The 126,479-nt window shown below is 41.6% G+C and overlaps 3 protein-coding genes across 3 annotated transcripts; 2 read left to right on the plus strand and 1 right to left on the minus strand.

Annotated features, from left to right (window-relative positions):
- Positions 1-2,893: 2,893 nt before the first annotated feature.
- LOC139447499 (COP9 signalosome complex subunit 6-like) lies at positions 2,894-20,796 on the minus strand. Its single transcript, XM_071228899.1, has 10 exons — positions 20,581-20,796; positions 18,275-18,406; positions 17,247-17,335; positions 15,785-15,847; positions 14,295-14,342; positions 13,200-13,314; positions 10,064-10,150; positions 7,344-7,444; positions 5,510-5,578; positions 2,894-3,452 (listed from the first exon to the last, which is right to left on the minus strand). Exons 1-10 carry the CDS (start codon positions 20,735-20,737, stop codon positions 3,381-3,383), a joined length of 933 nt encoding a protein of 310 aa, XP_071085000.1. The 5' UTR covers positions 20,738-20,796; the 3' UTR covers positions 2,894-3,380.
- Positions 20,797-39,963: 19,167 nt separating this feature from the next.
- On the plus strand, positions 39,964-109,065 carry LOC139448618 (von Willebrand factor A domain-containing protein 8-like). The gene is made up of 44 exons (XM_071230182.1): positions 39,964-40,198; positions 41,601-41,681; positions 42,565-42,620; positions 45,341-45,415; positions 46,356-46,466; positions 47,763-48,095; positions 48,372-48,421; positions 49,225-49,333; positions 50,100-50,204; positions 50,717-50,827; positions 52,239-52,373; positions 52,818-52,895; positions 54,016-54,176; positions 55,784-55,897; positions 56,475-56,643; positions 57,187-57,258; positions 64,937-65,052; positions 68,188-68,404; positions 70,418-70,566; positions 72,327-72,402; positions 72,815-72,950; positions 73,084-73,203; positions 75,123-75,328; positions 76,717-76,868; positions 83,416-83,530; positions 84,263-84,401; positions 85,005-85,222; positions 85,986-86,105; positions 86,805-86,875; positions 88,137-88,262; positions 89,444-89,508; positions 91,043-91,191; positions 92,151-92,349; positions 94,776-94,857; positions 96,234-96,438; positions 97,275-97,389; positions 97,482-97,591; positions 98,695-98,741; positions 100,856-100,964; positions 102,249-102,374; positions 102,931-103,089; positions 103,876-103,974; positions 105,247-105,485; positions 106,602-109,065. The coding sequence occupies exons 1-44, from the start codon at positions 40,075-40,077 to the stop codon at positions 106,705-106,707; spliced, it is 5,655 nt and encodes a 1,884-aa protein (XP_071086283.1). The 5' UTR covers positions 39,964-40,074; the 3' UTR covers positions 106,708-109,065.
- Positions 109,066-115,817: 6,752 nt separating this feature from the next.
- LOC139448456 (sodium-dependent glucose transporter 1A-like) lies at positions 115,818-120,797 on the plus strand. The gene is made up of 3 exons (XM_071230006.1): positions 115,818-115,955; positions 117,931-118,216; positions 119,710-120,797. The coding sequence occupies exons 1-3, from the start codon at positions 115,818-115,820 to the stop codon at positions 120,795-120,797; spliced, it is 1,512 nt and encodes a 503-aa protein (XP_071086107.1).
- The last annotated feature ends 5,682 nt before the right edge of the window (positions 120,798-126,479 follow it).

Consider the following 126,479-nt stretch of genomic DNA (forward strand, 5'->3'; position numbering starts at 1 on the left):
CAACTGAAGAAATACTGTTTCGTACATTGTTTTCTCCACCCGTGAAGATCCGGGGTAGAATAGGTCTTCAGCAACCCATGCTTGCCGTAAAAGGCGACTAAGCTTGTCGAAAAAGGCGACTAACGGGATCGGGTGGTCTGACTTGGTTGATGCATGTCATCGATCCCAATTGGGTGGATCGATGCTCATGATATTAATCACTGGATTGTCTGGTTCAGACTCGATTATTTACAGACCGCCGTCATATAGTTGGAATATTGCTGAGTGCGGCGTTAAACAACAAACTAACCAACCAACCAACAGTAACGCTACCTCAGTTGGACCAATCCTTGGTTGATATTTGGAATAACATTCACCAGGCTGTTCAGTAATCTGGTTGTTAATTGAGTTGTTACACCACAACAAAATAAATGAAAGTACTGAGACGCGAACAATGAACACAACTGAAGAAATAGTATGTTTCCTACATTGTTTTCTCACCGAATACTGAACTCAATTTGTGATGTAAATGGCAGGTGTGTGAGAAGTTTCAGATTAATCGGTGCTACAGTTTTTATTACAGACAACTAACCATGTACGGCAGACCAGGACATGCTAGTAGGCAACATTAAACGTGGAGGTTGAAGATTTTACATCACCATTGTCAACAACAAAGGTAACATCCCTTAACAACATGACATGCAGCGACTTTCTATTCCATTCAACAACTAAGACTTATAAGATCGGGATTTCCTTACACCCATCAGTATCAGGAAACTGTTTGTTCAATGTGTTTGATGCAATCTGCATGTTTTTCACATGTGGCCATACAGATAATGCATCATTTCTTGGCCTGGCAGACACGTTTTCGTTTTGCTATATGTGAGATCCAACATAGTGACAGTTTACATGCAAGATAGGACAAAAAAAATCCTGAACATAAATCAAGGAAGCACAGGCACGGTATTTTTGAAAAAGTCATATTGTAATTTCATTGGTGTGAATTTCACGGATGAAACAGGCATCAGTGATAAAAGTCAGTGATAAAAGATTATCAGTTCGGACTTACTTGAAGATTTGTTTTGCAGTTTTACCTTTTAGACGCTAAGCATATATGTGCTAATAACCTCATTACAAAACAAACCAACAAACCCAGTCTCGCTACAAATATTTAGTCAACCGGCAAAGTGTCCAACAGCATTTTACTTGTCCTTGTGATAGTTCACTACCCTTGGGATAGCATTGTCTCCTAGCACGCTGCTGTCTCAAATAATATCGTGAACAATATGGGTTGTTGGCATAATACTGGTGGGGTTGGGTAACACTCCTTAAGAGTAAAATCGTTGTTGCAACGTGATCGCAACTCTACGTGTGTGAAACTTAGGCTTAAAAAATAAAAGAATTGGTTCTCATGCAATGGTTTTTGAAAATATAGTGCGGGCGGGCGGTGTCTGTTATTGGGGGGATGGGGGGTTGGGGGTGGGAGGTATTCAAACTAGTATGTAACCAATAAACAGTTGTGTAATCAATAAATAATTGTGTACAATCAACCTGGGAAAGGGCCTTCCTACATAAATGTATTCCTTGATGAGTAAAATAATGGAATACAGTATTTGACTAATGTTGAACATGGAATATTTACGGACTATTTTTTTTTAAATGGAAATAAAAACGAAACGTGCGGCGAACTTTATGATGATGCGGGCGATGCCTGAGAACCAAGACTATTATTATTTTAGCTTTATATACAACATTACTAAAGTACACATGAAATTTCAATCTGGAGAATTCACTGAAAAATCGATGAGGACATTGTGTGGATTCATGCTCATGATGTCAATCATTGGACTGTCTGGTCCAGACCTAGTTATTTACAGGCCACCATCATATCAATGGAACTTTACCAAGTGTGGTGTTTGTTTAACAACAAGAATAAGTTGCTTGGTACCTATTCTAGCCCAGAATCCTCACGGGGAATGTGGCAAAGGTACAAAGAAGATAGGGGGCACGGCTGGCCCAGTCGTCTAAGGCGCCGCGATTCGCTGTGCAGAGTTGCGTCCTTTGGGCATGCCAGAAACCTATGATTGTGGGTTCGAATCCAGGTTCGCCCCAATTATGTTTCTAGGTTTGTCAGCACCATACCCGTGCTCGTGGGTTTCACCGAAGTGGTAAATGTCTGAGACCTGCATCACTTCGGGCTTTCCTCCCACATTAAACTGCCATGCCGCGATATAAATGGAATATTGTTAAAAGCGGCGTTAAACCCAACTCACTCACTCACTATTAAGAAGATATATCAACAAGGGCTCAATTTAGCTTCCTAAAACATGCACCAGTGCAACCTATTATTGAAAAATGAAACCTAATACTTACATCTACATGCACCAAGTGTATTTTATTTAAATATTCAAATTTGTGTCTAACCTTACATGTCCACATAACATTGATGTTTGAACAAATTCAATACCTCTGAGCTTATTTACCATACAAAATCAATAACCCCTATGTTATGTGTGAGTTAAATCTGTTTCCTTAAAAATAGCCCGTTCATGTACAAAACAAAGGGGGCTGTCGGGTAGCCTAGCGGTTCAAGCGTTTGCTCGTCACACCGAAGACCCGGGTTCGATTCCCGACATGGGTACAATGTGTGAAGCCCATTTCTGGTGTCCCCTGCCATGATATTGCTGGAATATTGCTAAAAGCGGTGTTAAACCATACTCACTCACTCACTCACTCACAAAACCAAGGGGAACATGCTTGATGTTTACTCCTGGAGTATTTAAATCTAGGGACTCCTGCTGTTTTTCCTTTTGACATGAGGGTCATGACAAGGATCCCTCAATGTTAATGCCTCACTGTACATGATCAATTTATAAGAACACATTATTTAAATGATTATTATTTTATTTTCAGTTTCTTCAACATTTCACCAGTCATAAACACAGGCAAATTCTTAGGAGTAAGCTGTCACATCTCATCTATAATACTGCATACAGCCAATTAGCAAACACTTTATTTACATACATAGCTCTGTTTGACTGTTGCCAAATGTCTGAAGAGATTGAATGTATCTGATGTATACAGAAACAGATTCCAAAATGGCACCAGTCCAAACTTCACAGTCCTTTTTAACTGCCGAAAATATGCATTTTTGGCATTAATTACATTTAAACAGTTGATGTTGGGACAAGATGTATTTCTCTATAGCTATGATATCCTGAAGTATTCTTCCAAGAGAAAAGTGTTAATTTATCAGTGATCACATTCATATCTGAAAAACAAAGGTCTGATGCAGAGTTAAACTCTTTGAATAAGTTGTCAGGAATGTCTTCCCAGTCTTCATCTCAAACAGTTGTATGGATACTAGCACTTTCTTCCTCTCATGTGAACAGTTGTCAGTATCAGAAGAACAAGCCTCTCATTCTCCTCCCCATCCCCTGCCGGTCGTACAGCACATTGAACTTGTTCACAAACTGGAACAGAAAAGAACAGAAAAGTACAGATATCATACTAAACTGAACAAAACCAGGTGTATATTGTTCTAACACACCCATCCTCCCCAGCAATAGTGAGTGAGTGAGTGGGTATGGTTTTACGCCGCTTTTAGCAATATTCCAGCAATATCACGGTGGGGGACACCAGAAATGGGCTTCACACATTGTACCCATGTCGGGAATCGAACCCGGGTCTTCGGTGTGACGAGCGAATGCTTTAACCACTAGGCTACCCAACCGCCTCCCCAGGATTACATGAGATACATCAAAACAGATGCTTGTAAGCTATCAAGTCCTCAATGGACAAACAATGGTTCACTTTGTTGATTTGTTTGTTTGTTGTTAAAGATGAAATTCATGAGACAGTTAAGTTGCATCCTCTCAAATAAAAAAAAATAAAAATGAAGTTTGAGTTAATATGGTTTCAAACTAAAACCAAACCAATTAAATCAAATGCATGACACGTGGGGAGAATTCCACACAAATGCTTATCCCAAGTAACCTCCCCATATCATAGTTTAATATCTTGAAATAATATAATATAATTAACACCCAAAATAAAACAAATCTCATGGATCTACATTGAAGAGTCTGTTCAACTGTATTACATCTCTACATGGACCCGTGAAGATCCGGTTTAGAATAGGTCTTCAGCAACCAATGCTTGCCATAAAAGACAACTATGCTTGTTGAAAGAGGTGACTAACAGGATCGGACCCGGGTCATGTTCGACATGGTTTATGCATTTTATTGTATCCCAACTGCGTGGATCGTTGCTTATGATATCAATCACTGGAATATCTGGCCCAGACTTGATTATTACAAACCGCCGTCACATAGCTGGAATATTGCTGAGTGTGGCTTTTAACAACAAACAAACATTTCTACATGGAAGTGGGGTCACAGGTCGCTCAGTCGTCTAAGGCGCCACGATTTGCTGTGCAGAGTTGCGTCCCTTTGGCATGCTAGAAACCTATGATTGTGGATTCGAATCCCGGTTTGCCCCGATTGTGTTTCTAGGTTTTTCAGCCCGTGAAGTGGTCTGAGATCTGCATCACTTCGGGCTTTCCTCCCACATTAAGCTGACACGCTGTGGTTGAACTGGAATACTGTTAAAAGCATCATTAACCCAACTCACTCACCCACTCTCAGGGAAGCTAGAGACAGACATAATAATTCTATTCTGTAATTATTACAAAATCTAATCTAAAAAAGCCTATTATTCAACCGAAGAACTCTTTGGTCAGGTTGCGGCTTTGACATTATTTTGGTCTAAACAATGAGCAGAAATAGATCATAATCAGGAAGGGTCTGGAATTCAAACCCATGAGTTCCCCAATGGATCCTGGTATGGGCAAGGGGCACAACTCTGCACACTCTTCTTTGACCACTTGGCAACCTGTGACCTCTCATAATTGTTAAGATGGACATTGTATGGTTCTCACCTTGATTCAATATGGAAAAGAACAAAATCAAAATTCAACATTACATCATGGGTCTTGAAACTTATATCACTTTGATGCAACCCACAAGCATAGGTGCAGAAAAGACCTGTGAAGATGTGGGGTCTTCAGCAGCCCATGCTTGCCGTAAAAGGCGACTATGCTTGTCGTAAGAGGCGACTAACGGGATTAGGTGGTAAGGCTTGCTGACCTGGTTGATGCATGTCATCATATCCCAACTAACAGACAGGTGCTGACAAACCTAGAAACTGACAGTCCTGGCAGGAGGTTCCAAATGTCAAAGTTATTGATAGTGTTTTGGAAGTCTCTGTTCTTGGGTTTCAAACACCTGAATACCTTAGGAATACATTTGATGTCTGTTAGCCCGAACAACAAAGAAGATGTTCAGAAAAGTGTACATTGTGATAAGTCCTGGAGATTTTCAAGTTCGAATTCCATTTAACATGTTAAATGTTTATCAACCAATTAAATTGAAGCATTTGCATTTGCTTTTCTGTAACTTTTTGTTCTCACTAAAAAATCAGGGACGAAGCAAATGCTGACCTATGACCCCAGAATGCCTGGCAAGCTCACCTGGTTCATTGTATTACAGCCCTTTGTCATTGATCCAAGATAGGCCATGAGACAAACGTCATTGTGTTGCTGGAAATAGAAAAGTCACAAACCTTACAACAGAGCTCCAGATAAGCTGCATATCTGTGTAAAATACGCATCAGAAATGCAGAAATACGCAGTAAAATAAAATCAAAGTATTGTGAAGTAACCCTGCGTATTCGATTAGCAAATTTGAAATTATAAACGGGCATTCCGTCAACCTTGCCAAACTCCACGATGACAGTTACATCATGATCATTTGCCATCACACTTTCTTGTGGAAGTATCGTGGTATTTTTGAGTCCTATAAAGCTCTCGAACCCACACGACACCAGTTTGCAGGGACCAGATGAATAGTGTTTTTTAATATTTAACTTAAATACCCACATGTGTAAAAACAAGTGGGTAACAGAAATTTGAATACCCAGATAGAATTACTGATACCCAATGATTCTTAAATGCATGGGTAAATTACCCACAACACCAAAAGCTTATCTGGAGCTCTGCTTACAATGTTACATTTACACATTTTTTTTCACACCAATCAAATAATTTGATATTTCAGAATAGAAACAACTCATTAAGTCGAATTCCTGTGAAACCATAAAATATGTTGCGTTGTGTGTACTTGAAGATAAACAAGAAACCATATCATAAAGATTTAAGTTACACCACGATCAAAATACAAACTAGTCCACAACCCATGTTCAGACAATGAGTTTCAGTTTATGAAAAAAAGTGTTCAAGATTAAGGGGATTGTGGGGTAGTTGAGGTATAATCCTTTGGTTTTTTAATCTAGGGACCTCTTAACATAAGGGTTATGAAAAGGACCCCTTGACATTTATTCAACTTCAAACACTGTAAAATACAGTAAACTACGGTTAAAACAAACTCAAAAGGACCATTTATATTCATTATAACCGTAGTTTGTTAAAAGCCTATATACAACATATTAGGGGTGTCACGATAAATCGAAATATCGATATATTGCTATTTGTAAGCACTTAAAGTCAATAAATCGATTGTTAAATCAGTTTCCGATCAATAGTATCGATTTCAGTTAGGAATATCGATAGTTTCGATTGTATTTGCCATATCAATGAAATACACGCAATGCTGTTCTAATTTGTTTTCTTTTGATCATGAGTGGTAGTAATTTACACATGGTAATGTGGAAGTTTCTTTTTCTTAAATTATTGGGGTAACGAAAAAACAAATCAGTCATATCTCAAACTTTACTTTTTAATTGTTGCTATGGTTATCATATTCAAAGGAAACTCCAGTTCCAAGGTTTAATTCAACTCTAAAATTCATCTAAAATGATACACTGAAAACTATAGCTATTTATCGCAATAGTTGCTTGCAATATCAATAGTTATCGCAATAGTTTCTTTCAATATCAATAGTTATCGCAATAGTGATTTCCAGACCAATAGTCACCCCTACAACATATATACCAGTGTAGCAAATAGCCGGTACAAAGAAAACAGTACTGGTATGTTATATCCGTCAGTTCATTATAAGCATGGTCGTTATTAACATACATGTGGGGAGACACCTACAATAGTTTGTACAGATAGTCACTAGTCTCAGACAAGAGGCCTTTTAAACTCCGTATAATTTGACATAAAAGTTGATAAACTGGTGGAGAGGACCTGACAAACACCTGCAAGATAACATATACATCGTATTCCTTCTGAGCAGACATTGTTACCATTATTTTCCATATTCATTACCTTTAACACGTATCAGAATGGAGACTATAGAGTGTTGCAATAATGTTATTGCATAAATAACATAATGAGGACGTACATTATAGAAGTCTTCCTTAAACCGTGTTGTGTTGAGGACCGGGAGCCGATAACACAGACTGTAGGCCTCCCTCAGGACGTCGTGGTTCTTGGGTACTTCTCCTGGAAACATTAATGTCAGTCAGTCAGCCTCCCCTTGTACTGTATGTTGGGTTTTGGTTGTTTCATGTTCAACGCCACACTCAGCAATATTCCATCAATATAAAAGCAGTCTGGGCCTAGATTTTCAAAACGATCTTAGCTAAGCTAAATCTAAACAACTTACGTTCAAAGATAAGATATCTTAAGGTTAAGATAACGTGGATTTTCGAAACTATCGTAAACCCGTCGCAAATCGTTCAGAGCTACGATACCTATCGTAAATCTGACAGGGAACTCATTTGTGTCAGAGATTGAAAAGGCGGGTGTTTCCCAATGACGTCACGCGGATTTCCCAGCTGCTGACAATAACAACAACATATATAAGTGACAGGGAATTCATGATCACATTATCAGGTCACACTGTTTAACACTCAACTATTTGAGTGACATTCAGTACAATCCTACATATGTCCTACATGTAGACGTTTTGTTTTTATGATAAATGATACCATGACTACCTGAACACAAATATTATTCGTGTGTCATGCAAAGGCATTTTGCAAACCCAATAAATGTCATAATCAATAAGTGTAGTGTTACCAGACTATAGCTATTAGAACTGAATTGTGCAGAAAGATACTTCACTATTTTCCCTTTAAATGGTCCCCTAGCGAGCGCGTAGACTTTTATGTTAACACATGTTTTATCTATCTAGATCGATAATTCTTTTGAAAAAAATTGAAAGTGACACAAATTTTCATTCACAGAGGGAGATAACTTAGGAATTGTCAAGTTGTTTTGTTTCATGGAACACGCCACAAGTTAACGTGAACATACATATAATGTAGTCCTTTTCTATCCTTTTAAATTAAGTAGAGCTAATAAACAGATTTTTTTATTTGATTTAAATCTGGATGATGAGAGAAATATCTACATTGTAAATGTGTGAAATCTATTCCCAAACGTAGTTCGATGACGTTTGGCAGCATTGCTGAGGGTCATTTAGATTAAATTTAATAAGTAAATTTCATTCAATAAACATTTGCTGCAAAAATATATTGGAAATTCAATTTTGGACAGTGTTCAAAATATGTTACTTTTTGATGACATTTTAAACCCAAACGAGCATGGGAACCCATTTTTACTTGATTTTTCAAATCACCAATCTCGAAAATACGATACCAAAATATGTGCTTAACTTTTGCTGTCCAAATAATAATAAATTGCTATATTTAATGGAATACATCTATGCCGTTAATCACCTGTTTTTAAAGAATGTAATTATTCAAAAGGCAATATTTTATCACTTGTTATCAAATATTTGTCTTTCAATAATATAGATAACCTCGGTATTGTTTTTAAAACGAAAAAAAATACAATTACTTTTGCTAGAAAAAGACTCAACATACTCTTTTTCACAAATATACCATACACATATTTGATCACATGTATTTCCTTGTTAAATCAATGAATACTACACTGTATAGTTATATTCAATTGTTAAAACCGCTCGTCCCACACCATTTTAGATGTAAAACCTGCTGCGAAACGCTTATGGTTTTGCACTTCGTCACATACGTCGATTAATATAATTTTATAAAATACGTAAATAAAGACTAAAGCATTGTTACAAATGCTATCTAGAAAATATAACAGTGGAACTCTGCACTTTATGAAAACTGTAACATTGAGCAAGGTCTCGCCAGGCGAATACAAAGGGAAACTACTCTCAGTAAGGGTATGAACTAAGATTTTAGGTGCCCCTGAGTTATCAATAAGGTCACGGTCATCACAGTAGCCTGCCGACACCTTCCATTTTTATCCTCCCCAAATTATTGAAAAGGAATGTTGTTGCATAATTCTACAGCATGGACTTGGGGTTCCCTGTCGCGATTAAGAACATTTCTGACATGAAATCTTTGCATTCCTTGTGTTTTTGAAGTGTCAGTTTGAATCACACAGTTAAACCAAATTAAAAGACAATATTTGAACGGAAAGCAGATTATTTGTTTTGAAATATAAAAACAATGTCAAAGTATGCCGCCATCTTGGATGAAGATAAAATAATCTTACAACAGGTATGGGGCTCTCTTAGATTTATGACAATCTTACAATATCTTAGGGTTACGATAATTTTGAAAATAGGCTTCGATAGCCTACGATTTCCTTACGATAACTTCACGATAATTTTTAGGCTATGATCGTTTTGAAAATCTAGGCCCTGTAAATAATCAAGTCTGGGTCATACAATCCAGTGATTGACATCATGAGCATCAATCTAAGCAATTGGGATACGATGACATGCATCAACCAAGTAAGCGAGCCTGACCACACAATACCGTTAGTCACCTCTAAAGACAAGCATTGGTTGCTGAAGACAAATTCTACCCTGGATCTTTATAGGGTTGGTACTGTATGCTTATGGAAAACATGGTACATATTTGTTATTTTGGAAGATTTGTTTGTTGTTTAATGCCAGAGTCAGCTTGTAATTAATCAAGTCAAACCAGACAAACCAGTAACTCACATTGTGACCGACATACCATGCCGTCAGGGTATGATGACACTCTATCATCCAGGTCACTGACACTGACCGCCCACTCCATTAAGTTACTTCTAATGTTCTTAGGTTCTACTAACCTGCTTGCACTGCTTTAACATACTCCAGAATGAGCTTCACACGACTGTGTAACATCTTGATAGAACTGTGCTGAGCAATCAAGTGTTCTGAAAAAACAAAAATGAAAATGATGAATGACCAATAATAAAAATATCACACCAACTGACTGTTGTTTATTCAAACTAATTGTGACTGAAGAGCACAAACTCTGGTAACAATTTTGAATTTTTTTTAATAAAATCTAAATATTTTTTACATTTGTATACTTATCCTGCATTACTCCTTAACGCATTCACTGCTTACCTTACGACAACTAGAAGGGACTGCGTAACGGCAATGGTCCTGGGTGAAGAAATAAAAAACTGTTGTTCGCAGTCCCACTTTTGCCAACCACCGCTGTCCTGTGACCTTGATGACCTGAGGTCACCTTCTTCACATCACTGCCTGTTGCCTGAGCTCTTAGAAAAACATACTTTTGAGATTTCTGAAGCCAAAATGGAGGCAAGTCTGCGACGGGTGGGCCTTAAACGTAGTAATGCAGGATAAGTATACAACTGTGAAAAATATTTAGATTTTTCTAAATGTTTTACTTATCCAGCATTACTCTTTAATGCATCTGTATCTGACGGTTTGGAGGTGGGAAACCCTCAGAATACAGAAACCTCAATAATTCACACCCTGAAGATACGACACCAGTTGGTCGATAAACCGTGATGTGGAAAAGTTCAGAAAAATGCCATTACCGTCGGGTTGTTTCAGTATGAAAACAATTGAACACAGGAATTAAAGAGTAGCTCCCTATACACCTTAGTAATAAAGACAAAACTAGTTCACCCGCTAATTCTTTACTTACTAAGTCATAGAGCCCTTGTAGACAATCAATTGTCTAATATTCTTCCAGTGGTGAAATCTGAGCGACTGCACAGGAAAACGGAATGGCTCTGTATGGGGTGAGTTCATTATTTGTGTCGGGGGTTGGTAACCTGTTGAGCTACAACCAACAGTCCAAAGCTTTGCACACCTCCCATGTCCTCGGGAATCACATCGCGAAAGATAATGACTGGCGAAAACAGCATAGGACCTCCAAAAAACATCCTTCCATGATTGTTTTAATTGAACAATTGTAAAGCCATGGTAGAGGCTAACGCCCTGATCTCGTGAGAATTATTTGCTCTCGGCAGATCCAGACTGGCGATCAAATAGGCCTGAAGGATGACGCATTACCATAGAGATATGGTGTTGCGACTAACTTTGGTCGTGGACGTAGGAGAAACAGGTATCCATAACCACTTCCTCGAACCACGCCCTAGTCTTGGAACTGCGGATGAAAATTCGCAGTGCCCGCACAGGGCATAGGAGAAGTTCATGATCCTATGAACTGTAGTTACAGATGATCCACTCGATGAAAAAATCTGAATGTCTGTTGAAGCAGGGAGTGGGAGTGCAATGTTCCCTGATTGCGCAGGCACCACACCACAGTGCACAAGTCTGTGGATATTGCGAGTTGGGCAGACTGTAGTTGATTCTGCCAATGTGATGTGGCCAGAATTAACACTTCCAAGTTGTTATGTGCCACTTTCGATGAGCGCAGGACCATGCATGTCTGGACTTGCAGGTGAGCACTCCACCCCTGAAGGGAGGCGAACAGGTGTAGATTCTGGGATAACGCGGATAAAAAGACTCCTCCTAAGACATTTGATTCTACTGTCCACCAATTGGGGTAAGTCTTAGTTGAGCCAGTAGAGTGATGGCCTTGAGTGGAACCTGACGCCTGATGTAAGGGTTCAGGAATTGTTGATAGGGGGTAGTTGTAATCAGCCTCTGCTGGTTAGGTCCTGGGCTGAGGTGAGTAACCCTAACAACACTTGCCATTGGCGTAGTGTGCGTGGTTGATGAAGAGCAGATGACATGATGTGTAAAATCTTGTGCCATCTGTCTCTCAGAACTGATAGGAGATCCTGGTCTGTTTGGAACATGCCTTCTATAAGTTATGCAATTACAGAATTTTTTATGAAGCTGGACATGAAGACTGCCGTAGAATTGAAATAATCTATCCCCAATAATATTGTAAGGAGTCGAAAATGTATTTAATAATTTGTATATACGCAACTCAATGTAACGCCAAAGCTAGTAGTAGATGAGAACACATAAATATGTAAACTACCTTGACAGGCAAACAATTTTAACACAATTTAAAATGGCGGTGAACAAACAGCATGTGGCAGGAAATAAGACAGAGTCTTTTACATCTAAATAAATCACAAAAAACTACACAACATGCTGAGACTAATATGAAAAGAATACATCACCCATCGCAGATCAATTTTAGAATTGTAGACAAAAACTGAAGGTCTAAAATTAATTCGAAACGAGAGCTCCGCTGATACACATCCATGCTGTGGCGCGATGTGATGTGAAGAAGGTGACCTCAGGTCATCAAGGTCACAGGACAGCGGCGGTGGTTGGCAAAAGTGGGACTACGAACAACAGTTTCTTATTTCTTCACCCAGGACTGTTGCTGTTACGCTGTCCCTTCTATTGTCGTAAGGTAGGCAGTGAATGCATTATGGAATAATGCAGGTTAAGTACAAAATTGGGCGAATAAAATGCCAAACATTCTGTAGAAAATATGCTTACTTCGTTAAAATGTTTGTAGCAAGATTAAGTTTTTCAAAAGACCTACTGAAAAATTGATTGTGTTTATTTCTTACAGAGATCTGTTGATTCCAATAGATAATTCAACAGTTTCCTGAAACTGATGCCATTCATTTGTGGATGAGATGAGTGCAAAATATACTGACAAAAAATAAATAATCATATTCACTTGAGTGGTGCAGTCACAACAAAATACAGCCAAATGTTCTCATTGTGTATAAAATACTTCAGTAATAATCTTTGGAAAAAGTAATTATTTCAGAGACTTGTATCAGAATTTCCTGAACAGAAGTTCTTGCCCGTGGCAACACATTCATTGACTGCTGATGGTCATTCCAAGTGAGTTGTAGACAAATGGTAGAGTGACAGTCTCTGTTCAAAGACAGCTGTATGATACATCAGTTAATCACCATTCAGTAGGGACAGGGGAGTTATTGGATTCAGTCTCTTAACCGTTGATAATCGACTGAAACAGAGTTGGGTAGAGAATGAGCAGTGCACCTGTAGAACTCTCTCCAGTGTCAGACGAAGACATCCTTGCAACATGATCCACACCGATTCTCTCCGCCTCTTCTGTAGCTAGTGTGTATGACAGTTCCACAAACAGCATAGTAGCCTGGGGAATATAAACAATAGTAGCCTCAGTGACATAAACAGCATAGAAGCCTGGGGGATATAAACAGTAGTAGCCTCAGTGATATAAACAACATAGTAGTCTTAGTGTTATAAACAGTAGTAGCCTATGGGATATAAACAACAGTAGCCTCAGTGATATAAACAGCATAGTAGCCAAGGGGATTTAAACAATAGTAGCCTCAGTGATATAAACAGCATAGTAGCCTTGGGGATATAAACAACAGTAGCCTTAGTGATATAAACAGCATAGAAGCCAAGGGGATATAAACAACAGTAGCCTCAGTGATATAAACAGCATAGTAGCCTGGGGGATATAAACAACAGTAGCCTTAGTGATACAAACAGCATAGAAGCCAAGGGGATATAAACAATAGTAGCCTCAGTGATATAAACAGCATAGTAGCCTGGGGGATATAAACAATAGTAACCTCAGTGATATAAACAGCATAGTAGCCTGAGGATATAGACAATAGTAGCCTCAGTGATATAAACAGCATAGTAGCCTGGGGGATATAAACAATAGTAGCCTCAGTGATATAAACAGCATAGTAGTCTGGGGGATATAAACAATAGTAGCCACAGTGATATACAGCATGGTAGCCTAGAGGAAACAAACAGCTCAGGCTGCAACAACTCAGAAGTCTCAGGAATGTTGGTGGACCGTGATATCCAGTTGCCATATGAGCACAAAACGAACCATGTAAACATGGGATTATGAGCATGATGAGAAAATTTGCAAGAAAAGTATTTGTTGGCCAATATTTTCAAATAGAATACACATATGGTACACTATAGAGAAAAAGATGAATTCTTTAGTATTTTCAATTAATCATGGTGATATACATCCTCCTAAAGGTTCCGTCTCATCAGATGGACAGACGACATGCACTCTATCAGTTTGTTTCAGTCCTGGTCAGGTAAACAAGGTCATGATGGTAAAGAAGTAGAAATTAGTATTACCTCTCTATTTACAAGATCTATCACAGACTCATAGATGGACACCGGTAACTGAAACACAACACAATTCATGAAAAACATTATAATGCACACAACATTTGTATAATATTATTAACATAGTTAAGAATGAATAAATGAAGGAAAGCTGTTAAAGTCACAGTTAGTAATTTTCGAGTGACATCAAAGTAGCCTGAATATATTCGACACTCTGACAGACAAACCAGAGACTGACAGCTTGAAGAACTATCCATGCCACATGGATATTATGATGCCCATCAACCAACGAGTCTGACCCCAAATACCAACAAGCTTGACCCCCATAAACCAACAAGCTTGACAAGCTTGACCCCCATAAACCAACAAGCTTGACCCCATAAACCAACAAGCTTGACCCCATAAACCAACAAGCTTGACCCCCATAAACCAACAAGCCTGACCCCCATAAACCAACAAGCCTGACCCCCATAAACCAACAAGCCTGACCCCATAAACCAACAAGCCTGACCCCATAAACAAACAAGCCTGACCCCCATAAACCAACAAGCCTGACCCCCATAAACCAACAAGCCTGACCCCATAAACCAACAAGCCTGACCCCTATAAACCAACAAGCCTGACCCCCATAAACCAACAAGCCTGACCCCCATAAACCAACAAGCCTGACCCCTATAAATCGACAAGCCCGACCCCTATAAACCGACAAGTCAGCCTAAATGACAAGCCTAGGTTCTAGGGATGGATCCCTTCAGTGTTGTTCCCCAGTGCTCTGTAGCAGCTCGTAAACAAGAAGAAGATTTTGTGCATTTATAGGTGTATAAACGGAAAACACTACCACGCACACTTTGGATAAATCTGCTATGCAAAAACATTTTCATGTAAATTCTTAGAAATAAATATGTCAACAAAAGTAACTTCACAGACTGCTTACTTACAAAACTGTAGACAACAATACCAAGCAATATAGTGAGTGGGGGGTTCTACACCTATAATATCTTGGGGAATCTGATATCCAAACTAAATCTATTGGGGATGTCACGATACGACTATCTCCCGATATGACACGTATTGCAATACTTTGTTCATGACACGATACATATCCTGATTTTAATTTGTGGCAACTTTGCATGAATTTGTATAGTTCAGGCAGCATAAACACTAAAAAGGCTTCGAACTTCCTGAATATCTGATCTCATATTTGAAATAAAAATGTCCGTTTCAATCAATACCTATTTCAGATAAACTGGTGTGTCAACATGGATATTTTCTATTATCAAATAAAATAGCAAATTCCTTGTGCACCTGTAATTAAATACATTTAATATGAACAATTGGGTCCATGTGTGAAAAGATGTGGAATTAAAAAATGTATTGCTACAGGTAAGCATGGTAAGTGTATATCTCGTAATGTATTGTTTAATAATATTATCGATGCATGGATGTATTGGTGAATTGTCATCTCTAAAATCTCTATAAATTAATCCTGTTACACTTACATCAGAGTTTCTAGCTAGTGGATTCAGCTTCATTAACACTGGACTCTCGTTGATCTGGCAAATCTGAAATTAAGTGAGTGAATGAGTTAAAATTTGACATCATGTTGGCAATGTTGCAGCCATACAGTAATGAGAACAAATAAATCATTATAAATTATCTGTTCACAAAGGTCAGGAAAACAGTTAAATATCACATTTTTTCATTAAACCACACCAGGGCAAAATAAATCAAGTTTTGTTAATTAAAACAAGGCTTTCGGCAACCTGCAACTTTGTTTGTTGTTTAAACATGCTAAAGCACCGCTCAGAAATATTCCAGCTATGTGACGGCAGTCTGTCAATAATCAAGTCAGGACCAGACAATCCAGAGATTGATATCGTAAGCAATGATCTACACAATTGGGATGCGATGACCCTGCATCAACGTAGTCAGCGAGTCTGACCACCCGATCCAACAAACATAATCGACTCTTAATACAAGCATGGGTTGCTGAAGACCTATTCTACCCCGGATCTTCACGGGTTCCACCTGCAACTGAAATGAGGTACACACAATATGACATGACTACTTTCCCTATTTAAATTTAGACTCTTTAAACTATTTTCTTCTGCTAATGAGGGTTTAAATCCTGGTTTGCCCTGGTAGAGCGTCCGCCCGGAGAGCGGAAGGTCCGGGGTTCGATCCCCAGCCGCGTCATACCAAAAGACGTTAAAAGATGGTACTTGTTGTTACCCTGTCTGGCGCTCGATATTGAGGGGCTAAAACAAGGACTGGTCGGCTCGGAGTCAGTATACTGTGTCTGAGTGGGGTATTCATGTTAAACTGCGTCATGGTATCTCAGTGAGCCAGCACTATAAATCGGCATCAGTTTGGACTAGTAGAAGTAGCAACACACACACATGTGCATGCACGTCGCTATATAAGTGCAGTAATCTTGGACGTGAAGTTAAACCCCATTTCACCTCACCTCGCCAGGAACATACTCATAATCGTTGGTTTCACAAAAGTGGAAAACGTCTGAGATCTGCACCACTTTGGGCCTACCTCCAGCATCAGGTTGACATGCCATGACACAACTGTTCAAAGCGGTGTTAAACCCAAATCACTCACTCTTCTGTGACCAGTTTTCAGTGGATGAGTGAGTGACGGAGTTAAAATTTCAAGTCACATTGGCAGTTATACACGGAGTATATAAACTACACAAAAGACTAAAGGACCACCCTACTACAGTTAATCTGTCATGCCGTGAAAGAATCAGGTGGTCCTTAACTTCTTTTGAGTAGCATATAAAACCTGTGGATAATGGTCAGTAAAACAACTACATTATCAACGATTTGTATTAAAAGCTAGCATGTGACCATAAAAAGATCCTATATGTGGATTGGTTTACTCCAATGAAGCCCCTGGCAACAGGATCGGCAGGCTGGACCTGAATGTCCCCGTTTGTCAGGATCAGTGTACCTGTCTGTGAACTCGTATATCGGACTCTGACGGCAGATCTCCGGTCGTGTACCAGCCAAGGAAGTCCATCTCGCTGAAGACTTGTTTGACTGCAATAGAAAATATAAATCATCTACCTTTTCAATTACACATTATCACGATTTAATTAACTGAAAGCTTTCTTTTCCACATTTTGAGTTGAACAGTTGCAGCAGTAATAAGCCTATACCAGCTGTATACGTGCCCCCCGGTCAAATTCCAAACCAGTATGTAGGTAATGTTTACACTACCAACACCGAAACTTTACAAAGCAGTCTGTATTTGTTTGTGCACATTACACCCTATATTACATTCACCTAGAGCAGCATCTCCCCAAGGCAAGGGAGTTAACTGACTACAAAAGTCCAGTTTCGAACTAGGCTGGAATTATGGAGTTATATTTTGATTGGACCAATGAGTCTGTACATAGTCCAATCAAAATCCTGTAGATATCAACATCCGGTTCACAAACAACATGGCAACTGCCGTGCCAAATTCGTTCGATTGGAGGATTTGCAGAGCCTTTCACTTTCAAAGCAAGGGCAAACATGATAAAGACATCAACTGGCTGTGAACTAAACTGTTCCATTTCACAAACATGTGTATCCCAAACATGCATTACAGATGAATGTCATCATAACCTAGATCAAAACCATGCATTAGTGATGAATGTCATCTTGACCCATATCTCAACCATGCATTACTGGTGAATGTCATCATAACCTAGATCCCAACCATGCATTACTGATGAATGTCATCATGACCCAGATCCCAACCATGCATTACTGATGAATGTCATCATGACCCAGATCCCAACCATGCATTACTGATGAATGTCATCATGACCCAGGCCCCAACCATGCATTACTGATGAATGTCATCATGACCCACATCCCAACCATGCATTACAGATGAATGTCATCATGACCCACATCCAAACCATGCACTACTGATGAATGTCGTCATGACCCAACTGCCTGTTCAATGTGGCAGCAGGGACATCGTCTTACACTGTTCTTCCTTCGTGTTGTAGTAGTCCATGTTGATGATGATGTTTCCTTCCACAAAATCGAACACCAGCTCAAAGGAGTTCATCACTTCAATGTTCCTCCCCTTCTGCTGGCCGATCAGTGCTCCCAGCACTGGAACAAAACACGTGTCATTAGCAGGGTTGGGCAACACTTTCATAATGCTTCAGTTTATGGAGTTGATTGACATGAGTAAATACTGTAAACAGGGAATTTTTTGCGACCGTTTTATTATTGCGAGTTTTGCGAACGAGACTCAATCGCAAAAATTAAAAAATGCAAAAATAAGTTTAAATAATACATACATACTTTATTCATTGCAACACGTCATCAAATGTTGAAATCATCAACCAAAACCACAAGTTACTCAATAAGTTAAAAACACAAATGAATGCAGAATGGTCACACAATACATCACAAATGACAGTGTAAACAGACCAGTTAGTGTCACTGTTACCCCTTGCAATCCCTTCCGGTCAACTTTCCGGCCAACTCAGATTAACTAGCTTCTGAGAGAAGCTGTCTATTGTTTGGTAATCGATGGGTCATCTCAACACGGCAAGTCGCAAAAATATCTCGTCGCAGCATTGTCTTTGGTGTGGTATTCGCAATATTTTAACGGCGCAGAAATAAAGCTGTTTACAGTGCTTCAGTCACACAAAAATAAAGAAAAAACGATTACCGATTTTATTTTACACATTTTAACCAATTGTCTTATCAAGATAATGTTTCTGATAACTGCAATGAGAACAAAGCCTTCTTTGGCAATGCAGACAGAAATTTTATTTTACACATTTTAACCAACTGTCTTATTAAGATAATGTTTATGATGACTGCAAAGAGAACAAAGCCTTCTATGGCTATGCAGACAGAAGTAGATACAAACATGTACCTGTCACCATGGTTACTATAAAAACAGTCCAACATCCTGAACTTTAACATGAACCGAATTTAGTTTTACCCATTCTCACCATGCTCATTTAACATGCTAATGAGACTGACCAAATACACCTCATCATGTTTAAGACAAATAGAAAAAACATATGTAAATGCACAAATTATTTTCAACATTCTAGGATCAAACAAAAAGTGCAGCCCCCAAGATGAAATAGACTGAAACATTTTGGAGCTCACTGGTTGAGAGACAAATGGGTTAACAGACCCACTTAGATTTTGATCCAGAGCTCGAGATAAGTTTTGGATGTTGTGGGTATTTTACCCATGCATTTTAAAATCATTGGGTATCAGTAATTCTATCTGGGTATTCAAATTTCTGTCGTAAGAGGTGACTAGCAGGATCGGGTGGTCAGACTTGCTGACTTGGTTGATGCATGTCATTAATCCCAATTGCGTGGATCAATGCTCATGATATCAATCACTCGATTGTCTGGTCCAGACTCGATTATTTTCAGACCACCGTCATATAACTGGGATATTGCTGAGAGCGGCGTTAAAAGACAAACTAACAATATAGACAGGCCAAACGTGTGCATTCTCAAGCCAGCAGCTTAGATGATGTCACACCTCTCGTTATTATGCCACAAATCACAAGCAAATACGGCTGTGCGAAAATAGGGTACACAACGATAGATATATCATTGTTTTACTGATAAAACGATCTGGTCATGCATACTCTGAAGCTGCCTGAAGCTTGATCTTTACTCAAATATTTAAGTCAAAAGGAATGCATGCAGTCATGGTCAGAAAGAAATGCGAACATTATCGATGTGTAGTGTAACCACGGAGTGTTATTGTTATTGGGGTAAGCCTTCTGTAAGTCTTTGCCTATCCTTTCTTATCTGGACAAGGTGACTGTTACAAAGTTACCGTATTTCCTCTATTAGACGCCCGAGCTTCTATTTTTTTTTTTCCAGCCTTTGATCCGGCGTCAATTAGAGGCATCTATTAATACCCCCATTTCAATATGAAAGGGATCATTAATTGTATCAATTGATCGACCAGGCGTCTATTTGAGGCCCGGCTTCTATTTTTTGAACTGAACAATTGACCCGGCTTCTATTAGAGGCCCGGTGACTAATAGAGGAAATATGGTATAGCCCAAAATCTGACACATGTATCTAAACAAGAATGATATTGGCCACAATATACAGTGTTAGAAATTGGCACTAGTCCTGCAAGTCCTTGCCAAAGTACCCAATAGTTAAGGCATCATAAGGACTAGTTGAAATTTGTAATTTTCAAGGGTTTTGCTATATGGTATCATTATAAGGACTAGTGGACTAAAAATGTTAGTTTCTATCGCTGATAAAGACAATCAACATTCACACCTTGCATCGGTTTTCCTTCCTGTGCACGGACTCTTGTCCAATGTTCGGAGATGTTCATGATGACGAGGGGATGGAGAGCCACGGAGACGCTGCCCGACGTTCCTGCAGTGGCCATTACACTTGTCCTCGGAGTATCTACCTCCATATTTGTCGCCATACCGGCGATTTTACAATATTCTATGTACTTCGCTGTGTTTAGCTCGGTGAATGTCAACTTCCTGTAATCAAAGGGAGGTAATACTATTTCAACGAAACCGAACATCCGCTTAAAATGTTTCGTACATTTCGTGTGTCAGTCCAGACGGTCATATGGCAAAATGACAATGGAGGTTGTTGAAAAAAATTAATCGGGAAAAATAATTTGTCCTCTATATTAACAAAACAAATCTTGGATGTTGGAAAAGAATCGTCTTGTGTTCAGTTTTTTTTCTCTTAGGATAACCATGAGAACACCGTATGATTCAACTCGGACCGGACTAGATATGGATTGACTTTCAGCAATTATTTCGTTTTGAAACGTATGATCAACCTTTATTGATGTATCAACAAGAACTATATTTCGTCGGGAAGCTACCCAATGATTTACCGTGTCGTAGTCCTGGCTCTAAGATCTGATTTTAGTGACATTACATCTAAACAGAAATAAATAATACATTCGTCTTATCCTTAGAAAAGCTATTTTTTGACAAAAAAATATTTTTTTTCTATAACCGAGCCTGTTTTTGGAATATAACTAAAACATATGTAATAACGTGACATTAACGTATTTGATAATAACCGTCTGGCAAGAATTATGAAAATGACAAAGACGTCAGTTCTGCTGTGGGGGACGTTTTACACCACCAGGAGGAGGCATTCTACACCAGTGGGATCCTGGCACTCCAGCAACGATGGCAGAAGTGGGTGGATCTCTGAGGGGATTAGGATGAACAAATAATTAGCACTCAATCAATGTAGTCCATCATAGTCATCCACATGCCTGTCCCCCCGTTCCCCTTGATACCAGTCTTTAGCTTTACACACTGCATTTCCTGTGCTCTCTATGTCTTCCTCTCTCCTCTATTCCTCAGCGAGCTGATATACAATCTCTACACCAAAGCCCTGTATCATAAGGGTTGATTTAAACGATCGTAAGGGCGCCGACTATTTGATAGTCCGCGGGCGTGGAGGTGGGGAGGATGCGAGTTTATCTAAAACTAATATATTTGTCCCCGAACATTCTTGAAAACAATAATTATGCTTTAAACTCTTGAAAAAGGTTGAAAGTTTTTTTTCTTTTTCAAAAAGGTCGGGCTCATATAGCATGACTTATGTGTGGCGATAAACCTTAATTGGTTTGATCCAGACACTTATATGATTGAATATGATTGATAAGTGATGATTATGATAATATACCTGGCGAGCGCTATCTGCCTAGGGACCGCCTCCGTGGTCTAGTGGTAGAGCGTCCGGAGTTCGATCCCCGGTCGCGTCATACCAAAAGACGTTAAAAGATGGTACTTGTTGTTACCCTGTCTGGCGCTTGGCATTAAGGGGCTAAAACAAGGACTGGTCGGCTCGGAGTCAGTATACTGTGTCTGAGTGGGGTATTCATGTTAAACTTCGGCATGGTATCTCAGTGAGCTAGCACTATAAATCGGCATCAGTCCGGACTAGTACAAGCAGCACCGCCGCACTCAGCAATATTCCAGCTATATGACGGCGGTCTGTAAATAATCGAGTCTGGACCAGACAATCCAGTGATTGACATCATGAGCATCGATCCACGCAATTGGGATACGATAATATGCATCAACCAAGTCAGCGAGCCTGACCATCCGATCCCGTTAGTCGCCGTCGTAAGGGAAAAGCGGACTGATATCAAGTTACAATGGCTCGATACAGATTTCCGATAACATGCTGTCATTTCTATAATAATTCTATCCATTTTAGCTACAATACTTGCTTAAATGATCACATTTAGTGCATTATATATTCCATTGTTAACGCTTGTGTTTACATAAAAGCGTTGTATCGGAAACATATGTACTGGTTCAATCATTTATACCGGTTGTAAGTGTCAAGTTTTCATTTTGGCATGACATGTGCGATTTAGGTACAAAACAATCTTAGCCCTGAGACTGTCGTAAGTCTTAGTTAATGTATGGAAGTTATGATCACCTTAATTAGCGCTGATATCGCTTTGTACCACGACGCCCTGATAGTGTAAACGTTTAGACATAATACTTTCTTTATGGTGTCTTTATTTGTTGGGATCGTCTCCGTGGTCTAGTGGTAGAACGTCCGCCCGGTGAGCGGAAGGTCCGGGGTTCGATCCCCGGCCGTGTCATACCAAAAGACGTTAAAAGATGGTACACTGTCTGGCGCTCGGCATTAAGGGGCTGGTCGGCTCGGAGTCAGTATACTGTGTCTGAGTGGGGTATTCATGTTAAACTGCACAGACACACACACACGTGCATGCACGTCGCTATATAAGTGCAATAATCTTGGACGTGACGTTAAACCCAATTTCACCTCACCTCACCTTCAATTGTTGTATACGGTGTCATATTTGGTTAACCCCTCGCCCAATATTTTTCTGCTAACCTAATATGACACCGTATACTGCAACTACAGACAACATAACAAATAGTATAAGTTTTAAAATGCAACTCTCTGGCAGTATATAATTAAAATGTAAAATTGGAATACATTATTCCTTTTATAGACGAGAGCATTCAGGTCCAACTAACAGCCTCTTCAGACCATGCAGAAAGGTTAATGCGTTGCCATGCGTGACGTCATAACATCACAGAACCATAATACCACACAATTCGCAGTGTATGGACAAGATATTGGCAAATTCCTTCTATGAACGAGTATCTGTGCGTACGAGTTGATTACAATCTTGACTGGGCGTCTGTCTACCTTAGTAACGCTAAGCTTTCTGCGCGTACCAGTAATCGAACCAGTTCAACTACAACCCAATCGGAATATCCATCTGACATTTCGTATCTCGTACAACAGTAGCCCTAAAAACATATATTAAAATATTATTTATGAAATAATTAATTTCATTAAAATAACATTACAGTCTTTTCTTTCCGTCTTCTATTAAACATTAATGTCACTCTTTTAGCGTATATGGCATCGAAGATATAAAAAAGCACAATACAAAGAAACTTTAATAATCAAGTATGAAACACTATTGATACGTCTTAGGGGAAATACTATATACAAACAGTAATGGCTGCGCCCTGCTATTTTCCACATTTTTCCAGACCGTGTGTTTGTGTTCGTTTTATCGATTATCGTATTTTTCAAGGGAGACAACTCATTGCAACTGCACGAATCGCGTCTAATATTACAAGCTAATTATAGTCAACAAGTCTGTATGCTTAAAAGAATGCTAATGACATTTGAATACAATGACATGGCATATTTTCCAATATCAGTGAGCGCATATATCGTCAGTTGAGTGAACATGTCGCTGAAAGGTTTACGTTAGACGTAATAAATGTATTGAGACCGTAGTCCGTAATTTTGTCGGACATTTATAATATAGACAGAACCCAGTTACCGTAATGTTAACGATATCGGCACCCAAGTTCTTTGAACAATTGTCTTCGCATATCTGCATTATTTGTTTTCCAGCATTGCGAGGCATATGTAATTTTGTTTAAGTAAATCAGGCTTTTATTACTTTCTTGAAAATCAAATGGTTGCCCCCTTAGTAAAGAATGGTTGATTTTACAAACTTCACAGTTCACACTATTTCCATTTGTGTGAAGTTTTTGAATTTGTGATTTAGAAAGGTTCAATCAGACATCACATAACATCTTGTTCTGATAGTTAATAAAGCATAAGCAAATTGATCTTATCTTCATACGCAGTGAACAAATCTCGTCATGGCCTAATTTAATGTTAAAACCTAAGAAAGTTAGAAAGAAAGTAAGGATATTTTAAGATTGTGTAAAATATTTATCTTCTAATTTAGTGCTACTTTGATTATCTCTTCAGATGATTATCATGATGTTCCACATAATAATTATATTAAGACCATCCTAGGTTGGGTATTGTTAAACAATATTTGTATGTTGTTATTATGTAACGCTTCAAAGAAAGTTTGCAGTTAAACATCAAATGTGTATCAACATAACATAGGTTACTACTTTACAATATCCAGCTTATGCTGTCGTCCTTTTCTGTCCCCTGACTATAGACTTAGATAGACAATTAAGCGTCAACGTTACTTTATTTTTATATATATGGTATCAAGTAGGGCTGGGGCAGGTAACTCGGCTACCCGGGTCGGGTGGGTACTGAGTAGGACCCGGGTACCCACAGGACTACCAGGACTCGTGGTTAGTCACGTGATAAACTGTTTCATGACAAAAATCACTACATAACTAAATGGTTACACGACAATTTTAAGTCTGTAATGTTCGTATTTCGTCATGACGATGAACACGTTCCTTCCAACTTAAATATGTTTGAACAAAGCTAAAACTTCAGTCAACTTCAGTGTATGCATGACCACATCGTTTTATAGGTGCATATGAAAACAGTCTGCTGGGGCTACTGTCAAACTATTCCCAAACGGACGTCTTGTACCTATCTCTTGACACCAACAGTGGGTACCCGGGTAGGGTCGGGTAATAGTGGTAGGGGTACCTGGGTAGTAAATTTGGACTCGTCCCAGCCCTAATATCAAGCATCACCTTTACAGGCCTTGGACGTCTTAACGCTGGCCTAATACAATGGGTCATAGTGTATAGTAGAGCTGGGACGGGTAAGTCGGGTACTCGTGTCGGGTTGGTACTGAGTAGGACCCGGGTACCTACAGGACTAACCGGTCCCGCGATTAGTCATGTGATATATTATTGAATGACAACAAATTAACTCTACAGTGACACTATAAGTGACTAATGTTTGCATTTCTTTTTGGCTATGCACACATTCCTTCTGACTTTATATGTATGAATAAAGATAAAACTCCAGTCAACTTCATTTTATGCAGACGTGTACCTAAATACATTTTTTCCAGGGCTACGGTCAAACTATTCCCAGTCGAACATTTGGACCTATTTCTTGAGACCTACAGCGGGTACCCGGGTAGGGTGGCGTAATAGGGGTTGGGTACCCGGCTTGTAAATTGGACTCGACCCAGCTCTAGTGTATAGTATAGTACTGCCGCGAGGTTTGTTTCTGGGATATAAGTGGTACAATACATACAGACTTAGCCTTTTACTTATCTAATCTAACTACAAACTATGTGTTTTATAGATGGATTACAACAGTGCAGTGTTATCGGGTGTACCATTCCCACTGACATCGTCCATATTTCCAATTTTTGTAGTCTTTTCTATGTGTGTTGGTTGGTAGTTCAATGGGGGGTTGGCATTTGGCATGCAGGGGTAAAACAAGGACTGGTCGTCTTGGAGGTGAGGTGAAATGGGGTTTAACGTCGCGTCCAAGATTATTGCACTTATATAGCGACGTGCATGTATGTGTATGTGTGTGGCTGCTTGTACTAGTCCGGACTTATGCCGATTTATAGTGCTAGGTCACAGAGATACCATGCCGCAGTTTAACATGAATACCCCACTCAGACACAGTTTACTGACTCCGAGCCGACCAGTCCTTGTTTTAGCCCCTTAATGCCAAGCGCCAGACAGGGTAACAACAAGTACCATCTTTTAACGTCTTTTGGTATGACGCGGCTGGGGATCGAACCCGGACCTTCCGCTCTCCGGGCGGACGCTCTACCACTAGACCACGGAGGCGGTCTTGGTCGTCTTGGAGACCGTATCATGTGTCTGAATGGGGTATCCATCATGTTAAACTGCATCATTGTCTTTCAGTGGGTCAGCACTATACGGCCGCCCTAATGTCTGAACTGGCACAAGCACCCACATACATGCGGCTATATAAGCGAAATAATCTTGAATGCGACCTTAAACCCCATTTCACCTCATCTCAACTGCCTCAGATCTCACATACACTAAGCTACGGTTATAACGAACTCAAAGGGACCACTAATTTTAGTTTGTTACAACCGTCGTTCGTTTTAAGCATATATACAGCCTATAAACAGCAAACAGCCGGGAGAAACAAAACACAGTGCGTTATATCTGTCAGTTCGTTATAAGCGTGTTCGATATAAACGTAGTTTACTGTAGCTATGTCTGTCAGTTGTGAATGAGGCAGGCACTGTGGTTGGTCCAATCTGAATTGATAAATATATAATATTTTTTGAGAGAAGTGCTAAATGTCAATTCACCCTTGAAGATCCGGGTTCGAAAATGTCTTCAGCAACCCATGCTTGCTATAAAAGGCGACTATGCTTGTCGTAAGAGGCGACTAACGGGATCGGGTGGTCAGGCTCGCTGACATGGTTGATGCACGTCGTCGCACCCCAATTGCGTGGTTTGTCTGGGTTCAGACTCGATTATATATAGACTGCCGTCATATAGTTGGAATATATTGCCTAATGCGGCGTTAAACTACACACAAACTGTCAATTCACCATATACCAGACCGCCACCTGACAATATCCTTCAGTAACATGTTACTCAACTATTTGTTAAGTACGAGTTTTTCTAACTTCTTTGAAATTGAAGTACTACCCAAATCGGTGTTTAACACAATCACACCCCCACAAGGAAGATAAATCCTAAACTGCAGCAGACTTTAGTTCGAAACATTGGTATTTTGTGTCTTCTTAAGTTTTGTTTTTTCCAACATGCTTGGATCGATGCGCATGATGTCAATCACTTGATTGTCTGGTCCAGACTAAATTATTTACAGACCGCCGTCATATAGCTGGTCTATTGCTGAGTGCGGCGTTAAACAACAAACAAACAAACAAACAAACAGAAACTATGGTCCAGACAATTATTAATATGATACTTGCATCATCTATTGTTCTACATCATTGTATAACGCTTACATAATTGTAAATAGTATTTTACCGTCCATGTGTTATCAGTAGGTAGTCTGGTACGCCGAGATATGGCTGGATGTTAAACATCTTTTATTGTGCTATGAAATGTTTTACCTATGGGTGTTTAAATTGTCACACTTTAATAAACAGACCATATCTAAGAAATACAGAGCATAGTTTGGTTATATCCTATGCTTGGTGGCATGATAATGTATACACAGCAAGGTTTTTACTACCTTTTCATAAGATGAAGAGATTAATGTATTATATTTAAACAGTATTGGATGAATATCATTTTTGTTCGGTACATATCTGTCTCGTAACGTACTGTATTTGGAGTGAGTATTATTTTACGCCGCTTTTAGCAATATTTTAGCAATATCACACCCGGAATTGGCTTCAGTCATTGTATCCTTGTATGGAATCGAACCCGACGAGCGAACGCTTTAACCACTAGACTACCCCACGCCCGACAGTATTTGGAACAATATATAAATGGAAGTCATCCTCCACAACATATGGTATTTCAGAAAAGAAAATCCTTTCATGTCTTTGAATATTTTAATACGGCCCCTTTTTCTATGCTAATATATGGGAAATGCTGCGGAATTGATATAAAGCTTTTCTACAATTGGCTATGGTAATTTCTCTTAGATATTATTACACATTGAGAAGTGGTTTGAAAGGGGAATACATTCGTGCTTTAGAATATGTTTGACAATGAGGAATACCATTCCTGGCCCAGTTATGCCCCAATCCAATTCTGAAATAAACGACTCATTTAGTGCAACATTTTGAACTTCCCATACATGCTAAAATCCAAACCAATATGACAAGAACTTAAGTTTGCAAGTCCAATTAAACTTACTATGGCTTGCACAAAATGCAATAACACATTGTAACATTTTCTAGGTTATCTTGTATGTGACATTCCCAATAACTTAAATCAATATATATTTACACGTATATAAATAATATGCTAATATGTAAAGGGGTGACTACCACATTCGCCTTGGACAAGATATCTCGGAGTAGATTTCTTACCTTCAAAACATCATACATGCCATTATCTGTATAGATTTTCAAAATTTACTTACCCCCATATTTCAAGATATACACCATTTTATGGATAACAACTTCTTTAATACTGTAAAAAGCGACTTACTTACTTATATTGGAGATTTAACGCGTGCTTTCCGACTGCAAGCGTATGTCGCACACGGGCCCGGCCAGGCCTTTTAAAGTGTTTCCAAAAAGGGGAAAAGTGAGTTTGTGCAACCCAGGAGGGGGGCTTTAGGGGTTGCTTATATAGTAATTTTGAAATTTTGAGATGGAATGAATGCCAAAAGCGACGTTTCGGTATAGATCCGTATACCGCAAGAATGAGTACTTACTTACTTACTTACTTTGGAGATTTAACGTGCGCTTTCCGACTGATGCGTATTTCGCACACGGGCCCGGCCAGGCCATTTAATGTGTTTCCGAAAGGTGCGAAAGTGGTCTGTGCAACCCAAGAGGGTGGTTTAGGGGCTGCTTATATAGAATTTGGGAATTTTGAGATTTGGAATAGATGCCGATGGGATTGGGGAGGAGAACTAAGGGAGCTGGGTATGGTGGATGTTTGTTTGTTTATGTGATTTTGATTTGGTAGGTTATTATATTTTTAGATGCGTTTTATTAGTTCCGTTTTGATTAAGAATACGCCTAAGGCCTTGAAGTTTTCTAGTTTATTTTGTGGGTTTAGTATTGCTTCTAGAGTGCGTGTTTAGATTGAGGGTGGTTTGTAATGCGGTTCGATGTGTTAGGTAGTGTGTGCAGTGGATGAGTGCATGTTCTGGGGTTTCTAGTTGTTTGCAGTGTGGGCAGTTACCTGTAGTGTGTTTTTTAAAAAAACATTTAGGCGGTTATTTAGGTTGGTGTGTCCTGTTTGGAGTTTAGTGATTACTCTGTCGATTTTTTTTTGATGGATGGAGAATTTTTGGTTTGGTTAGTGGTTTGCTGCGCACTTTTTTGATTTGGCTATTTGAGTTTAGATATAGGTTATGCCATTTTTTGTGTGATTTTTTGCTTGTTTACACTTTTAATTTCTGATTTTGAGATGGCTTATGTCTTGGATTTTGAGGGATAGTTTAGCTCCTTTATCGGCGTTTTCAAAAACCGTACATTCCTACGTGGGCGGGTATCCACAAGAAGGTTATTTGTTTGCCTGCCTTAGTTAGGTCGTTGGAGCTTTTAAGTATTTGATTTATTAATTTAGGTCGGTTTTTGGTATTTTTGTTTTGGAGGGCTTGCAGTCCACTTAGGGAGTAGGTAAGTATTAGGATTTTTTTGTGGTTTTTGTATTTTTGATTGTGGAGGGCTGAGGCCATGCCCATTGAATGAGGGACATAGTACATAATATATATAGTAGGTGGAGGATTAACGGTAGAGGATTAACAGTAACAACAATTACATATATGAGTGGGATAACTTGAGCAAGTGTTGACAACAGAAGGATGATACTGTCACAACACGATGGACAGAGAACACATAGGTGGAAGCCAATGGGACATGAAGCCAATAAACAGGATGAGTGATTATTGCTTAATGAGTTCATAGTAGGCGGGTGGGATGAAATAGCCTTGATCTCTGTAGATTGATGGCTTGTGGCGGCGAATGTGGACTGCTTCTGTTAGTTTTCTTCCAGTGAAATCATGGAGGTTGTTGACGAGGATTTGGACGTTGTCCCATATTTCAGCTCCCATAAAGTATAACTGGTGCATCTTTAGTATCAAATATCTTTTTTTAAAAAAAACTGGTCATAACGTGTTGGTTTCATTCTTTATAGTGACCTCAAAGCATTGAGCAATATATACTAACCCTGATATAAACATTTATCTCCATAAAGTGGAGGATTGGCAAACAAGCAAATTTTGCTTATCTGAATGACTCTCCCAAACATGATACATATACAAATAGCAATATATTGATAGTGACATGAGAAATAGCAATAACATACATTGTATAGTTATTGTTCTGTAAGTGTTTAATTACTGGATTATCTTCCATAACTACAGTTACATTATTATCTACATTCAGCACAACAACATCGCAGTATCATATACTAGTCTGTCTTACAGACCCTGATACAAATATATATCAAATACAGCCCATGCAAGTCTATAATGTTTGGCAAGTCTAGATCACTGCAGTATTAGGAATGAAGAGAGTCACTGGGCTCCTTTTTATTATATTTTTATTAAGATAACTGAACAACGTTTTTTTTTATGTAAGATGTGTTCATCTCAGAGACTAGATATTAGTCTATATCATATACCAAAGCCATCAAAATCTCTAAATCGGGAAGAAGATAGAATAAAACTGTGCACAGATTTCAAAATTTCAAGATTTGTTACTGTCGTTACATTTGAATTACCATTTAGAATTGAATTCAAATCGTAGCCTTTTACGAAATAATACTGTACTGTTTAAGGGACACGTAAGACAGAAATGAAGTGCATCTTCCGTATGATAGCCACAACAACATCTCGGGTTGTCGGATATAAATCTGACAAATAAGATCACTGCAGCCAAGCCTGAGACGGGAGTGTATAACCTGACAGAATCTTGATCCATAATTTGAATCAAAGTATATCCCATTCCTATCATTGCTTTTTATAAAACGTTTAAAACTTCCTAAGCTAGTGGCATTGGTGTATTCAATAGGTAGTGAGTTCCAAATATTAACTGTATATCCTTACCCTGTGTTCCAGCCTTCTCCACGTGTGGCAAGACCAGGTTTTACTGAAAGTAGCTCCCACGTATTTATAACATTAATAACGTGTGTGGTCTGACGTTGATTAAAGACTAATTTGCATACTCGTATATGCAGTTAAATGTTCTTCAGACAATGGGTGTCATAAATCAGTCGCTATGACAACATGAAACACATTCCAACAGCTTCCCTTGGTAATACCACTTTTCGCCTCACACTTTCATAAAAAACTAACACTTTTGTCTTACCGAAGTTAACAGTTAGGTGATAGATACGTCAACGTTTCTGGTAAAACAATTTGTCTCTGTAATTCTGCAGCTGTGTCATAAATGATAAATCATCAGCGAATAGTAAAAGGTACAAATGTACTCTCTCTTGATGTATCTGAATACCGAATCCATTTCCAATGTTAACTATTTAATGAATTTAATGAAAAGATATGGGACTGAGTACACATCCTTGACAAACCCCAATGGGTTTTTAAAAAGTCTGAATAAAGATAATTATATTTTACAGATGAAAATGTCCACTTATACCCTTTGTCAATAAATTATTTAAAAGAAGTTACAGATGAGGTGAAATGGGATTATTGCACTTATATAGCGACGTGCATGTACGTGTGTGTGTTTGTGTGGCTGCATGTACTAGTCCGGACTGATGCCGATTCATAGCGCTAGCACACTGAGGTACCATGCCGCAGTTTAACACGAATATCCCACTCAGACAACAGTCCACTGACTCCGAGCCGACCTGTCCTTGTTTTAGCCCCTTAATGCCGAGCGCCAGACAGGGTAACAACAAGTACAATCTTTTGGTATGACGCGGCCGGGAATCGAACCCCGGACCTTCCGCTCTCCGGACGCTCTACCACTAGACCACGGAGGCGGTCAGTTACAGATGAGGCCATAGAAGATGATATATATGCATTTTTAAAATATCTGCTATTACTTTTCTTTTCCTGTTATTTTGTTACATTTCAGACCATTACTAGTTTTTACAATTTCCTCTTCAGTAATTGGACTATCAAAAATACATTTTAACTTATTCTCTTTGGTCTGGTAGACAACGAAACCAATCAAACAGAACGATAGTGAAATCGTACGCAGTAATACATTGACGTAACGACGAATCATATGGACGTTGGATTGTTGGTTGTTTAACGCCGCACTCTGAAAGTATTCCAGCTATATTATGGCGGTCTGTAAATAATCGAGTCTGGACCAGACAATCCAGTGATTGACATCATGAGCATCGATCCATGCAATTGGGATCGATGACATGCATCAACAAAGTCAGCAAGCCTTACCACCTAATCCCGTTAGTCGCCTCTTACGACAAGCATAGTCGCTTTTTACGGCAAGCATGGTTTGCTTAATACCTATTCTACCCCGGATCTTCACGGGTCTCATATGGACGTAGTAATGCTGTTGTACTTGTTTATAAACCTTCACAACATTAACTGTTTATGTGTGTAAGGTAAAACAATAATATGTTCCCGAAATACAGAAACAAATAATTTGTCCACAGGATTTACAATCGTAAATTGTTCGGAATATTATAATCGAATCTGCTTTTGTCGCTTATTTATAGTAGGTCGTTTACTGGTTGTTCTGACAAAAAGTTGTCTTTTGAGTCAAAACGATTGGTTGGCTCTTTTAGCAGAGAAAACAGAGAATGTTTGTCTTGAAATGGTGCCTGAAACATCTGTTAAACAGTAAAAGGAAACATAGTTTACTGCATCTGATCCTCGATGTGTGCGTGCGTTTTATTTCAATGCACGGCTTTAGAAGACTATTTTAAAACAAATCCCTTTGCTTGAGAATTCAACCGTTTTACTGATATTGTCGGTGTTATATTAAACTAATCATGAATCGTGAACGCAAACATTGTAAGCATTTGTCCAAGAGTGCGTGTGCTCGTAAACTCATGTTCTCTTCGAAAATCCTTCAGACAAATAGAACGACTTTTTATTGTTATCTATATTATTATATTTGGTTAGATTATTTTCTTCCTTGCTTGATAACAGTATAAGGACCTATACCGAAACGTCGACTCACAGTAAATAAAGACATTGTTATTCATACATTGTGTCTACTTTGCCATCCGTCGCCTTCTCAGTCATGTTGAATTGTTTGATAGGCATTACTAAGAAGTTGACAAATGACAAAGTAGAGATAATTTAGAATAACAACTTCTTTATTTACTGTCTCGGTATAGATCCTAATACCATTGTCGCTTGAAGTGAAACCTATAAAACAGTTTAGTTTCTTTATGGTAAATACATTTAAAAGTAAACTTGATTCTGACTAGTCTGTCTTACAGACCCTGATACAAATATATCAAATACAGCCCATGCAAGTCTATAATGTTTGGCAAATCTAGATTACTGCAGTATCAGGAAATATCTGAAAATGAAGAGAGTCACTGGGCTCCCTTTTATTATATTCTTATTAAGATAACTGAACAACTGTTTTTTTCTGTACGATATGTTCATTTCAGAGACTAGATGTAAGTCTAGATACTGACGTACCACGTGAGAAAACTTAAAGGGCGGACGGGACAAGAAATTTATTCCAGCCAAACTTTTCAACATATCTAATTTTGTGAAGCGATACATTTCATTGAGATAATACAGAGTGGCAAGTCAACAAATTGTTAATTGTCTCCAGCTGACTATTGTCAGGGGGTGACCATCAACCCGGGCTCTGCGGAACGCGTCACGGCGCATAGTATGACATCTTGTGACAGTGAGAGGGTATTAACGTGCACCCGCCTTGTGTTATGGCGAGAGAGGGATCTCCCTTATGCGTTCCTCAATAACTGCAGTGTGATAAGATCTTATTAGTTGACAGTGCACATACCCACAGACATGTGATATTTTCTACTCCCTGTGACTCGCCATGGGTGTCCGTACCCCCTCTCAGGTTTGCCCGTCCCCCTCCCAGCGGAGAATGTGGTAAATAAACACGATGTCATCGAACCACATCATCTGACCCGCGGCTTAGCGGTAACTTGCTGCTAATTTACAAGGGACCCAGGGTGAGGGAGTGCAGGGAGAGGGGGTGTATCAAGCAAGTTCAGTGTCTTTGTGTTATTTTCTCGACAGCGCCGAAGAAGAAGAAGAAGAAGAAGAAGGAGAAGAAGAAGAAGAAGAAGGAGAAGGAGAAGAAGAAGGAGAAGAAGGAGGAGAAGAAGAAGAAGGAGAAGAAGAAGAAGAAGGAGGAGAAGAAGAAGGAGAAGAAGGAGGAGAAGAAGAAGGAGAAGAAGAAGAAGGAGAAGAAGAAGGAGAAGAAGAAGGAGGAGGAGAAGAAGAAGAAGAAGGAGAAGAAGAAGAAGAAGAAGGAGAAGAAGGAGAAGAAGAAGAAGAAGAAGAATTTCTGTCGACGAAGGACAGTAAAACAACTAGATTATCACACATATATGTTTAAAACTAGTACATAACCATAAAATATGACAATTCATAACATTACAATAGATAACATTGGGCTATATATCACCAGCAACTAAAGTGAGGTCACCATACTGGGGACCATGGGGACTTACAGTACCTTTGCTACCTGCGTGGACCCCAGCAGGATTTACACCATCCCTTTAGTCACTGGCGACCATTGACAGGGTTTAGCCGGAGATTTAAAACCAACAAATATACTACGATTAAAACTCTGGCAGAAATAAAATTACTTTGATTTATGTGGGCTTACATACCCTCTTAGGGGGACAATAATTTTACGCTACTTCAACCCCCTTCGAGGATATAGCCACTAACAATCATATACTACCAATTTATAAAATATATATCTTTGTACATCAAAATTTATAAATTACTTCTATTTTCCAGTACTTGATTAAAAAGATCCTTTATAGATGACACTTTGAAATATTTATCCCTTGTGATGGAAAAATCAATACAGTCAAGCAGGACATGCTTGAAGGTGATTCTTTCATCACAAGGGATACAAAATGAAGGATCCTCACCTTTCAATAAAAATTCATTTGTATACCTGCTATGGCCAATACGACATCGTCATATTATGACCTCCTCAAATCTGGACTGACAACCCAAGTAGGTGTAACCGATGGTTGGTTTAATTTGATGTAATTTATTGATACCTACTTGGGTGTCCCACTTCTTTTGCATCAGATAACGGATGTAAGATCTAATCACGGGTTAATAATCACTATATGGGATGAGAAGTGGTGTCACAGATTTGGTGAGTGCTGCTATAGCAGCAGCATCAGCCATTGTGTTACCAGTGATACCAACATGGCTTGGTAACCAACAAAAGACGATGTCGTACTGGCGAGTAGCAAGATCATTTTGTAGTTCAATAATTTCACATAAAAGCGGATGTTGACAAGATATATTCTTAATTGCCTGAAGACAGGAAAGTGAATCAGAAAAGATAATGAACCGTTTATGTTTAGATTTAGTATTTATATATTTGAGAGCAGTTAATATTGCATTTGTATAAATGAAATATGAGATACATTTTTTTATGAGTAAGTGAGTGAGAAAGTATGGTTTTACGCCGCTTTTTAGCAATATTCCAGCAATATCACGGCGGGGGACACAGGAATCAGCAACCCATGCTTGCAGTAAAAGGCGACTATGCTTGTCGTAAAAGGCGAATAACGGGATCGGGTGGTCAGGCTCGCTGACTTGGTTGAAGCATGTCATCGATCCCAGTTGCGCAGATCGATGCTCATGATATAAATCACTGGATTGTCTGGTCCAGACTCGATTATTTACAGACCGCCGTCATATAGCTGGAATATTACTGAGTGCGGCGTTAAACAACAAACCAAACCCAAAAACCCCCAAACTTACAATATATCATAGTATACAATTCAAGTATTCGGATATTTAAAGTTTTCCCACTTGAAGCGCTCATAGAATCATGATGAAGCGATCATAAAATGCCCATTGAAACATCGCAAAAAACCCTGTCTGTATTCACATTGGGCGGCATCTAAGCATCTGAAACCGTGGTCCCCGGGAATACCAACACAGAAATCTCTTGAAAGAAGAGACAGGGCGACATAGCTACACTTCGTCAATTAGAGGACTCTTTCTTATGACGGACTACTTAAAAAAAATGAACCCAAGATTGTGTTTCTGCGATCTGGTCTAGGGTCAAAAACTTTTTCCAGCTCCGTAAGACCATTTTTCAGCCATCTGTGACTCTTGAGGCAATTGTCCGATTTCGATCAATATTCGATGTGATTGTGAGTTTCCATTCGTACACGAAATATCCAGACTCATGGATCTAAACATTTAAGACTAATATTAATTAATTAATTTAAACTAATTCACCCTATTGATTCATGGAATGCTTGTTATTTTGGAGTCTTTGACTTAGGTCATGGGTCACATGGTGTGGCAGGTTAGGTATGTAAGATTCATGATTGAAAGTACCTTGTATGTTTTGTACTAGAATTCTCATGCAGACAAGAGCGTCTGAATGCATGGTTAACGACATTTGAAGCACGGAGCCGAGAGCCGATTGTTGGAGGGCGCGGTCGGTTTGTTATTGCTAATGACCAATGGGTTGTCGGGTATTTGTTTCAACATATATTCACGATTAAAATATTCCTCTGCGACATCTTTTATTCTTTGAGTGTATTTTTGTAGCCTTAAAAAAGTTATTAGATGGCTTTAGAAGTGGTGCGAAAATGGTCTCTGAAAGCATGATTATTCGTAAATGAATAGTGTCACGTACAGTGAGGTGAAATTGGGTTTAACGTCGCGTCCAAGATTATTGCACTTATATAGCGACGTGCATGCACGTGTATTTGTGTGGCTGCTTGTACTAGTCCGGACTGATGCCGATTTATAGTGCTAGCACACTGAGATATCATGCCGCAGTTTAACATGGATACCCCACTCAGACACAGTGTACTGAGTCCGAGCCGACCAGTCCTTGTTTAAGCCCCTTAATGCCGAGCGCCAGACAGGGTAACAACAAGTACCATCTTTTACCGTCTTTTGGTATGACGCGGCCAGGGATCGAACCCCGGACCTTCCGCTCTCCGGGCGGACGCTCTACCACAAGACCACGGAGGCGGTCTTGTGTCACGTACAGACCCAGACAAAAGAATATAAGAAAATTCGGAAAATAGGTTCCTTTCTATTGTATATGTATTTTAAAAAAGAAATTTAATAAAATACATATTTTCTTAAATTATAAAGCATGCAGTAGACAATACGTATATATGCCGTGGGTGAATTGACAAGGCAAGATGAATCGTGTGCCTTGAATACATTGTAACCCCTTGGATGAGGACTCGCCGGAGAGGGACTAGCTGATGGTAAGGCGTATACATAATAAAGGGAAATGTAAATCTAGAGGCGTGCACTGTTGGTTAGGTTTAAGCCCCCTTTACACAGGGCTGCGACCTTTGTGCCACCTTTGAGCGATCAAAAACTGGCCAGGACGTTCAATGGTCGCCTAAACCCAAATCATGTTTCTGTGTAACTGCTCCAGCAGTTGTTCAGCAGTAACTGCTCGAGTTGCTCAGCGTCTGCAACCACAATGAAACACTGCCGGTACAAGCCCTCTATCTATAGGCAGGCTGAAGAGGCACTACAGGTAGCTCAAAGGAGGCAGAAGCATTGCCATGATGTCTCAAGGGTTGCCGTGGTCGCCGAATGGAGGCACGGCGGTCGCCACAGTCATCGTTCAATGCACGCTGTTGGTCGCCCAAAGGAGGCACAAGGGAGGCAGAAGCATCGCCCAGATTGACGGGAACAAATTGCAACAGAACGCATCTTTTACCTGGCGCCCATTGGGCGACCACTGTGCCTTCATTCTGCAACAACGGCAATGCTTGTGCCTCCCTTCTGCCTCCTTTGAGCCATCTTTGAGCAACCAACCTCCTCGGCGACCTTTGTGCGACTGTTTTGAACATGTTCAAAATTTTACGGCGACCATGGCGATGTCTGAACCTCCTGTGTACCACCTTGGAACGACCTAGGCAACCATTCTGCCTCCTTTGAGCCTCCAACGACGACCTGGCAATTTTTATGGTCGCACACGGGAGGCACAGAGGTCGCCATCCTGTGTAAAGACCCCATTAAAGGTGTAATCACTGTAATGTTATGAGATGACAATAAACTTGTTGGAACATTTTTGACAAAAATAATTTGTACCAGGAAATAGTTGAAGAACAATTGCCTCAGCTTTTGCACACAAAATAATGTTTGATGGACGTGTTGCATGTTTTCAAAATATTGTGTTGTGAAAAAAAGTCGGATGTTTCTATCAGAGAAAAATCATTGTGTGTATTGAAGGAATGTAAAAAAAATATGTTCATACTAATGAAAAAAATATAAACTCATATTTTAGAGGTCGTTTACGATACTGGGAAATATTTTACTATCTAAAATAAGAGTGAAACAACAGACACGAACTAAATTTGCAGCTGGACATACAATTGCAAAACAATACACATACTTCTCAGCCTTTAAATACACATTAAAATTCTCATATGTAAATATAGGTGAATTCGTAACCAAACTAATTCGCAGACACTCCCAACTCGTAGACACAGTTCGGGGTGAACTCGTAGAAAAAGAAATAAAATAGGGTAATAGACTTAAACATAGACTTATTACATGTACATTTTGAATTATGAAGTAAATGTTTTAAAAAAAATAAATCTTAAATGACAATATATACTATTGCTATCCTACTGTTGTCTTTCTCTGCTTGGATATATTTCCCGGATTAATTATTTTTAATAGTATTTACAGAAGATCCTGCTAATTCTTTCAAAATAAAACAATAGTACAGTAAGCCCCTACTTCATTCACCACATACCGAACACTCCTCTCGTCCCCCTCACCTTGGGTGTACTTACCGGGTTATTAATTTATTTGGGGCGGTCGGGTAGGCTAGTGGTTAAAGCGTTCGCACGTCACGCCGAAGACCCGGGTTCGATTCCCCGACATGGGTACAATGTGTGAAACCCATTTCTGGTGTTCCCCGCCGTGATGTTGCTGGAATATTGCTAAAAGCGGCGTAAAACCAAACTCACTCACTCACTATTAATTTATTTACAAAGCGTCCTGCAAGAGAAATACTAATACTTACCATATCTTTCAGAAACCCATACTTGCTGCAAGAGGCGACTATGCTTGTCGTAAGAGGCGACTAACGGGATTTCAGACTCGCTGACTTGATTGATTCATGTATCCGAATTGCGTAGATCGATGCTCATGATATCAATCACTGGATTGTCTGGTCCAGCATCGATTATTTACAGACCGCCCTCATATAGCTGGAATATTGCTGAGTGTGACGTTAAACAACAAACAAATGTATTAAACACTTTTTTAAAAAGAAATGAACATGCAAACGAAACACCCAGAAACATAAACGAGGTCAATATTCCGCTTAGTAATAACAATATTGATTAGATTACTTATCATGATTTAATTCCAATAGCTAAAACATGTGTCTTCGAATTCATTCATTGTTTGTCTACGATTTCACTGTAAATTGTGTCTACGTGTTGGCGGTGTCTACGAATTTACCGCATCCATATAAACATTTCTTTATTTGTCAGTCGACAGCGCACATGTATTTGCGGAGCGCACACAGAATAACAGTCAGACTGAGTTATACGCGCGACACGAAGGGCTGTACCACTCAATAAACGTGGTACGCTTCCGTGGTTTCGAAAACTGTGTAAAAATAGCGACGATCCGAGAGGTCGAACTTTGGACCTATTGCAAGTACTTTGCACCTGTTTTGCGACCTGGATCTGTATGACAGCGATGTGACAGTGTAGGGGCCACGCACAGGTATATCTGATGTGGATCCTCACTAGGGTGAGCATGGAAGGGGCAGGGAGGCGCCTCAAACACCTGCAGGCGGTGCTGAGCCCCTCGGGAGCCAGAGCCGGTCTGAGGATACGGCTATCATCATCTACTGGAGGTAACAAAATTTTAAAAGCAGGCTTAATTGAATGAAATTGTGCATATTTATTGTAGATATTGCAGTGACACAGCGAAATTAAGCTGTTGAGGTCGTGGTAGTGTTGGAACGGTCCTGACCTGTCAAAGGTCATTATTGAGTCAGCCGTGTTTAATAAAAACAAAATAGATCTAGTCAAAAGCTCCGTAAAAAAAACTAGTAGCAGGCGACAACGTTTGTTTGTTTGTTTTTTTGTTGTTTAATGCCGCACTCAGCAATATTCCAGCTATATGACGGCTGTCTGTAAATAATCGATTCTGGACCAGACAATCCAGTGATTGACATCATGAGCATTGATCCACATGCATCAAGCAAGTCAGCGAGCCTGACCACCAATCCTGTTAGTCGCCTCTTAAGACATGCATTGTCTCCTTTTATGGCTAGCATGGGTTGCTGAAGACCAATTATACGCTAAGTCTTCGCTAATGCGAATGCGACGAGAAGATTCGTCTTCACTCATATATATAGGCTTAACAGATCAAGGTAGCTCAGTGCATGCAGAGACCACTCCCTTTTAAAAATGCTCGATCTGCACAGTCATTCCCAATGTCATGATCCCTATATATCGGGGCCTAGCTCTGGTTACCATGGTTACTGGTACTCTAATGCCTGTATTTTACTGGTATTAAAGGGGCACTGATCTCTGACAATTCACCGGGACTGGTTGATGCCTTTGTTTTTTCCCCTGGATACCGGGATGTTATCCCAAAATTCTTGACTAGTTTGCGAGCTGGGCTAAGTGTATTTGTTGCTTTTATTGATAGTAAAAGGGCGTATTGTCACATTGATCAACAAGAATACAGTTTTGTCTTGGAAATGATAAGGAAATGTTGATATCTTTGGAGGTAGCAACGTTAATGGTGAAAAGGTTTTGACAAGTCACTTGCTTTATTGCACAATTTTCGTTTTCACTATTTTGACTTGCAAATCAAACTAAATATTTCACCTGAGCATTGCTTATTTTATCGTGTATGTATTAGAGGCAATGTGTAAAATGACTAATATTTTCACATAGGCAATTTATCAAATGCCTAAATATTCAGTTCCATCAAAGTGTTTTGTTCACTGCTATGAAAATATCATTTTTTTTTAACCTTAGAAAACTCAGTCTCGTGACGGACAAAGGAGATATTTCCTTTCCCCACGTGACCCCATGAGAGAAACATGATATTTCACTTGACACATGAAATATCGTCTATGTGTACATCATGTAAACCTCATCACTGTAAAATAAACCGCTACGTTGGACATTGGCAATTGATCGATCATCAGTTACAAATGCTGATTTATTATGATGATATGTTCCAGTTGGTTATTTGTACTGATGCATTACCATGGTTACACATTCTTCTTTCTCCTGTAGATGGGACGAGGGCAAGTATAGGCGACATCAGCATCATCCTGCGAGATGCCAAAAACGCAGAGCTTGTGCCACGGAAATACAGTAAGTTACTCTTCATCTTCCAGCGACTTGCATGAGCTTGTCAGTAGGCAAGTAAAACACTTGAACATATATTTGTTTATTGGGAAAGACTATAGAATGTGTAAAATGCTCTTTGATTAGACACTTCTGAGGGTCAGTGGATAATACAGAGATGAAAAAAATTTAAACTTGAAATTTATGATGATCCGTTAAGAAAGCTGAGGACAGTTGAAATAAGGCGATTATTTTCCATTTGATCTACTTTGAAGTTTGTTCTTTCATGCTGAAATAATTCAAACTCTTTTTTATTGATTAACATTTCGGGGAGTTTTTTCTTGTTGTTGTTTTACATTTCTGGGATGTTACAAGAATAAAGAAGTTGTTATCCATAAAAAAGTGTCATTTATTTATGTTCTTCCAACTTCTAAATGCCTATTAAAAACTTTATTTAGATTTGTCAGTAAGAAAAACGACTTACCAGAAATTCATGTCTTTTTGAAATTTTAGTGTTGGCATATATTTGAGCCACCAGTTAAGATTTGTGTTGTTTAACACCGCAATCAGCAAAATTACAGCTATATGACGATGGTCTGTAAATAATCGAGTCTGGACCAGACAATCCAGTGATTGATTTCATGAGCATCGATCAACGCAATTTTGATCGATGACATGCATCAACCAAGTCAGCGAGCCTGACCAACCGATCCCGTTAGTCTCCTCTTACGACAAGCATAGTCGCCTTTTATGGCAAGCATGGGTTGCTGAAGTCCAATTCTATCCCGGATCTTCACGGGTCACGCATGGGTTGCTGAAGACCTCTTCTATCCCGGATATCCACGGGCCCCACCAGTTAAGAAAGTGCCTGAGTTGTCCTGTCTTATCGTTGAAACGTTCCTACTTCCAGTGCCGGCCAATGTCTCCCAGTCCGTGCTGCGCCACCTGAGATGGATCATGCAAAAGGTAAGTACACATCAGAAGGCTGAATATTGCGAAGAAAGTTGACTTCCAAGTTACTAACGGGGCGGTTGGGTAGCCTAGTGGTTAAAGCGTTCGCTCTTCTCACAGGAGACCCAGTTCGATTCCTGACATGGGTACAATGTGTGAAGCCCATTTCTGGTGGCCCAACTGTGTTGATGGAATGTTGCTTATAGCAGCGTAAAACCGTACTCACTCACTCACTCAAGTTACTAACTCTTACGGACGGCCTCCGTGGTCAAGTGGTAGAGGTCCGCCCGGAGAGCGGAAGGTCCAGGGTTCGATCCCCGACTGCATCATACCAAAAGACGTTAAAAGATGGTACTTGTTGTTGCCCTGTCTGGTGTCATCAGTCCGGACTAGTACAAGCAGCCACACAAACACACACATGTACATGCACATCGCTATATAAGTGCAATAATCTTGGAAGCGACGTTAAACCCCATTTCACCTCACATCACCTCACCTCACCTCACTAACTTTAACGTACAAGTGAGTAAATGGAACAGCTCCATCGTATCTCAACAACCTCGTCCGTGTGTACCAGCCATCTAGGAACTCGTGGTGTGGTGACAAACATCAGCTGGTCTCCCACATGGAAACTGAAATCCTTTTGTGCACGAACGTTTCTAGTAACTGCTGCATTAAATGCTCTTCCAATTGTCCTCAGAAAAGACCCATAACTTGATATTTTGAAGTCAAGACTTAAAACATTTTTGTTTGATAACTCAGCCATTTAACTTTTGTTTACATATGAAGGGACCTCCTCCGTGGTCTAGTGGTAGAGCGTCCGCCCGGAGAGCAGAAGGTCCGGGGTTCGATCCCCGGCCGCGTCATACCAAAAGACGTTAAAAGATGGCACTTGTTGTTACCCTGTCTGGCGCTCGGCATTAAGGGGCTAAAACAAGGAGTGGTCGGCTCGGAGTCAGTATACTGTGTCTGAGTGGGGTATTCATGGTATCTCAGTGAGCTAGCACTGTAAATCGGCATCAGTCCGGACTAGTACAAGCAGCCACACACACATACACGTACATGCACGTCGCTATATAAGCGGAATAATCTTGGACGCGACGTTAAACCCAATTTCACCTCACCTCACATATGAAGGTGTATTGTCAGCGCTTTGAGTATGCATTGTTGTGTGGAAGTTAGTGCATTATATGAATTCTTATATTTATTTTTACCTGACTATGGCTGATCTATGGGTGACTGTTGGGGCTATTTTCACTTTTAGGATTGTAGCAAACCAACTTTAAGGCTTGATAATAATATTTATCAATGTATTTCCTGCTGTCAAAGGCATTGTTTTATATGCAGAGATTAAGATTACTGTGTGTATTTTCTCGTAAACTAAGCCGGAAATAGCAATCAGCTGTGTACACGCTTCCTCCCAATCTACCGTTGATTCAGTTAAAACGTACCCAGTGATACCACTTCAAAGTATTTGATGCAATGGCTGGAGGAAATTGTATCTGAAATTATTATTTTATCAGGAATAATATATTCCAATCTCGTGTTATTTAAGTTGCAGCTTCCACCATATGTACTTAAAATTATAAGAACCGTAAGCGTAGCACTTTGGTACAGATTGTATGCAGGATATTTTTTGACGTATGGAACGATTTTGACCAGTTACCGTAGGGACTTCCCATGCAACATGTATATTTCGATTACAAAAACGTTATGTTGACATTTAATTGTCAAACTGCCTCAAATATGACCTTTAGCGGGTCATGGTACGGCATATATAATATGTGTATCCATTCTCTTGCAACTAAAGTTCGTTTCAAGGCGTCAATAGCGGTAATCTGACTCTGGTTGCTGTTAATAAAGGTGAATTGTGCGATCTACCGATTTCACCGAAATTATTGTAAACATTATCAAATGAAATTTTGAATATAATTAAAAAGAAAATATTGCAAACATTAGTCAAGATAAACAGTGAACATTTTTTATGTTACCATATTTCACCTCACCTCACCTTCATGCTGCCTCTACAATGAACTTCTCCTGTGTTTATGTTGTGGTTTGGTCGTATTCAGGGATAAAGAGGATATTATGTGAGTGTTCATGTCATACTATGTCTTCGACACGAGTCAGTGTCTAAATTCTGGAATTTAGACACGAGTGGCGTAAACAATATTATGACATGAACACTCATATAATGTTCTATTTATTACCGAAGAAGATGTCTTCATTCAGAGACAAATTTTAGTGTTAACCTATAAGAACCTATCAGAGGAACCACAATTTGTGAAATGACGTCAACAGTCTTCAGCCCTGACGTTGTTTCTAGTGTGACGTCATTCCGACTTACGCCACAATGCGATACAAATGATGTCAACAATGCCGTCCGGATGACGGAAACAATACACTGTTGTCCCGTAACGTGATACGACCCAAGGGCACATACGATTTTTAGGATATGTTTGCACTCGTAGGTAATAAATAAAATTATGTAGAGTTGTTTCGACTGATTAATCATGTATCCATTGTTCAACAAGTTAAAAGATAAGTAAAGGAGTCCTACTCAGAGTAATACCCTGACACCTTTTCAATATGCCGCTTGATTAATTCTAAAATCATCAAAATGACAAGTTGTTGTAAACCATGTTACAGTTCAGTAACCATGTTTCCAGACCAGACATTCTACTTGGACTTAACTACTGGCTTGTTGCAGACTGTAATTGTTTCCATGGTTACAGGACCTGCTGGGACAAGACGTGTTTCTGATAGGACCGCCCGGGCCGTTCCGCAGAGAGGTCGCCATGATGTATCTGGTAGGTTCTGTCTTTCTGATGTTATATGACTAACATAGATACTTTAGCAGTGGGTATCACCATGGATCTTGTGTGTTAAATTCAGGGTACCACGGACCACCAGGGTTTTACATGACATAGTAATATGTATTCAGGACACACAAATGTATGGTATGGATGCAGAACAAACTTGTGTTGAATCATGAGGGCTGTATAGTAATGTCCATTGTACCAAATTCTTGACAAGACTGGTCACGGGTGGCCCAGTCGTCTAAAACACAGAGATTTCGCTGTGCAGAGTTGCGTCCCTTGGGCACGCCAGAAACCTATGATTGTGGGTTCGAATCCCGGTTCGCCCCGATTATGTTTCTAGGTTTGTCAGCACCATACCCGTGCCCGTGGGTTTCACCGAATTGTAAACGTCTGAGACCTGCATCACTTTAGGCTTTCCTCCCACATTTAGCTGATACGCTGCGATATAACTGTAATACTGTTAAAAGCGGCGTTAAACCCAACTCACTCACTCACTCACTCACTGGTGGAAGTGGCTTAAAGCACTGCTTGGCATTCACTTGAGGAGCTAGCTTTCTACAGGAGTTGACAACTGGTTACATTGTGGAATTTTAGATTTGTCTAGCATTAAAACAAAATGTGATTGAAACACGCCTAATTCACCTGAAGACTAATACTCTGGCTGTTATGGTGGCCAAGAGCCTCAATTCAATGTGAAGAGTTGCATCCCTTGGGTATTCTAGGATGCTGGGATGCTTGGGTTGTCTGCACCACATCAGTGCCCATTGGTTTTACCAAAGTGGTAATTTTCTAACACCTACATCACTTTGGGCTTTGTCCTTACACCTAGCTGGCATACCTGATTTAAGAAAGTGATCAAAATGGCTGAAATATTGCCAATGTGACGTTACATATCAATGTGCTCACTCACTCACTCACTCTGTTACAGGAGCTCACCCAGCGGGAGTCGGAGTACATCTCATTATCTCGAGATACGACTGAGTCTGATCTCAAACAGCGGCGAGAGATCCAAGGCGGAACTGCCTTCTACATCGACCAGGTCGGTAATTCAGGAAATAGGCAGTGATATGTTGTAATATGTATTAAAGGAATTTTAGTTTTAATCCTTCACAGCTATTAATGCGATATTCTCAAAATATAAATTGATAAATAATACCTATTTCAAAACTAAAACTAAAAATATCTCAAGCATGTTTGGTCATTGGGTAATATGTTGAAATTTTTATTATAGATCAGTGATGATGATGATGATGATGATGATGATGATGATGATGATGCTTAAAGTGCATGACATTATAGTCCAATTACTTTCTCAGCTCCCTGTGAAGTATACAAGCTGCCCATAAGGTGCTGAAAGGTTTTCATTCACATGACCATTTCATCCTACCAGGGACAATGTTGAACTAAGTCACTGAGCCGGACCACCTGAAACATTTGGTCACCTCACCCCAGCACAGTTCTAACCCATAGGTTTCTGGTGACCTGTTCTAACCTTGAATCCCCACCGTAGGACCAGCATAGGTTTCTGGTGACCTGTTCTAAGCTTGAATCCCCACAGTACGACCAGCAGAGGTTGCTAGGGAGCTGTCCTAACTCGGAATCCCAACTGGTTAACCAGCATAGGTTGCTAGGGAGCTGTTCTAACCCGGAATCCCCACTGTACGACCAGCATAGGTTGCTAGGGATCTGTTCTAACCCGTAATCCCATGGTACAACCAGCATAGGTTGCTAGGGATCTGTTCTAACCCGAAATCCCATGGTACAACGAGCATAGGTTGCTGGGGACCTGTTCTAACCTGGAATAACGGTACGACCAGCATAGGTTGCTAGGGATCTGTTCTAACCTGGAATCCCATGGTACAACCAGCATAGGTTGCTAGGGATCTGTTCTAACCCGAAATCCCATGGTACAACCAGCATAGGTTGCTAGGGATCTGTTCTAACCCAAAATCCCATGGTACAACCAGCATAGGTTGCTAGGGATCTGTTCTAACCCGAAATCCCATGGTACAACGAGCATAGGTTGCTGGGGACCTGTTCTAACCTGGAATAACGGTACGACCAGCATAGGTTGCTAGGGATCTGTTCTAACCTGGAATCCCCACAGTACAACCAGCATAGGTTGCTAGGGATCTGTTCTAACCCGGAATCCCCACAATACAACTAACAAAGGTTGCTGGGGATCTGTTCTAACTTCACAGTGAGCTTGATGTGACTTGGCGAGATGACTAAGCTTTCTGGGTCCTGAGACTTTGTTTATTGTGTGCCAGCTGTGAGATTGACCAACGTCTTGTCCCCCTTTCAATTGTTCTTAACAAAATGTTTTACATTTCAGTGTGCCGTAAGGGCTGCCTTAGAGGGAAGAATTCTGGTTTTGGAGGGAATTGAAAAAGCCGAGAGGAATGTGCTCCCGGTGTTGAATAACCTTCTTGAAAATCGTGAAATGCAGCTTGACGATGGACGCTTTCTTGTAGCTGCTGACCGATATGATAAACTGCTCAACGATCATACCAAGGAGGAACTTGACTCTCTCAATCTTGTACGAGTTAGTGAACGATTTAGGGTCATTGCTCTTGGCTTGCCAATTCCACGTTACCAAGGCAACCCACTAGATCCACCATTACGTTCCCGGTTTCAGGCCAGAGATGTACATTCCCTGCCTTTTAAGGTAATCTTGAAATGATTGAAAAACTAAATGTTTTTTACATTGTTCTTCTTTAAGGATTGCAGTTTTTAAATTTTTTTTATGTTAATTAAATACATTTTCCCAACACATAAATGAATTTTAATAATTTGGTCCTGGTGTTATTTTGGAACTATGTTTCATGACTACTTTTAATTGGTCTAACCTCATGTTTGTCAGATGTAATACTTTTATACCAAAGTTCTGCCTGTCAGATGACTATGATTACGACTTGCCTGCAGAGATATTTTCATATTTCAGGAAGTTTTAGAAGCCCTGCAAGAAAACACCAGGAATGTGGCTCCAGAACGGTAGGAACATACTGTCCATTTGTAATTTTGTTTGATTTAGTGTGTTTTTTAATACCGCACTCAGTAATTTTCCAATAATTGAGTCCAGTCCAGTGATTGACATGCTTAACCATCTGATCCCGTTAGTCTCCTCTTTGGACAAGTATACTAACCTAGATCTTTATTGGTGAGCCGGGGGCACGGGTGGCCCAGTTGTCAAAGGCGCCGCGATTCGCTGTGCAGAGTTGCGTCCCTTGGGAACGCCAGAAACCTATGATTTTGGTTTCGAATCCCGGTTCGCCCCGATTATGTTTCTAGGTTTGTCACCATACCCGTGCTCGTGGGTTTCACCGAAGTGGTAAATGTCTGAGACCTGAATCACTTCAGGCTTTCCTCCCACATATAAGCTGACACGCCGTGATATAACTGGAATACTGTTAAAAGCGGCATTAAACCCAACTCACTCACTCATTGGTGAGCCATCATTTCAGAAGGCTCGTTGGTATAAACAGACTGTGTGCTTCCAGATTAGAGTTGCTCCACAGCAACCCATGCTGGTCATTAGGGGCGGCCATATTGATCGGGTGGTCAGGACTTGGTTGATTGTTTACATACCGTGATGGTATGGATTGTTGCTCACAATATTAATCACTGGATTTTCTGGTCCAGAGTAGATTAATTTCAGGTTATGCAATGGAATGAAGTTATGCTTGTTCTAGTCCTGTCTAGAAAAATGAAATAACAGTCAGGAAGTGTTTCTATTGTTGGATGATCGTGTTGGATTTTCCTGTACATATGTTTATCTAAGAGAAATCTGGTTCCAGGATATCCCAGCTGTTGTCATTTGCGTCCACCATGTTGACGACTGAGTCCACCTCCCTGGGGCTGCCGGACTTCCCCCTCGACAATCTCGTGCATCTGGTCAGGATCATGGTAGGTACACAGAGTAATAATCAGTTGGTACTGAGAGTTTCTGTGAAGGAGTTTCTTTGTTCATTGGGTCATCCCACAGATGATAGCCTTACCTTGTCAGCTTGCCCTTTTAATTTCTGTTTCTGACATAGGACATGGGTTGTCTCCCCTTGTTCAGTTGTGAAGCATCTGCTCAGAGAGCGGATTGTCGGATTCGTTCCACAGCCATGTCATACCAAAAGATGTTAAAAGATGGACCTTGTTGCTACCCTGTCTGGCGTTCTGTATTAGGGGCTAAAACAGGGACTGGTCGGCAGAGTCAGTATAGGTGTCTGAGAGGGGTGTTCATGTTAAACTGTGGCAGTGGGCTAGCAATTTAAAAAAACAACTGTTTTTAATCCAGAGTAGTACACAGACGTGCTTGCATGTCACACAATATAAGAACAACAATCTTGAACTCGACGTTAAACCGCATTTCACATCACCTAAAAGCGTTTCCGTTGATGGTCTCAGGGTTGTCTCCCTTTGTTCTTCAGAGTGTTTATGGTCCCTGACACAGGAGTTGTCTGCCCTTGTTTATCGATGTGGTTTTGTTCCAGGACACAGGAGTTGTCTGCCCTTGTTTATCGATGTGGTTTTGTTCCAGGACACAGGAGCTGTCTGCCCTTGTTTATCGCTGTGTTTTTGTTCCAGGACACAGGAGCTGTCTGCCCTTGTTTATCGCTGTGTTTTTGTTCCAGGACACAGGAGTTGCCTGCCCTTGTTTATCGTTGTGTTTATATTCCAGGATGCTGTACCGTCAGTATCCTCCCTGGAGCTGATACAGAGGCTGTACCCTTACAACATCATGCTGGGCAAGGAGGGGAAGACGGCCGTGGAGGACACACTCACTGTAAGTTCACACATCAGTTGATAGCTGTGAAATCACTTGTACATCACATACAAAAGATCAGGGGTCGGATACAAAATGTTCAACTCCTTTATCCCTTGATGTGTATCTGTACTTTGCTCTCCACCCCAATATACCAGGAATCAGTCAATCTGTATCTGACACGTGAACATCCGGGGTAGAATAGGTCTTCAGCAACCCATGCTTGTCGTAAAAGGCGACTATGCTTGTCGTAAGAGGCGACTAACGGGATCGGGTGGTGAGGCTTGCTCACTTGGTTGAAGCATGTCATCGAATCCCAATTGCATGGATCGATGCTCATGATGTCAATCGCTGGATTGTCTGCTCCAGACTTGATTATTTACAGACCGCTGTCATATAGCTGGAATATTGCTGAGTGCAGCGTTAAAAAACAAACCAACCGACAAATATAGATGCATCAGTGTATGAATTGTATTTCAGATATCCTCTAAACATTGCTGTCCTTGACCTTGACCTTGACCTTGACCTTTCAGAAATTTGAGTTAATTGGGTCGACCCCTGTGTACAGTGTAGGGAGTGTGGATAAGCAGGGAAACGAAGCCATGGTGATGCTGTCTCAAGGCCGAGATGTGCACCCAATACAGGTGAGCGGCACACACGTCTCGGGTAGTACAATTACCTGTCATCTGTACAGTTGAGATGGATTGACGCTAGGGAGTAGATGAACCTGTCATCAGGGCTCGAAAAATCCACTTGTCACCTTTGTATTGCAAAGTGGCATAATGTGCAGGGCGAGAAGGATATGAAAAAACTCTCGTCCTCCCGGGCGAGGACATAATTTAATTGTATTCAATTCATCTCTAATCGTTTTCAATACTATATGCAGGATAGGCTCGAACCTAAAATATGTTTTCATCTCTCGCATGTTCTACGTGATAACAATGAAATAAATGTCACTCCTCTCATGAATAGACGACATACTTGGCAACTGTCCGTTACAGAAAAAAACAGTAAGTGCGATTGCGCTATTGAATCTTTTGGGAGATATAACAATGTTTTTTATTTTTGTAGTCAGCGATTCGTTACTGATGCTCAAATGTCAAAATGATAGTGAACAGCTGATGAAAGATTTTGTGAGGGAATTGGTCGACATATGGAAGTTTTTGATCGGGGATGGGGTGGTTGATGAGAAAAAAGAAGATTTAATTAACAAACAGGCCGAGAAAAGGAAACTTTCTAAAAAACAGTATGTCTGTGAAAAAAGAAAACAAACTGTGGAAGATGCATGGTTGAGCAAGTTTGAATGGGTGGAGATGAACGTAGATGGCGGGGACTCCTATAATATTTAACAGGGCAAGTTAAAATATCATGTACTTGCCCTGCAGGACAAATTGTGATTAAGAAATCTTTCGAGCCCTGTGTCAGGTATAGTAATTTAGTGACAGCTGTACAGGTGAGATGGACTGATGCTTGTGTCTCAGGTAGTAGACGTACCTGTCAGGCATAGTGATTTAGTTACAGCTGTACAGGTGAGATGGACTGATGCTTGTGTCTCAGGTAGTAGACGTACCTGTCAGGTATAGTGATTTAGTTACAGCTGTACAGGTGAGATGGATTGATGCTTGTGTCTCAGGGACCGCCTCCGTGGTCTAGTGGCAGAGCGTTCGCCCAGAAAGCGAAAGGTCCGGGTTTTGATCCCCGGCCGCGTCATACCAAAAGACGTTAAAAGATGGTACTTGTTGTTACCCTGTCTGGCGCTCGACATTAAGGGGCTAAAACAAGGACTGGTCGGCTCGGAGTCAGTATACTGGGTCTGAGTGGGGTATTCATGTTAAACTGCGGCATGGTATCTCAGTGAGCTAACACTATAAATCGGCATCAGTCCGGACTAGTACAAGCTGACACACACACACACACATGCATGCATGTCGCTATATAAGTGCAATAATCTTGGACGCAACATTAAACCCCATTTCACCTCACCTTCCTTGTGTCTCAGGTAGAAAAGATACCTGTCAGGTATAAGTCATGGTGTAAAACAAGATGTTTTTTCAGGTGTCCGCCGGCATGCTCCCCTCGTCAGCTGGCGACAAGGACTCGCCGTTCATCAGGACCGGCTACCATGATGCTCTGCTGTCGGAGATGCTGCAGTCACACGTCACAACAGACTTCTGTCTCGTGGGGCCAAGGGTAGGGAAACTCACCCTGGTATATTCATACAAAAAAATAAGGGAACAGACATGACGATAGCATCATGATAAAGAATTGACAATTGTGATGATGTTATTCATGGACATGGACACACTTTGGAACTCTCGCAAGTCTGCTGGTCCACTGGACCGAGACAACTAATTTATTCTGAGGACAAGTAAAGATCTAATGATGGTAGTCCTCATTCACTGGTAGCATTTAAGGGTTATAATTCTGTACCAGTATTTAATGCTTCAATTTTGCTACTTATTGGAACTGAATATTATGACAGAAAATTTTAACATGGTGAACGTTTTTGTCTTGTTCAAGCAGGACTATCTACAAACTATGAGAACTTGTGAAATAAGGTGTACACAATTCTTTTTTGACTAGTCTTAAAAAAAGCTGTTTTAGTCATGTGATTGCTGTCGTGTGTGGTTGCAGGGCTGTGGCAAGAGTGTTTTGGTCAAGCAGTTTGCAGATCTGCTAGGCTACCACACAGAACCCATCATGTTGTATCAGGTAATCATTGCTTGTAAAGGAAAGTAGCTATGCGTTGGCTTGTCACTGTCTATAAAGAACATTCCAAAATGTTTCACTAAAAGATCAAAGGAGACAATAGTACTTTATTACTGTGATAAAGTGCACATTTTGAGCAACGTTTCATCGGTTGACATCATGAGGCTGTTCAAATTACCCCCCTTGATCTAGCGTAACCTTGGTAACATTGTCCTATCATTCCTATCAATCGATATAATCGATTGGTGGAATAGTTTAATGCTACATGATTTTAACAATCGTGAGAAGGAAATAACAGCCACAGATTTATCGAACAAGAGTTACATCAACACCCGTTCCTCGACTGTGAGCGAGTGAGTGAGTGAGTGAGTGAGTGAGTATGGTTTTATGCTGCTTGTAGCAATATTCCAGCAATATCATGCGGGGGACACCAGAAATGGGCTTCACACATTGTACCTATGTTTGGAATCAAACCCACCGACCCTTCCTCAACATTAAGGACTTCTGAATTCTGTTTTCATGAAGACTTCTCATTTGAATTATTTTTTTGTTAACTCCTAGCTCCAACTCAGAAAATAAAATCTGACAAATGAATAATCAGTTTGTTTTTGCCTTAGGCTAAAAAAAAAAAATTGTCTTGGTTCTCAGGCACCACCCCAAGTATCATTAAGTTTTGTCGCACGTTTTGTTTTTATTTCCATTTTTTTTAAAAAATAAAAAAATCCTAAAAATCCTAAAAAAATATTCTAGGTCCAACGGTAGTCAAATACTGTATTCCAGTATTTTACTCATCAAGGAATACATTTTTGTAGGGAGCCCTTTCCCAGGTTAATTGTACAAAATTGTTTATTTGGTTACACAACTGTTTATTTGGTTACATACAAGTTTGAACAACCAATAAGAAAAAACATACCACCCGCCGGCACTATATTTTCAAAAACCATTGTCTGAGAACCATTTTAAAAATATTTTTAAGCCATATATGGATGGGTGACTTTAAACAAGGGGACATAACTCTATACCATATTTTATTAATCTGGACATGTATTTTGTCTGGACTGTATGCAGTGGACCCATCATGAGAATAATAATTGAAGAATGTTTTATTTTCTTTGGAATCTAGGATATGACATCACGAGACCTACTTCAGCAGAGGACGACGTTACCGAATGGCGACACCACATGGCGACACTCTCCACTCGTCACGGCAGCCCTGGAGGGAAGCCTGGCTGTACTTGACGGGGTTCATCGAATCAACCCGGGGTCTTTCTCTGTGCTGCATAGGTTAGTACAGGTGGGGGAGACAAGTGGGTTATGTGTTTGCTTGTCACACTGAAAGCGTGAGTTCGCTTCCCAACTTGTGTAACGTTCCGTAAAACCTATTCGTTGTGTCCCCTGCCGATGTGTTGTTGGAATATAGCAAAAATGGGCATCAGACCAACTCACTTACTATCAGATTAGCACACCTGTCCAAAATGATTGTTACTTCCCGAGAAATTATTTGTCTTTTTGACATCGAATTCTTTTACATTCTTAATGGGCATTTGTCATTTGTCACAGATCTGCTGCACCTGTTTACAATGAACCATCTTCCCAAGGCAAGGGAGTTAACTGACTATAAAAGTCTAGTTTCCACCCATGCCGAATTAGGCTGGAATTCCGGAGTTACATTTTGGCTGGACTAACGAGTCTATTCATAGTCCAATCAAAATTGGACCCGTGAAGATCCGGGGTAGAATAGGTCTTCAGCAACCCATGCTTGGCGTAAAAGGCGACTATGATTGTCGTAAAAGGCGACTAACAGGATCGGGTGGTCAGCCTTGCTGACTTGGTTTATACATGTCATCGGTCCCAATTGCGTGGATCGATGCTCATGATATTAATCACTGGATTGTCTGGTTACAGACCGCCGTCATATAGCTGGAATATTGCTGAGTGTGGTGATAAACAAAAAATAAAAAAAAATAATCAAAATTGTGCAACAAACTAGACATTCAGTTCGCCAACAACATGGAATTCAGCGTTCAGATTTGGATTCGCAAACCATGTGTACCATCAATTTGGCGTCGACAAATATTTTCCAAATCTTTTCATGTTTTTGAGAAGGTGCTCTAATGATTGGGTGCACTGCGTGAAGTAAAGTCTGATTTAATTACATAATATAGATCTTGATAATCGATCAGATTGTCTTGACTGGATGCGGCCATTTTATTTGAACCAATTGCAAGTGATATGAGAGGGGGAATCTGATTGGTCAATGGGAGGGACATAGAAAGGACAGAAGTTGTAATAGCGACTGGTGACCCCTACGATCTAGCTACGAAATTCCAGCCTAGTTTGGAAAGGGTTGAAACAGGACTTTTAAAGTCAGTTAATTCCCTTGCCTCTGGAAGATGGTAATAAGGATGTGCTGTGACATCTCTGACTTCATCTTCCCTGTTGCAATCTCGGTCCTAGTATCCCAGGCTTGTCATAGCCTTCTGACATGAGGATCTTGTGGTTGCATGTCATTGTATCCCAATTGCGTGGATCGATGCTCATGATGTCAATCACTGGATTGTCTGTCCAGACTTGATTATTTACAGACCACCGTCATATAGCTGGAATATGCAGTGTAGCCTTAAACAACAAATAAACAAACAAACACACTCTTGAATTCATTTTCTTGAGATGTACATCTGTGATTGTAATTATTTTTAGATTTTACATCTAAATCATCAATATCACTAATTACTTTCAAGTTCATTATCTTGAGATTTTACATTTCAGATTTTATATTGCTTGAGATATTACACCTAGGTTTTAATTATCTTGATTTTCATATATAATTGTATTGGATTTGGAGTGAATTTTGTGGATTTAGTAATCTTTGACATCTCTGCTGCCTCCAGATTGGTCCACGAGCGAGACCTGCAGCTGTATGACGGGACGCGGCTGGTGCGACACGACAGATACCAGGACATTCAGGAGAAGACGGGGCTGTCCCAACAACAACTGGAGGAGCGGTGAGCTGAGAACCACTCCTGGGTTTTGGGGTTCTTGTAGTATTTGGGTTATTGCAGTATTTGGGTTTCTGGGATTCTGGGTTCTTGGAGTTCTGGGTTCTTGGAGTTCTTCAGATGCTGGGTTCTTGGAGTATATGTGTTTCTGGGATTCTGGGTTCTTGTGTTTCTTGAGTTTCTGGGTTCTTGGGTTTCTTGGATTGTTGAGTTTCTGGGTTCTTGGATTCTGGAATCTTGGGTTTCTATGATTCTGGGTTCTTTGAGTTCTTTTATTTCTGGGATTCTGGGTTCTTGAAGTTCTTGGGATTCTTGGGCCTCCGTGTTTTTGGAATTCTTGGGTTCTGGGATTGTGGTGTTCTTGGTCTTCTGGGATTCAACATTCATGGAGTTCTTGTGTTTCTGGGATTCTAAGTTAATGTAATTCCGGATTCTTGGAGTTCTTGGGTTCTTTGATTGTGGTGGTCTTGGGTTTCTGGGATTCTGATGTTCTTGGGATTCTGGTGTTCTGGGGATTCATGTGGAGTCTGCTGTTCAGCTACCCTGCTGCTCCACGTTAATCTCCTCACTGTTCTGTATTCAGGAGGATTTTCCCCATCCATCCATCCTTCCGCCTCATCGCTCTCGGGGAGCCCCCGGTTGTCGGGAGCAGCAAGCAGCAGTGGATGTCGCCGGAGATGTTGACGATGTTCCTGTACCACCACATGCGGCCGCTGTCACGGACGGAGGAGACAGATGTTATACACAAACTGGTAGGTATTGTAGGGTAATCACCATCTACCGGAGCACTGACTTTAAAAGTCCAGTTACCACCCTTGCCAAACTAGACTGGAATTTCTGCGTTATGATTTGGCTTTTGAGTCTTTGCATAATCCGAGTCAAAATCGCGTAACGAAATAGACATCCTGTTTCGAAAACTGCCGTGCAGATTTAGGTCGATTGCAGGATTTGCAAACTATTTGCACCGTCAACTGGGTATCTACAGATATTTTCCAAATCTATTTATGTTTTAAATTAAGATGTTCAAGTAATTTGATGTATTTCGCAAGGTAAGATCAATTTTATAACAATGAAGATCTTTATTACTGATCAGACAATCTTGACTAGGCGCCACTATTTTGTTTTAAGCATATGCAAAGGGTGGAAACTGGACTTTTATAGTCAGTTAACTCCCTTGCCTTGGGAAGAGGGGTGATCACCTTTGTAACAAGGAGTAATGATTTCTGAAAGGTTCAGACGTTTGTCTACAATATTTTATGACCAGTATAATAATAATGGTGTTTCTTTGATTTCAGGTTCCTAATGCTGATAATTTGAGTAAACTGTTTGATTTCGTCCACAAGCTTAGAGATTCAACAGACCCCACTGTAAGCATGGACCACTTTCTACAATATACAGCTGTGTTTGGGCACAATGATGGCACAATGACAGTGTTTTTTGTCTAAAGCAAAAATATAACTGACATGTAACACTGGAAATAGTAGGAAATTGTTAGAACAGACTTACCGTATTCGACGTACTAAGCGCCCCACTCTAATAAGCGCCCACGGCGATATTTGCTGATATATTGGCTAGTGAACAATACCAATTAGCACCCCTTCCGATTGATCAATGTACACAAGACTTATTTATTCGCGTATTATGCATACTTGTGTATTATATGCACCCTTAATTATGGGCATTTAAATTCTGGAAAAATGTATCTCTTGTACATGTTGTATATAAACATTTCAGGCTGTCAGCATAAACCACAAAATTTATCTTTCAACTCTGTCTTTTTCACCAAAATAATATTCTAATAAGAGCCCCCTATTTCTAATTTTGAGAGCGCCCTGGGCGCTTATTACGTTGAATACGGTATTATTAAATGAGGCTTCTTGATGAAACTTGTAAGCACATGATACATGATACACGATACATGATACAGCCCTGTTGCAATCCCTGGTTAAATTAGGTTCCTAGCTACCTGTGCTTGTTTTGAAAGGCTACTGAATTGATTGGATTGTCAGACTTGATGACGTGATTGATTGCATGACATCGAACACAGACACTGGGACTTACTTAATGATGCAATTTTTTAACTTATCCTGCATTACTCCGTATTGCATTTACTGCTGTCTTTGACAGAGTGACGAACTGTGTGAGATCCAGCTGCTGAAGAAAGTTGTCCCAACCAGCTCAGGAGGCAGCGCCCTCTCACAGTCGGCACGTGACCCGGAAGTCATGACGTCACACAAAAACACATAACTGCTTTGTCACCTCCACGGACGGACGTACTGTGTATCCCTTGTGGAAATTAAAGCTTATTATTTGTTTTTTATATTTTGCGTGTTTCTACATTCATTATATGCTGCTACATTGTTACCTGTTATGGGCCGTGACCTTAGGGTCTTCCCATTCGTAAATTGTAACGTTTATCGCTCGTCTGTTGCTCACGTCACAGTAATTTACGGGCGCAATGTTGTTCCCGCCATTTTGTTTTCTTTCCCGCCATTTTGGCCATTCACCACGTGGCCACGTAATGTCGTGTTCTGCGTTTTGAATTCTCTCTTTGGCTTGGGTAATACATTACATTTATGTATGTTGTTTTGGTGTGCTTAAAGCCTTGCCTTTTCGCTACCTCTCAGCGTAATTGTTTCTTCTCATAAACTTCAATATAATACGAAGTTTTTGAGTTACATTATGTCTCCCGTACTCTGTGGTTTTGCCACATGGTTACGTGTTTGCACATGGTTATGTGTTTGCTTAAAGCTATGCTTTTTCGCTACCTTTTAGCGTCATTGTTTGATCTCATAAACTTCATTGAAATACAAAGTTTCTGAATCACATTATGCTTCCCATACTTTGTGATTGGCCACATGGTTATGTGTTTGCTTAAAGCTATGCTTTTTCGCTACCTTTTAGCGTCATTGTTTGATCTCATAAACTTCATTGAAATACAAAGTTTCTGAATCACATTATGCTTCCCGCACTTTGTGGCTTTGCCACATAGTTATGTTTTGCTTAAATTCCAGATTTTCTTTCTCGCTGCACTTGTTGCCGCGGGAACAAATCTGGTCGGGGCCGCCCCTTTCTGCCGTGATTGTACGACGCCCTGTACTTTCACAAGGCAGTGCCGATGTTGCAGTCATTCGTCGCTGTGATCCTTCAGCTCATGCGAGTATCCAGGACACACCTCGCTCAACGTGCTCGTCGACCCCCACCTACGTTGACGGCAGCAGCGCTCAGCGGAGCTTCGCAGTGCTCCCAGCACCAACGGCGGCTCCCAACGTAGAGTCTGCCTCCCATGGCACGACATACGACCGTTCACGGTCTCCTACTCCACCGGCGGCTCCAGCGCTCCCAACGTAGAGTCTGCCTCCCCTGGCACGACATACGACCGTTCACGGTCTCCAACACCACCACATCAACGCTGATGCCGGCGCCTCTGATGTCCCGGCGCTCCCGGCGCCTCCGGCGCCTCCGGCGCTCCCGGGGCCTCCGATGTCTCGGCGCCTCGTGCGCTCCCGGCGCCTCTGATGTCTCGGCGCCTCGTGCGCTCCCGGCGCCTCCGATGTCTCGGCGCTCCCGGCGCTCCCGGCGCCTCTGATGTCTCGGCGCCTCGTGCGCTCCCGGCGCCTCCGGCGCCTCTGATGTCTCGGCGCCTCGTGCGCTCCCGGCGCCTCTGATGTCTCGGCGCCTCGTGCGCTCCCGGCGCCTCTGATGTCTCGGCGCCTCTGATGTCTCGGCGCCTCCGGCGCTCCCGGCGCCTCCGATGTCTCGGCGCCTCGTGCGCTCCCGGCGCCTCCGGCGCCTCTGATGTCTCGGCGCCTCGTGCGCTCCCGGCGCCTCTGAAGTCTCGGCGCCTCGTGCGCTCCCGGCGCCTCTGATGTCTCGGCGCTCCCGGCGCTCCCGGCGCCTCTGATGTCTCGGCGCCTCCGGCGCTCTCGGCGCCTCCGATGTCTCGGCGCCTCCGGCGCCTGTGATGTCCCGGCGCTCCCGGCGCCTCCGGCGCCTCTGATGTCTCGGCGCCTCGTGCATTCCCGGCGACTCTGATGTCTCCGCGCTCCGGCGCCTCCGCATCCTCTGATGTCTTCGGCGCTCCCGGCGCCTCTAAGGTCTTTGATCTCATGATCTTCGACGCCTCTAATGTCTCTGGCGCCTCTGACTACTCCGGCGCCTCAAGAGTTACGGAAGAAGCGCCTATGATATATCCGGCGCCTAAGATGACCTCCGGCGCCCAGATCAACAAGCTTTATCAAGCTCAGATCAACGAGCCGACTATACGATCTTCTACTGCGGCTTAAGGGGCACCATCGGCAATCGCCTCCCCGGCGCCACTGCCCTCTTCTCTTGCTGCCGTCTCATAACTCGTCACACGGAGAAGCATGGTGAAACAACTGTCGCCGCTCCTGTCGCTACTCTCCCGTCGGTCTTCGGGATCGTGACTATCGTTCTACTTCGTTCCTGGGTGGAATCTTTTCAACCAATAGACAGTTGGTCTGATTCAACTTGCCCACTGAGACGTTATCCATAATCCCGTCGTTTAAAGCGCTATGATTCCGGAGAGATGACCTGCGGGTTTCCATCGAATCAGAGCGTCATGTGAACAGCGTCTGTATCAGATTCGACGACGACATCCACTTACAAAGAGTTTACTTCGTCGACATCGCCGACACCAACGCTGTTCTACCCTACCCTAGCGCCAGCGTTCCTGAAAGAGACTCTTCCTCGGCGCTCACCGGGTTTTCCACGACGCCCATGGGGTTCCGTGTTTTATCGCAAAACTCGGGTACACCACTTGATCGTCTCTCACGCAGTTCATTGAGGATTGTCTGTGTGTGGAGTTTGCACCTCAGTTCCGACTCCAAGGCGGTTTTCTCGGCTACTGCGCAGTGTGATTTACATGTCACGTGTCAAGTACTCGGACTGTCAACAACTCCGACCGGAATTAGGTCAACTTACCATGGCAAGGGGTGCCATGTATTTCTACAGATTGGTTTCCATGTCTACCTGTACGCTTGGTGCTACCACTCAACCAGGCGCCTGTCGCAGTCCATCCATGCTCGGATGTTGGAAACAATAGACCTCCTCTACCAACACGGCTGTCACGAGGAACCTTGTTTCATCAACCCTTCGCTGTAAGAACGATAGCGCCTATAGGCGTTCAAGGGATGGAAAAGATCGCCTTCCTTCGTCCGGTTTGATCTTTTCGACTACGACACCTTCCTATCTTCCGCCTTGACTACCGGACACAGTGTCGATTTGATACTTAAAGTCCCTCGGCCGTCCCAATGACCCCTGTTGCATACCTGCCTCGTATCGTGTTGTCGTCCTCCATCGTCACCTCGATATAAGAACAGGAGTACTTATACGCCGCTTCAGGGATGAAAACGATCTAATTACTTCGTGCAATGGCCATATTGCCTCGACTTCCTACTACCCGGTTACGTCGATGACCCGGCGGTCGATTGTGAAGCTGGTTTACTTCGTCTACTTGAGGTTGGCTCGCAGGCGATCACACCTTTTTCCGAATCGTACCGACGGTACGCAATCGCAGACCCCTGTTGCTGACTACCTCCCCTGCCACCTTGTCAGTGGCTAGTGGCCCACACCAGCCCACATTGTGACCACCTGTGATCCAGAGATCAACACCATTGGCACAGCAACAGCCTCGAGATAAAGGCTTATCCAGGACGTCGCTTGCTGACAGTGCTTTCTCGGTCACGCCCTGTTGATCGTGTCCACTGACGACGTCACCGTAGTGTGGTGTTTGCGGACCCAGAGTACTCGCCCCTCTCCCGGCGCTACAAACTCGACCGGCGCCCCCGAGAATCACCATCTTCGGCGTTCCAGGCGCCTCAAGCTCTCCGACGCCTCACGCTCTCCGGCGCCTCGGGCCAGAATATGTCAAACGGTCGACACCCCAACCCTAGTTCTGTTTGCCTCATATCTGAATGTGGCCAGCTGTCGTCTTCCATTCCACCTGTGCCGGATACGACCGCTGTGGCAGTCGAAGCCTTCCATCGTTCCTGAGAAGGATTACGCGTGTACGCTTTTCCGACTCCGGTTCTCCCTCCCATGGTTCTTCAGAGATCCAGGCCACTCGACCCCTGCCATTGACTTTGGTCTCGCCTTATTGGTCAGCCAGAAGTTGGGTTATCGACCTCCGAAACATACCCAGAGACAACCCCTGGAACTTCCGGTGTGGTCCAACCTTCTGCTCCATCCACACGGTCTGTTGCCACACCCTCATACCCGCATGTTATCGTCTGCACGCCTGACACACCTGCAGAAAGCCAAGGGCTATTCGGCTAGAGCGACCAAGGCTATTGCTTCAGCCCACCGTCCATCTACAGGGGGACTGTATGCTGATAAATGATGCTTGTTCCAGGCATTTTGTTCTGACAAACACCAGGATCCGATGACAGCGTCACCGCAGATCCTGGATCAGTTCCTTCTGTACTTGCGTAGCACCCGTCGGTTGAAGGGCTTACCACCCCCACACACCTGGTCGCCATCTACTCCGTTCTGGCCATCCCGGACGATCGGAGAAAGACGAAAATTCCCGACCTACGGGCCTGGCTGCGCTCGTTCAGTCTTGAAGACCTGAAGGCCAAGTTCGGACCGCCTGCGTTGGATCTGAATGTGGTCTTCAACGCCCTTCGAACCACTCCCCTCGTCTTCCTTCTACGACCTTAAGTAGAAGACGGGTGTTTCTACTGGTTTTGACTACTGCCGCTCGAGTCCATGTTCAGCACGCCCTCGACGTCTCCCGTGCCCGGTTCGAATGCGGTACCTAGGGCGCCGTTCATCATGGACCGTACTGGGACGTCAGCGTAAAGACTCAACTCCCAGGACAGCCTGATAGATAATTCCTTGTCCCCTCCCCCCTCGTCCAGGGTGGGTGCCGAGGATGAGGATGAGCGTCATTATGCCCAGTAAGGGCACTGAAGGTTATTCTACGATCTAAAGACTGCCGCAAGTCTAGGAAACACCTTTTTCTGCCGGTCTCCCCTTCGTCGCAGTCGTTGGTCAGCCGGAATACTTTTCCCTGTGGCTCCGGACGGTCATCCTTAAAGCTTATGAGCCGCCGGATTGGACCCTCCCCCCAAAGGCTATCACCTGAAATAAAATGAGATCAGGGCGATCGTATTTACACTGGTTCTTCACGGTATACTGTTCCATCCAGTCGTTCAGGGAAGCCTGTTCGTGGCGATCGGACACCGCCTTCACCAACCGCTACTTCCGTGATGTAGCCTTGAAAGTTGTCGCCGGCGTTCACAGTTTTGGTCCCTGGTTGTAGCCCAACAGGTCATCTATCTCCGACGCCACTGATTCTCCGATACCCTGAGCGGGGCCCGTCGACCTCTCTGGTGTTTATCACCCCAGACGAGACGGATCTCTTGCGTTCCGCATTCGCTCTTAGGTCAGTTTTAGTTTTGGGTTACCCGACTCATTCTATTGCTGTCACCTATCCGGGTTTTACTTTTTGCATCAACTCTCATTTCCTGACGACAGGAATGGTAGTAGATGTGGACACCGGCGCCGACGCCAACGCCGCTGCTTCTCTGATACCTGAGCGGTGCCCGTCGACCTCACCGGTGTTCCTTGCCTCCAGCCTAGAGGGCTATCCTGCGTTTCGCATTCGCTCTTGGGATTGGTCGTAGATTTTGCCGCCGACGCCGCTGATTCTTCGATTCCCCGAGCGGGGCCCGTCGAACTCTCTGGTGTTTATCGCCTCAGATTAGAGGGCTCTACTGCGTTTCGCTTTCGCTCTTCGGTAAGTTATATATTTTGGCAACACGCCTCATTGTATTTCGGTTACCTATTCGGGCGTTTCGTTTTTGCATCGACTCTTGTTTCCTGAAGACAGGAATGGTCGTAGATGTTCCGGTCATCACTTGTATGCGGTGCGGATTCATCGGACCTTGACGAGGGTTTAATATGGTTCACATCTGCAGGTATGCCCACCGGCCATGCCGTCTGATAAAGATGCAATACGGAGTAATGCAGGATAAGTTAAAAAATTTAGTAAAATCTAAATATTTTTTACATTTGTATACTTATCCTGCATTACGAAGTCTAAGTGCCCTCCCTTTCGCTACGCTACCTCCCCACGAAGTTTCAGATGTTATGTTTAAAGCAGTTATGTGTTTTTGTGTGACGTCATGACTTCCGGGTCACGTGCCGACTGTGAGAGGGCGCTGCCTCCTGAGCTGGTTGGGACAACTTTCTTCAGCAGCTGGATCTCACACAGTTCGTCACTCTGTCAAAGACAGCAGTAAATGCAATACGGAGTAATGCAGGATAAGTATACAAATGTAAAAAATATTTAGATTAAAAACAAAAAAACAAGTACAGCGGTATACATCAGTTCAGGAATTGTTTAATGTATTTGCTATTTTGTTTGAATTTTTTTGATTTCTGAATTTATTTTTGATTTCTGAAAATATAATGTGTAACATTGCTGTCAAATTAACAAATCTTTCTATTGAGAAGTACTTAAGGAGTGTACTGTACTCACAAGATTTAGGATGTACTTTTTGTGTATGATGAAGTATATTACATACTTCTTGGATTTTATGCCTTGGCTTCTTCTTCTTTCAATATTCTCTTACTGTTGTGTCATTGTTTCATTGTTGCCTCATTGTTGTGTCATTGTTTCGACATTGTCTCATTGTTTCATCATTGTCTCAATGTTTCATCATTCTTTCATTGTTTTATCATGGTCTCATTGTTGTCTCATTGTTTCATCATTGTCTCATTGTTTCATTGTTTCGTCATTGTCTCAATGTTTCATCATTCTTTCATTGTTTTATCATGGTCTCATTGTTGTCTCATTGTTTCTTCATTGTCTCATTGTTTCATCATTGTTTTATAAATGTCTTTTTGTTTTCTTGTCTCATTGTTGTCTCATTGTTTTATCATGGTCTCATTGTTGTCTCATTGTTTCTTCATTGTTTCATCAATGTCTCATTGTCTCAGTATTTCATCATTATTTCATTGTCAACCATTGTCTCATTTTTCTATTCCCTGTATCACCCGGCCAACTCCATGTTTCAGATACAATCTATAGCTGCCTCCATGTCCACCCGCCAACTGCTCCGTGTTGCCCGGAGTCTAGCTCAGTATCCCAATGAGGACTTGTATGGCATTGTGCAGAAGGCCTGTCTGTCTAGGTAAGGGTGTAGATGCCATGGGATTTCGACAAGAATATGTTCCCAGTGTCACCAAGGAGAACTAAGATCTGATTTTAATGAGATTGGTCATAAGAGGTAACAAACGGGATCTTGGTTGATGCTTGTTATCATATCCCAATTGTGTGGATCGATGCTCATGATGTCAATCACTGGATTGTCTGGTCCAGGCTTGATTGTTTATAGACCGCCTTCATATAGCTGGAATATTGCTGAGTGCGGTGTTAAACAACAAACATAGAAACAAAACACAAATAAACACTGTTACTTTAAATGTCTATCCAACAAGTAATGATGCTCTGTCACAACACAAGCTGCCTAGGAGATATGCTTATGCTGTTTGTTGTCTGACGCCGCACTCGGCAATATTTCAGCTATATGACGGTGGCTTGTGAATAATGAGGACCAGACAAACCATTGATTGATATTGTGAGCAGTGTCCCATACTGTGGGGATATGATGACACACAATGAATTTAAAGATCCTGAATACCCCGATCAATTGCCTCTTACGACAAGCATAGATCGCTCAGTAGCGATTGCCTCTTACGACAAGCATAGATCGCTCGGTAGCAATTGCCTTTTACGACAAGCATATATCACCGGTAGTGATTGCCTCTTACGACAAGCATAGATCACCGGTAGTGATTGCCTCTTACGACAAGCATAGATCGCTCGGTAGCAATTGTCTCTTACGACAAGCATAGATCACCGGTAGCAATTGTCTCTTACGACAAGCATAGATTGCTCGGTAGCAATTGCCTCTTACGACAAGCATAGATCACCGGTCGTGATTGCCTCTTACGACAAGCATAGATCACCGGTAGTGATTGCCTCTTACGACAAGCATAGATTGCTCGGTAGCAATTGCTTCTTACGACAAGCATAGATCGCTTGGTAGCAATTGCCTCTTACGACAAGCATAGATCGCTTTTTAGCAATTTCCTCTTACGACAAGCGTTCGATTCCCGACATGGGTACAATATGTGAAGCCCATTTCTGGTGACCCCCGCCGTGATATTGCTGGAATATTGCTAAAAGCGGCGTAAAACCATACTCACTCACTCACTCTTACTACAAGCATAGATCACCGGTAGTGATTGCCTCCTACGACAAGCATAGATTGCTTGGTAGCAATTGCCTCTTACGACAAGCATATATTGCTCGGTAGCAATTGCCTCTTACGACAAGCATAGATCACCGGTAGTGATCGCCTCTTACAACAAGCGTAGATCACCGGTAGTGATTGCCTCTTACGACAAGCATAGATCGCTTGGTAGCAATTGCCTCTTACGACAAGCATAGATCGTTCGGTAGCAATTGTCTCTTACGGCAAGCATAGATCACCGGTAGCGATTGCCTCTTACTTCATGCATAGATTGCTCGGTAGCAACTGCCTCTTACGACAAGCATAGATCGCTTGGTAGCAATTGCCTCTTACGACAAGCATAGATTGCTCGGTAGCAATTGCCTCTTACGACAAGCGTAGATCACCGGTAGTGATTGCCTCTTACGACAAGCAGAGATCACCGGTAGTGACTGCCTCTTACGACAAGCATAGATCGCTTGGTAGCAATTGCTTCTTACGACAAGCATAGATTGCTCGGTAGCAATTGCCTCTTACGACAAGCATAGATCACCGGTAGTGATTGCCTCTTACGACAAGCATAGATCACCGGTAGTGATTGCCTCTTACAACAAGCATAGATCGCTTGGTAGCAATTGTCTCTTACGACAAGCATAGATCGCTTGGTAGCAATTTTCTCTTACGACAAGCATAGATCGCTTGGTAGCAATTGTCTCTTACGACAAGCATAGATCGCTTGGTAGCAATTGTCTCTTACGACAAGCATAGATCGCTCGGTAGCAATTGCCTCTTACGACAAGCATAGATCACCGGTAGTGATTGCCTCTTACGACAAGCGTTCGATTCCCGACATGGGTACAATGTGTGAAGCCCATTTCTGGTGACCCCCGCCGTGATATTGCTGGAATATTGCTAAAAGCGGCGTAAAACCATACTCACTCACTCACTCTTACGACAAGCATAGATCACCGGTAGTGATTGCCTCTTACGACAAGCATAGATTGCTCGGTAGCAATTGCCTCTTACGACAAGCGTAGATCACCGGTAGTGATTGCCTCTTACGACAAGCAGAGATCACCGGTAGTGATTGCCTCTTACGACAAGCATAGATCGCTTGGTAGCAATTGCTTCTTACGACAAGCATAGATTGCTCGGTAGCAATTGCCTCTTACGACAAGCATAGATCACCGGTAGTGATTGCCTCTTACGACAAGCATAGATCACCGGTAGTGATTGCCTCTTACAACAAGCATAGATCGCTTGGTAGCAATTGTCTCTTACGACAAGCATAGATCGCTTGGTAGCAATTGCCTCTTACGACAAGCATAGATCGCTTGGTAGCAATTGCCTCTTACGACAAGCATAGATCACCGGTAGTGATTGCCTCTTACGACAAGCGTTCGATTCCCGACATGGGTACAATGTGTGATGCCCATTTCTGGTGCCCCTTGCCGTGATATTGCTGGAATATTGCTAAAAGCGGCGTAAAACCATACTCACTCACTCACTCTTACGACAAGCATAGATCACCGGTAGTGATTGCCTCTTACGACAAGCATAGATCGCTCGGTAGCAATTGCCTCTTACGACAAGCATAGATCACCGGTAGTGATTGCCTCTTACGACAAGCATAGATCACCGGTAGTGATTGCCTCTTACGACAAGCATAGATTGCTCGGTAGCAATTGCTTCTTACGACAAGCATAGATCGCTTGGTAGCAATTGCCTCTTACGACAAGCATATATCACCGGTAGCAATTGCCTCCTACGACAAGCATAGATCACCGGTAGCAATTGCCTCTTACGACAAGCATAGATCGCTTTTTAGCAATTGGCTCTTACGACAAGCAAAGATTGCTCGGTAGCGATAGCCTCTTATCACACACAGAGATTGGTGATGACCAATTTTGCCTTATGAGAAGAATAGGCTGCTGGGGACCAATTTTATCTTATCAAAAAGCACAGGTTTTCATGACGAGCATAGTTTGCTGGGGTCAGTTCTAACCCCGACTGCCCACATGGTTTGTTTAGGTTCCTGCCTCGTCTCGCCCGCCAAGCCCTGGATCAGACTCTGGACTCCGCGGGGATACAGCCCCTGAAGCCCGACCACTCAGTGGCATCCTTCGAGACATCAGTGACGTGCGAGGTGCAGGGGGACACGCTGCGTATTGGCAGCACCACGGTGCCGGTGTATAACCCACAGAACAGGACCAAAGTCCCCGACATCCTCTTCTATGAAAATCAACAGGTAGGATGGACCACTGTTTGAGATTTGACAACAATATTTATCATTAAGACCACAAGCGTATCTGACTAGGTAAGACAGGAGTATATTCATATACTCATGGCACAGAGTACAATTATTGTTCAAATACTGTAAATCGTGAAATTAATGGGTCTACAGAAAAAAATGCGACCACTGGACCCTAGCCAAAAATGCGACTCAATATGAATGCTACACCCCCTCCTCCCAAGCATCAGTGGATTTCTGTCTAATGATGTCCTCAGTCAGGTTTAGAATCCTCACCTTAATCCAACCTTACATTGATCCAATCACACACCAAATAGCACCGCTTATTAGCGCTGAGTAAAGTACTTCCGCAAAAACAATACATGCACGTTTATATACTTTATATACAAGCGCTGCTCAATAAACAGTGGTATGGAATACATAAGCGTATGTCTAAGTTGGTATTTTTGCTATCCAAAATGTATTATTGTTGATATAAGTGCGATGTTTAAAAATTTGAGCAAAAACCATTCGCATTTTTTGCATTTAGTTCACGCTCGTGTTAATTTCAAGATTTACAGTATGTTTTAGTCATACAAGTTGAATACATGTTAAATGAGTAATGTACATGTCAGTTTCTAGCAAGGATTCTTTGACATTACTATAATGAGCTAGAACCTGTGGTTGAGATATTGAATCATTTGTCAGGATTGAGTATGTGTACCCCCCAATCTTTGTCTAAATACATGTAAAAACACTCGGTGATATCCAAACATGAGAAAATGCACATGAGAATAGCAAATACCTCGCCTCAGAAACCCAGTTTTGTTCACCATGTTCATCAAAGCTTTTAACATTATCGGTATATAAGATGAGGCTAAAAAAAATAATAGTCTTGGTCCTCAGGCGCCACCTGCATCATCATAAAGTCTGCCGCATTTTTTGTTTTTATTTCAATTTAAAAAAATAAATATATACAAATCCTAATACTTAAACATAATGCACCAAAAAAAATTAAAAATGGAAACAAAAACGAAACTTGCAATGAACTTTATGATGATGTGGGCGGTGCCTGAGAACCAAGACTTATATTTTTTTTAGCCTAACAGTCTCACCCAGTACTTAATCTATTAGTACGCATGACAATTTTGGTAAAAAGTTGGTAAAAAATATATCAGTTATTGGTTTTTTACAAGTTTCACTTTTTCATTTTGAATCATGCCAATGATTGATTTAATGTAACATGAGGTAATGTAAGAGTGTTTCTATTGTAACCATAGTAACGGGATAGAGAATCCACAGCAAAGAAACAGAGGCTGACTATGATTGAAATGACAGAACCTAATTTACTAGCCATGCTTTCACGTACTGACGGGGAAAATTGTGAACGGTAGAAATAGTGAAGATTTATGTTTAGTGCTGTGGTTAGTGATTTTTTTTCTCAAAATATCACCAAACACATGACACTCTACAGTTCTTGTGTCTTCCCATCAGTATATGTAGATAATCTCAACCTCATCTCAATTTGTTGATGTGAAAGGACATGAGATCCCAAACCATGATGATGTCACAATGGTCTGAAATGCATGGTGTGAAAGCTAGTTCTGTATGATAGGGGCGGTCGGGTAGCCTAGTGGTTAAAGCGTTCACTCGTCACGCCGAAGACCCGGGTTCGATTCCCGACATGGGTACAATGTGTGAAGCCCATTTCTGGTGTCCCCCGCCGTGATATTGCTGGAATATTGCTAAAAGTGGCGTAAAACCATACTCACTCACTCACTCTGTATGATAAATCAAGATATACCATCTAACTATGAAGTACAGCTTTATGCTTGGCTGAAGTTATTTGAAATTGGCCACAGGTTAATAGGCTGCAGCAATTGTAAAAGATTGTACTGCATCTGTCCTTGTGGCACAATCTCCATGGCAACATACCAGAGGTCATTTTGACCTTCAAATCAACATTAAACCCACCTGATTGCTTTGGACTATCTCCATGGCAACCATCTCCATGGTAACGTGATGTTGCAGCACCTGTCTGTGATGGAGGACATGTTGAAGGACTTCACACTGGGGGAGCACCTGCTGTTGGTGGGGAACCAGGGCGTCGGCAAGAACAAGATCGTGGACCGCTTCCTCCAGATGCTGAGTCGGCCGAGGGAGTACATCCAGCTGCACAGGTACGGAGGGAGGCGACACATCAACACAAGACCCCTGAAGATTCCGGGGTAGAATAGGTCTTCAGCAACCCATGCTTGCCGTAAAAGGTGACTATGTGTGTCGTTAAAGGCGATCGGGTGGTCAGGCTCGCTGACTTGGTTGATACATGTCATCGATCCCAAATGCGTGGATCGATGCTCGCGATGTCAATCACTGGATTGTCTGGTCCAGACACAATTATTTTACAGACCGCCGTCACATAGCTGGAATATTGCTGAGTGTGGTGCTAAACAACAAAACAAACAAAAACATCAACACAGATTAGTAGCCGAGTGTGTTACTGTATCATAAAAGATATAAGAATCGGTTCTCAGGCAACTTTTGAAAATATAGTGCAGACAGGCGGTGTTATTTTTTGCTGCTTGTTCAAACTAGTATGTAACCAAATAAACATTTATGTACCATCAAACTGGGAAAGGGCCTCCCTACATAAACAAGCATACAAACTCCTATTGCGGCCATGACCATAACCGATATGCCCAGTAAAGCAGTGCACATGTAAAGGGAAGTAACTCTGTGCTATATTAGATTGCATTGTTTTTAAGTATTAGGATTTTTTATTGGTTTTGAAAATGGAAATAAGAACGAAACGAGTGGCAGACTTTATGATGTTGCGGGCGGTGCCTGAGTAGGAATAAAAATGTTTTATTCAAGTCTTTGGCGATCTATTGTTTCTGTATTGTAAATATCATATACAAGTAATACAGACTCTATTATGTAAGCTTTTGGCAAGGATAATGTCTTTATCCTATAATGTCATTCTTAAATTGATGGATGTTTAAGATGTAATTTCACTCACTGAATCGTCTTTCGGAACCGTGTATGAATACAATTTTTGAGTGAACCACCCAATTCATACTTCAGTGACTTGCAGCCATGCTTGTCGCCGTGAGTCAGGACAATTTTGCATGCAAGAAATAAAGATACCGTACCGTACCCAGGGCGCTCTCAAAATAAGAAATAGGGGGCTCTTATTAGAATGTTATTTTGGTGGAAAAAAAACAGAGTTGAAAGATAAATTTCGTGGTTTATGCTGACAGCCTGAAATGTTTATATACGACAGATATATTTTTCCAGAATTTAATTGCCCATACTTAAGGGTATATATAACACACGAGTGCGTATTATACAGCAATAAATAAGTCTTGTGTACATTGATCAGTCGGAAGGGGTGCTAATTGGGATTGTTCACAAGCCAATATATTAATAAATATCGCCGTGGGCACTTATTAGAGCGTGGCGCTTATTACATGGAATACGGTAAATAGGGTCCAAGTTGGAGGGTACACTATATATCCAGGACTCACACTGCTATAACACCTGGATCCATTGCTGTAGTTCTCGCGATCTGTGAACTGAGATTTACCGTATTCGACGTAATAAGCGCCCCGCTCTAATAAGCGCCCAGGGCGATATTTGCTAATATATTAGCTAGTGAACAATCCCAATTAGCACCCCTTCCAATTGATCAATGTACACAAGACTTATTTATTCGCGTATAATACACACTCCCCTTACTTATGGGAAATTTAATTCTGGAAAAATATATCTGTCGTACATAAACATTTCAGGCTGTCAGCATAAACCACGAAATTTATCTTTCAACTCTGTTTTTTCTCACCAAAATAATATTCTAATAAGAGACCCGTATTCCTTATTTTGAGAGCGCCCAGGGCTCTTATTACGTTGAATACGGTATGTTGATTATTATCTTTGACAGAGACACGACTGTTCAGACTCTCACGCTGCAGCCCACTGTTCAAGATGGCATCATTATATATGAAGACTCTCCACTGGTAAGATGGCAGTCCTTGCATGGATCATTCAGATGTTAGGAGGGGGCACAGGTGGCCCAGTCGTCTAAGGCGCCCCAATTCACTGTGTAGAGTTGCGTCCCTTGGGCACGCCAGAAACCTATGATTATGTTTCTAGGTTTGTCAGCATCATACTCGTGCTCATGGGTCTTACCGAAGTGGTAAACGTCTGAGACCTGCATCACTTCGGGCTTTCCTCCCACATTAAGCTGACACGCCGCGATATAACTGGAATACTGTTAAAAGTGGTGTTAAACCCAACTCACTCACTCACTCACTAATATTACGTTACAGAGCTCCACATAAGCTCCATTTGTGTAAAATATGCCAAATAAGGTCATGGTTTTGAGCATTGGGCACAAATCATGAGAACATTTTATATCACGCGTTGTAGGTCAAGGCCGTGAAGCAAGGTCATGTGTTGGTTGTGGATGAGGCAGACAAGGCTCCCACACATGTGACGTGTGTGCTGAAGACGCTGGTGGAGTCTGGGGAGATGCATTTGGCCGATGGCAGGAGGATTTTGTCAGGTGAGACATCAAATGATCAGACCTGTCATTGCAATCCGCTCTTACCATATATTTGCCAACCAGAAGTCTACACTAACCTTCCAATTTAACCCTTGAAGTTCCAACTGGCTCACTCTACCTGTTGTCTGTACAGCCCGGACAGGAATGGCCCCCTCCAGCAGCGTGATCGTGGCTCACCCAGACTTCCGGATGATTGTCCTGGCAAACAGACCTGGCTTCCCCTTCCTGGGAAACGACTTCTTCGGTGCTATGGGTAAGTTTGTTTGTTTGTTTGTTTGTTGTTTAAGGTCGCACTCAGCAATATTCCAGCTATTTGACAGTCTGTAAATAATTGTGTTTGGACCAGACAATCCAGTGATTGACATCATGAGCATCGATCCATGCAATTGGGATATGATGACATGTATGAACCAAGTCAGCAAGTCTGACCACCCGATCCCGTTAGTCGCCTTTTACAACAAGCATGGGTTGCTGAAGACCTATTCTAGCCCGGATCTTCATGGGTGGCTATGGGTAAGTAATCAAAGAGTCAAATATGATATAACCCAGAACAGATTCTGTGTATGGTGGTTTAAATGTCAGCTGAATTTCACACACGAGTAATTGCACAAGCAAATTTATAACAAAGGGTTGAGCTAATCTACGCTCAAAAATAAATGTCATTGTATCCCAATGGCATTGATAGGTGTTCATGATGTCAGTCACTGGATTGTCTGGTCCAGACTCGATTATTTACAGACCGCCGTCATATAGCTGGAATATTGCTGAGTGTGGCGTTACACAACAAACAAAGAATCTTTACTTATACCAACATTTGTTGTCAGAGCTCGGAACTCAAACTGAACAAGCAGTGTTAAAATTAAAGTTTAATTTTCTTTTAAGTTTTAGCAGTTTTTAGTTTAGGCACATGATTCATCACCATAGGTCCGATCTGGAAGTAAATTCACCATGTCCATCTTGCTCAGCACAAGGTGTCCATTGCTCATGAGCTTGAAATAAACAGCCAATCAAAATGCCTCTTCAGATTACGATTTCGGCATAGACCTACATTCAAATTTGTGGCCACGTACGAGTGACCCTCTATATGTAATCAAATCAGATGACAGTTATACATGAAAATGTGTTTTTCTGAATATTTACTTTACTTTATTTTCAGTACTTGTAGGCCACGGGCCTTTTTGTACAGACAAAATACAATTAAGGTGCAAACAGTATAAGATATAGTACACATCTCTTTGTTTTTTAACAAAAGCAGTTTTAACATAACTGCACATTATACATGTTGGAGTATTTGTGTTCTTACAGCATTGGCATAAAACAAGTACTTTGCCGTATTCATATTGATAATAGGGTCTTGCAGTGACAGTAGTGTATTAAACTTCAGAATATTTGGAAAGATGTAAAATTTAGATTTCTGAATATTATAACATGGGAGGGAAGACTTTTCTGGTTGTATTTGAGATGGCAAACAAGTTCGAGTTGAGCACTGGTGACATCAATCTTTGTCTCAATTATGAAAGAACAGTGTGTTTTGATTGGAGGGCTTTTTTCAATCTCATTCAAATCAGATCTTAGTTCTCGCTACCGCTATACAAAGATCTGAGGACATCCCATTACGGGTCATGTCAGACCCACCTTGCGCAAACTTTGACCGACCAAAGGAATGACCATTCAGAAACCAGCTTTCTCGTGCTTTACAGCATAAATTTCAAATTGGCGACTACGCTTCGAAACATATTTTGACAAATTATCGATTTCAAATTTGAAACCTGAACAAAAAAAACCATTCTGGAATGACTAATAGATGGTCTAGAATGTAAGGATTCAGTCGTTAAACCCGTAACTATTGTTCAGAATACCCCATGTTAAAGTTTTCGAGATTGAATGATTAGAAATCACATTCCGACTGTCACTTAATCTGGTAAGCGACACACTGATTGGTCGGATGAAAGATCGTTCTGACGTGACCCCTAATGGGATGTCTGCAGATCTTTGTTTAGCGGTAGCGAAAACTAGGAACTGATTTTATTGAGATTGGGCTTTTTTTCGCATCACATAATTTCGAAAAAGATTTGGTGGTGATTAGGCCTAGCGTATATAATACTGAAGAGTAGAACATCCTGAATTATTGAGGATGGATTCATTTCCCTGTTTCCTCTCTGTTTTGCGCAGGTGACATCTTTAGCTGTCACGCCATCGACAATCCAGACATCGAGTCGGAGATGGCGATGTTGAGACAGTACGGGCCGAGCGTGTCGGAGGGGACACTGCGGAAGTTGGTGATGGCGTTCGGGGAACTACGTGACATGGCGGACCAGGGTCTTATATCGTACCCCTACTCCACCCGAGAAGTTGTCAACATGGTCCGGCATATACAGGTATCTTCTAGAACTACTTCAGCCTCCTGGGTGGTGGGGTAGCTGAGTGGTCAAAGCGTTTGCTCGTCACGCCGAAGACCTGGGTTCGATTCCCCACATGCAGAGCTCCAGAAAAGCTGAGTTTCTGCGTAAAATACGCATCAGAAATGCAGAAATACCCAGTAAAGTAAAATCCAAGCGTATCAAATACGCAACGAACATTACAGATAAGCTACAAAAATAAAACTTGTGGGTATCATCAAAATATTGTGAAGTAACCTTGCGTATTCGATTAGCAAATCAGCAACTTATTTTGAAATTATAAACGGGCATTCTGTCAACCTTGCCAAACTCCACGATGACACTTACATCATGATCATTTGCCATCACACTTTCTTGTAGAAGTATTGTGGTATTTTTGAGTCTCGAACCCACAAGACCCCAGTTTGCAGGGACTAGATGAATAGTGTTTTTTAATATTTAACTTAAATCCCCACATGTGTAAAAACTAGTGGGTAACAGAAATTTGAATACCCAGATAGAATTACTGACATCCAATGATTTTAAAATGCATGGGTAAAATACCCACAACACCAAAAGCTTATCTGGAGCTCTGCTCACTGGCTTGCTCGCTCACACTCACCCACCCACTCACTCACTCACTCCTGCTTGTGTCCCCGTAGGCTTTCCAGGGCAGAACAGTACAATGTGTGAAGCCCATTTCTTGTGTCCCCTATCATGATATTGCTGGAATAAAACCAAACTCACTCACTCACTTCAGCCTCCTGTTGCAGGTTGATTTACCTAAAACATTAAGAATGTGTGATACTTACTTGGAAATTGAGAGGAAGCAGCTGTCGCAAACCAAGGAACCATATTTTGTTTTGTTTGTTTGTTGTTTAACACCTCACTAGGCAATATTCCAGCTATATGACGGCGGTCTGTAAATAATAATAATTAAGTGGGTCGGACAATCCAGTGACTGACATCATGAGCATTGATCTACACAATTGGGTTTACGATGACGTGTATCAGCCAAGTCAGCGAGTGTGACCATTCTCTGAAAACACATATCTTCAGATGGGTCAAACTCATCACACTATTCAGTCTTAGAAATTTGTTTGTTAAAGATTTGGCAATAGGTCTTCAGCAACCCGTGTTTTTTGTAAAAGGCGACTAACGGGATCGGGTAGTAAGACTCGCTGACTTGGTTGATGCATGTCATCGATCCCAATTGCGTGGATCAATGTTCATGATATCAATGACTGGATTGTCTGGTCCAGACTTGATTATTTACAGACCGCCATCATATAGCTGGAATATTGCTGAGTGTGGCGTAAAACAACAAACCAACCAACCAACCAAGACTGTAAAACAACATTCACACACTCACTCAATTCCTGTTTCAGAAATTCCCCAGCGAGGGCCTGACGACCGTGGTGAAGAACGTGTTTGACTTCGACTCGTACAACCAGGAGTTGCAGGAGACCATCGTGCAGACCATGGAGAAGCACGGCATCCCCCTCGGCGCCCGAGAAGCCAGAATCAGCCTCGCTAAAGAGTAAGATCTGGTTGTTACAAGATGTAGAACTAGCAGAGCGATGCCGAGCTGGGAGACCAGTATTCCTTGCTTGGTACTGTTACCGGTATATTTAAACTCAGGGTTTGTCTTAGATCTTGACCGTAACAATGTGATTTGGTTGTGTTGAAGTCCATCTTCCCGAGGCAAGAGAGTTAACTGACTATAAAAGTCCAGTTTCCACCCTTGCCGAACTAGGCTAGAATTATGGAGTTACATTTTGGCTGGACTAACGGTTCTATGTCCAATCAAAAACGTGCACCGAAATCGAAATCCGGTTCGTAAACTTCATGCAGATTTCGGTCGACTGCAGGATTTGCAAAGCATGTGCACCGCTAACTCATTGTCAACAGATATTTTCTTAATCTTTTCATGTTTTTAACCAAGTTGCTCACATGATTTGATGCACGTCGCGATGTAAGACTCGTTTTATCACAATATAGATCTCGATTATCGGTCAGATCGTCTTTACTTGGCGCCACCGTTTTATTTGAAGCAAATGCAAGTAATGCGAGAGGTTGAATCTGATTGGTCAACAGGAAAGGCATAGAAGGGACATAACTCGTAATAGCCACTGGTGGCACTACGATTGAGCCCAGAAATTCCAGCCTAGTTCGGCAAGGGTGGAAACTTGACTTTCAAAGTCTGTTAACTCTCTTGCCTCGGGAAGATGGTTGAAGTCTGTACTATTTGACAAACTTTTAGAAAATTAATGTGAGCAAAATTCGGAGAAATGTGTGATATGCTACTCAACTTTTGATACAGATGCTGAGATATTTACTTAGCAGTGTTCACAATAAAGCCAAGTAGCCCTTGTCATGACTAGTCAAAAGAAATTCAAGAACATCGGATTCTTTCATATTTCTATAGTTAATCTGTCAATTAGGAGATAATATACGCTTGTTTGGTTCCAGATTCTATTTAGCGCGGTTAGGTCTACAGGTAACCTAGGTCTACATTGAAAACACAGTTTATTCATCTCCTTTCTACCATGTCTAAATAAACTGCTAACTTTTCAATGAATTCGCATGGGTTGTGTCCAGTGGTTTGAGTGGGTTGTCGATCGGAATTACGGAATTATGGAATTACCAACAAATGCCTTTAAACTATATATGGCCTGTATATGATCAAGCACGTCCCCATTTTGACGTCATGTCACTGATTGTCACACAAAAGATAATGATGTAGAGTGGTATACGAAGCTCTCTGTTCTCCCCAAAACTTAGAATACATTCTCTTTGCAGATTTCGTGTTTACTGCACGAAATGTATTGCCATACATCCTGTGAATATTCTAGTAACTGCAACTTGGCATTTGGTAACCTGTAATTGCAGATATAATTATTTATATATGCCTACCAACAATGACTTAAGAAGTACTATTCTATGAGTATAACCATCCGCGGTGATGCGGCCGTCAAATCGGCTGTTTCAATAAGAGGGGATTTATTGTGATTTGACAACCTCTGATTGACCAATCAGAATCAAGTCATTTCTAAATTCATGGTAGAATGGTAGAATTAACTACAGCAATATGATAGAGTAGTTTATTAAATTTAGGGGGCTCTTGAGTCAAATGCTGCCCCCAGGACCACAGGACCCCCTTTAATTTCGGACACTGCTGAGGTATTAATATTTACTTATATTTATTTTGTAAGGTAGGAGAGGAATATCACAACATAAAGTTGAGTAGTATTGTAGTTATTTTGAATGATTTGTTTTTAACACAATCTTGTAACAACCAAATCTTTATTCTTGTTGATGTATCTGATTTCTGCGAATTTTCCCAGTTTAAGATTGTTTTGTTTGTTTGTCATGTAGTACAGTCACTTCAGTTGTTTATTGACAAATGGGTTTTATGAATATTTCATAACATTTTAAGGATCAGCCGGCTACAGGACCAAGCTGATCTTTTAGACTGTGTCTTTATTTGATATGAGTGTACATGGTGTAGGCCGTGGGTGTCCTGTCATGGCTTGCAATTTTATTTAAAGGTGATTTTAGACTGTGAATCAATTGGGAGTTAGGCGACATGCTTGAGAGGATGTGTTTTTTATCCAGTATTGAAGTATGAGGTGTGATAAGAGCAGAGCTCCTGATAACTTTTTGAGCAACTGAGTTTTTACTCTAGGGTTTCTATTTAAATTGGGTTACCATGTTCAACGTAATAAGCGCCCAGCGCGCTCTCAAAATTAGAAATAGGGGCCTCTTATTAGAATATAATTTTGTTGAGAGAAAAAACAGAGTTGAAAGATTGTAAATTTCGTGGTTTATGCTGACAGCCTGAAATGATACAAAAGAAAAGTCTGTGCGTATTATACACAACAGATATATTTTCCAGAACTTAACTGCCCATCATTAAGGGTGAATATAACACACGAGTGCGTATTTTACACGAATAAATAAGTGTACATTGATCAATCGGAAGGGGATTGTTCACTAGCCAATATATTAGCAAATATCGCCGTGGGCGCTTATTAGGGCGGGGCGCTTATTACGTCGAATACGGTAATACATGTTTTATTGGGTAACCAATATTTTTTCACTCATTTATTCATCACTCTATTGAGTTTTCCTCCAAAATTAGTGAACATTTTAAGATTTAAAAAAAATGAAATGATGTTTTAGATGTATATAAGTGTTCTAAATATATAGGCTTGACCCGGAAAGTAGATTAGCTCATAATTGTGTTTCGGAAATTAGTTCATTTGTACGCATGCTGAAAAAGCTACGAGAGCTCTTTTTATACATTTGAGTTTTTCATTTAATGCATGCGTTTCTGTCTGCAAGTTTGAAAGTAATTGGGTTTTGAATATTTTTGGGAGGTATTTTACACGAAAACGCTAAAAAAATTTATGGAAGGAGGAAAAAAACTCATCACGGATTTTACCTGCCATATATGGTCATATATTTCAATGTCAGTAGTTTAACTTTTTCGGAACCTGTACTTTTACAGTTTGCCATTTCCCAGAGGTTTTTTGGGCCCATGTCACACCTCATATTTGATAATGATATTCACTGTTGATGAAAGTTTATTGAAGTTTCAAAATATCACTTGGTTGGAGTAAATAACTCAGGTCATGTGAACGGGAAGTGTATATGTGGAAGAATGTTTACATACAAGTGTGAATAAATTTTTGATCCTATAAAGTGTTTATGATAGTTTGGACATATCTATGAAATATGCTGTTGGAGCTTTCTGTACTGCTGATAACTATCAGCACATTCAACCAGTGATACGGGTGTGATGCTACACTAGTGCAGCCAGGCTACTGATTTGTTTTGGCATCACAGTGGGATAACCATCATTTCTGTCCTGGTCGTGTCCTGGTTAATGGTCACTCTTTCGACATAGTCCTAATTCTTCATGATGCGCTGGAGACCTGATGACCCGGTGACCTGATGACCCAGTGACCTGATGACCCGATGACCCAATTATGTTGAAGCTACAGAAATCTGAATGACAACAGGAATCTACTCAGACATTTAGCAAGGGAGAAACCATTTGATTTTGGATGGGACAATTTTGCAAATTATGCAGTTCTTTATTTTTAATTAAAAAAACATAACTGAGCACCTATTTGTCATGTTAAAATAATTGGGCTCCTAAAAATAGTGATCTCGAACCAAAATCCTGCCTCTCTCCCCTTGAAAATCAAATGGTTTCTGTGTAACTCGCAGGATCAGCCAAACATCAAAGCAAAGATTAAAACCAACAAGTTTAGAAGGATGTGAAAGCAGACACAAACTACAGTTGTACTGTATTCGACGTAATAAGCGCCCCACCCTAAAAAGCGCCAACAGCGATAATTAGCACCCCTTCCAATTGATCAATGTACACAAGACTTATTTATTTGTGTATAATACGTACTCGTGTGTTATATGCACAGTTCATTATGGGGAATTTAATTCTGGAAAAATATATCTGTCGTGTATAATACACACAGACTTTTCTTTTGTATCTTTTCAGACTGTCAGCTTAAACCCAAAAATTTACGATCTTTCAACTGTTTGTTTTATACCAAAATAATATTCTAATAAGAGCCCCCTATTTCTAATTTTGAAAGCGCCCTGGGTGCTTATTACATCGAATACGGTATATGTCAATGTGTCCATGTGCATGAAGAGTAAGAGAAAGATACTGTCACTGGACGTGCCACTAGTCTGCTGGATATACATGACTGACATTTTGTGAACCGATTCTCCTTCTCTGATCCCGCTGTTTTGCCAGAACTGTGACAAGTGTTCCTGGTAGAGGGCACTGCTCTCCTTGGCAACGCTGGGACCCGTGAAGATTCCAGGGTAGAACAGGTCTTCAGCAACCCATGCTTGCCGTAAAAGGCGACTATGCTTGTCGTAAGAGGCGACTAACAGAATTGGGTGGTCATGCTCGCAGACTTGGTTGATACATGTCATCAATCCCAATTGCGCGGATCGATGCTCATGATGTCGATCACTGGATTGTCTGGTCCAGACTCGTATATTTACAGACCGCCGTCATATAGCTGGAATATTGCTGAGTGCGGAGTTAAACAACAAACAAACAAAACTGTAGGTGGCATTCAGACTTTGTGTCACAAGGTTCTCCTAACTGTACAAAAATGGCTTCCATAATCTGACCTCACTATTCATGTGTTTTGTAATCACAACACTATTCACCTCTATTTTCAAAGCTACATAAGTGCCACATTTGCAAGTTGTGAATTAGTACAATCACATCATAAAATTCTGGGGGGCATGGGTGGCCCAGTATAGGCGCCGCGATTCGCTGTGCAGAGTTGCGTCCCTTGGGCACACCAGAAACCTATGATTGTGGGTTCGAATCCCGGTTTGCCCCCATTATGTGTCTAGGTTTGTCAGCACCATACCCGTGCTCGTGGGTTTCACTGAAGTGGTAAACGTCACTTCGGTCTTTCCTCCCACATTAAGCTGACACGCTGTGATATGACTGGAATACTGTTAAAAGCGGCGTTAATCCCAACTCACTCACTCACTCACTCATAAAATTATGTAGCCAGTTAGTGGAATTAATGGGATTGAACTGGGGCTGGGACGGGTAACTCGGGTACTCGGGTCGGGTGGGTAGCCTAGTGGTTAGAGTGGTTCGCTTGTCACGCCGAAGACCCGGGTTCGATTCCCGACATGGGTACAATGTGTGAAGCCCATTTCTGGTGTCCCCCGCCGTGATATTGCTGGAATATTGCTAAAAGCGGCGTAAAACCATACTCACTCACCTCACTCAATAGTTATCAGAACAACATTGAGTCAGTCACTTTTGTCAACAGGTACTTTTGTATTATACATTGTCAATAAACAAGTGTTAACAAAGTTGTGTTTTTCAATGCATTGACGTTGATGCATGTCATTGTATCCCAATTGCGTGGATCGATGCTCATGATATCAATCACTGGATTATCTGGTCCCGACTCGATTATTTCCAGACCGCCGCCATATAGCTGGAATATTGCTGAGTTAATGTTAATGTTAATTATTTTTGTCATTTTCATTATGTTGTGATAGGGTCGATCTTGAAAACACATCCTCCCGAGGCAAGGGAGTTATCTGACTATAAAAGTCCAGTTTCCACCCTTGCCGAACTAGGCTGGAATTCCTGGGCTCGATCGTAGCGCCACCAGTGGCTATTACGAGGGATGTCCCTTCCATGTCCCTACTAGTGACCAATTGGATTCCATCTCTCATGTCACTTGCATTTGTTTCAAACAAATTAGCTAAGCTCAGTCAAGGCGATCTGATCAATAATCAAAATCTAGATTTCAATAAAACGGGTCCTACCTCGCGATGTGCATCAAATCATGTGAGCACCTTGATTAAAAACATGGAAAGATTTCCAAAATATCTTTCGACGCCCAGGAGGCAGTACACATGCTTTGCAAATTCTACAGCAGACCGAAATCTGCATGTTGAAATCCATGTTGTTTATAATGTGGATGTCCTCGTTACGTGATTTTGATTGGACTATGCATAGACTCGTTCGTCCAGCCAAAATGTAACTCCGGAATTGTAGCCTAGTTCGGCAAGGGTGGAAACTGGAATCTATAGTCAGTTAACTCCCTTGCCTCAGGAAGAGTGAGTGAGTGAGTATGGTTTTACGCCGCTTTTAGCAATATTCCAGCAATATCACGGCGGGGGACACCAGAAATGGGCTTCACACATTGTACCCATGTCGGGAACCGAACCCGGGTCTTCGGCGTGACGAGCGAACGCTTTAACCACTAGGCTACCCGACCGCCCCTGCCTCAGGAAGGAAAGTATCAAGGCAGGTATTTTGCTCACTCATGGTTGAAAAATCAATGTCACTCAGGGTTGGTGGGGTAGCCTCGTGCTTAAAATGTTTGCTCGTCAAGCTGAAGACACGGGTTCGATTCCCAATGTGTGAAGCCCATTTCTGGTGTCTGCCGCTGTGACATTGCTGGAGTATACTCACTCACTCACTCACTCACACACTCACTGACCCCTCTCAGAAGTAATGACCATTCCCCAGTCTGTGATGTTGTGTGGTCTTCTTGCAGGTTTCCGCTGCCGAACTTCGAGGTGATCGGTCAGTGGAAGACGTCGAGTCAGGGGATGAGACAGAAGACGTCACTCATGAGTCTGCCAGTAGACACCTCACAGATCGGAGTCAAGGTAAACAGAGAGTGAGAAAATACCGCAGACTTCACATATAGTTTGTCACTGAAATCAAAACTTTAAGAACATGATTGAGAAAACAATATCCTACTTAAAAACGAATGTATCATTTTTTAAAATTATTTTTTATATTGTATCAATATACTATCCATATCTAAAGCAAGGAGAGTGGTTGAGTGGTTTCATTATTGCATAGACAGTCTCCCTGTTGGCCCCAGGTACCTCGTTGTTGTTAGAGCCCCCAACAATGGCGATCATCGTCTTTTTGCTACGATCAGCGTAAGTCTATGTTAAGATCAGGGAGTTACGATCGTCTTAGCGCTACGATCAGCGTAAGTCTATGTTAAGATCAGGGAGTTACGATCATCTTAGCGCTGTGATCAGCGCAAGTCTATGTTAAGATAAGGTTGTTACGATCGTCTTAGTGCTACGATCAGTGTAAGTCTGTGTTAAGATCAGGGAGTTCCGATCATCTTAGCGCTGTGATCAGCGTAAGTTTATGTTAAGATAAGGCAGTTATGGTCATCTTAGTGCTACGATCATCGTAAGTCTGTGTTAAGATCAGGGAGTTACGATCGTCTTAGTACTATGATCATCATAAATCTATGTTAAGATGAGGGAGCTATGATTGTCTTAGCGCTATGATCATCGCAATTCTATGTTAAGAAAAGGCAGTTACGATTGTTCCTAGATGAGGAACCTCTCTGAGAACCTATGTTTATCTGTCAGGGTCCTGTTGGCATGTATCTGGAGACCAAGCCTCTCGACAGAACGGAAGCCCGATCGTCCATGTTCACTGAACAGGAGGCGTACTGGCAGTTGCCTATGGAAGAGATGAACATTATTTGTGATGTTGCCGTCAGCAAAGGTAAATACGACACGAATGTGACAGTATCTTTGCTACAGAGTTGCTGCAGTTATTTATAGTTTAATCTGAGTGCCAAAAAATTTCATAATCATAAATGATATTTCAAGTTGGTTGGTCACTGGTGGCCAAGTCACCCGAGGCACTGTATCCCAAAAGAGTGAGTGAGTGAGTTGGGTTTAGCGCTGCTTTTAACAGTATTCCGGTTACAATTAATGTCAGCCTAATGTGGGAGGAAAGCCCGAATGATGCAGGTCTCAGGCGTTTAACACTTCGGTGAAACCCATGATCAGAGGATACGGGGCTATTTCATGTTGTAACTTGAGGGTCTGTGAAGATCCGGGGTAGAATAGGTCTTCAGCAACCCATACTTGCCGTAAAAGGTGACTATGCTTGTCGTAAAAGGCGACTAACGGGATCGGGTGGTCGCTGACTTGGTTGATACATGTCATCGATCCCAATGGTGTGGGTCGATGCTCATGATGTCAATAACTGAATTGTCTGGTCCAGACTCGATTATTTACAGACCGCCGTCATATAGTTGGAGTGTGGCATTAAACAAACAAACAAACAACAAATATTGCTTTCATTTCATTTTCATCTCAGCGTCACACCGGAGTCCGAGCCAGAACAAGACGGACATGATCTACGTGGCCACAGCCAACCCTATCGGTCTGTACGCCATGAACACCAAGACCAAGTCCTGCAACTTTGTGGATCTCTACGATGTCTTCCCCTCCACGTCCGGCTCCTACAAGCCCCGCGTGAAGATACAGGCACTCTCAGCTCCCTTAGACGACTCTGTCCTCCTGCACGAAGAAGTGGTGCGTGTTTCATGTTCACAACTCTTCAAATCCTTTATTCAGTACAGTACAGGCCACAGGCCCTTTGTACAAAATGTATGGCATATTTATGGCAACAGTCACAATGATAAAATACGTGTTCTCTCTTCTTTACTGTGATAGAGATATTAAGCGATATTAATAATCATCTTTGTGTTGGTTGTAGATAAAATAATATTAAACTTATGGACATTTGGGTGTAGATAATATTTTGAAGGAATGTAGAGATGGCGTAGGTGAGTGTATGCTCATTGCTGTCAAAGTGGTGGAACGTCTGAAATCCCTATATGGATTATAGGCCAGACAAGGTCCCCAGCAACCTATGCTGTCATAAGAATGACGGGTGGTCGGGCACTGTGGCTTGGATGATTGGTGTCGTCCTAGATGTGGATCGTTGCTCACAATATCCATCACTGGAGTGTTTGGTCCAGACTCAATTAGGTGTCGTCCTACCCGGATGATGTGGATTGTTGCTCACAATATCCATCACTGGATTGTCTGGTCCAGACTCGATTATTTACAGACCACTGTCATGAAGCTAGAATATTGTTGACTGCAGCGATAAACAACAAACAAACAAATGTTTGTAAACTATAGGTGGGACATGTCTTGAACCCATTCCAGTCTAGATTTAGTTGAAGCATTGCTCATAGTACAGATTCATGGACGATTCTCCACACCTGTACAATGTATGAAGCCCTTGTCTGGTGTCCCGGCTGTAAATAACTGGACTGTTGTGTTTCAGACTAATGTGGTTCTGTCGGTGAACATTGAGAATGGCGAGGTGACGAGGTTGATTAGTAATGCGCTTCCTGAAACACCCCCGGAGAAAAGACGTTTCCCGACATCAACACCGAAAGTTGTGGTACGTATTCAACATGAAGCAGTTATGCACTTACCAGTATGTGTCCATGTAAATCTTCCCCAGACTAAATGTAATAACCTAAACTAAGGTAATAACCTAATTCCTTCAAATATCCTACCTCTGTTATATAACACCCTTAAATTCCATTTTAGGCTGAAAATTATAATATAAATGTAAGACAAATTCTCTTCACTGCCAACATATCTAATAGTTGTGAGGAAAACCCTATCCTTTGCAGGAAATGCAACTGCATGTGACTAACTGTAATAACGTGAACTATACTTCTCTTGTCGCTCTTGTGAACTTTGGCATTTTTGTACATCATTAAAACTGAAATTTATAATCACCGAGTGAAGGCTCTCCGGCTACAGATTTTCTTTTTACAATTGTTAACAAGCAGAAGTATAAACTCAAATTTAAATTGCGATTTGTTTCCGTAAAGAATATATTAAATTGTAAGTTTTAACAACATTTATTTTCCTTTTATTTGCGTTTTCAAAATTCAGGTTAGACTTGTCAGTAAACTTAATGCAAGTTCTGAATGTGAAGTATGCACTTTTTAAAGACTCATTGATCCTAGATAGATATGTTGATTTACCAAGATAGACATTAGAACATGCATCAGAAGATACCTTTCTAGTGTTTCCTTCATTATTGCCTATTTTACTTAGTTTCTAACTTGCTAACTCTTTCCTCCAGAATCCATTTCGCCTGTGTCCATCGTTTGCCCCTGACGGCTACAACACTGCTGTGTTCTACAAACAGAATGGGTAAGACTCTCTGTGTGCATCACTAGCTGTCTTCTAAACACATGATGATGCCTTCCCGTGTGATTAACATGTCGAGGAGACACAGAGAAGACCTGCACGCTCTTGGTTCGATAACCAGGACTGATACAGTTTCTGAAAATGCTTGACGTAAAAGGCGACTATGCTTGTAAAAGGCGACTAACGGGATCGGATGGTCAGACTCGCTGACTTGGTTGATGCATGTCATAGATACCAATTGCGTGGATTGATGCTTGTGATATTAATCACTGGATTGTCTGGTCCAGGCTCGATTATTACAGACCGCCGTCATATAGCTGGAATATTGCTGAGTGCGGAGTTAAACAACAAACCAGCCAACCAACTGAAACTCCTTCTCAGTGCCCCAAAGGCAGGAACTTCCTACGGGAGTGCTAAAAGTGCCATTGAAAAATATATACTATATATCCATCATGATCTCCAGTGTTAATCGATCAGTAGCTTATCGCCATTCTGAACATCCTATTTTGAATGCATTTGTGCGAAAATGACTGATCCAGACATAAGTTCTTTCATGTTTGTTTGTTGTTAAATGCCGCACTCAGCAATATTCCAGCTAACTGATGGCGGTCTGTAAATAATCGAGTCTGGACCAGATGATCCAGTTATTGACATCATGAGCATCGATCCACACAGTTGGGATAGGATGACATGCATCAACCAAGTCAGCGAGCCTGACCACCCGATCCTGTTAGTCGCCTTTTACAGCAAGCATGGGTTGCTGAAGACCTGTTCTACCCCGGAATCTTCACGGGTCCAACATGGGTTGTGATGACCTATTCTACCCTGGATCTTTGCAGGTCCGTTGTTCTGGCATGAAGACAGTGGAAGATGATATAATTATTTATGTATTGTCGCCCAATGAAGGCTCCCAGGGAAGGATACAGTTGGTGTGGATTATTTGCCAACAACTGGCATATGGGTCGTCTGACACTAACTCAATTAGCAAAACTCTGAATCCGTTATTGTTTATTTGTTTTTCTTGTCACTGCGCATATAAGGTCAGTATTTTAGGCATTTTAGGCAGATTATAGATTTTAATTATTAGTTATTGATTTTTCTGATCCTAAAAATATAAAGTTGAAAATAGATATGAAATATATAGATATCTTTTTTAATTCACTGAATGCAAACAAACATGTCTTGCTGAAAGTGTTTTTCACAAAGCAAGTAGCCTTGATGAATTGATGCTTATCACTGGATTGTCTTGTATCTTATATTTCAGTGGCATTGTGGACTTCATAAGTGTATTAGAAGGGCTGTCACACTCTGTTTCACTGCCAGTCAACATCCACTCCATTCATCAGATAGACTCTAACCGATGGCTTGTCACAGAGTCCAGTGTATATGGGTAGGTATAACAGATAGCTGTCACACAGTCCAGTGTATATGGGTAGGTATTACAAATAACTGTCACAGAGTCCAGTGTATATGAGTAGGTATAACAGATAGCTGTCGCAGAGTTCTGTGTATATGAGTAGGTATTACAGATGGCTGTCACAGCTGTAGTCCAGTGTATATGAGTAGGTATTACAGATAGCTGTCACAGAGTCCAGTGTATATGGGTAGGTATAACAGATAGCTGTCACAGAGTCCAGTGTATATGAGTAGGTATAACAGATAGCTGTCACAGAGTCCAGTGTATATGAGTAGGTATAACAGATGGCTGTCACAGAGTTCTGTGTATATGAGTAGGTATTACAGATGGCTGTCACAGAGTCCAGTGTATATGGGTAGGTATAACAGATAGCTGTCACAGAGTCCAGTGTATATGGGTAGGTATAACAGATAGCTGTCACACAGTCCAGTGTATATGGGTAGGTATTACAAATAACTGTCACAGAGTCCAGTGTATATGAGTAGGTATAACAGATAGCTGTCGCAGAGTTCTGTGTATATGAGTAGGTATTACAGATGGCTGTCACAGCTGTAGTCCAGTGTATATGAGTAGGTATTACAGATAGCTGTCACAGAGTCCAGTGTATATGGGTAGGTATAACAGATAGCTGTCACAGAGTCCAGTGTATATGAGTAGGTATAACAGATAGCTGTCACAGAGTCCAGTGTATATGAGTAGGTATAACAGATGGCTGTCACAGAGTTCTGTGTATATGAGTAGGTATTACAGATGGCTGTCACAGAGTCCAGTGTATATGGGTAGGTATAACAGATAGCTGTCACAGAGTCCAGTGTATATGGGTAGGTATAACAGATGGCTGTCACAGAGTCCAGTGTATATGAGTAGGTATTACAGATAGCTGTCACAGAGTCCAGTGTATATGGGTAGGTATTACAGATGGCTGTCACACAGTCCAGTGTATATGGTGCATGCTCCCCAGTGTGTTCTGTTTCAATTATTATGTTTTCAAAAACTTGATAAGCATATCTATTAAAATAACATTCTCAGGTATGTCATGTTTTTGAAAATCTTATAGTTGTGATGTTGTGACATCAAAGGCATGTTGCCGAGTTACAAGTATCATCACTGCACTGCCTCTACTGTTGGTGATGCTGGCGACGTTTCCCTTGCAGCAAGTACGTGATGGAGAGGACGGCCCCCGCCGAGTTCATGCTGCAGCCTGTGAAGGAGCAGGGAGGTGAGATGCTGATGAAGACAGCTTGTGTCCGGGATGCGCTGGGGGAGAGAGGAGACTTAGAAAGGGGGCAATCTCATTCAGTTCTAGAATACCACGGAGTCTCACAGAGAGGTATCACATTGTCACCATGGGTTGCTGAAGACCTATTCTAACCCAGATCTTCACTTGTTGTAAGAGGCAATTAACGGGATTGGGTGGTCAGACTCGCTGACTTGGTTGATGCATGTCATTTCATCCCAATTGAGTAGATCGATGCACATGATGTCAATCACTTGATTGTCTGGTCCAAACTCGATTATATACAGACTGCTGTCGTATAGCTGGAATATTGCTGAGTGTGGCGTTAAACAAACAAACAAACAAACAAACTCATTCAATTCAAATTGTTTACTCAATAAGATACCTATCTGCATCATTCCCTGGTATTCCTGGTTAGACCTGGTCCCGGCATGCTGGTCAGAAGAGGCAACCAACCGGATCAGGTGGTTACCTTGGTGACGAGGTTGATGGCGTCTTTGTCCTCTGACAGCATGATTTGGTGCTCGCAATATTGATCACAGGATTGCATCGTCCAGACATGATTATTTACAGGCCGCCGGCATATAGCTGGCTTATTACTGAGTGCAGCATTAAGCAAAACAAAAACAAACAAACCTCTCTGCATGAAGGTCTTACAACAAGAGATCTCGTCAGGCGAACTTTGACGCTTTTACATCCCAGTATATATGAAGGATTCAGAAGCTCTTGAGCTGATTAGCTGACCTGACATGACGTCCTATGGAGTGTTTGTCAGATCTGCACACAGACAGGCAATGTTCGGAGTAATAGATCTGATTATAATGAGATTGAGAAAGCAGGGAGGAGGGAAAGGGATGGGACAAAGACAAAATCACTCTGAATGTTTCTAGGTTTGTCAGCACCATACCCTTGATCTTGGTGGTAACATCTGAGACTTTGGGCTTTCCTTCAACATTAAGCTGACCCGTGAAGATCCGGGGTAGAATAGGTCTTCAGCAACCCATGCTTGCCGTAAAAGGCGACTATGCTTGTCGTAAAAGGCGACTAACGGGATCGGGTGGTCAGGCTCGCTGACTTGGTGGATGCAGGTCATCGATCCCAATTGCGTGGATTGATGCTCATGATATCAATCACTGGATTGTCTGGTCCAGACTCGATTATTTACAGACCGCCGTCATATAGCTGGAATATTGCTGAGTGCCGCGTAAAACAAAAAACCATCCAACCATCAACATTAACCTGACACACAGTGATATACTTGAATACTGATAAAAGTGGCGTTAAGCCCCAACTCACAACATATTAAGGGAGCTTAATATAAGTAAGAATGGAAATAAGTCAGGAAAGTGATAGCAAATAATTAAGAAATGAACTAGAGAACTCAAAGGTGAGATGAAAGGGGATTTAAAGTCACATTCAAGATGATTGCACTAATATATGGCCGCAAGCACACATACATCCATGTGCGGGCTCTACCTCATTAAACCAGCGCACTCACCCACCCTGTCCTTGTCAGACCTTGACCAGAAGTTGCTGCTGACCAGTACCACCCCCCTCAGTGACAGCGTGCTGAGCAAGGCCCTTGACCAGAAGATAGCCAGCCCCAACAGAGCCGCGCTCACCCCCGGGACCTACGCCACCGTTCTGCTGGGCTTCCCCGACCTGGTGAGAGATTATCCAGCGTATTGTGTTGTCATTGAATAGGCATTACTTAGAAGTTGACGGATGACAAAGTAGACTCAATTCATGGATAACAATTTCTTTGTATACTGTTTCCGTATGGATCCTTATGCCATATTCGACGTAATAAGCGTCCCGCTCTAATAAGCGCCCAGGGCAATATGTGCTAATATATTGGCTAGTGAACAATCCCAATTAGCACCCTTCCGATTGATCAATGTACACAAGACTTATTTATTCGTGTATAATACGCACTCGTGTGTTATATGCACCCTTAATTACGGGTAATTAAATTTTGGAAAAATATATTCATGTGTCGTGTGTAATATGCCTAGACTTTTCTTTTGTAGCATTTCAGGCTGTCAGCAGTCTTTCAACTCTTTCACCAAAATTATATTCTGATAAGAGCCCCCTATTTCTAATTTTGAGAGCGCCCTGGGCGCTTATTATGTTGAATAAGTTACATAAAGCAAGGCTGATGTTGATTGCCACGTCTCCATGTAGATGACCGATGAATTGCTTGATAGACATTACTTAGAAGTTGACGTATGACAAAGTAGACACAAATTATGGATTCCAACGTCTTTCTTGACAACGGTATTAGGATCTATACTGAAACATCGCCTTTACAGTAAATAAAGAAGTTGTTATCCATAAACTGTGTCCACATTCTCATTCCATTGTTATTTCTACCCTGGGCTCTTTTGCCACCATGACTTGGTTTCAGAAATGACATCCCCTTCTCCATCTCTTGTGTTACTTGCTTAGCACAGCATTTCTCATGCATGAGCTTCAAATTGACAACAAATCAAAATATCTGATTCTTCTGAACAGAAGTTCGACATAGATCTATGTTCAAACTTGCTTCTTCATACGAGTGTGCCTTTGATATATTTTATTGCATTAAAAGTCTTATAAGTATATTTATCTATTAAACACACTAGGAAACCACAGAAGTTCACGCCATCTCACGAGAGCCTCTCCCTACATCCGGCTCCGAGTCCAAGACTGACCCGTTCCTGAGTCTGTTGTCCAAACCCACCGCCCCCAACCCAGCCTCCACCAACGTCTTCCTGCCAGAGTCCGGGCAGATCATCCGGGCCCTCCCCACCTGGAAGGTCGCGAAGGATATCCTCCCTAAAGGTCAGTGGTGATTTTCCTAACTTTATAATGATAGCGATAATGATACTACTACTAATAACAATACCTTACTATTTTGGTAACCCTCTCAATCTGTTGACTGACATTGGGAGAGTACCCGGGTTTGCTGCCAGGAATACAGCCCTTCTGACAATCTGGCTAATGCAGAAGGCTGCAGTGTTGGGGAGTTTTCACATTATCTGAAAAGTTCTGGGTGGGTTTGACTAGGCAGCGCTTCCTGGGAGAAGTCCTATTCTGGGTGTAGATGGGACAAGGGCCCTGAGCTGATGATGAGCCTAACCAGCCTGACTGTGCCACGATTATCCAAACCATCTTTGCTGCATTTCTTTATTTTGATCTGTATAACAATAATAATGATACAGACAGGTGAGACCTTTTAAGCATGTTAGGGAAGACAGATAGTTTCTGAAACATAAGCAGTAAATTTGGTCAGATATATCTTTTTTAAAAAGAAAGACACCATGAAGATCGATGTTAGAATAGGTCTTCAGCAACCCATGCTTGCTGTTAAAGGCGACTATGCTTGTCTTAAGAAGCCCCTAACATCATTCGGTGGTCAGGCTTACTCACTTGCTTGATGCATGTCATATCCAAATTGTGTAGATCAATGGTCATGATGTCAATCACTGGATAGTCTGGTCCAGACTCGATTATTTACAAACCGCTCTCATATAGATGGAGTGTGGCGTTAAACAACAAACAAATAAACAAGAAAATGGAAGAGTTCCATGAAATCTTATTCAAGATGATTTAAGCAGTTGTTTCCTTCCTTCATCAGTGTAATTTCGCCAGGCAGGCAAAGTGGAAAATTATTTAAAGTAACTCATATTTAAGTTGAATATCTTATATTAAAGAAATAAACGACGAGTGGTCGTTGTTTAATTAAGGATTGACTGTGTATTTTTTTCGGTTCATTGAGGTATGAATTGAAAAACCGATGTGCAAACTGTATGAATCCGCGTAGCGGATTCTTACAAAAGTTTGCACATCGGTTTTTCGATTCATACCTCAATGAACCGAAAAAAATACACAGTCAATGCTTATAATTAAATTCGACAACGTAAAACATGTTTTATCTACAATAGTTTAACCCCAAACAGTTGTATATATCAAAACAGACAAAAATGACGGCATTGATGAACATTACAGGTGTAGGAATACATACAGTGGCGTGACATGAATCAGGTGATCGTTTAATTTATGCACATAACTTGACACGCCTACACAGTCAGAAGCCAATCAACGGAGAGTGGGATTAAAACAATGTTCATTTGACCTGTCAATTAAGGCAAGAGGCGAAAAGACTTGCAACAGTCAGACTGTAAGGCGGCTGTTTCAAATAACATGGTCATTTACTGCGTGATTCAAACATTACTTCTCTGATTACGGTAAAACAGTTGGAGAAATGCTAGTTAGAAATGAAACGCGAAGACATGAAAGTTGAACCGAGGCGAGCGGGAAAAAAACCTGGCGAGCGAGCCTGCACGTTTGCTGTTTCATTCATTCTCAGCCTTCGGTTTCAAAGGGTAGTTTGGACAATGAATATGCATGAAAGTCGCTAAATGTCCTGTGCATGACGATACACGTGAGCAGAAAGGGAATTCCCTCGACTGTAATATTGGGATTCCCCGACATTCCGCAGTAATGAAAGTAGTGCGCAGCGGTGGGCGTGGCTTAATTTTTTACATTCATTGGGAAATGAATGCAATAACACGTGACCAATTCAGCTAATCAGAATGCAGGAATTTCCATGAACACAACGAAAATTTAATTATTGTACATTAAAACACTGCAGGGAGAATAAACCATGAGGGGCAAGTGGGTTTTTCCCCCTGCATTGTTTTATTTAACGATGAACAAGGACAATTAATTTCTTTCTTATATGAGATGTGAATATTATGTACAGCCTCTTTAAGGATGTTAATAAAATGTACAAGCTTTAAAAATATATTCCTGTTTTTTTAATAATGATGACTCCCTGAATACTATCTGACCTTGACAATTTGGACAAGCCCATTTTATGAACAGGGGGAATAAGTTTAGTATTTCCCGAATATTTTCACCTTTTACACATTGATTACCTGTACCTTTTCTCCCAATACTGATTGTCACATCTCTCCCACTTTGGGATGTGATTATTCGGCCATTGCCTTTATCTGCCTAGCCCAGCTACATCAATGGGGAACAACTCACTAGGCACTTTCCTCTCAAATTTAACTTTGTCCAATAAATGACGTCATCAAGTTGCGAGAACATGTTCGAATCTCCAGAAATGACGTCATAATAGAACAATGTTTTATCGTGAAATAAAACATGCTTCGTTCTTCATTGTTCTTTTCGATTTATCGCATAGCTATCATGTTAATATCTAAATGTCTGCTGATGCTTTGTATTGTATTTGTTTTCAGACGGGTCTGCGAGAGATTTGAGTGGCTACCTAGAGGTGGCAGATATAGCCAATCACAAGCTCCGATACATACCGGTGCCTGGGTAATAACAGACTATTCCATGTCTTGTAACACGACCTGCCATTGATCCTCTGTCACTCTTCACTAAGGGTATCTCTGTATTTCTTCTTGAAATGAAAACAAATAAAACGTGTTCATGTGTCAATGGAAGGTTGCTGCACATTAGAAACTGAGGGAAACACGTCGATGTACAGGCAGTATCTAGACAGCCTATGTTTAGCCATTGACACACTAAGTACCCACATAATGGTTCCATCTGAAGCACCGCGTCATACCCAAAGACGTTAAAAGATGGTACTTGTTGTTACCCTGTCTGGCGCTCGGCATTAAGGGGCTAAAACAAGGACTGGTCGGCTCGGAGTCAGTATACTGTGTCTGAGTTGGGTATTCATGTTAAACTGCGGCATTGTATTGAAGTGTGCTACCACTATAAATCGGACTAGTACAAGCAGACACACACACACACACACACATACACGTACATGCACGTCGCTATATAAGTGCAATAATCTTGGACGCGACGTTAAACCCCATTTCACCTCACCTCCATCTGAAGCAGGGAGCAGAGAATCATAGAATAGAAGTCAGATCTTTAAAGATGCAGTTATGTAAGAGACCAGTCATTTTTTATAAGGGTGGCCGCATTGCAAAATGGCCGGTCCCTAGCAGCATGTATTTATTTGTTTATTTGTGAAACAATATACTCACTGACATGTAGATATCATGATGTTTTGTTATAGATAAGCATTTTGTCCACATGAGGTAAAAATCTTTTGAAAAAGTTGAATGCATTTAGTGATACTTTGATGCCAAATTGTAGATAAACATTTAATCCACATTAGGTAAAAATGGTTTGAAAAAGCTGAATGTTATCAGTGCTACTTTGATGCAAAATTGTTAACACAGTGAATGATTTCCCTATATGCCTCTTTAGTAAACTGAATTATATTTAAGGCTTGAAAAAATTATAGAACTGGCTCACCAGGCAATGTTTTTAAAAATTATTGCACGGGGGGCACTGGTATTTTTTGGTTGTTCAACCTAGTATGTAACCAAATTTTGTTTACAATAATTTTGGGGAAATCAGTATTGTAGCATTTAACTGCCAGGGTTGTGTGTTTGAGATGCATAATATTTAAAGATTTTTATATTTTTTTGAAAATTAAAATAAAAACGAATCGTGCGGCAGACTTTATGATGATGCAGGCGGTGCCTGAGAACCAAGACTAGTATTTGTTGTAGCCTTACTTTCTTTCTTTATTTGAATAGTTAGATTAAATACTAAAGATGTTAGAAACACCTTTCTTAGACCAAGTTAAGTATTCTAAATTATGACCAGCATCCTTAACCCTCATCACCAACTCACTCACACATCACCCATCTCTGCCATCCTTCCAGAGCTACAAGAGTCTCCCCCTATGCTTCCTGGCTGTTCAACGCCGCGGACGTGAACGTGTTCATGGCTCCATTGAGCAACGACGGTCTGGTGACGGTAGACATGGGTGGGTGTGTCCGGACATGGGAGACTACTCTCGTGCACCTGGAGCGATCTTTGCAAGAATGGAGGAACATGATTGGCTATCAGGAGGACAAGCCACTCCAAGTATGTTCCAGAGATTTATCGTATTTGTTCTTTACACAGAGAGTCTTGCACAGATAGTTGTTTGAGACCTCTTCCTTCACAACCAGGAGCATCCTTTAAGATCGGAGAGCATTGGTCCTCAGCAACCCATGCTTGTCATAAGAGGCGACTGTGCTTGTAACCAATTTGCATAGATCGATGCTCATGATGTCACCGATTATTTACAGACCGCCGTCATATAGCTGGAATATTGCTTTGTGTGGCATCAATCAATCAATCAATCAATCAATCAATCAATCAATCAATCAATCAATCAATCAATCAATCAATCAAACACCTGATTCATTTCCCCACATGTCACAGTGTGTGAAGCCCATCTGTGGTGTCAACCATGACATTGCTTGAATATTGTGAAGCATAGCATAACACCATACTCACTCTAGGCTTCAAGACTTCACAGATGTTGATGAGTGTGAGTGAGTGAGTGAGTGAGTTGGGTTTAACGCCGCTTTTAACAGTATTCCAGTTATATCACAGCGTGTCGGCTTAATGTGGAAGGAAAGCCCGAAGTGATGCAGGTCTCAGACGTTTACCACTTCGGTGAAACCCACGAGCACGGGTATGGTGCTGACAAACCTAGAAACATAATCGGGGCGAACTGGGATTTGAACCCACAATCATAGGTTTCTGGCATGCCCAAGGGACGCAACTCTTCACAGTGAATCGTGGCGCCTTAGACGACTGGGCAACCAGTGCCCCCCAGATGATGATGATGATGATGAGTCACTCACCGACCTTATTAATGGATCTTTGTAATATCATCACAATGTACTTACTGACCTTTCCTTTCACTGCAGTTGACAGTAGAGAAAGAGAGTGGGCGCGACCACGAGGACATTGACCCCAAGCACGGCAAGATTGACCCAGATAACCAGCCCCATGTCGGAGGCAACACTTGGGCAGGCGGGGTCGGTAAGTACATTTTCATGAAAAGGGGGTTTAATTTGGTATTTCCTGTGTATTCTTACAATCCTCAGGTTGATTATCTGTACCTTTTCTCCTAGGTGGCAGTGGCACAGCGGGTCTGGGTGGTTTCGGTGGTCCATACCGTCTGGACGCGGGACACGATGTGCAGCAGGTGCCCCAGTGGGAGAAGGATGCTGTTCCGGAGGCAGTTAGTATATCTCGCCACACTCCTTGTTTCACATCAGATCTATTATTAGGGAGTTGGGGTGGGAGTCAGTTGGGTGGAGTCAGCTGGGTTGGGGTCAGCCAGGTGGGGTCAGTTGGGTGGGATCAGCTGGGTGGGGTCAGTTGGGTTTGGGGTCAGATGGGTGGGGTCAGTTGGGGTGGGGTCAATTGGGTGGGGGTCAGTTAGGTGGGAGTCAGTTGGGCGGAGTCAGCTGGGTTGGGGTCAGCTGGGTGGGGTCAGTTGGGTGGGGGTCAGTTGGGTTGGGGTCAGCTGGATGGGGTCAGCTGCGTGGGGTCAGTTGGGTGGGTTCAATTTGGCGGGGGTTAGTATGTTGGGGTCAGTTGGGTGGATCAGTATGCACCCGGTCTTCATTCTCAGCTCCCTGAGGATGATTAACCTATATGAAGGGACCTGTCATCACTCAGGGGAAGAAGGGTAGAGGGGGTAAGGGATCAACCAAATTGTGTAGGGAGGGGTGTGTGATTTGAAGTCATGTCGAAAATTTTGTGCCACTTTTCATGTTAACAAATTTCTTTTGCCAATTACTTCAACACAGACATTGTAATAGGGAACATGGCCCCTAGATAATTTTGCATGCCGAACTATGGCATTGTCTGTATCCAGTATGATTGATAAATTGTTCTTCTTGTGTTTTCGGAAGTATATTTACAATGGACCACTGTGGGGAATCAGAGCTTCAGATGCTTGTGACCTGTGAAGATTCCGGGGTAGAATAGGTCTGCAGCAACCCATACTTGCCATAAAAGGTGACTATGCTTGTCGTAAGAGGCGACTAACGGGATCGGGTCGTCAGGCTCGCTGACTTGGTTGATGCATGTCATTAATCCCAATTGCGTGGATCGATGCTCATGATGACAATCACTGGATTGTCTGGTCCAGACTCGATTATTTACAGACCGCCGTCCTATAGCTGGAATATTGCTGAGTGCAGCGTTAAACAACAAACGAACAACCAGCTTCAAGATGCTTGTCATAGAAGCTGACTCAGTGGATTGGTTGATTACAATGGACAGAAATAAGACATCACTTTGTGCCGTGTTTCACACCATGTGTTCCTACTGTAGGTAAGAGAAGCTGCCAAGCAGATGAAAGAGAAAGCCTTCAAAGAAAGGTAGGAACTTACACATACTGATTTTGTTCTAAATGTGTTCAGGAGTTCAAGCTGGGCAGTGTTGTGCCCCTTGTCCGCCTGACCAGGATGCTATAATTGTGAGTTGGAAGCTTTGCCCTGATTACCGTTTTTGACGTAATAACACCCAGGGTGCTCTCAAAATTAGAAATAGGGGGCTCTTATTAGAATATTATTTTAGTGAAAAAAAACAGAGTTGAAAGATAAATTTCGTGGTTTATGCTGACAGTCTTAAATGTTTATATACGACCGATGTATGTTTCCAGAATTTAATTGCCCACAATTAAGGGTGCATATAACACACAAGCGTGTATTATACACGAAAATATAAGTCTTGTGTACATTGATCAATCGGGAGGCGTGCAAATTGGAATTGTTCACTAGCCAATATATTAGCAAATATCGCCGTTGGCGCTTATTAGAGCGGGATGCTTATTACGTCGAATACGGTAATACTCTTGGTTTGTCAGCGTCATGCCCTCACTCGGGGGTTGACCGTTGTCTCTTAATAAGACCAGCATCACCTTGGGTTGTCCTCCTCATCAAACCAATATCATTAAAGTCAGATCAACCCGTGAAGATCCGGGGTAGGAAAGGTCTTCAGCAACCTATTCTTGCGACAATACTTGTCATAAGAGGCGTCCAATGGGATCGGGTGGTCAGGCTCGCTGACTTGTTTGATGCATGTCTTTGTATTCCAATTGCATGGATTGATGCTCATGATGTCAATCACTGGATTGTCTGGTCCAGACTCGATTATTTACAGACTGCTGTCATATAGCTGAAATATTGCTGAGTGCGGCGTTAAACAACAAACCAACCAACAACCAATTGTCTGTATCAAGTATAATTGATAAATTGTTCTTCTTGCGTTTTCGGAAGTATATTTACAATGGACCACTGTGGGGAATCAGAGCTAGAATAGGGACCAGCTTCAGATGCTTGTGACCCGTGAAGATTCTGGGGTAGAATAGGTCTTCAGTAACCCATGCTTGCCGTAAAAGGCGACTATGCTTGTCGTAAAAGGCGACTAATGGGATCGGGTGGTCAGGCTCGCTGACTTGGTTGACACATGTCATCGATCCCAATTGCGTGGATCGATGTTCATGATATCAATCACTGGATTGTCTGGTCCAGACTCGATTATTTTACAGACCGCCGTCATATAGCTGGAATATTGCTGAGTGCGGCGTTAAACAACAAACAAACAAACAAACACTTGTTTTGGCTTGTGATGGAGAATTTGATAGATCTTGGTGATAAAATATAACACAAACAATGACTTATTTTATCACAATCGTATTGTGAAATTATCTACATAGGGATAAACGTGAGCTTGTAAAGCACCCTGCTCTTTCATCATGAGTTATGATTATGTTATACATTATATCTGCTGAAATGCAGTTTATTTGTTCCCGTTCAGTGGATCCATATGCATTCCAATTTTCATTCTCAACTCCCTAGGGATTATACAACCTAAGCTGCATAGAGGAGTTAGAGGTTTTTTATCATCCACCCCACATACCTCACATAGTGAACTAAGTCACTTGCGATCCCCTGACCGCCGCTGTGGTCTGGTGCATAGAATCTATGCCCAGAGTACGGCAGGTCTGTGGTTTGATACCCTGACCTTTGATCCCCTGACTGTCTCCATGGTGTAAAGGATTGTCTAGTGCATAGAATCTGTGCCCAGCAAGTGGAAGGTCGTTGGTGTGATCCCCAGGCGTGTCGTACCAAAAGACGTTAAAAGATGGTACTTGTTATTACCCTGCCAAGCCCACACACTCACATCTTGAACGTGCATCTTTAAATGCGATCTTGATATTGCATTTCACCTCACCTCGTGTCAATGGATTGTGTATTTTTCACTCTTTCAAGTAAAAGGCTGTCTAAGATAGAATCGTAGAATACAATACATATGTTAAAATATTTGTAGCTCATGGAGACACTTATGTCATTTGACCAATTGGTGATGAGGAAAATCATATCTTCCCCTTTATATATTGTTTGATCTCACAAACGATATATATCTTGTGAGAGCAATGTAAGATAAAAAAATCAGAGTTTAAAAATGTGATGTCCATTTGTGTTGCTAGGTTACGAGAGATTCAGATGAGTGAATATGACGGAGAAACGTACGACAAGTTCTCCAACAGTGTGAAACGACAAGTCCAGTCCCTCCGCGTCATCCTGGAGAGTTTGCAGGTGAGGAGACATGTTGACCTGATGTTTGCAGTTGTGGAGGAGGTTGTTTGTGTTGTTTGTTTGTTTGTTTGTTTTGCTCTGCAATGGTCCAGCAATATTCCAGCAATATTCCAACAATATTCCAGCAATATTTTCCAGCAATATTTTCCAGCAATATTCAAGCAATATTCAAACAATATTCCGACAATATTCCAGCAATATTTGCCAGCAATGTTCTGGCAATGTTCCAGCAATATTTTCCAGCAATATTCCAGCAATATTCCCGCAATGTTCTGGCAATATTCCAGTAATATTTTCCAGCAACATTCCAGCAATATTCCAGCAATGTTCTGGCAATATTCCAGTAATATTTCAGCAATTTTCAAACAATATTCCGACAATATTCCAGCAATGTTCCCGCAATATTCCAACAATATTTCGACAATATTCCGGCAATATTTTCCAGCAATGTTCCCATAGTATTCCAGCAATATTCCAGCAGTATTCCAACAATATTCCAGCAATATTCCAACAATATTCCAACAATATTCCAACAATATACAACAATATTCCAGCAATATTCCAACAATAAACCAACAATATTCCAGCAATATTCCAATAATATTCCAGCAATATTCCAACAGTATTCCAACAATATTCCAGCAATATTCCAGCAATATTCCAGCAATATTCTGACAATATTCCATTAATATTCCAACAATATTTCGACAATATTCCAGCAATATTAGTCAATGTTCCGACAATATTCCATTAATATTCCATTAATATTCCAGCAATATTTCATCAATGTTCCAGCAATATTCCAGCTGTATGCTGTAATTCAGTGTTGAGAGTTGTGTCCCTTATCACACTCAGACATCTATGGTTTGAATCCTGCCTCGCCTCTTATATGTTTCTGTGTTACTGGAAGTTTGCAGAGAGGACCTAACTGTGGTGACTCTATAGGCCCAGGTCTGTTACAACCCGTTTTGTAATAAAGTACACAGGTCACCACAGGTAGGTTCTCTCTGCAGGTCTCGTACGCTAGATCTATCAATAGCATGGGTAGTGCTAAATGTTGGAATCTGGTGCAGCAAATGAAATTGGAGTTGAAAAAAATATTTCTTAATAGTGCTTAGAAATTCAAAGAAATGTGTTTTACAAGACTAATGCAGCAGTATTTCTGCTGCACCTGAATACATTACTCTTTATTTGTCTCGCTGTCTGACTGTGGATGTTGAAAATACCCATGGCTTTGTTACTATTGTGTGTATTCCAGGGCTGTGTTTGTTTGTTTGTTGCTAGGCGAAGGGCAAGGAGCGACAGTGGCTGAAGAACCAGAGCTATGGAGATCTGGATGATTCCAAGTTGATAGAGGGGTTGACAGGGGAGAAGTCCATTTACAGGAGGAGGGGGGAGAAGGAGCCAGAGGTAAGACGATGTAACAGAACGTCACCAAATACAAATACATTGTTATTGTAACAGGGAAATGTGATCCCAAAGATCACATCCTTATGCGTGAACTCTCTGGTCATGTGGACAAGGCATCGAAAGTCAGATCAGAAGGTCTGAAGTTTAACTTACTCACTCACTCAACCACTCACTCACCCAACAACACGCCCACCCACTCACTCAACCACCCACCTGCCAACTCACTCACTCACCCACCCACCCACCAACTCACTCACTCAGTCAACCACTCACTCACCCAACAACACGCCCACCTTCTCACTCAACCACACACCCTCCCACTCACTCACTCAGTCAACCACTCACTCACCCAACAACACGCCCACCTTCTCACTCAACCACACACCCTCCCACTCACTCACTCAAATCACCCACCCACCCAATCACCCGTTCACTCACTCACCCACCCAACCGTCCACCCACCCAACCGTCCACCCACCCAACCGTCCACCCACCCAACCGTCCACCCACCCAACCGTCCACCCACCAACTCACTCACTCACTGTTTTGACTGTAGCTGGGCACGCCACAAGAGAAGCCGAAGCGACTCCGTGTGGTGGTGGATGTGTCTGGGAGCATGTATCGCTTCAACGGCCACGACGGCCGCCTGGAGCGTGAGATGGAGGCTGCGCTGATGGTGATGGAGGCCTTCGAGAAGTATGAAGACAAGTTTAAGGTGGGCAGATCTAGCTGTGCTGTAACAGTGCTGCAGAATACAACACCTTCACTCGTGGACAAAATATCTGTCATTCTGTTACTTCAGTAATAGGGGTATTTTGAATCTTTCTGTTGATCTATATTTCAAGGGTGCCATTGTAGAAAATTATGTTTGGTTTCGTGAGGAAAATACCTGCCTTGATACTTTGGTTTCACATCTTCCTGAGGCAAGGGAGTTAACTGGCTATAAAGTCCAGTTTCCACCCTTGCGGAAATAGGCTTGAATTTGGGAGTTACATTTTGACTGGACTAACGAGTCTATGCAAAGTCCAATCAAAATTGTGGAATGAAATCGAAATCCTGTTCGTAAACTGTCGGTTGACTTCAGATTTCGGTCGATTGCAGGATTTGCAAAGCATGTGCACCGTCAACTCGTTGTCAACAGATATTTTCCAATATAGATCTTGATTATCGATCAGATCGTCTTGACTTGGCATCACCATTTTGTTTGAAACCAATCTAAGTGATGAAATCAGTTTGTCAATAGGAGAGGCTTAGAAGGACATAACTCATAATAACCACTGGTGGCACTACGATCAAGCCCAGGAATTCCAGCCTAGTTCGGCAAGGGTGGATACTGGACTTTTATAGTCAGTTAACTCCCTTGCCTCGGGAAGATGATATTAGCCAGTATCGGCTACCTGTTCCAGTATGCTATCCTCCCACTTGAAGCTGACACACCGTGATAAAACAGGAATACTGTTAAAAGCGGCGCTAAACCTAACTCACTCGCTCACTATTCCAGTATGACATCTATGGCCACTCAGGAGAAGATTACAGGGTCGAGTTTGTGAACGCTGATAAACCCCCCACCAACAACAGAGAGAGACTTACAGTGTTGAAGGTGGGTTCATACTACCAGCCATACGACTATCTAGATGCCTCTCTCTGAAAATCCTGATTATTGTTAGTATACTGCCAGACATACGACTATCTAGATGTCTTTTTCTGAAAGTCATCGTAAATAGCCTACTGCTGGACATACAACTATCTAGATAGCATTTTCTGAATATAATTGCTAGAGTATTTATTGGACATACAAATATCAAGATGTCATTTTCTGAAAATCATTTTAAATATAATATAGTGTGATATAGTATACTGACGGCCATATAACTGACTAGATATCTTTTTTCTGAAAATCCAAATTATGATAAGTATACTGCTGGACATACTGCATCTAGATGCTATTTCTGAAAATCATTTATAGTATACTGACGGCCATACAACTGTCTAGATATCTTTTTTCTGAAAATCCAAATTATGGTAAGTATACTTTGGACATACAGCATCTGGATGCTATTTCTGAAAGTCATCATAAATAATATACTGCCGGCCATACCACTGTCCACACGTCATTTTCTGAATATAATTGATGGTATACTACCAGCTATACAGCTATCTCGATCTGTAAATCATGTATAGTGTACTGCCGGCCATACAACTATACAGATATCTTTTTCTGAAAATCATGGTTAGTATACGGCGCTATACAACTATTTTGATGTGATTTTCTGAAAATCATGGATGTATTACTGAGTGTCCCCTGAACTTAAACAAAGATAGACCCTTGTTAATCCCAGAAAAGTGTGGCCCATGTTGTGTACTGAAGCCCAATCTCATTAAAATCAGACCTCAGTTCTCGCAACCGCTAAACAAAGATCTGAGGACATCCCATTACGGGTCACTTCAGAACGACCTTTCATCCGACCAATAAGAGCGTTGCTTACCAGATTTCTTGATTTCTAATCATGCAACCTCGAAAACTTTAACCCGCGGTATTCAGAACGATAGTTACGGGTTTAACAACTGAATCCATACTATCTAGACCATCTTTTTTGCCATTCCAGAATGTTCTTTTGTTCAGGTTTCAAATCTGTAATCGAGAATTTGTCAAAATATGTTTCGAAGTGTAGTCGCTAATTTGAAATTAGTGCCGTAAAGCACAAGAAAGCTGCCTTCTGATTGGTCACTAATATTGGTCGGTCAAAGTTCGGTCTGACGTGACCCGTAATGGGATGTCCTCAGATCTTTGTTTAGCGGTAGCTAGAACTAAGATGTGATTTTAATGAGTTTGATTGAAGCCAGACCCTTGTTTACTGTTTTACTCTACCAGCTGATGCACGCACACTCCCAGTTCTGTCTGAGCGGGGACAACACGCTGGAGGCCACCAAGAACGCCATCGAGGTCATCGGCAAGGAAGAGGCTGACGAGCACTTTGTCCTCCTCCTCAGTGATGCCAACTTCGACAGATACGGCATCCGACCTTCGCGATTTGCAGAGATCCTCAACTCCAATGAAGACGTCAATGCCTATGCCATCTTCATCGGGTCCCTCGGTGATCAGGCTGCCAGGTAGGAAGTTCTTCTTTGGTGGATTCTGGTAAGGGATAGGGCTGATGACTGTTTTAAAGATGAATCTAGGACTGCAATTATTAATTAACGGAGATAGCTGCATGTGTTCTATTATTTGTAAAGTAAAAACAAGCCATTCCGGCAATTATGAATATTGCTTACAGTAACAACAAAAATTGTGAAGTGCCATCCATTTAGTTTATTTTGCGATAAACATAACTATTGAGTTTTAATAACATGGTTCAAATCTGGGTCAGGGTCATCAGTTGGGTGACTGCTTGGGGTTATATGTGAGGTACATGTAGAAACCTTGTAGCGCCCCTAGGCAGCTTGGTTTGTATACTCCCCAGGGAGTTGAGAACAATAACTGGAATGCAAACGGATCCACTGGTCGGGGAACAATTAAAACCACATTTGATCAGATACTAGTACCTGGATACCTGCGGTATATGAATGTATAACATGATAATATTTAGCAGAGTGTGCTTCTCACGCGAGCGTGAATTAAATGCGAAAAAATGCGAGTTGTCTTGCATATATGTCTCTAAAATGACTATCAACAATAAGACGGCCTCACTGCACACTTTGGAAAGCGGAAATACCAACTTGAATATAAACACAAACATGTTTTTTTAGCAGCAGTTGTAACAAGTACATAACAATGTCATTCAAACAATAGGAATTACACAATGGGCATCCGGTGAGTTATCACTGCTGGGGTCAAGAGTTCTACCCACTCGTGACAAGTTTGTTGACACCTTCTCCGCATACCAATTAATGAACTTTTGTTGGTTCAATTATTTTATTACCTTTGAACTTCCTTAATGCCAGTCAACAGAGTAAACATAAAAACTGTGTGTTGTTTTTAGGAAAACACTGTTTATTGTTTTTGCGAAATTCCATTGGTCGGTCAAAGTTCGCACAAGGTTGGTCTGACCCGTAATGGGATGTCCTCAGATCTTTGTTTAGCAATAGCGTGAACTAAGATCTGATTTTAATGAGATTGGGGAGTAGCATTGATATTGAGTCGCATGTTTCGCTAGGGGTCAGCAGTTGTTTTAATTTGGAGACACATTAATTTCAAGATTTACAGTGTACATTGTTGGTATATTGCAGACTGACGAAGCAGCTCCCGATGGGTCACGCCTACGTCTGTATGGACAACAAGAACCTGCCTCAGATTCTCCAACAGATATTCACATCCACCATGTTGTCTTCATGAGGAGAAAGTCCGTAGTCAGCAATCTACCTTTCACATCCGGATGATGTGTTCTCTTGCCATGCTGTGTACAGGAGTGATACAAACAAGAACTCATTCATTCAGTCAGTTATCAGTGAGAATATGGTGTGACCTTGGAAATCTGAAAGAGACATTTAGATATTGTCCTCAATACTTGACCAAATTTGTTACCCTTAACAATTTGGTGGATTTTGAAAAACATGATAAATACTATCCTCACACTCTATTCATTCACTCAGTAATCAGTGAGAAGATGGTTTTCTATCCTGAATAAATTATAGGTTTGTATGCTCCATGTTCCTCAATCCCCTGTGAATACACATGGTGGTTTTGCAGTGAAGTCACTTTTTTTAACCAACAAATCAAAGAAGAGTCTTCTAACAAACGACTGGGGTGACATCACACAAACGTTGTAGTAATGTTTTAGCCTTGTTGCGACCTGTTCTACACACTGCTCAGCAGACAAGTACTGTTCGCATAAAATCCATGCCGGGAGCTGAGCTCGTTTGACTGCCATGAGTTATAAACGGCCTCATTTTGCTAACTTACTGTTTGTTTGTTTAGTTGTTGTTTAATGTAATGTCACTCAGCAATATTCCAGCTGTATGGCGGCGGTCTGTAAATAATGGAGTCTGGACCAGACAATCCAGTGAGCATCATGAGCATCGATCCACGCAATTGGAAGACAATAACATGCATCAACCAAGTCAGCGAGCCATACCACCCATCCCGTTAATCGCCTCTTAAGACAAGCATTGCCATCTCTAAGGCAAGCATGGGTTGCTGAAGACCTATTCTACCCAAGATCTTCATGTGTCCCAATACTTTACTGAAAATAGACACGGGTCACTACTACGCTGCAAAGCATCCATATATCTTAACAGGTGATGGAGGAACATAGGATGCTGAACAAAAATGTAGAAATCATGAATATTTAGGGATATTAAAAATAATAATAATAAAAAACAACAAACCAAAATGTTCATATTCTTTAGCTTTTGTTTTTCAGCATATTAATAAACCCATGGAGTATTCACAATGGACTAACACAACTTCTAATAAAAATATAATATTATCATATTTATTTATTTTAAGGTCATGTCATTGGTACCATGATCGCCATTGTCAATGAACTTTTCAGGTTTTAATATTTTAGTGCGGGGCCACCAACAGTAGGACAGAGTGCTGGCTGATAGTGGAGGTGATTTGTCATTCATAGGTCAGAACAAATGTACAGTGGTGTAATTGTGTGTATAATGGATGTACGGGTCAGTTCTGTGAATGGAAGAATATTAATGGAATATTTCTTTTAACCTTTATATGGGTGTTTGTGTGATGATTTTATGTTGAACTGAATGTTGGTTTGAAATGTGACTGTTATAGCAAGCCTGTTGCTAATGATCTAACACATACCACTGAGGAGGAAACAAAGTAAGGGACAATCAACTCATCTTTGCTTAGCGTCCACATGATATTCTTAATCATTTGATTCAAATGACTCCCTAATCCGCTGGTCTAGAACTCCATTTTGATTATCTGAATTGCGTCACTACATATGGGGAGCGCTGGAGGTCCAGTTGTCTGGGGTCCACAATTTTCTATGCAGAGTTACCTCCCTTAGCTTCCAGGATCCGCTGATCAATGATTCAAATCCCAGTGATGCTGTTATATTTAATCTCACTCACTCGCTTGATTCCCAGACTTGGCAGATTGAGTGAGTGAATTGGGTTTAACGCCGCTTTTAACAGTATTCCAGTTATATCATGGCATGTCGAACCCACAATATTAGCTTTCTGGCGTGCCCAAGGGACGCAACTCTGCACAGCAAATCGCGGCGCCTTAGACGACTGGGCCACCCGTGCCCTCCAGACTTGGCAGAATATGATCCCTGCCAATTCTGACTGCAAATTGCCCTGCAGACTTTGCTGTTACTGTTCATCTATACAGATGATACACATCTCGTTTGTGTACATGTACGAGTATATGATATTGATGTAAGATGTTGGACATCTTTTTGTGATAAGGCGGATCCAGAAGGGGGGTTCAGGGGGTTGCGACCCTCCTTTTGAAAACCAAATGTAGTATGTTGTACTTCTGAGAGAGGAAGAGAGGATTTTGATATTTGGACCCCTCCCTTTTAAAAAATGCTGGATCCACCCCTGCTGTGTTTGTATTAGTTTGGATATCAACCTTATACAAATATGGAACTAAACAGAGTGTGGACACTATTTTGTAAAGCTGCCATCAGTATTTCACACAGGTTGATTGCTGAAGGCAGCTCTAATCTCTCTGCTGTGGTGGCAGTATTGTATTTTGATAGCAGATATGAATTAAAACAAATGATAGCAAGCCGATGTAGAGTTTGTTGTTTTGAGTGTACATAGTGGCTAAATGCCCTTGTCCTTTAAGAGATGTCATGTCAGTGACAGAACATCATCCCGAGGCAAGAGCGTCCACTAGCCTTTTTATCAAAGTCTTGTTGCCACCCTTGCCACATCAATCCCACTTTCCTATGCTATATATCATTCGACTATCGCAGATATCGACAGCCCAATTAGAGAATGTTTCGCAAAATCAACATCCATGACTGGTACACCTTCGTATGAAAGTGATTTACCGCTTCCTGTATTTGTTGACATGTCTTTTAAACCCCCAAACTATTGCCTATGTTTTTGTGTCAGGGATGAAATCGCGAATGTTTTCGTTATCTGATCGACAAGGTCGTGGCCAATGGAAGTCGCTATCTTTGTGAAGCTATACGAGATAAGAACAGTGATCTGAATGGATATCGCGTTTTCATTACAAGGAGCACTTCGTGATCTGTGCAAGTTGGCGAAGATGATGACAGAATAAAACAGCCCCTTTGTATGTGTGTGTTCAGGAAAAGGTTTTATTCACCCGACAGTTCAAATGGCTATGGTCCTCACAGGGGACGTTTTCACTGTTAGCTGGTGGTGGTGTTCACCTGGTGGTCTACCCATGTTCTCTGTCTCCGTCTGGTGCCCTTCTGTCTGTCTGTTGTCCGTCTGCTGCCCATCAGCTGTCTGTCTGCCGTCTGTGTGTTGTCCGTCTGATGTCTGTCTGTCTGCTGTCCGCCGACTGTCTGTCTGCTGTCTGTGCAAGCCACCTCCATATTTAAGGGGTAGCAGGTTTTTGCCCATTCACGCAATCCGAGGCATTAAAAAAACAAAGAAAACACCGAACATAAATAACTCGACAAGCCCTAAACAAAAATCAAAAAACCTTGCAGACCACTTCTCAGCCATTAGTAGTAATAGTAACTTCCCCGGGGAATTCCAAAAACAAATAAAAAATCAAAATAAATTCTTCAAATTACCCAAAGATGATAACCTAGAAATTAACCAACAATATACACTAGAGGAACTACTCCATGTACTAAATAATAGAAAAAAGGAAACAGCCCCAGGACTTGACCTTACCTCATACCAAATAATTAAACAGCTACCCCAAAATCTTCTGGAATCACTACTTAAACTATAGAATCTCATCTACCAAAACGGTCAGGTTCCTACTTCATGGAAAGATGCATTGGTCATCCCAATACCAAAGCCTCACAAACCAGCAAACTCCTACAGACCAATCTCCCTAACCTCAAACTTATGTAAAATCATGGAGGCAATGGTCAAAAACAGACTCCAACACTATCTAGACCAAAGCAATATAATAAACCAAGATCAAAGTGGATTCACCCCAGGCCGATCAACCTTAGACAACCTCGCCCGATTAGAACAAGACATCAAAACGGGCCAACTAAACCGACAATACACAATAGGCATATTTCTAGACGTCTCTAAAAGCTTTCGATATGGTATGACATAACGGGCTAATACCAAAACTAAAAAAGGCAGGATTTAAAGGCCAAATAATAAACTATATCCAAGACTTCCTAACTAATCGCAAAATAACCGTGGGTATCGACCAAACGCTATCACTGTCCCTTAGAAAATGGCACACCCCAAGGCAGCATTCTAAGCCCAACGCTTTTCAACATTATGATTAACGACCTATACGAGAGAATACCCAATAAAATTCAAACTTCCAAATACGCGGATGATGGAGCCCTCTGGGTCCGCACTAGAAGCATAAATATGGCTCAAAAGTTACTGCAGAATGCATTACATAAAATTCAAATATGGGCAAATAAATGGGGGTTCTCACTAAATGTCGAAAAAAACACAGGGATAGTATTCAAACACAGAAATATGCGTGCAAACACTCCCAACTACAACTAAACAAAAAACCCATACAATTCCAAAAAGAAACCAAATTCCTTGGACTAATCTTTGATGAACACCTCACCTGGGGTGCTCACATTAAAAACTTAACAAATAGATGCACTTAAGATCTAAACACACTACGCTGCCTGACAGGTTCCAACTAGGGGCCCTCCAAGGAGACCCTACTGTCACTTTACAAATCACTAATTAGATAAAAAATAGACTATGGATGACAAATCTACAACACCTTAAACTCCTCATTAAGCGATAAACTAAACTCAATTCAATGTCAAGCACTCAAGATAATCAAACGCACTCAGCATGGCACGTCGCGCATATCGCTACAGGCGAAATACCCCTGGATCTACGCCGAGAACATCTAACAATAAATTACTGTGCCTCAACCCAAGAAAACCAACAAATTCAACAGATCCTTAAAACTAACATAAGCCCCAGACTCCAAGCTCCAGCTCGCAAAAACCCTAAATTAACACCAATCTCTCAACGCATAATAAATTACCTAAACACACACAACCTAAATAATTTACTGTTAAACACAGCCCCAAATAATACCTTCACACCCAAACTCCAAAACCCCAAAATCGACATATCTCTCTCCACCAGACTAAATAAAGAAACTGATCCAAATGCCGGTAAATCCATCACACTAGCATACATTCAAGAAAAATGGCCAAATTGGGTGTCACATTTACACAGACGGGTACTTTGACCCGGGCTCAAAACGCACAGGATTCGGCATCCATATCAACAAACCCCAAAAAGAAACACAATCATATAGGCTCCCAAATAACCAATCAATTTTCACAGCGGAATTGATGGGGATAGTAACAGTTCTGCACAGCAATCAAATAAATAAACACCAAAAAAACCCTAATCCTTTCAGACTCATTAAGTGGGCTCCAGGCCATAAAAAACAAAAACACAAAAAACGCCCAAAACTAATACAACAGATAATTAAAAGCGCCAACAATGTACGTAAACTAGGTAAAGACATAGAAATAGTTTGGATCCCTGTCCACGTTGGAGTGTTTGGCAACGAACACGCAGACAAAGCAGCCAAGTCAGCACTAAAATTAGAAGAAAGCATCAACCTACCAATATCCAAAAACGAAATTAAATATCACAAAGGAAAAAATCTTCCAAAAGTGGCAAAATAACTATCAGAAATCTGATTGCAAACTAAAACACCTGCTACAAAAGCCAGTCAAAAAACCAAAAGTCCATCATAAAACCAAAACATTGACAGAGTAATAACTAAACTACAAACAGGCCACACTAAGTTAAACTCCCACCTACACCGAATTAAAAAAACACCAAACCGGTAAATGGCCCAACTGCAACTTAAAAGAAAAGCCTGAACACGTAATACTATATTGCACACATTACCAGCAACACAGAACAACACTCCAATCCACTCTAAATTGCAACAATCAAATGACACTAGCAACGGTACTAAACCCCCTAAATGACTTAAAAACCTTTAAAGCACTAGGCATATATCTAATCAAAACAGGCCTACTTGGCCGCGTTTAAAAATAGAAGTACAACAAACAAGCTGCCAATAAACCCTATAAAAACACACAAACTTCTTTTAATCTCCCCCACACATTTTATGGCATATTTCAAAATTCCAAAATTGTTCTCCAAATTAAGTAAACAACCCTAAAAGACCCACCTAGGTTGCCTCACCTTTTCGGACATACCCTTTTCGACCAAACACCAAATGGCCTGGCGGGCCCGTGCGCGAAATACGCATATGTCGGAAAGCGCACGTTAAATTCCTTATTTAAGTAAGTAAGTACCGAGGATTTAAGATTGGGGGGCCTCTAAACATGTTAGTTACATACAACTCTATAGATGTAAACACATTTGATGATATATCTGTGTGTTTAAAGTGGATTTTGACAGCCCGGGCCAAGTCGGACCCAACACAAGCCAAACACTTTTGATAGAGACTATGTTGAGAATGTAGAGGGAAAAGGGCTTCACTTTGAGCACCTTGTTTTCTTTAAATACCGCGATCTGAGACATTATAAAGTGGTATATAGGTAGATATAATACTAATCTATAGATTTAAAAACATTTGATGATACATCTGTGTGTTTAAAGTTGATTTTGACAGCCCGGGCCAAGTTGGACCGAACACTTGTGAGGCTGTTAAGAGTATGAGGAGAAGAGGTCTACTTCAACCAACGTGTCTGCCTAAAACACGATGAACAGTGACATTATAAAGTGGTGTTTACTTAGATATAGTACTATCCTATACATGTACAGGCTATGCCGACAGATTGAAATTTGTATCACGACAGCTAGAAGTATCTAATACGTTTCAAATCCTATTTCGTTTAACGACTGCTCTTTTACATGTTACCTATATCAGCGACGCTTACACACAGCTCCACTTTCTGGAGTGATTTACACCCAATCACTTACTTATGGTGCACGTTTTTGGTTTGTGATTGTTCATTAATGTCAAGTGTGTATGTTGCATCAGTAATATGTAGGTATGGTCCCCGATAATTGAGTAAATAGCCAATAAAACTTTCGCCCGTCTTCGCCCGGCCCGGCCCGAATTTTAGGCAGTCCCTCAGAAAACACATCCCGACTGTCACTTTCCCGATCTGGTAAGCGACGCTCTGATTGGTCGGATGAAAGGTCGTTCTGACGTGACCAGGATTACGATGTCCGATCTTTTGTTGAGTGGTATCGAGAACTAAGGTCTGATTTAAATGAGATTGGGATTATAATTTTTAACTTTCACCACTGGTGATATGAACTAATAACAACGCTTTGGCAGGGTATAGGTTTTAACAGGGAGTGTATATATGTCTTATATATTCCCTGAGTTTAGTAAGTTAAAAGTATCTATCGAAATATTCACAGTGCGGCCCAATACAAATGTCTACATGTCTGTCTAGCAACCATAATCATGATCATATAGGGGGCACGGGTGGCCCAGTCGTCTAAGGCGCCGCGATTCGCTGTGCAGAGTTGCGTCCCTGGACACGCCAGAAAGCTATGATTGTGGGTTCGAATCTCGTTTCGCCCCGATTATGTTTCTAGGTTTGTCAGCACCATACTCGTGCTCGTTGGTTTCACCGAAGTGGTAAACGTCTGAGACCTGCATCACTTCGAGCTTTCCTCCCACACTAAGCTGACACGCCGTGATATAACTGGAATACTGTTAAAAGCGGCGTTAAACCCAACTCACTCACATGATCATATAGGCGCAGTAGTTGTCATATCACAAATATAGTGCTGTCGACCCAATGACAGACTACTGGTTAAAGGACAGATATCTCAACAATTCAGCCCAGGATAGAAGCCTTGATCAGCTGTAATCTGTGTTTTGACACAGTTGTGTTTTGTCGACATACTTTAGTCTCCGCGTGGCTTATCTCTCCCTCAAACAAGACGTGTCAGCTGCAGAAAAGTCAAATACACCCTATAGAAGACTGACACATCGCTCGCTACCCGCTTCATAACGCTGGAGGATGCAATAGTCCCTCATATCCAAACGCCACAGTGACAGCACGTTGAGAGTTTATTGTCTACGACTGAGTGACGTGAGTATGTGAGTTTGGTTTCTATAATTATGTGCTTCAGGGTTTTGTTTGTTTGTTTGTTTGTTGCTGGACGCCGCATCAGCAATATTCCAGCTATGAGACGGCGGTATGTAAATGATCGAGTCTGAACCAGACAATCCAGTGATTGACATCATGCGTATCGATCTAGGCAATTGGGATACGATAACATGCATCAACCAAGTCAGCGAGTTTGGGGTCTTTCTTGTATCTCGGACAGTATGTATGTTTCCAATGCATGTGAACAGGCTCTTTGTCTGTAGTGTGGTCTAGTGGAATAGCGTCCGCCCGGAGACATAAAGGGGCTAAAACAAGGACTGGTCGGCTCAGAGTCAGTATACTGTGTCTGACCGGGGTATTCATGTTAAACTGCGGCATGGTATCTCAGAGGGCTAGCACTATAAATCGGCATCAGTCCGGACTAGTACAAGCAGCCACACACACGTGCATGCAGTAGTCTTGAGTGAGTGAGTGAGTGAGTGAGTGAGTGAGTGAGTGAGTTGGGGTTAACGCCGCTTTTAACAGTATTCCAGCTATATCGCGGCCTGTCAGCTTAATGTGGGAGGAAAGCCCGAAGTGATTCAAGTCTAATACGTTTACCACTTCGGTGAAACCCACGAGCACGGGTACGGTGCTGACAAACCTAGAAACATATTTGGGGCAAACCGGGATTCAAATCCACAATCATAGGTTTCTGGCGCGTCCAAGGGACGCAAGTCTGCACAGCGAATCGCGGCGCCTTAGACGACTGGGCCACCCGTTCCCCCGCAGTAGTCTTGAACGCCACGTTAAACCCCATTTCACCTCACCTCACCTTGTTTGCATTGTCTTACAGGAACAGGCAGAACTCTCGACCCCTTCGGTTCATAACTTTTGACATTTTCAATTTTACAATTTCATTCCAAATATTTGGTGTACTTATAGATACATGGAGTATTTACAATTCCCTGATTCTCACTCACATTATGCGCCCTGGCCGAGCCAACTCACCACATCGTATAATTCCGCCTTCAAAGGGGCGGTGTGGTAACCTAGTGGTAAAAGCGTTCGCTCGTCACGCCGAAGGTCCGAGTTCGAATCCCCACATGGGTACAATGTGTGAACTCGTTTCTGATGCTCCCTGCCGTGATATAGCTGGAATATTGCTAAAAGCGTCATTTCAAAACCATATTCACTCATTCACAGAAAAAAACCCGGGCGATTGCTGCCGACTTCACAGGATGCGTTCACTGTTTCAGAACCAGCAACAATGGAGGTTGATGACTTGGAGATGAGGACACACGAGAAGAAATCTTCTTTTGTCCAATTTAAGGAAAATTTCGAAGACCCCGTCTACAGGAACAAGTTCATATGTACAATGTTCCTGTTCTGGGCGTTTATTGTTCTGGTAAGTTCAGTGATAAATTATTATAGATTCGGGGGAACTGTCTAATCGACCAATCAGCATCAAACTATTGAATTCTGGGTACGAGCGGGAGAAACCAAAATTTACCTCAAAAGCAAATTTAATCGAGTTCCGATGGCAACAAAAAACTATAATGCTTGGAAATTTAATACATCGTGTCCTATAAGCGATATTTTATCGACACCTAAAGGGGAGTACTATCGAGAACATGTTGTTGTTTTTGTTTTGTGGCGGTTTTCTTTTGTTAAAATGGAAATATCCAAATTGGATGGTAAAAAAAGAAGGCGATCGTTTTAGAAAGCTGACCACAGATTAGTTCAAGAACCAACACATCCTTCATTAAAATGAGAGTTAACATCAGCAACCCTCTCTGGGGATGGAAGCACGGGTGGCCCAGTCGTCTGAGGCGCCGCGATTCGCTGTGCAGAGTTGCGTCCCTTGGGCACGCCAGAAGCCTATGATTGTGGATTCGAATCCCGGTTCGCCCCGATTATGTTTCTAGGTTTGTCAGCGAAGTGGTAAACGTCTGAGACTTGCATCACTTCGGACTTTTCTCCCACATTAAGCTGACACGCCGTGATATAATTTGAACACTGTTAAAAGCGGCGTTAAACCCAACTCACTCACTCACTCACTCACTCTCTGGGGGTGTGGTCAGAACTTCTTTCAGTGAGGGATGTATTGGGTTGAGATCAGTACCCCGTTCGACAAAGCTATCTTAGCGCTAAGGTGATCGTAACTCTCATACTAAAACATTGGCTTATGTTCATCGTAGTGCTAAGATCACTTGATTATGATGACACTGACACGCCGCCATATAACTGAAGTAGTTTTCAGAGAGATCTGCCCTGAGAAGAGAAGATCCGGGTTAGAATTGGTCTTCAGCAACCCATGCTTGTTAAAGGCGACAATGCTTGTCGTAAGAGGCGACTACTGGGATCGCGTGGTCAGGCTCGCTGACTTGTTTGATGCATGTTATCGTATCCCAATCGCATGGATCGATGCTCATGGTGTCGATCACTGGATTGTCTGGCCCAGAACGCTTATATACAGACCGCCGTGGTATAGCTGGAATATTGCTGAGTGCGGCGTTAAACAACAAACAAATAAACGATCAAAGGATCCTAAACCCAATCCATTCATTCCACCGTGGAGATTTGGGTTACAGTGAGGGTGTAAGGTGACACGTCATGCAAACCGCCCTTGTGAGTTCCAGGGTAGAATAAGTCCGCAGTGCCTAACACAATGCTTGTCGTAAAACTAAATGAAACCCCGTGGAGATTCTGGGTTAGAATATTGGTTCTCATCGAACTAATGGAGGCGACCAAATGGAGCGGGTTGTCATGCTTGATGACTCGTTTTTTTTGTTGTCTTTTTTTTATAAAACTTATTTATCACGATTATGTATCACGATTTTACAACAGACCCTACAGGAACACGTTGCTTGCCTAACGGGTCGTAGTATGTGCAGACTTAGGAGACATAACTTGGGCAGAGATTCTGATATTTGCTCTGTTGTTTCATGGTGCATTTTCTGATGTTTGTTAATAGTTGGTACATGAAACACTGGCTCCTTAACATAGTTATGAAATGTACACATCATTGAAAGACATTTATACACATAACATTTTGCTATTAGTAGAAGATAATTGAGTATCGTTTCGTCGGTGGATACTCTTTTTCACTGCAGATAATACTGTATCTCTGTAACCTTCAAATACCATATCATTTATATTCACATTCATCCATTAAAAAAAGACCCAAAATGGAAGGACAGTTGGACAGTTTAACAAATAACGTTGTACTGTCACAATACACCGATCGTTCTTCACAATATCAATCACTGGATTGTCTGATCCAGGCTCGATTATTTACACGCTGGCGCCATATACCTGGAATATTGCTGAGTGAGACGATCAACAACAAACACACATACATTAATTCACACTTTCTGCAGGGTTTTTCTGCTGGCCAGGGCGGCCCGTCCTTCCTTGACCTGATGCTGATCACCAACACAAAGGTGGAGCAGGCCTCGGCGCTATTCACATCAGGAGCTGTTGGCTACATGATCGGTGCGTTCGTCAGTGGGTTTCTGTACGACAAGTGTAACAAGCTGCTATTGCTGGCAGCCTGCCTCGTCGGCAGCAGCATCTTCTCAGCAGTCATCCCGCTCTGTACCCCGCTGCCAGCGATGATCGCCATGTACTTCCTCAGATCCTTTGTGGCTGCTGGTGTGGACACAGGTAGATATATTTGTTTGTTGGTTTATGGCTTTACCACAGGGGTCTGTAAATATGTCGATGCTGGAACAACGTACAACGCAATCTGGCTACGATGCCGCACGATGGCCTTTTTGTTTTGTTTGCAATATTCTAGTACATGACGGCGGTCAATAATGGCATCTGGTCCAGACAATACAGTGATTAACATCACGAGCATCAATTTCCGCAACTGGGATACGATGACATGCATCAAGCAAATCAGCGAGCCTGACCACCCGATCTCGTTAGTCGCCTCTGACCACAAGCATGGGTTTCTGAAAGCCACAATTGAATTATCAACGTCCAAAACAATCTAGGTACGATGACCTGCAATCAGCTATGACACAGAGCATGACCACCTGGTGACCCTTAGTCAGCTCTCGTGATTAGGATTCTCTGGCGTCCCAGTTATGTCTGTTGGTTGTTTAACGCCGCACTCAGCAATATTCCAGCTATATGACGTCGATCTGTAAATAATCGAGTCTGGACCAGACAATCCAGTGATTGACATCATGAGCATCGATCCACGCAAATGGGATACGATGACATGCATCAACCAAGTCAGTGAGTCTGACCACTCGATCCCGTTAGTCGACTCTTACGACAAGCTTCGTCGCATGTGGAGAATCTACCCCGAGTGTCTTTTGAAAACAAATATATCTACACGAGCCGATAAAACATCATCCAATATTATTCTTCAGTTGTTTCAGTTTTAAAAAGTAATAAGCAGGGTCTTAAGTGCCAAAGGTACTGCCAGCCATCATGAGTCGCAGAGAGATGAGTGATGTCATTTGATTGCGACATCATGGTAACCGACAATTTCATTAAAATCAGATCTATAAGTTCTCGCTGCCGCTAAACAAAGATCTGAGGACATCCCACTACGAGTCACGTCTGAATGACCTTTCACGAACTTTGACTGAAACGACTAACAAGAAGTCGACAAGCTTCCTACGTACTGTGCAACGCCTCCTCCGTTCAAATGTTTATCCCATGGAAGCGAGAGACAGACGATAATTTTGACGGAATCAGTCGTACTGGCCGTAACTGTCGTTCGGAAATCCCCGTCTTAACGTTTTCGAGGTTGCATGATTAGAAAACACATTCCGACTGTCACTTTCATGATCTTGTAAGCGATGCTTTGATTGGTCGGATGAAAGGTCGTTATGACGTGACCCGTAATGGGATGTCCACAGATCTTTGTTTAATGATAGCGAGAACGATTTTAATTAGATTGTGGTTACCAATGACCATAAAATGGACCGCATAGCATTGGCATACAATTGCTTGATTGCTGGTGATCGCTTGATGTTACCCAAGCAATATCTCCTGTGGAGACTCGTTTTCGATGATAAAACTTGTTACACACCATCAGCAAGTCACTGATGTGTTGTAGCCAATGTAACTTTCATTTTTGACATAAAATCAACAAAAAACGTATCATGCAACAACTGATGAGGCTCTTTTACTTCCAGGTGGCAATGCCGACTTGCTCCGACTCTGGGGCAAGGATAGTCGTGTTTTCATGCAGATTCTTCACTTCTGTTTCGCCCTGGGAGGTCTCATAGCCCCTCTGGTAACAGAACCCTTCCTTGCCCCAAAGTCCGCCAAACCCAGGATCACAACGGACTTGGCCAACGAGTCTCATATTCTTGAGTATGGATACAATTCAACCAATGCGTACGTCCAGGACCTGTTGGGATTAAATGGCACCAGTAACAACATGACGACTGCTTCTACTGAAGACGTCCTGAAATCTGAAATCCTTTTTGCTTTCATAATCACAGCTGTCCTGTTCCTCTCTGCGGCCGTTCCCTTCTTCGTGGAGTTCTTTCTCCGTAGGGTTGACAAAAACCGGAAGCCGGAAGACGATCAAGAAGATGACCGACAGCGCATACCACTTCCGGTCTATGTAATAACTGTGGCTTTGATTGGGGCATTCTTTTTCTGTTATTGCGCTCTAGAAGAGACGTTTATATCTTTCCTGGCGGTATTTACCGTGGAAGGGATGGGCTGGACCAAGCCTGATGGAGCTTTGGTAACGTCTGTGTTTTGGGGGAGCTTTGCTGCCTTTAGGTTTCTGGGGATCTTTTTCATTAAGATGTTGACTCCATCCTCAATGATAATTCTGTGTCTTGTAATTTTGTCAGCGAGTTTGGGTGCATTCCTGATCTGTTCCCTCTTTGCGGTAAATATTGGAATTTGGATTTCGTCTGTGGGGATTGGTCTGGCAACATCTATCGTATTTCCAACGACCTTCACGTGGGTCGAAGAGCACGTCATCAAGGTCACGGGAAAGGTTACGTCTGTTATTATGATATGCGCAGCATCGGCGGGAATGGCGACACCGTTGTTGCTAGGATACCTGATGGAGGAAGTGACGTATATGTGGTTCTCGTATTTGCTGTTTTTACAGTCAGTTATTCTGTTAATTATACATATCGTGCAGCGGTTGCATGCTGTTTTTGTTTTAAAGAAATATCACAGTGCAGCTGAGGTTGAATCAACCAATGAACTGGCAATACCACAGGAAAAGGAGGAAATGTTTGATCCAAACGCTTGACTGCAAAAGCGCTGTTTCAACGAACATCTGATATGTGATAAAGTTGATATGTAATAGCATGATGAAAGAGTTATAATTACATTAAAATGTTTTGCCAACAATGTGTTTTGCCCACCTGAAAAGGGGATTGCCTAACAATCACAAACCAAAAACGTGCATCATAATTAAGTGATTCGGAGTAAATCACTCCAGAAAGTGGAGCTGTGTGTAAGCGTCGCTGATCTAGGTAACATGTAAAAGAGCAATCGTTAAACGAAATAGGATTTGAAACGTATTAGATACTTCTAGCTGTTGTGATACAAATTACAATCTGTCGGCATAGCCTTTACATGTATAGGATAGTTCTATATCTAAGTAAATACTACTTTATAATGTCACTGTTCATCGTGTTTTAAGCAGACACGTTGGTTAAAGTAGACCTCTTCTCATACTCTCAACAGTCTCATAAGCGTTCGGTCCAACTTGGCTCGGGCTGTCAAAATCAACTTTAAACACACAGATGTATCATCAAATGTATTTACATCTATACCACTTTATAATGTCACAGTACATCGCATTGAAAGAAAACTGATCCGTTAAAGTCGAACACTTTTACCGTATTTTCTTTAAAAAATCTTTGTCAGAATTGTTCGGTCCGACTTGGCCCGGGCTGTCAAAATCAACTTTAAACACACAGATGTATCATCAAATGTGTTTACATCTATAGAGTTGTATGTAACTTACATGTTTATTAGAGGCCTCCCAATCTCGGTAGAAAACGAATGCTTTAATGTATAAATTTTACAACTGTCAGATGAAATCAAACTACCCTAAATTACTGGGCTGGGGTTCAATATAACCCCATATTCAAACAGAAAATTACACAAACCTTAGACCTGCCACACTGAAAATATTCAAAAACAACCACAACTTAGTTCCATACTGAACACATCTACACAAACTCATTAAAACTCACAAACTCGAAAACATCAGGCATACACCCCCATCTCATATATACATTAATGACAAACCCGCACCTAATACAGACTTAACACTCCACAAACTATTCACTACTCAAGCCGGCATAACCAAACCAGACAAACAACAAAAAACAGACATCTATATACAACAGAACTGGCCAAATCACACACATCTATACTGACGCCTCCCAAAACGACAACAACATCACAGGTCTAGGAATCCAAATCACACAACCAGTCCCTATCACCACAGCAGAATTATTAGCCATCCAATGTGCATACCATTATATTAAACAATCTAAGGACACCAACTTTCTAATCATTTCGGACTCCCTAGGCTCACTATACCAAATTCAAAACAAAACATCAAAATCGCGTCAAGACATCATAAACAATATTATAGACATACATAATAGCATCACAGAAACAAACAAAACAATAACATTACTTTGGGCACCTGCACCCACTGGAATACAAGGCAACCACTTAGCAGACACAGCAGCAAAAATTGTTACTACACATCCATCACCATGCATAAACTTCACTACAAGTAAGGCCGAAATCAAATCAATTATCAGAAAAAACATCCAGAATCAAAATTTCCAAATTAATATTCAAAATTGTAAATCCATATGGATAAAAGCTATTTTCACTAAACCTGTTACCAAAATGCCGCAACTTTACAAAGTCTATCATCACGGATAAAATTATTAACAGAATGGTCAGCGGCCAAATCAACCTCAACGAAATATTACACAAACAAAACAGACACCCACACCCAAACTGCTCCCATTGCAATACACCTGTACATCTAGATCACATTCAACCACTGCCCACAATATAAACAACAACAAACACAGCTATACAACTCCCCTGACACCCGCCTCCCTCACCCCAGCCAAATAAGCCCAACGTTTATTAGAATAGGTTTCTCACCCCCACCACTGTTTTTTTTCTTTTTAACTAGGCATATTATTACATTAGCATATCAGCCTTACTGATCACATACCAGTTATAATTCTTTTCCATTATGTGCTCCTATTAGACTAGGTTTCTTACAGCTCTATCATACTGTCACTGAGCTCTCTTATCCCATTCTACCCCCTTTACTGTATTTCTTTCTTCTTTATTCCCCCTAATTTACAGTTTTTTGGGCCAGCCGATTACCTCCTTATTCCCCATTATTATATTATTATATTAAACCCGTCTGGCCCCGACTGCGAAATAGCCGACGGCTGAAGCGGTCGTAAAATCACCAAATCTCTCTCTCTCTCTCTCGACATCCTATTCCAAATATCACGATCTGACAATGACTGCAGTATATACTTGATGTCGACTCTTTTGTCAAATATCTTGGACGGCACACGGAGAAAGAGGACATTGTGACGAGATCTCTGTCAGGAGCCAAGGTGGCTGACGTTCCCGATCTCTTCTGTGACATTGAGAGGTTTAAGGTAGGAGACGTCTTCATATCGTATCTTAAATCGGTTAAAGGAAGTAACATTTTGCACATTATAAGGACTGTTCCACGCACGTAGTGCTGAAGAATCAGTCAGAATAAACTCACCACAATGATATTTGAAACCGGTTTTGATGGCAGATACAGACACTGTGTGTATTTACAAAAACGTGCCTTACGTTTGGGTTTCAGTAAAAGATACATCTGAAGCGACCGTTATTTTAAAATTGTTTTCAGTTCGTCATTGTCCATGTTGGGATCAATGACCTGGCATACATACCCAGTACGCCGAGACACGTCTTGGACAACTTCACCAAACTGTTTGGTTTTTAAGGGAACGGAACCCACGGTATGTTTTGGGTGTAGATAACGTTTAAGATATTTATGTTTGTACAGCTGTGGTCTTCCTTTCCGGAGTCAACCCAAGAGATCGGAACCCGCGTCGCCATGACCAGGGCATTTCAAACCACGAAGCCCTGAACAAGAACGCCTACGCCCGAAACGAAGGCCCAGAAACACCCTTCTGAAGCGGATCGACTAACGTATGAAGGACACCCTGAATTCATGTCAACCGGCACAGTGAGAAACGACTACGACTAGCAGGTCAGAAGCAGCTGCCCTCAGACCTGACCCGAGCTCTTTCTGACAGCCCGGGCCACGTCGGAACAAACACTTCTGATAACACTCCTGACAGAGATTTTCTTAAGAAAATACAGTAAAAGTGTTTGACTTTAACGGATCAGTTTTCTTTTTAATGCGATGTACTGTGACATCATAAAGTCGTATATAGGTAGATATTATATAACTCTATAGATGTAAACACATCTGATGATACATCTGTGTTTTTAAAGTTGATTTTGACAGCCCGGGCCAAGTCAGACCCAACGCAAGCCAAACACATTTCATAGAGACGATGTTGAGAATGTTGAGGGAAAAGGGCTTCACTTTGAGCCCCTTGTTTTCTTTAAATACCGAGACCTGTGACATCATAAAGTGGTATACAGGTAGATAGAATACTAATCTATGGATGTAAACACATTTGAAGATACATCTGTGTTTTTAAAGTTGATTTTGACAGCCCTAGCCAAGTCAGACCCAACGCAAGCCAAACACATTTCATAGAGACGATGTTGAGAATGTAGAGGGAGAAGGGCTTCACTTTGAGCCCCTTGTTTTCTTTAAATACCGCGATCTGAGACACTATGAAGTGGTATTTAGGTTGATATAATACTAGTCTATAGATGTAAACTATATTTATTAGAAGTACCAGTATTAACACGTGTTGCGTCAGCCCTATGACATTCGCGAATATCCACTTCCAGAAAACATCCGGTGTTTGTTTAACATGAATTAGTAAAGGTTAATTAGGGTTGCCCAACACGTTCATTAATGAAAGAAGAGTAGTAAAAAAACTGTCATTTCCAACCCAGGACATCACACACCCTATATGCATGCTTAGGTCGGTGAGAAACCACATCAAAGAAAACACACAGTCAAGACACTGACTTTTCTACGGCGACTCTCGGTATGTAGTTATAATTATCAGTTTTCTACACTATTGAAGATGCATTTTGATTCAAATTCAATTAAATGAGATAAAAATTGTACTTTTGTGGACATATGAAATCTGCCTAGATATGCACGTTTCGTTTTATTATTCTGCAATCCATTTTTAGTATTACCCGCTGGCCCGGCCCGGTCCGACTTTTCTTGGCCCGACTTTTAGGCAATCCCGTTTTCTCATAATGAAACCTCGAAAAGGCCAACACGAGGTATTCTGAGCAAATGTTTCTGGCTGTACTACTGATTCCGTCAAAATCATCGTCTGTCTCTCGCTTCAATGGGATAAACATTTGAAACGAAAGAAACTTCTACAGCCCGTGGAAGCAGTCATAAAATCTCGGCCATATACCAGACATTCTAGAATTCTTCACTTTGTCAAATTTGGATTAGATGTCAACGGAAAGAAAGTCGCCACTTTGAAACTGGTGCCGTTAAGCTCGAGAAACCTGCTTTTTAATTGGCTAATGTCGATTTCTTGTTAGTCCCTTCATTGACCGTTAAATTTTTATCTATGCGCCATATTTTGGTCTATTTTTGTACTAGGTACAAAACAACCTTAGCGCTACGACTGTCGTAAGTCTATGTTAAGGTAGGGGAGTAACGATCACCTAAACGCTGAGATCACTTTGTACAACGGCACCCAGGTCCCAAGTTGGCGTTTTCGTACAATAAAAATCTTGATTCTTGATTCTTTTTCGGTCACATTTCGCGAAAGATCGTTCTGGCGTGACCCGTAAGGGGATGTCCTCAGATCTTACTGTAGCGGTAGCGATCACTGACTGACGGTCCACGCCAGTGGGATCGATGACATGTATCAACCAGGTCAGAGAGCCTGACCACCCGATCCCGTTAGTCGCCTCTTACGACAAGCATAGTCACCTTTCACGGCAAGCATGGGTTGCTGAAGACCTATAATTCTACCCCGGACCTTCACGGGTCTCCGTCACCCGGACCGTATTGTTGACGTCATTCGAATCTTATTGTGACGTGAGGTCGGAATGACGTCACACTAAAAACGACGTCATAGCTGACATAACACGAGCACTGGCATGACACTGACTCAGCAAAAATCATAATCAGGGTGTATGTATGGAGCACGAATCCATCATTGTTGGGTTTTGGCACGACCAAGGGTCATTACTTTGCCTTGTTAATGTTTCCACGCAAGGAATGAAGTCTTTCCTTATTTCATGATGGCAATTTAGGAACTGTTTCTGTAGTGTTGAAAGATACCGTGTTTCTCTACAGTAAAATCTTATTTCCATCCTTAACGATTCCGTGTTGAAAGTTAAATTGTACTATAATACAGTGGTCGAGAGCTTTGTCGCCTTGTTATGGCTTAACGTTACGTGCAGAGACGATATACATACCGATATCTCGATATTCCAGAAAGCGGAAGATCGGTGGTTCTATCCCCGGCCGCGTCATACCAAAAGACGTTAAAAGATGGTACTTGTTGTTACCCTGTCTGGGACTCGCCATTAAGGGGCTAAAACAAGGACTGGTCGGCTCGGAGTCAGTATGCTGTGTCTGCGTTGGGTATTCATGTTAAACTGCGGCATGGTATCTCAGTGAGCTAGCACTATAAATTGGCATCAGTCCGGAACAGTAGAAGCAGCCACAGCCACACACACACACACACACACACACACACACACACGTGCATGCACGTCGGTATGTCAGTGCAATAATTTTGGACGC

The sequence above is a fragment of the Haliotis cracherodii genome, unplaced genomic scaffold (assembly GCF_022045235.1).
Source record: "Haliotis cracherodii isolate W230 unplaced genomic scaffold, xgHalCrac1.p SCAF_7, whole genome shotgun sequence".
Taxonomy (NCBI): Eukaryota; Metazoa; Mollusca; class Gastropoda; order Lepetellida; family Haliotidae; genus Haliotis; species Haliotis cracherodii.

Excerpts from the sequence above, each read along its gene's own strand:
- LOC139448618 (XM_071230182.1), top strand. The coding sequence starts at position 40,075 with ATGTGGATCCTCACTAGGGTGAGCATGGAAGGGGCAGGGAGGCGCCTC. Across the intron at positions 73,204-75,122 it reads CGACTTCTTCGGTGCTATGG|GTGACATCTTTAGCTGTCAC; the intron begins GTAAGTTTGTTT and ends TGTTTTGCGCAG. Across the intron at positions 97,390-97,481 it reads CACTTGGGCAGGCGGGGTCG|GTGGCAGTGGCACAGCGGGT; the intron begins GTAAGTACATTT and ends CTTTTCTCCTAG.
- LOC139447499 (XM_071228899.1), bottom strand. The coding sequence starts at position 20,737 with ATGGCGACAAATATGGAGGTAGATACTCCGAGGACAAGTGTAATGGCC. Across the intron at positions 5,579-7,343 it reads TTAAGGAAGACTTCTATAAT|CAACACAATGACGTTTGTCT; the intron begins GTACGTCCTCAT and ends TTCTATTTCCAG. Across the intron at positions 3,453-5,509 it reads GCTGTAATACAATGAACCAG|TTTGTGAACAAGTTCAATGT; the intron begins GTGAGCTTGCCA and ends TTTCTGTTCCAG.
- LOC139448456 (XM_071230006.1), top strand. The coding sequence starts at position 115,818 with ATGGAGGTTGATGACTTGGAGATGAGGACACACGAGAAGAAATCTTCT. Across the intron at positions 115,956-117,930 it reads TCTGGGCGTTTATTGTTCTG|GGTTTTTCTGCTGGCCAGGG; the intron begins GTAAGTTCAGTG and ends CACTTTCTGCAG. Across the intron at positions 118,217-119,709 it reads GGCTGCTGGTGTGGACACAG|GTGGCAATGCCGACTTGCTC; the intron begins GTAGATATATTT and ends TTTTACTTCCAG.